Source organism: Rousettus aegyptiacus, unplaced genomic scaffold (genome assembly GCF_014176215.1).
Source record: "Rousettus aegyptiacus isolate mRouAeg1 unplaced genomic scaffold, mRouAeg1.p scaffold_m13_p_5, whole genome shotgun sequence".
Classification (NCBI taxonomy): Eukaryota; Metazoa; Chordata; class Mammalia; order Chiroptera; family Pteropodidae; genus Rousettus; species Rousettus aegyptiacus.
In genome coordinates this window covers 112,040,034-112,177,230 of record NW_023416308.1, presented here as the reverse complement: position 1 = coordinate 112,177,230, position 137,197 = coordinate 112,040,034, and the positions used below count along the sequence as shown (strand labels likewise).

General features: G+C 54.1%; 6 protein-coding genes across 13 annotated transcripts in view; 4 read left to right on the top strand and 2 right to left on the bottom strand.

Annotated features, from left to right (window-relative positions):
- The window catches only part of RTN4RL2 (reticulon 4 receptor like 2), a 15,074-nt gene extending 13,729 nt beyond the window's left edge, over positions 1–1,345 (bottom strand). The window contains exon 1 of the mRNA XM_016160063.2: positions 981–1,345. Coding sequence (XP_016015549.2) covers positions 981–1,011 — 31 coding nt within the window. The 5' untranslated portion in view covers positions 1,012–1,345. The remainder of the gene's footprint in view (positions 1–980) is intronic.
- A 24,092-nt stretch (positions 1,346–25,437) lies between these two features.
- Positions 25,438–48,351, top strand: SLC43A3 (solute carrier family 43 member 3). 2 transcript variants are annotated; one of them, XM_016160053.2, is made up of 12 exons: positions 25,438–25,651; positions 26,079–26,208; positions 34,303–34,349; positions 36,558–36,634; positions 36,863–36,955; positions 39,136–39,275; positions 40,354–40,451; positions 41,487–41,660; positions 41,868–41,987; positions 45,728–45,914; positions 46,653–46,776; positions 47,352–48,351. In XM_016160053.2, exons 1-12 carry the CDS (start codon positions 25,468–25,470, stop codon positions 47,430–47,432), a joined length of 1,455 nt encoding a protein of 484 aa, XP_016015539.2. In that variant the 5' UTR covers positions 25,438–25,467; the 3' UTR covers positions 47,433–48,351. The 2 variants fall into 2 exon arrangements, with proteins under 2 accessions (XP_016015539.2, XP_036076866.1); XM_036220973.1 differs by having other exon boundaries at positions 41,484–41,660.
- An 8,734-nt stretch (positions 48,352–57,085) lies between these two features.
- LOC107518414 (proteoglycan 3) lies at positions 57,086–61,145 on the top strand. The gene is made up of 6 exons (XM_016160056.2): positions 57,086–57,188; positions 57,564–57,696; positions 58,085–58,398; positions 59,114–59,233; positions 60,113–60,224; positions 60,958–61,145. The coding sequence occupies exons 2-6, from the start codon at positions 57,636–57,638 to the stop codon at positions 61,041–61,043; spliced, it is 693 nt and encodes a 230-aa protein (XP_016015542.2). The 5' UTR covers positions 57,086–57,188; positions 57,564–57,635; the 3' UTR covers positions 61,044–61,145.
- A 4,174-nt stretch (positions 61,146–65,319) lies between these two features.
- P2RX3 (purinergic receptor P2X 3) lies at positions 65,320–93,886 on the bottom strand. 3 transcript variants are annotated; one of them, XM_036220409.1, is made up of 13 exons: positions 92,340–93,886; positions 91,866–91,968; positions 85,251–86,433; positions 84,761–84,832; positions 84,438–84,501; positions 83,456–83,549; positions 83,061–83,138; positions 82,464–82,605; positions 81,830–81,966; positions 68,052–68,145; positions 67,736–67,801; positions 67,095–67,172; positions 66,577–66,690 (listed from the first exon to the last, which is right to left on the bottom strand). In XM_036220409.1, the coding sequence occupies exons 3-13, from the start codon at positions 85,596–85,598 to the stop codon at positions 66,577–66,579; spliced, it is 1,287 nt and encodes a 428-aa protein (XP_036076302.1). In that variant the 5' UTR covers positions 85,599–86,433; positions 91,866–91,968; positions 92,340–93,886. The 3 variants fall into 3 exon arrangements, with proteins under 3 accessions (XP_036076303.1, XP_016015541.1, XP_036076302.1); XM_036220410.1 differs by having other exon boundaries at positions 65,320–66,690; positions 85,251–91,968; XM_016160055.2 differs by lacking the exon at positions 92,340–93,886 and having other exon boundaries at positions 66,463–66,690; positions 85,251–85,386; positions 91,866–92,323.
- A 39-nt stretch (positions 93,887–93,925) lies between these two features.
- SSRP1 (structure specific recognition protein 1) lies at positions 93,926–103,253 on the top strand. Of its 2 annotated transcripts, XM_016160060.2 has the most exons (17): positions 93,926–94,077; positions 94,592–94,730; positions 95,159–95,344; positions 95,983–96,088; positions 96,367–96,557; positions 96,663–96,893; positions 97,027–97,130; positions 97,231–97,359; positions 97,623–97,844; positions 98,582–98,654; positions 99,077–99,215; positions 99,366–99,411; positions 100,801–100,930; positions 101,343–101,513; positions 101,692–101,780; positions 102,295–102,484; positions 102,752–103,253. In XM_016160060.2, the coding sequence occupies exons 2-17, from the start codon at positions 94,677–94,679 to the stop codon at positions 102,821–102,823; spliced, it is 2,133 nt and encodes a 710-aa protein (XP_016015546.1). In that variant the 5' UTR covers positions 93,926–94,077; positions 94,592–94,676; the 3' UTR covers positions 102,824–103,253. The 2 variants fall into 2 exon arrangements, with proteins under 2 accessions (XP_016015546.1, XP_036076301.1); XM_036220408.1 differs by lacking the exon at positions 93,926–94,077 and having other exon boundaries at positions 94,585–94,730.
- A 1,013-nt stretch (positions 103,254–104,266) lies between these two features.
- On the top strand, positions 104,267–127,974 carry TNKS1BP1 (tankyrase 1 binding protein 1). 4 transcript variants are annotated; one of them, XM_016133176.2, is made up of 12 exons: positions 104,267–104,377; positions 107,527–107,632; positions 108,607–109,234; positions 110,735–110,804; positions 114,653–116,059; positions 118,014–120,139; positions 124,890–125,238; positions 125,538–125,688; positions 125,793–125,929; positions 126,673–126,830; positions 127,090–127,162; positions 127,527–127,974. In XM_016133176.2, the coding sequence occupies exons 2-11, from the start codon at positions 107,542–107,544 to the stop codon at positions 127,148–127,150; spliced, it is 5,178 nt and encodes a 1,725-aa protein (XP_015988662.2). In that variant the 5' UTR covers positions 104,267–104,377; positions 107,527–107,541; the 3' UTR covers positions 127,151–127,162; positions 127,527–127,974. The 4 variants fall into 4 exon arrangements, with proteins under 4 accessions (XP_015988662.2, XP_015988649.2, XP_036076300.1 ...); XM_016133163.2 differs by having other exon boundaries at positions 108,604–109,234; XM_036220407.1 differs by lacking the exon at positions 104,267–104,377 and adding an exon at positions 107,046–107,204.
- The last annotated feature ends 9,223 nt before the right edge of the window (positions 127,975–137,197 follow it).

Here is a 137,197-nt window from a genome sequence, read left to right as displayed (position 1 = left end):
TGGTTCCCCGGTCCCCGCCCTGGCACTCATCCCGACCAGTGTCCCCAGTTCCTGCCACTCCATCTCTATTCCCCATCCCCATCCTCCCCTGGTTCCGGATCTCCCCACTGCCCCTTCCTTCCAGGTACCCAGGGCCCGGCCCCCGGCTCTTCCCCATCCCCCCACCGCCAGGTTCCGGTGCTCGTCCCGAGTCTGCTCTCCGGCCCTCCCCTAACCCGGTCTTCCCTCTCCGTCCCTCTTCCTCGGCGCTCACCTGGGTCCCACTTCTCTCCACGCTTTTCCCGTCTAACCTTTCCTCCTCCTCCTCCTCCTCCTCCTCCTCCTCCTATCCACCCCCTCCACTAACCACTTTCTCCGTGGTTGACTGCCCCCTCCTCTGCTCTTCCCTCCCACCCTTTATGCACCCCACCCCCCGTCTCTGGCCCACACCCTTGGCTGTTACTCAATCCGCGGAACTATCCCCTTTCCAGCGCCCTCCATCTGTCCTACGGCGCCAGGAGTGGGGCGGGGGGCGGCGATTTGGATTTCCCTCCGAGCCCCCCCTCCTCCCAGGCAGCCCCCTACCCACATTCCCGGTCCTCCCAGGTGACTGGAAAGTGCTGAGGCACGGGGCGCGCGCGGAGTTGCTGAGTCGGCGCTTTCCCAGCCGGCCCGAGTCCTCAGCGTCCCCAGGAGCAGGTGGAGCCGGGACAGCGGAACCCGAGCCTCCCTCCCCCCTCCGGGCCCGGTCCCCTTGCCCCCTGCGTCCGCCCGGGTCACGAGCTCCCCGCACATGCTGGAGAGCTCCGAGCCGGGTGCGTTCCTTCAGCCTGCAGCCTAGGGGGCGGGGGCGGGGCCCCGGGCTAAGCCTTTCCCCCTCGCCAGGATACCCCCACCCCCTACGACTGCCTCACCCTCGCGCCCTGGGGTGGTGGGGTGGGGGAGAGCTCGGTTCCTCTCTCCAGAATGCCCTCTGCCCTCCGGCGGACTGGGGTCCCTACCTTGCAGCAGGCGCCCGAGCCCGGGCAGCATCTTGTCTCGACGCTCGGGGGAGGGGGCAGCGGGGGGAGGGCGCTCCCACTCGCTCCCTGAGCCCGCCAGACGGACGGCGGGAACTCTGCGGGGCTCCGGGAGGGCCCGGGAGTTCCCGGGCTGTGAGACAGGGCCGCGGGGCTCTACCCTGCGCCCCCCGGGCTGCGGGCCTCTGGAGGAGCCATCGGCCTCGACGGGACGGGGCGGGGCGCGACGGGGAGGGAGAGGCTGGAGCTGGCCGTCGGTGCCGGGTGCCAGCTACCCCCAGCAGCGCAGGCGGCGCGCGAGTCCGTCAGCCGGTGGGTCCGTGCGCCCCGGCTGCGCGCCGAGGGAGAGTGGGGACAGCGAGGATGCTCTTCCCAACCACCCCCACTCCTTCCCGCACTCGCTGGCTCCTCCCTCGCTTCCTAGCTCGCCGACTTAACCCTTTCCTGGCCACTAGGAGGCGGGAGAGGTTCTCTAGCCCTCCACCCTGGTCCCCTCCCCTCCTTGGGAGACCCGAGGACTGTGTTCGATCGTCTTCTCAGCACCACGCTGCTAGAGAAAACCCCTTCCAGAAGGGGCGTAGTAGTGTAAGGAAACCCCGTGGACTTGTCCAGTTCCCTCCTCCCAACTTTCCCGGAGGAGACGGACTCCCTGGTCACCTCCCCCTCCTCGCGACGTCCCCGGCGCCAACGTCCAGGCTTCCAACATTTCTGTCCCCTGGGAGAGCTCCAAGATCACACTTTCTTTTCCTAGACCCCAAGTTCTCAGAGTGTGCGACTATATAATAGCAAATGCAAGAGTTTGAGTGTGCGAGATGGAGTGCACGGGAGCGTGCACGCACGCTCACGGACGCTTGGGCAGGTGTGACTCTGAGTGCTTGCTTGCTACCTTTTTATACGCCCGGGGAAGCGGGGGGTGGGGGTGGGGGGCACGCGAGTGTGCGAACGGGTGAGCTGCTGAGTGCCCGCCCGCGGGCGTGTCTGCGCCGGTGGGAAACGTGAGGTGTGCAAGAGTCTGGCCGATCGAACTTGAGCACAGGTGGCCATGGTACATGTGTCCGAGTGTGTGCATGCCCCTTGATTCACTTGCGAGCCGGGGCAAGTTTGGGTGCGCGTGCGAGTCTGTGCATTTTTATGTGTATGTGTGATGCATCCTAAAGAGGGTTTCTCGTCCCCCGCGGGGGTATAGGAGAGGACTCGAAGGTGGGAAAGGGAGAGCTGTTTCCTCTTCTGTTTAAAGAGGGGTGCGTTCTGGTCTCAACGGGCCCCTAGCGGCCGTGTTCCGGGGGATACCAGCGGACCCCGTGACCTAATGGTCTGATAAAGGCGGCGATGGCGATCGCCCTGGCCTTGCCACGGCCGCGTGCGCCCGGAGGCCGCCACAGCGCGGGATAGCTGCAGGGCCCTTGGGAACACCGCTTTGGGGACCATGGCCAAGCGGGCTGGGGCTGCGGGAGAGGCGCGAACGGCGGGGGCCAGGGCCGTCTGCGCGCAGCCCCGCCCCGCCCGCGGGAGCGCAGGAGCCCGGGCGGTCGCTCCTGGGAGCAAAAAAAAGGACCCCCCCGCCCCGCCCCCCGCCTCTCTGGCTCCTCCTCTCCAGTCTGTGCCAGAGTCCAGCGCAGAGCCCGGCATACAGTCGGCGCCGTATAAATGCTGGTGTCATTTGCCCATTCATTCTCTGCTCCATCCACAGCCTCATTATTCCCTCGTTCTCATTCGATTCCTCTCATTTTCTCCTCCCCCCACACACTCTTATTCATATTTTATGGTCTCGGTCTCTGCTCCCTCCCTCTCTTCCTCCCTCCCTCTCTTCCTCCCTCCCTCCTTCCTATTTCCTCCCTTCATGCATCTGTCTCAGATTTCTGCCGCTATCTTCTCTGTCTCTCTTATTGTCTCTCCGTATCTCTGTCGCTTCCCTCCTGTCCTTGTGGCTCCCGCCTCTGTCTCTTCATCTCTGTGTCTCCTGTCTTTCTTTCTCTGCCTTTTTCTTCTTTTCCGCCCCATTTCACTAGCAGGCTCCTGGCCCACTTGCACCTTGACGCTCGGGCGCCCCCTGCTGGCTCCATCCTCTGTCCTTCCGCGGCTCCCAGGCCCTTTCAGTACCTAAATTTCTTCTCGCGCCCCTGCTTAGTTTAGGTCAGGTAGGAAGGAAACGGGGCGTCTCTGGGGGCTCCGGGCCCCCTCCCACTTCTAGAAGGCAGGAACAGGCCTCTGCGTTTCCTGAGACCCTCTCCGCCAGGGCCCGCGCCTGGGAGGAGCGCCTGGAGGAGGCGGAGGGGAGGGAGTGTTGGGGGTAGCTGGGTGGGATTTGGCGTCCTTCCCCGGAATGAGCCGCGGCACAATCTGTCGCTGGGTTTGTTTGCCGAGCAGCCTCCGGAGCGCAGTGGGGCTGGCTCCCGGGGAGCGAAATATCACAAGATGCGGAGACAGACGCTGGGGGCCGAGTGGGCGGCGGGCTGACTCAGGTGTGCTGTCATCAGCTCCCGGGCCCGCGCTCTTCCGAGAGGGGTGGGGGGGACCCCAGGGTCCCTAACACAGGCGGGCATTCGAAGTTGAGAGGGGAGCCCTCATCTCGGGGTGAGCTTCAGGGAAGGGGGTGCGTCTGTTAATAGTCTTTGGCTTCGAGCCTCTCCTTCAGGCCTGGGACCTCCAGGAGACACCCCCAACTTGGGTGTGTTCCAGTCAGTCACGAACCCCTCTGCTCATACCCCATTATGCAGGCGTCGGTTTCTGTAATTATCTGCTGACTCACCACTTTCCACGCACTAGATTGCCAGCTTTTTGAGGGCAGGAGATCCCATCTTTGTGTCCCCAGCAGGTGCTCAATGAACACTCTGGGACGGATGGACCGTGGGTGGGCGGATGGCTGGTCCCGGGGTACAGGAAACACCACAAGGCATTCGGTCTTCCCTGTGGAACATTCTGACCTTCTGACCCCTTGCTCCTCTCCCTACCCACAGGTGCAGCTCCCCCATCCCACCCCCACTTCTAGACAGGTTGGGAGTTGGGCACAGCCCTTCCTGGAGTTTGAAGACCAGAGTTCTCTTGGTGACCGGAAGCTAGTTACTCCCCTTCCTAGCGCCTCAATTTTTTCACCTGTATGGTGAGACCATGCCACTCGCCCATAAGACTTTGGCAAATCTCCAGCCACTCAAGGTATGAGAAAATGCTTAGTAAAATGAAGTTCTGACCAGTGTCTGCGGTGGAAGCTGTTGGCATTACTGTTCCCATGGTGATTCTTAAGATCTTTGTCCCAGAAGATCCAGACACCACGTTTGAACATGAGTTGAGCTTCTGCAATTAGATGGTTTGAGGTCTGAGGGAGTGAGCTTATAGTAAAATGTAGCTGAGCGCTGTGCGGTAGGGCATCTAGGTCCATCCCTGGCTGGACACTTGGCTAGGCTCTGAGGGGTACTGAATCCTCAGGACTTGCTCACAGGTCCTTGGCCCGCCCTCTGGTGGCTATTGATGGATCTGCAGTCCCACCAAACTCCGAAGATCTCCAGAAATGGACTGATGGATAGATTTTCCCTGAGAAGATGGGACCTGCTGTATGGAGTGGGATTTGGAAAGGAAGTCATGTAGAAGAAGCAGGATATTGGTACAAACTAGAGGAGTCTCGACTTCCTCTAGAAGTTCCCACTTACTAACATCACCCTTATTCTCCATGTGACATCTGGGGCCCCTTTTCCCTCTGGGGTACTCCATTTAGCGAGTCCACAGAACTCTCCTGGTCCTTTTCTATGCCTATTTGGCAAGCTCACTGTGCAGGACACTTGGCAGTTTGTGTATGATGTGGGGTGGCTCAGTGCTCAAGAGCACAGGCTTTGCTGGTTTCATGCCCAAGCTCTGCCACTTACCAGTGAGATGACCTTGGTCAATGTATTCAACTTTTCTAAGCCCCAGTTTTCTCATCCAGAAAATGAGAGGCAGGCAGCACTAGTCCCCAGCCCGTAGGGTTGTTTGAGGCTTAAATGAGATAAAGCATGAAAGGACCTAACAGAGTACCTGACACTACTTAGTAAACACTGATGATATTATTAATTTTCTCCTTCATCTTAAAAACACCTGCAGAAATAGATGTTGCAGTCTAGGGCCAGAGAGCACAGTTAGGACCCGAGGTCTCATAGCTCGTGAGTGGCAGAGCCAGGTCCGGGAGTCCTAACTTTCTGCCCTGCAGTGTCTGACCCCTTTGCTGGCCTTCACTTCTCCACTTTCCCCTGGCACAGACCAGGGCTGCCCAGTGTGCTGAAGACAATTTCCACCTGAATGAGAAGTCTTGACTTGTAGCCTGGATGCTGCCTCCAAATGGCTGTATAACCTGGGACAGACCTCTCTCCTCTCTGGGCTTCAGGCTCCCCATCACCGAGAGGAACATTTTGGACTCAATGCTCTTGACAGTCTCACCAAGCCATGACTTTGTGACGTCTCTCTGGCTCCAGAATTGGAAGCTACTGAAAATGGAGCATTTAGACTAAATTCCATGCCTCACCCACCTTCCCGGCTCTGAGGGTGTGATGAGGGTCCTGAGAGAAGATAAGAATTTCTAGGTGTCCCCCAGACCCCTCTCTGGGCTCCTCAGCCCTCCCAGTGACCATCAGGCCTGTCCCTGAGCCTGTCAGTGACTGGAGGGAGGGGGCTGGGCCTGCCCTTATCACCCAGAACCCTTCCCATGGCGAGGTCCATAGCCTATTTCACCCAGCCCAATGGAGATATGGCTCCTGTCCAGGTCCTTTCTAAACTAGGGAAGAAAACCTAAACTAGATTAGTTTTAAAGGGCAAGGGTGTCAGAGGCATTTTCTCCTTCCCTGCTTGGTCTCTAGAGTCTCTGTCCATTTATATTCCTTAGACTAATAACTGGCATTTATTAACCACTTACTTCATGTCATGAACTTATGTGTATTGACTCGTCTAACACTCAGTGCAGCTCTTCAGGGCTTAATAAACCCCTTTTACAGATGGAGAAGCAAACTCAGAAAGGTAATACTTCCCTTAGATCTGGATAAGAGGGGTCTTGGCCTGGCTCCATGCTTTGGAGGGTTTGCTCTCGTCCTCCTCCAGCATCCCCCCATGGGGTGAAATGTCCCTGAGATCCACTCTCCCTGGGTGACTGCATTCCCCTTCTGGACCACACCTCGGGTATCCAGGACATGGGAATCTCTTGCTCAATGGCCCAAGTCCACTTCCCGTGCTCGTGCAGGTATCTTTTCTTATCTACCTTTCTGCCAGCGTGTGTACCTTTGGCCCAAGGGCGGCTAAGGGGCAGCTGCTTGGAGAGGATGCGGTTGAAGCTTGGACATTCGCACGCATGCACATGAGAAGTCTTGTTGTTTGGAACGGAGCTACGTTTGGGAAGAAAACAGGCGATGGCTGTATTTCTACATAGAACTCCAGGGAGTCCAATAGTTTTAAAACGGGACCTGGCTTTCCAATGTCATGTTCCTTTAAAGAATAAAGAAGAGCAGGACTGGTGTGGTAGCAGGCGAGGGGTACCTTGTAGCCTGGTGGGTAGAGGAGAAACCTTCCAGAAACTTCCACTTGCACTACAGCCTTGCAAGTGGCTTCATCAAAGGTGGCATGGCCAGGAAGCAGCAAATCCTGGCTCTGGATCCAGGTCTGTGTGAATACTTCCTTCTTTCATGAAGCTCCTTGACAGTCTTGACCACAAGTCAGAATTTTAGCTTTCTGGGGATCCGCTGGTCGGGAAGTTGGGCCCCCTTGTATCTGCCGCAGTTCCCTTACCAGCGAAGAGAGCCTAGTTTCCTCACGGCACTGCCGATCCGCTGAATTCAGGGCCCCTGTTTCCTTCGGTTTTGTTTATTTCATGCACCTGGCCCAGCTTTGGCCCAGAGTAGGCACTCGGCAAATGTTGCTGCCCTGTTGGACCCATGGTCCGGTGAGGAAGGTACTTAACAGTCACAGCCAAGGTGCTGCGGTGGCCTTGGTGTCCGGCAAACGCAGACGGGGAAGGTCTAGGGTGGAGGGCGGTGTGGGGAAGCATCGGGAAGCACTGCCTGGGGGTGCCTGTTAAATGAGTTGCCTTAGGCTTTCTTAATCTGGGAACGCACATTATGGGCTTATAAGGGTTCAGAACAGAGTCCCCCAAGATGTGCCTCTGTGGTATGCAGATTATTTTGAGCTAATGAGACCCCATGGGCTCAAGAGAAACTTCTGCCCCCATTGCCCTTACCTACCCAGAAGAATTTAAATTAGGGATCTCGCCCATAATAAGAGATGACCAGAGATAACCATTTTGACCTTTCCATAAGTCAGGGCACACTGCTAACTACCGAGCATCTGTTCTTCTTATCATCCTGCAGTGACCCTCCTCCCCTGTGAAGTCCCAAGGTGCCTTACTTCATCCTCGGCTCAGAATGCCATATAGACCTCATTTGAACTTTCTGTCCCTGAGCCTCTCATGTATGTGAAGTCTCCGACTCTGTCAAGTACGTGGGATTTCCATATGTACATGTGTAATTAGATCTGGCTATTTTTCTCTTGTTAATCTGTCCCTCGTAGATTTAGTTATTAGACTAGCCACGAGAACCTTGAAAGGCAGAGGAAAGTTTCTTCCTTCCCTGCAGGGTGAAAGACTCTGATGACTCCCCCTTCCCTGTCGCACTAATTTCCCCACCCCTCTCCCACCTCCTTGGGGACACTAGATGAGGGACAGGTGCTTATGGCGACCCCTCACTGCATGACCTTCTATGGGCAGCACTTTCGTCATTTACAGAGCAAATGAATAGGACACAACGATCCCTTTCTCCTCAAACTTTGTGGTCCGAAGCCTCTGAGTTTGCAAAGGAGATTGATTACATGTGTTGGGGGGGATGGCGAAAGGCAAGGTGGAGAGTCACGTGCTATAGTTTGGGGGACATGCCACCACCACTGCACAATTCAGGCACCTGCTAAGTCACAGTAGCCTATGACAGATTTCTCTGTCTCTCAGCCCATTGTCTTCAATTAATCTCAAAACGAATCCTCCCAAGGTGTGGTTTTGGTCACATGCCCTCCTTCTCAGAAGCCTCCGAGAGCCAGATCTGGCTGGCAAGTGATGAATATCTACGGACTGATGCTAAAGAGCTCACTCAAACTGATGAGGAGAACCTCAAGACTTCAACGGATAGACAGGTGAGGGATGTGGACAGCTCCTTTGCTCAGGAGAAGAACCAGAGAGTCGACACATGCTTAGAAAATAGCCCTACCTGTTAGAAATGAAAGCAGCATTGGGATAACTTACTAAATTAGCAGAATTTACAAACATCGTCACCCAGCTCTGGCAAGGTCGGACAAAGGCTCTCGTCCTTGCATCTCTGAAAGCAGAGTGTAAAATTCTGGGAAACGATCTAGGAAAGCGTAACGAGAGTCTTGCAAATATTATTTTGACCCATTAAGCTCACTTCTGGGAAATGATCTTAAGAATATAATTTATCAGACAAAAAGATCTCCAAGCATGCCACAGGCATTGTATTTTTACATTCCTCCAGGCAGCGAGATGGTTAAGAAAACCCTGGCTAATCTAGTTAATGCAACATTACACAGCCACGAAAATGGTAATTATGAAGAATATGCAAAAGCATGGAAACTGTGTGCGGCATCACATTTGCTGAGAAAAAGCAGAATACGAAATTTGCATGAACACTGGCTGCAGCCATGAACAGTAGTATTCGCGTTGACAAAGTCTGGGGGAGACAGTGCAGAAGTGAAAACAGCTCGAAGTTGGGAGAAGGATGACCGGTTTTCCTCTTCGCTTAAGAATCTTCCTTGCTAATGTTGCCAAAATTTTATTTCCACCATCGAACGAGTTCTAGAAAAACAAAGCCTCTTCTATTGCTTCTAAAGTCAAAACTCTTTAGCCTACGTGTGCTGTAAGTGCAATGATTATATTTGTTAAGCGTTCACCACATTCCAGGCAGGGAGGTAAGTAGGTCACGTATGCAATTGCATTGGCTCTTCGTGACAACGCTGTGAGTAGAAACTGATATTATCCCCATTTTACAGATTAGGAATCTGAGATCCCGCAAGGAGAGCCCACCTGCCTCACTTTGCACGGTAAGTGGCAGAGTGGGGCATCAACCTCGGCTGTCTCATTCCAGAACTGGTGCTAAATTCCAAAATCAACTTCGCGTGTCAATGTTTAAAGGACTTCAGTCATTAATGTATCACCATCACGTACTATGATTTACTTAATCTTTAAGTTTAAATCAGCTTACTGTTCGAACATGTGAATGCCTAGTCTAGCATTATCCTAAGCAAGAATCCCCCTCGGAATCATGTTATTAAATGCATTGGTTATATTTTCCAAAGTACAATAAAATAAAAAGCATTAGTAGTATAAAAAAATCACCTCAGATCATCTCATATACCCCTCTTTGGGAAAAATTAAACTATCTTATGCCCCAATCTTCCATTCCTGTCCTACTTTGTACCCCTTGCCCCGCGGGAACAGCCATTCCTGAGGCCTGAACCCCTTTCAGACAGATGCCCTCTCTGGGCTCCCCCAGCCCCTCCTGTGTCCCCTCCCTGCCCCCAGGCTCAGTGCTTCCCCAGAGCCTGCCTGAGCTAAATCTAGATCAAAGCCATTGATGGACAGAGAGGACACTCAGATTCAGAGAGCTGCCCACTACAATAATTAGTTCCTATTTGCTAAGCTCCTACTGTGTGCCAGGTCCTATACTAGAAGCTTTGTATATACATTATTTCTATTGGCTCCCCTCCCCAACCATATCTGGGCCAAAGTATATATATTAAACAATTCTTTTTATTTTATTGTGGTGAGGACATTCAACATGAGATCTATCTTCTTGACAGGGTCTTAAAGGTACAGTGCTGTGCCATTGGTCTCTAGAACTTACTCATCTTGAGTAACTGAAACTTTATTCCCGGCTCCTTATAATCACCCTGTGAAATGGATATGACTTTTAATTTCTGCTTTATATGTTAGGAAACTGACATCTAAATGACAGGGGTTAAGGCATTTGCTCAAGTTGCACGATGGGTAATTAACAGAGCCCAGATTCAAGTCTAGTGCTGTCTAACCCCAGAGTGCTTCATCTTACCACTCTGGTCCTTGGTCTCATCAATGATGAGGAGTCTACAATAGGCCAGCCGCTCCCTCCTCTAGCCCTCCTCTAGCCTGTGAATTTCTCACCTCTCCAGGGGGTGCGGAAAAGAGGCACCCATTCATTATGGCTGGGGGTCTTAACTGGTATAGTTCCTTTGACAGATGATTTGACAATAGCTACCAGATTTAAGATGCACATGTTCATGGACACCCCAAAATTCGCCTTTTACAAAATTATCCTGTAGCTCCTCTTATACACAAAGACATCTGTAGGTTGATAGTCAATGCAGCCTTTTTTGTCATAGCATATGATGTAATAGACACATCATCAGTAGGGGATCGGTTACATAAATTTCAGTATGTCCATTAACAGCCATCAAAAGGAATGAGGAATGTCTGTGTGTTTTTACATGGAATAACATCAAAGATCCTAAGTGAACAAGGCAAGACACAGAACAATGTAATAGTGTGTTACCATTTGTGTCAAACCCCTGTGTGTGTGTGTGTGTGTGGGCGCGTGATGAAATATATATATATATACATATGATCACGCACACATATACTGATACACGCAGACTCTCTCTCTGTAAGGACATACACAGCACAGCTGCCCGGAGTTTTGTTTTGGAGGGGCTCTGGTTGAGATGGCCGGGAGGGCCACTTTTGCCGCAGTGTTGGTCCAGCCAGCAGACTGTACTTGAGTCTCAGGGTAATTCTCGGGGTTTGGGGGTGTGAGTAATGGAGCCGTCCCTGCCTCCATGCTCACGACAGCCACCTCGGGCTCTGCCGCAGATCACAGGAGACTTATTTTTTACTCCATGACCTTTTGTACTGTTTTCTTTCTTTTTTCTTTTTAAAACCCATGCATGTATTACTTCTTTAATAATTTAAAAGTTAAAATTAAAAAAGAGGAACGTCCTACCTGAGGCATGACCCACCTAAGAAATGAGGACTGTCCAGGCCGTAGGTGAGCCCAGGTGGGAGGCAGTGAGATGTCAGGGCCCAAAGGACCCTGGGGACCACAGCTCATGCAGGACCTGGGGACCCTCTCTCTCTCTCGACCTTTTCTCAGAGGAAGATTGTATCCTCTCCCTTCTCCTATCAGCAGCTGGTGATGGCTTCAGAGGCAGATTTTTGGTCAAGATGTATTTCAGTTATGTCACCTTTCTAGGACTTTATTTCCTTGTTTGTAGATGTGGATAATATATACCTCACAGGGTGACTGTGAGAGAGGAGGCGCCGCTACTGGGTGGTACTGGGTACATGGACATAGGACAGGACAGTGGGGAGACCCCTCTTATGACCTTGGTGAAAAGGAAAATGTTGACCCATGAGAGGTCAAACCAGCGCACAATGGGAGGTGCCCCTCACCAGTTACAGTACTTCGGGGTGCAAGTTAGAGAGACTCCAACCAAAGTAGCTTAAGCGTGGCTCTTTGTCCATCTTCGGGAGGAAAAAGCAGGGCTTCCCTAGTCGCGGGATAAAGGCCTTTCCTTTCTCTCTGGGTATCTTGGGTCAAACCCCGCTCGAAACAATTCTCACTTAAAGGATGATATACACTGATTGGCTTAAGCTGGGCTTCCCGATTCAGTCTCTGGCAAGGATCTTGATACCTCCGTGATTATCTCGGACTCATCAGAGCAGCCTTGCAGGTGGGCTCAGACCCCACACCACATTACTGCTGAACAGTGGGGAAGGGGAGAAGATGTTTGGGGGAGGGGTCAACCACGATGACCACCACAGACCCTAGGTCCAGGCATCTGTGTCTTAGCTGGACCTTGAACATAGCTAAAGACAGACCATCCACCCATTTATCTCTTTATTAATTTATTCAATAACTTCTGGGTCCGAGGGCTGGAGGTTTAGCGGTGACCGGCAGCTCTCAGCCAGGTGCCCGCTCCCTTCGAGGTGGTTCTCATGCCTCCCTTTTCAGCGAGGCCTCCAACCTCCCTGCTTAGCCCTGCGCCTCGCGCCCCTGCCTGCTCGCTCCTCTCCCCACTCTCCGCCGATCTTTGATTCCACAGCACTTGTAACCTTCCAGCATCCCACGGAAGTTATTCCTTAGGTTCATTGCCTGTCTCTTCCTACCAGAATGTAGATTCCACGAGAACAGGGATTTTTGTCTTTTTAATTCATGATGTCTCCACAGCCCTCGAGCAGTCACTCAATAAAAGGCTGTTGAATAAATCACTAAAGGTGGCTCTGCCATTTGTGTGCCTGTGAGCATTTTACACTCATGCGAAAGGGTCGGGGGAGAACTCAGACACCAAGTCATGCCCAACACAACTAAGTAGTTAGAAGCAGACATAGATTCTATGATGAGAGTGTGTGGGCCGCCCTAAGAGAACTTGCACCAGTCCTGGGGGCTGGGGACAGTGTCCTTCAGAAAGAGACATTTAAGTCAGGCTCTGAAGGGTGAGTAGGAGTTGGGGGTGGGGCGTGAGGCAGTGAGGGACAGAGCAGCGGGCTTCGTGCAGGAGGCAGCTGAGCATGACGGGCCTGGTGGATTCTCGTGCAGAGTGTTGTGGAGAAGCGGGGGCCAGGAGCACTGCAGCCTGTCCAGGGTCTCAGGGAGAGTGACAGCCCCTCATGCGGCCCCGGGAGCTCGGCACTGCTGCACAGGCAGCCACGAGGTGCTGGGTGTAGCTAGCCTGACTCAGGGGGAACGAGTGGCCGTCCGCCTGCCTCAGCTGCTTCCCAGAGCTTCCCGTGTCCCAGCATCTCAGACCAAAGCTGCTCCCGGCCAGGGACCCTCACCCAGTGCCAGTGCTCTTGGGCCTGCCTCTTGCGATGATGGTGATGATGATGGTGATGGTGATGATAGTGATGGTGATGATGGTGATGATGGTGATGATGATGATGATGGTGATGATGGTGATGGTGATGATGGTGATGACGATGGTGATGATGGTGATGGTGATGATGGTGATGGTGATGGTGATGGTGATGATGGTGATGATGGTGGTGATGATGGTGATGATGATGGTGATGATGGTGATGATGATGGTGGTGGTGATGGTGATGATGATGGTGGTGGTGATGGTGATGATGATGGTGATGATGGTGATGATGATGGTGGTGGTGATGGTGATGGTGATGATGGTGATGATGGTGATGATGATGGTGATGATGGTGATGGTGATGATGGTGATGGTGATGATGGTGATGATGGTGATGATGATGGTGGTGGTGATGGTGATGGTGATGATGGTGATGATGGTGGTGATGATGGTGATGATGATGGTGATGATGGTGATGATGGTGATGATGGTGATGATGGTGGTGATGGTGATGATGGTGATGATGGTGGTGATGATGGTGATGATGATGGTGATGATGGTGATGATGATGGTGGTGGTGATGGTGATGGTGATGATGGTGATGATGGTGGTGATGATGGTGATGGTGATGGTGATGATGGTGATGGTGATGGTGATGGTGATGATGGTGATGATGGTGGTGATGATGGTGATGATGATGGTGATGATGGTGATGATGATGGTGGTGGTGATGGTGATGATGATGGTGATGATGGTGGTGATGGAGGAGGGCACGAGGATGGTGCTATGTGGATCCAGAGCAAGGGTTCCAAATCTCACGCGCTGCTCACACAGCCCTGGGAGGGAGCTCGGTGCGATTTTATTTCTCTTTTCTGGTTCAGGGGGCCTCAGAGGAGGCGATGACTTATTCGAGGACACTCAGGGAGAGTGTCTCAGAGCCCAAGGGAGGCTTGTAGGTGATCATGGGCTTGGACAAAGATCATATTGACCTTTGATTCCTAAGCCTCAATTCTGTAGACTTAGTGGGGTCTGTGGGAGAGAAAGACATTTTTTTCTCTACCCTTTTAGGTCCTTCTAGGTGATCTAATAATTAAATTGATGGGAGATTAACAAGAGAAAATTATCGATTTTAGTTACACGTGTACATATGAGAACCCCACATACATAACAGGTTCATTGACAGAAGGTCAAAATGAGGTACATATGGCGTTCTAAGCCAAAGATGAGGTAAGGTGACTTGAGGCTTCAGAGGGGAGGACAGTCATTGCAGGACAATAAGAAGAGCAGGTGTTCGGTAATTAGATGTTTACCCTGCTATACAGATAGGTCATAAAAGTTATATCTGGTAATATCATTATGGGCAAGGCCCCCAATTTAAATTCTTTGAGAGGTAAAAGTTTCTCGTGAGCTGGCAGGGTCTTGATTGCCTTCAGCTCAAAATAATCCACATGTCAACGTGGCACATCTTGGGGAGGCCTGTTATGAACCCCCTCAGGGCAAAGCCCTCCCACACACACCCTGCCAGGGTGACCTCACCCCCCACCATGAGTGCACCCTCCTGCCAGGGTTCGCTGCCCCTTCCTGCCAACTGTCTCCTATCCTGGTTGAGAGGGGTAAGCTTCTGTTCTTACCAACACCGTGCTCATCGGGAGAATTCCCGAGGCATTTTTGCCATTTTCTTGAAGTCTCCTCTCCTGAGGCATGAGGACAAGTGACCGAGGGCTAGGTCAAACATAGCCCAGACTTTGCTTCTGTTTCCAAAGCATTCGTTAAACAAGTGCTCCAGGAGGGGCCCCAGGTACCCCCAGTCTTGCCTCAGGGTCAGTTTCCAGCCTCCCAGGGCACTCCCTGCAGGTGTGAGGTGGCCTTAGTCCTGCCTCCTTTATGGTTATTTTAACTCCAGAATCTTGTCATCCGACCTGGATCCTGCACAGCTCTGGGCTCTCCCAGTCCCCAGACACAGGGAACCCGCAGACATCCCGGACCGTGCGTGGACCCAGTCCATCAGCGTGGCCGGGGGTGGACCAAGCTGTGCGCAGAGTAGGGGATCAGTCCCTCCAGTTGCCATTTCTAGACAGGTCTGCCAGCCCTGCTCCTCGGTCCTCGGAGCCCCACTTGCCAGCGTTCCCCCAACCCCACCACTCACTTTGGACCTCTTTGTTTTCAGATTTGACTTCAGGTCTGTCCTTTGCACCTTAACATGGCTTAAGGGCCAACCCTCTGGGGATGGGAGGAAAGCTATCCTGAGCTCCGACTTTGAAATGCACAGGTTGTAGGATGAGGCAGGTCGGCTACAGCTAGCCAGCCCCTCGGCCACCGTGGACAGAGGACGGTGTGAGCTGGAGGAACACTGGTATGTGAGGCGAATGCAGGTGGCATGCTTCCTCCTCAGTGCAGACCCTCTGGCTGCCCTGGCTGCCCGGCTTCGGCTTCGGTGGATGGAAAGGAGGTTCTGTGGCTGACTGGTGAGATTGCACCGGGAAGTACACTTAGCTTGGTCTGCTCGTCCACAAGCCTCAGGCCAGTAATTGCAAAATGGAGTCTGGGCCTCGCTGTCCCACCCCTGCCTCTCCCAGGTGCCTGGCCTGAGCCTCGGCACTTAATCCGAGCCCAAGTACCTATCAGGTGTGTGGGCTGATGAACAGCTGATAGCATCTCTGCAGTTACCTCCGGAGGTATCTGCTTCTTCTCTCTGGGGACTCTGAGACCGAACCCTTCCCCAAGGGCTGAATCCCTTCTGGAGGGAGGGGCAGGTTCTCAGGGAGGGCTTTGGAGAAATGCTGTGTTGGGCAAATTGTAGAGAACAGTGTAAATACAGCGATTATTCTGTCTCTTCCTTTTCTGCTGTCAGGAAGGAGCAGCCCATGGCCCACGCTCAGCTATGAAGGATGGAAACGGGCTGGGAAGGGGACACAGAGGGACAAGGGACTTGCGTGCCGTCCTCTTCTCCTTCACGGGGACGTCCGTGTTCTAAATGGGAGAAAAGGGAATTACGCTCAGAAACTGCAGAAACTGCAGCCGTTTGTGCCCGGGACTCTCCAAGACTTTCTGCAGGGAGGAAGGACGTCCCTCCCTTCAGAGAGCGAGAGCCACCGTTACCGAAGAGACTTGCCTCTCAAGACTGGGGGCAGCCGCACCACCTGTTCACACGAGTGCTGAGCGGTATTTGGGAAAGTATGAATACAGAGCAGCACCCGTTCCTAGCAGTTCCCGAAGGAATGGCCGCGAAAGTGGGAGACCGATAAGCTAGCTGGAGTCTGGAGACCAAGAGCGATGCACCCTCAGACACGGTGAACCCCCCTCCAGACGCCACCATCACTATGAAGGAGCTTTGTCGTATCGCTCGCTCAGGGTGACTCCGAACAGGAATGAGCGTCTTCAGGTCCCAGGGAAGTAGGATTAAAGTTGGGTGTTCTCTCTCTTTGACATAGTTGGTTTTAGGATACATTTAGGAACGACTGACAGTATAAAACAGGGAGCGCATTCAGGAAGAAATGAGGCACAGGGCAGTTCCCCAGAGTGGCCCTCCAACTTTGTCAGACTCATAAGTATGTCTGGGGATGGGGCCCGGGAATCCACATTGCATTCTAAATGAAGGTATATCATACCTATAGTACAGGGCACTGACTTGAAGCTCATAGTTCAGTGAATTTTTAAATGTGAATGGAGCTGTGTAACTACCACCCAGTGCACTTCTGGGAGCCCCGAGGCCTCCCTCGTACTTCATCCCACTAGAAGGACTTAATCCACTTCTCCCCATCCGGCAGGCACCAACCACTGTTCTGATTTTTATCCCTATCGGTTTGTTTTGTCTGTTCTCAAACATTGCTCAAATAGAACTGTACATTATTCATACTCTGTTGTGTCTCGTGAGGAACAGAGTGGAGAAATAAAACAGAGCCACAAAAGGGAAAGCTGCGAAATTACTACAATTGAGTTTTGAACGTTCCAGTCCTGAGTCGATGCCTGGATCTAGATCAAACCTCCAGATACTCCCTGAAGGACTTACGCATCCAAACCGCCCGACGTCCAGTATCCAGACCACCTGTTGTCAGGAGGATGACCATATCGGATCGATCCAGAGGCTGAGAATGCAGGACCTATTCTTCTCAAGAACATCCTTTTTGTTCTAAGAACCCTCAGCTTCTCTTTCTTCTTCGGAACACTCTGAGTATTGCCTAGTTGCCGTTCTTGTTTGCAAACCCTAAGACCCTCGAATCGATCTTTATCGTTTGTTTCTAACCAAAGCCTCCTGACTCTTTTTGAGTATGTTCGACCCATGTTTCTTCTGCTCAACATCACGTCTGTGAACCAGCCGTGTTCTGTGTGCCATTGGTTTGTTCTTTTTATTGCTAAGCAGTTTTCCACTGTATGGACATAGGACAACTTGTTAACCATATTCTTATCAGTGGCGTTCAAGCTGTTTCTGGTTTTTAGTTATAATGAGTAAAAGTGCTATGACTATGTTTGTACATGGCTTTTGGTAAATACACGCACTCATTTCTCTTGGGTCGATAGCCAGGGTGGAATCGCCTAATCATAGGGTCGGCAGGTGGCTTTGCCGTCATGTGCCAGTTTGGCTGGGCTGCATTCCCCTTCTTGCGTGATTCTGGTTAGGGTGGGTCACGTGGGAGATTCTCGAGGGGGCTCGAGGGCAGAAGGGAAGCAGTATCCGTTTTGTGGCTCATGCACATTATGGCTGATCTGCCGACCCATCCAGTTGGCAGGAAGCAGCAGCTGGCTCCTCCTTCAGCTTCTCTTCCTCCTGAGCCACGTGTGTATTTGTTTAGCTCTGTGGTAACAGACCCTGCCTGGCTTCTGCAAAATACTCACGTCATCAATGACAGAGGTGACAACGACTGACATGAGTTTCGGGGATTCGGTCTGTCCTCAGGAGGTTCCAGTTAGGCTTATGGGGTCCCGCTTGTTCTTGGCGTCCCTCACGTTCCGTCCACCTTCAGTTCCCGCCCGCCTCACCTGTGGCGTTCAAGCTCCAACATGAGACGCAGAGACAGCGACGGCCTTGCCAGACTGCTTAACCAGCTCCCACATTAAGGCCCGATCTCCGTGCCAAGCCGCAGTGGCTCTGCTTCCCTGGTCGAACCTGGCTGATACCGTAGGTGTAGGTGTTTGTTTCACTCAGTTCAAAGCTGCCAAACACACTTCCAAAGTGGCTAGTCCTACTCACTCCCTCCAGCTGTTCTGCATCTTTGCCAGACCTAGTTATCGTCATCCTTTCAAATTTTACCCATCTGCTGGGTGGGCATCTGCATTTTTAAACGAGCTCTCCTCGGGACTTTTATGAAAGATAAGGGATGAGAACCTCGTTCGGGGAAGGACCTTGGCACTTGAATGTGAAGGAAGCCGGTTCGATTCGGAATTTTATCCTCATTACTTACGGGCCGTATGATCTTCGCTGACTTTTCATCTCTCCGGGCTTCAGTTATTTCATCTATAGAATGAATTATTAATCATCGCTAACAAGTACTGAGTGCTTACCAGATGCCAGACACCGTTCCAAGTACTTTATGTGTATTAACTCACTGGATTCTCCCGACCAATGATGAGGTGAGTGCCATTATTACCTCTAAGTTAGAGATGGGGAAACTGACTGACTGGGAGTCAAACCCAGGAAGTCTGGCTCCCTCGGTCTCCACCATCTGCCATGCCTCCACGGCGAGGCGGCGTGGAGATACATGGGAGTGGACAGCCTGCACCGGGCAGCCCAGCTAGTACACACTGATCTTCCATCTTCACTGGGTCCCCATGGGAAATTGCCTTTCGGGTCTGTCAAATATGCAGAAATTAATCCAAACAAACAAACAAACAAACAAAAAACTCACCACCATCATGACACATGCAGCCAGAAAGGTAGGATCCAGTTGAATCCAGCATTATCCAGAGAAGGCAACACCTGTATGGCTCCCTAGCGTGGACATTTTGGCTCGTTGGCAGGTAGGAGACCTTAGTGAGGAGTGTCAGGCTTTGCCTAAGTATCACGCCATCAATTCTCTTCACTCTGACTTTATACTGACCAAAGGAACTTCTGGTATTGATTTCCTTTCCCAAAAGTCTATCCTTCCTGAAAGAGATTGTGCTGACCAGTTAACCTCAGGATTCCTGTCTGCTGGGCGGTTTCATTTCTCAGTGTGAATTAATAAAGTGCATTTCGGGTTTATCAATCAGTCTCTTGTGAGTTTGTTTAGCATAGATCAGTTCCCTCACACCTAATTACAACTCAGCTCTCATGGGGAAGCTGGGGAGGAGATACCATCAGGGTAGTATCAGACAGATGTCTAGAGAATGACATAAAAAAAGGTATGCTTTGAGACCAACGAGGACTTCTGTGTGTTTGGGGGAGGCAGCATCAAGGAAGGCTTCCTGGAGGAGGATGCCATTGGCCCAAGAAGAGGGACGCTGTAGCATAAACGTGTGGCTATAACACAGGGTCTGGAGTCTGCCTGCCTGGATTGGAAGTCTTCTCTTTCCACTTGCCAGCCGTGTGACTTGGCCACCTTGCTTTCTCTCTCTAGGCCTCACATTCCTCACCTTTAAAGTAGGCATAGTGACAGCAGCCACCTCGTGGGGTGGCTGTAAGGATGACACGATTCTCTGTAACATGTATGACTCTTAGCACAGTGCTCGACACACGGGTTACAAGTAAATGGTTGTCATTACCGCTGCTGTTATTAACGTCCAAAGCAATGGTTTTCATTGAGGAAACTTCTAGGAGAAGGGGACACATCTGAGGCCTGCCGCATCCCCAGAGGCAATTTCGTCTCAAAGGGAGTGAAAGCTGAGTCCGCCTTTGCGCTGAGACTCGCCGGGCAGGAAGCTCTTTGCAGTCTATGGCTCCTTCCTTGAGAGCGGTCACAGCCCGTCCTGTGGTTTTGCATCCAAGAGCAGAGCTGCGTGCACAATCTATAAGAACCCATCAGCCTCGAGAACTTCCGTGGTTTCTGAGTCACTTTCAGGCCATTTCAGCTTCCAAGCAGAAACTCCCAAGGCGGACTGACCATCCAGGCCTTTTCTGCCTTCTTCTGTGTAGGGTGGGGGAGGAGCTACACCCTGTAATAGATCTCTGCTCACCATCAAATCTCTGTGTGGAGGCCCAGCAGCACGGCCAGTCCTAAAAGAAAAGATGCTGGACATCGTCCAGCTACGGTGTTCCAGACCCAGGTCTGCTTCTTTGTCTCACTGTCCTATCTACAGATCCCGATAGGGCCTTCTCTAGTTTCACCATGAACTTGATTCTGCCCAGTGCAGGCAGGAAGGGAAGAGAGAAGCAGGAAGGCCTGCTGGAAGACAGCTGGGGTTTCAGTCATCTGTGTGCTCTCCTGGCAAAGCGAGATGCCCTCTTCTCCCCAGTCTCGTCCCCCCCCCCCCCCCCCGTTGTCCCCTGACAGCACCCCCTCCTTCTGCACATGGAAACTGTTCCAGTTTCGCCCCAGGTCCCTTCGCCTTACCCTATCACAAAAGTGGAGAGTTGGCCCCAGCTGTTTCCTGTTCTTTGTCTCTTGCGGTTGCTGGGCATCTAAAAAATCCCTGCGGTTTTCACTCAGGGATCCTGTCTCCTTCCCTTGGACTCATTTCCTCTTTCCATGAGAGTGCACATGGATGGGTGCAGGTGGTCACAAAAACAGGGCTGGGAGACACAGACCCGTGGTTGAACGAGAGGCAATGCCTGAGGGAGCTGAGTAGATGCTGGTTCAAAACAGTAGGGCTAATCTCCCAGCCCTGCCGCTTACCACCTCTGTGATTTTGGGGGTGTTGCTTAATCTCTCTGGGTATCAATTGGCCCAGATAACGGATTCTAATAACAACACCTATCCACACAAGATTGCCAAGAGGTTCAGTGGGAGAACCAGCACAAAGCACTTAGAATGGTGCCTGACAGGTGGTCAGGGTCCCGTGAATATTAGGTCCTATTGATAGTTATTATTCCTCTCGGGGGCGGGGGCATGCCTCGGTGTTGCCAGCATTCCCCAGCCTGGTCCTAAGCTTTGGAGATTCAGAAGTTGTCAGTGCACCCAGGGTTCTAGCAAAGTCTATGCAAGAAGTCAAGTCACCAATAAACGGTTGCTCGATGAACAGGACTTGAAGCTGGGTGGAGAGCAATGGGCAGCAATGGGCAGCAGAAGGCTCACAGGCTCACATTTATAGATGAGGAGACCGAAGCTCCCATTTCTATCACAGGGACAGGCTTGGAAGCTCCCTGTGACTGGTCCAGGAGTCCTGCTCTCCTGCTGGTGATAGGGAGGCCAGTCTGGTGTGAGATCTGCGGAACTGCAGCATCCACCAGGGCTGAGCTGGTTAACTTGACTGGCTGGAGCAGCCCTCTCTCCCCAGTACCTTTCAGATTCACCCTTGGTTAGAGAAAGGTCTGCCCAGAGCGGGGAGGCCTCATCCTCCTTCAGGGCTGTTTAGAGGCTCCCAGGTCTTGTCAGGACTGCTCCGAGCACATCAAAGGACACCCTGAAGGGCTCAGCTGTCAGCCTCCCTCCACTTCCTCTCTGCTCTCTCCGGTTGATGAAGAGACCTCCTTCCCACAGCTCATAGTCCAGACAAACAGGTCCCTGTTTTGGACAAGTCTAGTCAGGTGGGGCGGTCGCCCCGGTTACGCTGATGTGTGTTTGGGTGCTATCCAGAGACCAGTTCTCTGGGCTGGGGCTTCTGATACAGATGACTGAGTTCACCCATTATAGGGCGATTTTCCCCCCATTTATTTCATCTTTAGGTTAGGAGCACTTTGTAATCCTCCTCAAATGTGACTTCATGATTGCCTTTGTTTTTCAAAATTTAAATACTTCTTGTTAACAACAATAGCTGCTCTTTATTAATTAGCCAGTATACTAATTGGATGATTCTCTTACATTATCTTTAATCCAAACAACGACCTGCTTCCAATTTTATAGATGAGGAGACCGAAGCTCAGAGGGATCCGTAATATAGATAATTGGCCAGTATCTGTGCCTATTTTTTTCTTTTTTGGCATTGCTTCAAGACGATTATTTTTCTCCCCAGTTGAAATGAAAGAGAAATGTTTGCATTTACCTTTCATCTTTTAAAACAAGCTCTTGAAACCTCATTAAAGAACATAGCTGGGGAAAAAAAAAAAACACCAGACATTTTGATTTGCATGAGCCCAGATTTTGCAAGAACAAAAAGGTTATGGTTCACTTGTTCATTTGCTTGGCATATCAGAAGTCAAAATCCTTTATCAAATGGGAGCCATGGAAATCAACTCTTACAGCAGAACGGCGATGGTTTGAAAACAGGTAAATGTTCAGGCGCGATATGATGAGTGTCTGAATAGGGCAGTGGCCAAGGATGGATAGGAGAAACGTCAAGGGGTAGAATCAATAGGATGTGATTGATTGATTGATCTCCGAACATCTCCACTTAGGCGGCCACTCCAGTCTCAAGTGCTGCCATTCCCCTTGCCACGTCTGCTCTAGCTGGTTCCTGAACGTTCTTGCTCTGTCCAAGCCTCTGAAGGCGCTGCGCTGACTTCTGCCGGGAAGACCATTCCCTCCTCACTCCAGAAATCTTGGGTTTCTCTGTCTCTCTCCCCAGCTAGAAAATGAGCTCCTTCAAAGAAGGCGCTGAATCGCCTTCTCTCTGAATCCCAGCCTCCGGCACAAAGCCCCGTGCGCCACGAATATTTGTTAAGCAAATCAATAGCTTAAAAAGAGATGCAAAGTGAAGAGGAAGAAAGGAAGTAAAAAGAGAGAAGGAATGAAGACGACAGGCGTTCTGTCAGACCTCATTTAATCACTCTTCTCTCTGAAGTTACACGTTAATCCTCATCAGGGGAGTGATCTGAATAGCTTGTGCCTCCGCTGGCTGCTGGAACTCGAGCCAAATAAAACGGGAATGGTTCAGACACTATTTAACATTCTGTCCCAACAGTTTCCAGAAGACTTTCACGTTACTAGAGGCAGTAATGCCTTCTGCAGTCATTGATGTGGATATGAGATGGGAAAACTGAGAGCCAAGGGGGAGGTAACAATAAGGTAGACAGAGTCCTGACAACATGTCCCACGTCCCAAGCTCCGGCCCTGAATGCACAGACGGCCCCAGAGCTGGGCCTAACGGAGCCTGCAGATTCATATTCTACAATCTCTCTCTTTGCTTTGACTCTTTCTGTTCCTCTTTTGCTACTTCCACATTCACTGATCCCCCAGGTCCTCAGGAGACCAAAGTATAAGGCGGAGCGGAAGACAGGGCCTGAATTAATTTCAGTGTCTTTGTGTCTTGCAGTAAAATAGAAAATCTTGCATCTTAAATCTTGTTTGTCCTGAGCTACTAGATTTTCTTACAGATTTTTTCCCCCCATCGGTTAATTTGTAAAGAAAAGACTTGTTTTCTCTAATGTCCAGGTGTCCTATGTGAAGTCTGGTAGTGTCAGCGCACAGGTTCGGGAGTCGGGAAGACTCTGCCACTTCACAGAGTGACCTGGGGCAAGTTCTTCTGAAGTCCCCTCTCGAAGCTGCGTCTCTGGCTCAGTCTGCACACCCGGAAACTGGAGAGAGCCCAGTACCACCGCAGTCTGCCTGCCATATACCCTGCAGGACTTCATAAACCCGCCTCACATTTCCTTTGTGAGAATTACTGTGTAAAGGTTCTACAGTCCCTCATCTCACAGGCGGGGCAGGCAAAGAGCTTGCTTGGGGCTATGCAACGAGTAAGTACCCAGTGCCCCGGGCATAGGACAGAAACTTGCCCCTACCCCATGCGGTCGGTGGCTGGGTGGTCAGTTTCTTTAGTCTCTGTGTTTTAGTAGAGATCTAAAACATACTCCCTGGTTCTGGCCTTGTACTGTCTTAACCTCTTAATTCTTCCTCATTAAAAAGAAGGGCGGTTTTGGAATAGCTTCAGTCCCTTAGACCCTGGGGGCGAGGTGTCCGGGAAGGCTGGGCATGGTGGTCTGCCAACTGCACTGACTATGTAAGAAGCTCCCCCCCCTCCCCGCCCCCACCCATTCAGCTTTTGAGGAAGAAACGGCTACACAGGCCAAGGAAGTCAGCAGCTTGCTTGCCTTGGGCCAGAAAGACAGCAATGCAGCTGGTTCGGGTGGCTATCTCACGCTGATCACAGGCTCCGGTGGGCAATTATACATGTCTTTGATTAATAAAAAATGGGGCAATGAATGAATACTTAATCAACGCAGTCTGGCGGGGAGGCTCTTTCAGAACCTGGGCTGGGGGTGAGGCCGGGAATAATCAAAGGGGTCCCAGGAGGTGAAAAGGCAGGGCACCCCCCAGGGGGCGCGGATCTGGAAAGCTGTCCAGGTCTGGTCCTTGTCTCTGATTCTGTGCTGGGCATTTGCTGGGAGCACGAAAAAGCGTAGGGCTGGTGGACAGATGGGGGGGGGGGGGTGGGAAATGTGTTCTGTGCCACCGACGTGGTCAAGGAAAACCACGAGGAATGGGGGAGGGGTGGCCGCGTGTCCCCAGGTGGCCGCGTGTCCTCTGGGCGTGTGCTGCGCGCGTGCGAGCGGCCGGCTTCTGTGGTCCGCCTGTGCGTGCGGCGGGATCAACACTAACCTACTGGCGAGGGAGCGAAGGCCAGGGCGCTGGGAGGCTGAAAGAGCATCAAGAGCGATGAGAAGGGCCACCGCCGGGGTTGGAGGGAGGGACAGGAGAGACGGTCCGGGCGTGCGGCGAGCGGAAGCCGGAGGGAGCGGCGGAGGCGTCGGGCCCCGCCCGCCGCGCGCCGGGCCGGGGCGGCGACTGGGAGGCGCGAATCCGAACCGCGCGCAGCGCGCGCCAGGCGGCAGAGCCGGAGCCAGCCCGGGAGCAGGAGGTCGGTGGGGCGCCAAGCTGGGGCCGGCCACGTGCTGCGGGGCCAGGGGGCCAGGGGGTGGGGGCCGTGGGCTGGGAGCCCGCCGGCCCCAGGGGTGCCTCTGAGGGTGGGCCTCCTGCGTTCTGAGGGTCGCGGGGTCGGGGTGGTGGCCGGCACATGGCAGATGGGGACAGGAGGAGGGGCGGCAGGGAGGCGACACGCGGAGGCTTGGCCGAGGGGTTAGGGAGGATCCTGTTGGAGTTGGGATATTTTGGACTGGCTCTCCGTGACTAACTAGCACATGTGACCTTTGACAAATCACCAAACTTCCCTGGCACTTTAACTTCCCTGTCAGTAAACAGAAGATAACAAAACACCAAGTTTGCCAGGTTGTTGTGAGGGTTTTGGACATAAGTGAGTCTCCTCGCTCCCTGTGCCTGGTTCAGAGTTGCCGCTGTCATCATTGTCATGGACAGTCTCCAGAACTTGGGCTCGGTTCCAGCTTCGCCACCCGCTGCCAGCTGCGACTGGATGGAGAAAGGCTTTTTGCAGCTGTTTCTAACAGCTGGCCTCTCTCTCCAGCCCACGAAGAGCACTTAGTCCTCCACCCACCTTTCCCACAAGCCCTCTGTACCAAGTGGCCTCTGTCTTGTTTTATAGGATCCGGAGAGTCACCCGCCTGATGGTTTCTGCCGAGCCGGAAAAAGCCAGAGCCAGAGCTGTGTGAATGGAAAGGACTGCCTGAGGAATTTTCCAAGTGCTCCAGTGCCAGGCCCTGCAGCTCTCGTGGGCAGCCCCGGAGGCCTCCGGTGGGATTTGAGGGTCTGCCGCACCTCAGGCCATGTCGGGCCAGGGCCTGCCCCTGCGTGTGGCCACCCTGCTGACCGGGCTGCTGGAATGCCTTGGCTTTGCCGGGGTCCTCTTCGGCTGGGTGTCCTTGGTGTTCGTCTTCAAAACCGAGCATTACTTTGAGGAGCTGTGTAAACAGGATGCTGGGCCGATGGGCAACGCCACATTGCAGAATGGTAAGGGACGGGACAGCAAGGGGCTGCTGGGCAGTGCCACCGGCAGGATGGCAAACGGCGGATGCCTCCTCTAGGAAGTTGGGTCTGGTTCCTGGCTGGCAGAAAGGGTCAGGAAGGCGTCTACCCGTTTCCCACCCTGCCAGCCTTTCTATGGTGAAAAGAAGGGACTGTCAGCCTCCCCTGTCCCCCCCTTCTTAACTTCGGTCTAAGGGGTGCCTGGGGAGGGAAGTACCAGCTTCTGAGGGATCAGAGGCAGTCACATTTCAACTCAGCTCAGGGGGAACTTCCCACTAGGCCGGCTGTCTGAGATGGAAGGGGCTGCCCTAGAGTGGGGCCAGGTTGGGTGCTCACCCGGCAGGAGGGCTGGATGAGAGGGAGGCTGTCCCACCCACCCTGGGCTCCTGAGACTGTCCTTTCTCTCCTCCAGACTGCAAAGCCCAGGACGAAAGGTTCTTGCTTATCTTCACCCTGGCGTCCTTCATGAACAACTTCATGACCTTCCCCACCGGCTACATCTTTGACCGTTTCAAGACCACCGTGGCGCGCCTCATAGCCATGTAAGCCCCAAAGGCCTGGGCTGGGCGTAGGTGGGCAAGAGGGATTCTTTTGGCGGCAGCCTTGCTTGAAGGGAGACGCAGACCAGGTATATGGGCAGCTCTGCCAGGCTGTGCCCCAGCCCAGGATGTGGACCCACTTTCTTCCCTCACTCCTACTTCCCTGTCCTTCCTCTGCTCCACGAAATGTGTTTTCAATATGATGCTGAATTGAGCAAGAGCCTCCTTCCTGTGAGGGCTGGCCTGGGGCCAAGGCTACCAAATTAGGAACACCTAAAATTGTCACTCTGCCTTCACGCTGGGGAATCCTTGTCTGCATCTCCGACAAGACTCACAGCCAGGGGGCTGAGGCTTACCCAGCATCCTCCTCACCCTCCATCACTCCCCGAAGGCTCAGCTGGTAAGGTAAGGTCTCCTGAGTGTCCCCGAAGGTGGAATTTCAGGCTGCTTTTGACTGGAAGGGCATCGAGGCAGTTCCCCCATGCTGACGAGAGTCAGGGAGGGCCAGGGACTTGATCTTGCTCACACTGGGTGTGGCTGGTCACGCTAAGGCTTTGGTGACCTGCTAGGGGCTGATAGAAACCTAAACAAATGCCTCCTATCCGGCATGTGAGCGATTAGCTGTCAGTCAGCTGGAGGGACTGGAGGACCGGTTGGGCTGAGAAATAACCAGAGTCAAGCAGGTCCCTTGTCCTCTAAGCGTTTGGGAACATAATGATTTTATTTTAGGCTCTTGGTCTTGGGCATTTTGTCTTCCCCTCTTCCCTCCTCTTCCTTTGCCCTTTTTCTTCTCCAGCCTCAGTATGTTAAGAAAACCTCAGTCTTCCTTCCTGTGTTTCTCCTTTACTTTCACACAGAGCACTTCACTTCTGACACTTTAGGTCACCACATGTGTGGATTTTTTCCCACACCAAGCAATTCCGTAATACCAGTTGGGTGTCCTACAGTTTAACTCAGTTCCGACATCTCCTTCCTGGAGATAGTGTCAGATCCCACAGGTTAAGGGCTCAGTCCCATGAGACGGCCCCTCATTTCAGATGTCAGCAGATGGTAGGTGCCCTGTGTGGAAGAAAAGAAAATTTCCCTTTTTCTACTCTTAGTTCTTCTGGCTGGTCTAATAATCAAATTGACATGAGGCAGATTAACAGGAGGAAATAATAAAATTGAATACATATGTATATACGGGGGTTCCATAAGAACATGGGTCTACCAAATCAGGCAGTTGAGGCTTACGTGCAATCTTGAGTTAAGGAGAAAGCGGGGAGTAGTGGTTTCGAACTTCTGAGGTGAAGAAGACAATTCACATGGAGATGATAAAGCAAATATTTGATAAACAAATATTTGCTGGACCGTCTTTAACAGTGGGATAGAGAGGACTTCCATCAAACAGCCTTGCTAGGTTCTTTCCTCACACTCTAGTTCAGATGAAACTGTAGTTTTCTGTGATGTTGGCTCTCTTCGTGGAGTAGGTCCTCAACAATTTGTTTTTTAGGATGTTTGAGGGAAGGTCAAATGTTCTTCCTGAGTCTTGTTTCTTAAAAATAACCAGCTTAAAAGAACCAATATCCCAAAGGCACATTTTAGGGTGGCAAACTCTGCTCCCTTTCCCCAGGTTACTTGCAACTTTTGTCTGACTTGGCTGCAAATCAGAGGTTCCCACGACCTTTTCCCCTTGAGTTTCTTTATCTGCTAGAGCAGCTCACAGAACTTAGGGAAACCCTTAACTTATGCTTCCTAGCTTATTAAAGGACATGGTAAAGGATACAGATAAACAGCCAGAGGAAGAGATACATCTTAGCCATTCTCACAAAACATTCAGGTAAAGGAAAGAAACATAGTTTCTTTACTAAATGCTGGAAGGGTCCCAAGCATAGGAGCTTCTGTCCCTGTGGAGTTGGGATGTGTCACCCTCCAGGTTTGTACACTCGTTCACCAGCCTGGAAGCTCACTGAGCCCTCTACGACTAGATCCAGGGCGGCTTCCTCATATAAGCGTGGTCAATGATTAACTCCATTTCCAGTGCTTCTTCCCTCTATGGAAAAGTTGGGCAGGGGACTGAAAATTCCAAGCTTCTTATCGTGCCTTAGTCTTTCTGGTGACTAGCCCCCATCCAGGACCCCACCTAGAGTCCCCCCATCAGAACAAAAGATGCTCCTAGTGTTCTTACCATTTAAGAATTTATAGGTGCTTTAGGAGCCCTGTGTCAGGGGGCTGGGGACAAAGACCAAATATATATTTATTATTATAAAATCGTAGTATCACAGTCCACCCCCTGGAGTTGGAGCACCAATCCCTTATAGCAAAGCAATCACAATGTTCAAAAGATATGGCACATTACCGATCCCATTTGGTCATTAGTAGCTATCCAGTCCATCACTGTATCATATGATGATGTCTCCCAGGGACACTTGAGTTTGCGGACTTCTATAAGATCTTGCCCGGTTCCAAAAGCAGGGGTGGCGTCAGCAATGTATGGTTCACCCTTTTAGGCATGTGGTATAATTGAGCTAAAAAACAATATCATCTCTTGCTCTGAGCCTCTTTCAAGATATTAACATAATACCAAATTTTCCTCATTACATAACCCACTCATTCATCCTCTTACCTTTAGTTACTATGTTTCCTTCTCTCCATTTATACCTGCCTGTTCCCACCTTCAGAAGGGACATTAGGTTCGCCGCTGTGCTGGTCCAGATTGCAGACGGCGGTGCTAGTCTAGCAAGTGCCTCCTGCTCGGTCCACTTCTGTTCAGATGGGGTAGGGTCACGCAGGTGCGGAGCCAGCGGGCCGCCTTTACCAAGCCGTGCAGCCACATTTACTGTTAGCCCTGATTTTGCCACCTGGGGCGAAGGCACATCCTGCCCCGTCAGGCCCTTAGGACTTGTAACATGAAGATTAAAAACAGTTAACGTTTCTCGCTTAGGAACCATCCCTGCTTCCACCCCTTGTAGTTGTAGCCCTGGTCCTGTGACCACTGCATCAGGTAGGGAAAAAAAAAGGTTGAGGTGACGTGGAGGCAGAAGGAATACCAACATCCTTCCCTATTCTCCTGACCCCTAGATCCACCAGAAAAACAGAGGCATCTCTAGTGGGGACACTCCTGTAGTCCCCCTCGTGTTGAGTGTGAGCGTACACTCGCGAAGGTGTGCAAGCCAGCCCTCCCTGCTCTCATCTCCCCCGTTTTCAACAACCAATGTTTTCAATTGCCCGTTCCAATTCTCCATCACACTAGGGTTCTGAGGAGACTATCTCTGTCCATTGTCGGACATGAGGGGCTGTAAAAGGTGTAGCTTGGTCTGAAGTAGCAGTGATCAGCCATCCAAATTGGTACAAGGCAGGTCCTTTTATAGCACTCTGAGGATCTGCATCTACCACCAGTAAGCAAAGCCCAGGCCAGAATCAGTGTCTCTTCCTGTCAGGACCCAGTTGTAGCTGCCCAGGGCTTCCAGCACCCGTCTCTCTTGCCAGCTCTGTTCAGGGCCTTCCCCCCAGGCAATCTGCCACATGGCCATCTGCAGTCTGTCTCTTTTGCTGGCAGACAGAACAGCTCTTACTGGCCTTTTGTGCCTCAGAGGGTGTAAGAGGAGTATGTCTAGATCCAGCCCATCTCTGCACTGCTGCTACACCCCTATATCCACTTATTTCATGGACCCAGGTGGCCACCTTAAGTGAGCACATAGGGACATCTGCTTGTTGATTTCAATCATTATCTGAACTTGGAAAGGGGTTCTTCTGATGCGTATCTACATGTCCTCCTTTAACGCACCCCTCAAGTGCCGTAGCAATTTCCACAGGGCTACCTGCCCTTACATCCCTTTAATCGGCTAAGTTTCCATTGCCCTCTGCCTGACCATATGGCCAGGCCATTGGCCACTGCCCACGAGTCAGTAAAAACCCAAACACAGGCACTTTTCCCAGTGTTCAGCCCCTCCCTCTCTGCTAGGAGAAGAGCCTGCAGTTCAGCCCCCGGAGCTGATCGGCTTTTGCCTTCTTTGATCAGGGTGGTGGTCTTCTAAACAGGAAGTTGTTCATTCAGCATGGAACGGCCATCCACAAGCCAAGCAGCTCCTGTTGGTCAGTTAAGAGTCCTTTGTAGGGCACTGTCCAAGTGACAGCAGAATCCAGCAGCTCCTCTCACAGTTCCAGAGTCAGTCTCAGGGGAAGAGAGGCTCCCTGCTGTGAGTACCTCCTCCTTGCACTGCCCAGGCAGCCTGACCCCGTAGAAACCTTTCCGTTTTATTAGGGAATACTCCTGGGCACCGGCACCCCCGCTAGAGCGTTTCTCCATCCTCCTCCTAGACATTATGGGTGTTTCATGTTCTAAGATCATTTCACATCCTTCAGTCATTGGTGTAGCTTCAGTCAATGTCTGGTAACAAGATAATAAATGCCCCTTGGATGGAAATTCTCTCGTTCCAAACCAAGTAGCCATCACTGGGAGGTGCCCCCGAGTCTCGCCGCAGCCCCGGTCTGGGCTCCACATGGCTATGGCATTGAGAACTTGTCCCTGTCAGCATTCCAGCTTCTCCCTCACTCCGTGTGGACTCAGGCGTTCTTACTGGCTCCCGTTTAGCAGGTCCAATGACATGGCTTGACGGGCAGGTTTCCATGCTTTCTGTTTGACGTTACTAGGTAAGGGAACTGTTCCCCGGCCAGACACAGTGTCCGTTCCCATAGTACGATCAGGTAAAAGAGTCGAAAAGACCACATCCCCTACCTCCTGCTCAAACATGCCAATTCTCCCCACAAGCCGAATCCCGTCAGCCTTGATCCCATCAACGCTTACATACCTAGCCGGAGCCTCCGTTAGGTTTTTATCAACAGGTTTCGGTTTTCTAATACTGGGTAAGGGAAGCGTTCCCCGGTATGACACATTGGCCGCTCTCACAAAACACTCAGGTAAAGGAAACACAACTTCTTCCCATAAAGGCTGCTTAAACATTCCAATTTTCGCAGTCTTATTAACTCTTACAATTTCATGTTCTCTTGTAAGAGTCGAAGCACGCACCAAGGCTTCTCCAATGGGTTTTGGTGTGAGGCTCCTATTCCAAGAAGTCCTGAAACTTCTCTTTTTAACCTTCCAGTAAATATTTACCTACTCTTGTGCAAAGGGTTTTGGGTCTCCAGTGAGGGAGATAGGGACTCTGGCCTGTTAGTCAGTCTTTAACCTGATTAATGTGCCACAAGCAATTGCTAGTCAGGTTTCTCATTGTTATCTCTGTCTTCTGGCTTTAACATTTTTTTCTAAACTGGGATAAATAGACTGGACTTGTTCGGGGGAGACTAGCAGGGGGTCCTCTTGGCCCATGCAGCCTTTGGTAGTGCTGTGTCAAAACCTTTGTTTTAAGGCCTACGGTGCCAGCAGGAGGGGCCTGCATCCTGGTCTCCGTACTTCTAGAGAGCTTTTCAGCCCCTGGACGAGAGCGGAAGTAGCCTGATTGAACAGTGTGCAGGCCCTGTTGGGGTACAACTTCTCATGCAGAGGGGACTGTGCTGGAAAAAGTAGGGGCGGAAGCCGAATAGCCAAAGTCTACCATCACAAAGTGCCGCAGGGTCTGGCTGGTGATGAATGGGGGGGAAAAATCGCAGCCTTTATAGTCAGTGGTGGTTTGAATTTTATTGAGGAAAATGATGAAATGATTGTTGGGTTTGGTTGCCAAGGTCTTGCTATTTTTAGTGACATTCCTGGAGTCTGCTTTCAGGTGATCAAAATAGCCCATGTCTCTCTTTGGCCTTATTCAAAGGCAAGAAAGAGACTGATTCTAAATTTCGATGGTGAAAACACGGTACTACTATTCACTTTCTTCACCTTATTCCTTAATAACCGTTTAAAAATTTCTACACTGCTAAGGCCCTACCCTCGTTTCTCTCCTCTGCCTTTTACCGTTCTGTTGTTAATTAGACTGACATATTTATTAGCATCTATGAGACTCGCATGGGCAAGCGCGGATGGCACATTCAGTAAGGCTTCCGGAACTGTTTTTTGGTTTTGCAGCAACAAGGTTATGACCTGGGCATACTCAGTGTGTGACTCTCCTGGTTATCATAAAGCCAGTCCCACGTGGCTCGCGTACAAAGCGGATCGGCTGCCTCACCCGCTTGGTGTTGATAGGGGAACACGCACTCTACACTGGTTTCTCTCCTGTCCACCAGGCCGGCCGTCCCCTCAGGAATAGCATCTTGTGTGTCTGGATCACATACAGCCCTGTACGAGTTTTCCTTAGTGAGCTGTGGGTCCCGTATCCACCCAAACACTCTCTTCCACTCTGCCTCATTCAAAACCAAAGACAGCCCATTTCAGTGACCTTTCCTCAGGAAGCTGGTAATACTGATCCACAAAATGAAGCAATTCCCTCACACGACGCCCCCTGGTTCCAGTAGTATCTTGGTTTTTCTCCTCCTCCACACTAACTACCTTCTTGGGGACCAGAGGTCTTAGAGGTACTTTTTCTCGTCCCTGCATCATTTTTCCTTTGGTCCACTGGCTTTGAGGCTAGTGGCTGAAGCTCAGGCTGACCCAGGTCTGAACTTGGTCTGGCATCAAGGTCGGACCCAGCACTCTATTTTTAAATTTAATTTTAGCTATTACAGATAACAGCGACCAAGAGATTGTGTGGCTCACTTTGTTTATTTTTATGAGTTTGCGTTTTCTTGTGCCGGCAGTGAACCAACTCCCGAAGAGTTGGCGCCATCTCTGAATTTCAGTGGTCACTTTCGCCTTTAGTAACTGGTCGCAGCACCTCTGCTGCCCCACGCCGTGGGGCGTCACGTGGCCACAGGGGAATCAAAGGTTCGCCCCGTACATTTCCTTTCACCCTTTCTCTTCCCAAACCGCATGTTTCCACAAGCCAGGAGCATTCCGGCGCCTCCCACCTCACCCACACCGATGCCGGAAAAACCTACAGTTCTCTTCCTGTGTTTTCTCCTTTACCTTCACAAAGAAACACCTCACTTCTGGCACCTCTGGTCGCCAAATGTGTGGGGAGGTCTCCCATACCGAGCAACTCTGTGACACCAGCTGGGCGTCCCACAGTTTAACCCAGTTCTGACATTTTCTGCCTGGACGTAGCGTCGGATTCTGCAGGTGGGGGCTCTGTCCCACGGGACTTGGTGCAGACAACAAGTGGTAGGTCTCCAGGTCCCTCTACACTTCTGTCTTACTTGGCTACAAATTGGAGGTTGCATAACCACCCCCTCCCCCACCCACTTGGAATTAGTTATTTGTTAGAGCAGCTCACGAAACTCAGGGAAACACTTAACTTATATTTAGCGGTTTACTACAGGACGTGATAAAGATTACAGATAATCAGCCAGATGAAGAGGTACATAGGGCAAGGTCTGGGACAGTCCCAAGCGTAGGAGCTTCTGTCCCTGTGGAGTTGGGGTGTGTCACACTCCTGGCATGTGGATTTGTTTACCAACCCGGAAGCTCTCTGAACTACTGGGACTCTGGAGGCTTGCTCAAGGAAGCATGGGCAATGATTAACTCCATTTCCAGTGCCTCTCTCCTCACTGGAAAAGTTGGCGGAGGGACTGAAAATTCTAAGATTCTTATCATGGCTTAGTCTTTCTGGGGACCAGGCCCCATCCAGGAGCCCACCCAGAGTCCCCGTATCAGAAGAAAAGATACTCCTAGAGTTCTTATCACTTAGGAATTTACAGGGGTTTTTGGAACCCTGTGTCAGGGGCTGGGGACAAAGACCAAGTATATATTTTTTATTATAAATCACAATATCACATTTAGGTATCGCTTTAATTACCCTATGCCTTGCAGGCCCCCCAAACTTCTAAGAGATCCCCATAAGCTTGGGTTCATGGTCCTGAAATTATAGCACCCTAGAGATTTAAGCTTGGGGTCTAGATCAGTCCAATCATTTCCTTTTAGATCAGTCCAGAAAAGGTTACTGAGGCCCAGAGAGGGGCAGTGCCTTGCCCACGGTCACACAGCAAAGAGGAAGGAGGACTCAAGGTTTGCATTTGGGGACCAGGCACGGACCCCCCTCTCCAAGGGATCAGGCTGTTGGGACTTCGACCACCCTGTCCCTCCAGGTTTTTCTTTCCTTGACAACACCGTCCATCTCCCATTGTGTGTTTCAGATTTCTCTACACCAGCGCCACGCTCACCATAGCCTTCATCTCTGCAGGTGAGTGCCGTCAGGTGGGTGGGAGGGACCCCTGAAGCTTAGGGCCACCTGGTGAATGGGCAGGTGCAGTGAGTGACGGCCAGACACGCTGACCTCCCTGGTGATCCAGAGATCCACAGACTTCGAGCCGGAAAGAATCCTCAGAAGAGTTACGGCTGGTCCCTGAGAACAGTGTAGTCTACTGTGAAATGCGAGAAATAAGGACGATGGAGGAATTGCTTCAGAGAGTAAAGTTTATTCAAAGGATTACATCCTTCCTCTTCCATGTGTGAGAATGCTCATTTAAAAACGAAATGATAATGCGAATGACAGTTGTTTTTGAAAATTTCCTTCCTTAGCAGGGTCAGGGTGGACCACCCTATTTTAGTCAAAAGTTTTGCTTTCAAATTTTACTGGTCTATAAACATGTAAAATCCCCAAAGTCTGGGAATTCTGGTCAGGTTCATTCCCCCATTACAGAGACAAGAAAACTAAGGCTGGAGAGAGACCCCTGGTGAAGACTTGCTCAAGGCCACAGAGCAAGTTAGTGGGAGGTGGCCTGGGTTCGCTAGCTGGTTAAGAGATACCTTCCAATATCCCTCCCCAGTGTCAGATCAGGTCGCTCAATTTGGGGGTTAGGCATGTGTAGCACCTGTGCTGAAGCCAGAGGGCGTCACGGGCTGTCTCCCTTTGTGCCCGGTAAACACAGTCTGAATGTCTTTGTCCAAACAGATCTCATGAGATAGCCTGGCACCTCAGGCCAGTTATCTAAAACCACTCTCCTCATCGAACTGGCTTCATCTTTCCTAAAAGCCTGTAAATGAGTTTCAAGTGGCTGAATATGGAGGGTTGTTTGCCTCTCATTTGAAAGTCTTTTGAGCAACAATTCTCCCTTCCCCCATAAAGTAGGGCTTTTTGTTTTTGGGGAAAAAAAAATGTTCCCTATTGTGAAAGGAATCTCAACCAACCTTTAGTGCATTGGGAGAGCTGTGCCTTTCATAAAGACAGAAATTGAATGGCAAATAGTGGGAACACGACACAGGCATGTTACTGTGCTTCTTAACGTGTAGAATGATCGTTACTTTAGAGGACTTTGGGAAGCACACACGTGCTATACAAACAAACGCACGTTGAATCACTCACCTGGTGGGAAAGTTACTCCCTTTTTAGTTCCTCCTCAGTCTCTGATTTCATGAGCAAAGCTCTCCTCGTGGGGCTGGTATGATTTAACAAGGTGGCAGGAGCTTCAGGCTTTGAACCTTCTAAAGGCAACTGTATCCAGTTACGATTTAATAACATTTCTCTTTCATCATATTTATCTTTGTAGTCACTTTCCATCTTGACAAGCAAGACAAATTGCTTTTCATTTACAATTGTGGTATAAAGTTTCTTTCGAAAAGAATAGATTTCTTTCGGATAAGAGCACTGTTAACTTAAAGACAAATAATAGAACAGGCATGGGTTTTTGCCAAAATCACGAAGGGGGGCAGAGATCTGTGGTTTAGGAGACTCATTTCTGAAGCCTTCCCCCAACCCTTGGCATTTTGGTGGTTCTGCTATTACCCAACCCCTTCCAGGCCTGTTATAACAACTTTTTTCCACATTGGTTTTTAAAGGGAAAGAAGTATTCTTTACTCATCCTGAATTTCCAGTATCAAGGACAGTGCCTGGCACGAAGGAAGTGCTCCAAGTTTAATGAACAAAGGAAGGACTATCCGTGGCTAGTTTTTCTTTCAGCTCTCACAGCATCCCAATGAGACAGGAAGAGCAGGGACTTATTCCCATTTACAGATGAGGTGATTGAGTCACAGATTCAGAATCAGGCTCAAAGCCATGTAGTGAATTAGAGGCGGGGTTTGGCCCGAGTTCAGGCTTCTCTCCCTCAGTGTCAAAGGTGAATAGAGGGCCGCTTGTGGGTTAGTGAGGGAAGGGAACAGTGGCTTCACTTCAAGTCCTGCCTCTTTTTGCAGAGATCCAGGCCTGCCAGAGACCGAGGACCATCTTTGGTGGGGAAGCAGGTGGCTCAGGAGACCTCTGCAGGGTCCCTCTGTGGGGACATTTGGGGGAGCCCTGACTAGTCTCCTAAAACCCCAGTTTCTAGAGGGCTGGTTAGAATTGAGGCCCCGCCCCGAGAGTTGTTGGAGGTTTAGAGCGGGTGAGAGCCAGAATACGTGGCCCCGTTTTGAGGTGCACTATGCCACAACTCACTTCTGTCTTCGATTGTTCCAGACTCAGCGCTGCTGCTCTTCCTGGCCATGCCCATGCTCACTGTCGGGGGAATCCTGTTTCTGATCACCAACCTGCAGGTGGGAGTTGGCCCTCATCCCAGGCACCTGGCAGGAGGCCAGGGAGGGCAGGGAAGGGCAAAGCGCTTTTCTGTATCAGCTGCCTCAAACGGGGTTGGCCCAAGCCAAGATGGTAGCTTCTGGCTGGTCTGGGGTGGTCCAGGTATAATGAGGGCCTGGCACTTGCTGGGTGCGCAGGAAGTATTTCATGAATAAATAAGTGATTCAGGCTGGTCACGTGTGTTCCAGATCGGGAACCTATTTGGCAAACACCGCTCGACCATCATCACTCTCTACAATGGAGCGTTTGACTCTTCCTCAGCTGTCTTCCTTATCATTAAGGTAAGAATTAGCAATAGCCAACATTTACTGAACTCTTATATATGCCAGCCACTTGTCTTGTGAACCTTGCATGATTCCTCTCCATTAACACTTCTGCGGCTAGTCAATGTGACACTTGAACTTGAACCCTGGCCTATCTGGTTCTAGAACCCGAGCTTATAATCCTTAAGCCCCTCTTTACATGTGATTTTGGGCAGAGGCTAAGGGAAGGCTTGTCTATGATGTGCTTGGGCCAGTGTTAGGCAGAGGGTGGGAGCCCTTTGGAACTGGGTGTTTGCACCCCTGTGAGCTTCCGGTTTGTAAAGGAAGTAGGAGGTGGCTAGTGTCCCCAGGGGCAGACACAGAGGCCTCTCCAGCTCTCTTAAAGGCTAATGCTAGGATTCAGGGGTATGGGCTCTTGCCAGGCCATCAGCAGCCCACCCAACAGCCATTCTGCCTTCTTCACTGCTAACAATTTCACCTGGGCAGTGATGTGCCCAGCCCAGCAGATGAATCTTGATTGATCTAAACCAATTGGCAATCCCTTTCCCCCTTGTTAGTGACGGGTAGAGGTGGTCGTGTTATCCAGTCCTTGTTGATGGGATGAAGGGTGTATATATTTGAAGACTTTAGGGGCCATTTCTCTTCCTGATGGAAGGTGGCAGCAGGACAAAAAGAAAGCCTTCCTCCTCGGTCCCCTTCCCACTCTTCCTCTTTGCACGTTGTGGGAGGCTGTGATAGCCGGAACTCCGGCAGCTATTCTGTGATCATGCAGCAGCAAGCTGGAAGACAAAAGCTAGCACACTGAGAATGACTGAGCGAAAGGAATGAAAGAGTGTGGGTCCTTGACATCCGAACCTGCCCACCCCGAGACTTCCCTCTGGGCTTTATTTTAGGCCAGAGGCAGCCGGCACAGCCAGTGGGCCTTTGGGGGAAGAGCAAAGGATCTCTGAGAGTCCTGACCCAGCTATGAGACCAGCTTAGTCCCAGGAGTATCACCCAGAGACGGAGCCCCTGGGTTACGTACTCAAGCCTCCCACCCCTGGTACCGGAGCCACTTTCCAGGTTGTCCTCGTTTCCCCTGATGCGCCTCCCTTTCTCTCCTCCCGCCTGAGAGTTGGAAGGAGAGCGTTCCGAAGCAGGAGCCGGAGTCCTTAGTTTGGTCCGACCTTGCTGCCGCTTACTCGGACCTTGAGCAAGGCACTGTGCTTCTCTGGACCTCGCTTTCGCCCTCCGTAAAATAAGGAGGTTGAGCTTTATCAGTGTTCCTCGGACTGGCGTCGAGGCCACTAAGGGGTGCCCTTCAACAGCATGTCAGTCCCCGAGGAGGACGACTGGGCTGCTGCCCGCTGGCGTGTTTCATGAGCTGAATTTTTGTGTCAAATTTTGTTTGAATAAAAGGACGTGGCCGCTATTGGAAAAAAAAAACAAAAAAACAGCGCTGGGTTAGCCGATCTCTGGGAAGCCGCACGTGGAGGCTCCACGAGCCTGTGGGGGTGGGTGGCCTGCCCCCTGCCCCCCCCCCCCCCGCAGCTGGTTGAGCCTGGGGGTGACGGAGAGGCTGTGTGTGCACTGGCTCTCCTTGATCTGCTTCCAGGATGGAGGGCAAGAAGACTCATTCTTGGAAATGGGGTTCCTGCCCCTGCTTCTTACGCTGACTGTTTTTTTGTGTGATAAAATATGCATCACAGGACGTTTACCGTCGTCACCATTTTTTTAAGCGTTCGGTTTAGTGGCATTCAGTTTATTTACACCGTTGCGCAGCCGTCGCCAGCATCCATCTCCAGAACTCTCTTCAGCCTTGTAAAACTGAAACTCTGTCCCCGTTAAACAATAACTCCCTGTTCTCCCTCCCCTCCAGCCTCTGGCAACTGCCTTTCCGTTTTCTGTTTCTGGGAATTTGGCTTCTTGAAAGACCTCCTATAAGTGGAATCTACAGTGTTCGTCCTTTTGTGCCTGGCTTCTTTCACTTAGCCTAGTGCCCTCAGGGTTCGTCCATGTTGCAGCAGGTGGCAGAATTTCCTTCCTCTTTAAGGCAGGATAATATTTCATTGCACATAGGTATCGCGTTTTGTTTATCCATTCATCTGCGGGTGGACGTCTGGTTTGCTTCTACCCTTTGGTCATTGTGAATGGCGCTGCCATGAACCCGGGCGTCACACTGACTTTTTCCTCTCTCTCTCTTTTTTTTTTTTTTGCAGCTCCTTTATGAAAAGGGCATCAGCCTCAGGGCCTCCTTCATCTTTCTCTCTGTCTGCAGCGTCTGGCATGTTGGGCGTACCTTCCTCCTGATGCCCCGGGGGCACATCCCCTACCCGCTGCCCCCCTACTACAGCTATGGGTAAGGCGACTGCAGGCCAGAGCCCTTCATCCGACCCAGGGTAGGAAGCAGGGGGCAGGACAGACATGGGTATAGTAGGGCAGAGGAAACCTGTCGCAGGAGAGGACTAGAACAGGGGTGTATCCGTTAGCTATTGCTGCATAACAAACTACCCCCAAATCTGATTTATTATTTTCACAAGTCTGCGGGTAGCTGACTAGTCCTACTGATCAGGGACAGGCTTGGATGACCTTGGCAGGCTCACTCATGCCTCCGATCATCTGGTGGACTAGCTGGGGTCTGGCTGGTCTAGGGGGACCTCACATGGGGTTTATCTGAGAGTCATGTGGGGTGATGGGGATGTCCGAGTCACCTGGCTCTCATCCTCCAGCAGGCTAGCTTGGGCTTGTTCACATGGTGGTTTCAGGGTTCAAGAGAGAGTGCAGAAGTTCCATGGTTTCTTGAAGGTGAGGGTCGGAATGGGCATGACAGCACTCCTGCTGCATTCTCTTGGCTGAAGCAGCTGAAAAGGCCAGTCCAGATTCGGGGGGTGTGGAATAGTCAGAGCTGCAGCCCCATGGCACAGGGCGGGGAACAGAGGAGGTGAAGAAATGTGACCATCGCGCAGTCAGTCACCACATGTGGTAGAGGGAGGGCACGCATTTGCTGCTCACTTACTACTTGTAGACCCACTGTGTGCTTGGCTCTTCTCTCACGAGCATCCTCTCAGATCCTCATCTCCATTTCCCAAATGAGAAAATTGAGGCTCATAAGGGTTAAGTCCAAGCTATGTTGGGTTAAGTTCCAGCTAGGAAGAGGCAGAGCTGGGATTTGAACCCAGCCTTTACTATTTCCATACTGCCAGTGGTTTCCAAACTTTGTTGCCTATAAGAATCACTAGGACATTTGGAGATGTTTAAAAAACATGGAAGCCTGGCTCCCACGCCCAGACATTCTGATTTCACTGGTCCGGGTGTGACCCGGGCATCGGGGTTGTTAAGAGGTGATTCTTGGGATCCACTGTACACTCACCTCTAGCCTGAGTCGCAGACTCAGCTCACAGCCCCTGGCTGGGCTGTTGGGGCTTCTCTTTCCACAGCCTGAGCTCTTGGAGCTGCCTCAGAGGCAAGAAGAAGGAAACGGTTGAGTCCAAAAAGCTGAATCTACAGTCAAAGGAGTTTCTGTCACCGAAGGAAGGTGAGCCAAGCTGGGTGAACCCTTTCCCACTCAGAGCCGGCCTTTCCCGGTGGCTGACCTGCTTCCTCACCCCCAGAGCTCCCCTTAGGGACGCAGACTCAGGAAAGGACCTGTACGTTCCATCTTCTCAACCTCCCACTTTACAGAGATGGGCAAGACTTTTGTCCCTCTTTGCCATTCCTCTTTTTTTCTCTTTCTCATCTGTCATGCCCTCTGGCCCCAAAGTCAGTCTTCCGTCAATGCCTTCCCTACCCCCGACCCCTCAGTCCTAAGTCTGGCGTATTTGTCCCCGTTTCTGCAGGTCTCACACTGTCCCATCCCCATGGCTACCTCTTTTCTCTCCTCTGTTTTGGATCTTTGGTATAAACATCACAAGCCACTGCTGGCTAAGGTAGAAATAAGAACAGGATTCTGGAAAGGTCACAAAGTCAAGAGAACAATGAACTTGCCAGGTCTCAGGGAGAGCAGAGCCAGGAGCCCTTGGGGACCCTGTCTGAAGTCACAGCTGGTCCGCCTCTAGGGAGAATGACTGAACGGGTCCACCTTGGGTGAGGAACAGGACACTTATCTCACGGTCCCATCAGGACCATGAAGAATAGTGGGGAGGGGAGGATTTCCAAAAGAACCCATGGTCCTGGCATCGAGAAAGGAGAGGATATGGAACTGTCTGCCACCGGCCCTCATGTCACCCCTACTGTCCTCCCCTTGTCTTTCTTTTCACCATCCTGGCCGAGAAAGATAAGGAAAGTGTAGTGCAAGAAGTGGGCTCGAACCCAGGCTGTGGAAGACAGATAGATTTCAGCAGACAGCAGAGAGCAGCGAGAGGATCCTTCCAGGTGGTAGGGCCAGGGCGACAAAAGCATCGAGGCGGGGATGTGCAAGGAGGTGTAGGCGGCTTGGAGGGCACACCTGGCGAGTTCCAGGAGGTGAGGCTAGACGGTGAGCTTGGCCCTCAGGCTGTCCCATGAAGGCCTCTACACCCTCACCCTCCCATCTGCCTCATGGTTCATGCCCAGACCCTTCTTTCCCCAGCAGATACCCCAGGACCAGTGCAGCAGCAGGAAGCCCGTTCTTTCTGGAGTTACGTTTTCTCTCAGCGCTTTGCCTGGCACCTGGTGTGGCTGTCTGTGATACAGTTGTGGCACTACCTCTTCATTGGCACCCTCAACAATCTGCTGACCAAATTGGCCGTTGGGGACAGGGATCTAGGTATATGGCGGAGCTGGGAGGCTGTCAGTCAGCACATCCCAGCTGGGGACTTGGAACCTCGAGGGTGCGGGGCGCTAAGCTCAGCAGGGCTATGTGCTCCGGAGGAAGGTCTGAGCAGGGGTGTGGGGAGGAGGGCCAGGGTGGGAGGGTCCTCTCCTGTAAGGCAGTCCTGGAAATCTACCACCGACCCCTCTCTGTTCTCTGTAGTCAGCAGCTACACGAACGCCTTTGCCATCACGCAGTTCTTCGGAGTGCTGTGCGCCCCTTGGAATGGCTTGCTCATGGACCGGCTGAAGCAGAAGTACCAGAAGGAGGCGAGAAGGACAGGTGAGACCTGGGCTCCTGAGCATCAGGGGGCCAGGAGGGGAGAGGCCTTCACTTACTTCCACCTCCATCTTTTCTCTTTTTAAAAATTCTTTCCTACTTGCATTTTCCTGTCTGTCCGTCCATCCGTCTGTCCAGCCATCGTAACCGCTAATCACTGAGTGCCAATTATGTGCCAGCCATAGCCCCAGATTCAACAATAGACAAGACAGATATGTCCTTGTTCTCAAGCTGTTCTCAGTCTAGAGAGTGAAGAAAGGTATTGTGATCCATGAGGTACACCCGCAGGGGGCCGCAGGGGACTACAGGGACATGAAGAAGAAGAGGACATCACCTGCTCTGGGAGAGAATGGGATTGGTGTCAGGAAAGGCTTCCTGGAGGAAGTGGCATTTAAGCCGAGACCTAAAGGATAAATAAGAAATAAGGAGATGAAGAGTGGGCCCTGGGACACTGGCTCGAGAATACCGTGGGGTCCAGGTGGCGAAGGAGATTGGGAAACACTGAGGAATCTGGGGAATCCCAGAAAGCCATTCTGGCTGGCCAGGGCCCAGAGCATTGGGGGAGCAGTGGGGGAGGGGCAGGGAGAGAGAAGTAAGAAGGGAAAGGCAGCCTCCCGTGCCCAGGAGCTCACACAGGATCCTTGTGTCAGGGAGGGGCTTTGAGGCATTTCAACCTGGGGCGGGTATGCGTGTGTGCACTGGGTGTGTCAGGGGAAGGACAAAAGTAGAGAGTAACCTTTCTCCTACAGTTTCTTCTATACCCCTCCCCCACTCCCCTTCACTGCTGCTCCTACCCCTACTGGAGTGTTTTAAAGCAAATCTCAGATATCAGATCGTTTCATCCGTGAACACCAGTTCGCACCTCTAACAAGCAAAGCCTCTTTTACTTAAGCATCCCTGTAACATCACCATCACACCTAAAACAACTCAATAGTTTTGTAATATTATTGAGTATGCAGTTCTGTTCGGATTTCCTTAGTTGTCTCAAATATGTCTTTTAACAGTTTTGTTCAAATTAGGATTTACACAATGTGTTTGGTCGAGGCGCCTTATATATCTTTTTAAATCTGTGTCTCCACCTCATTTTTTATTTATTTTTTTCTTCCTGTTTTATTTGTTGAAGAAACTGGGTCATTTGTCCTGTCAAATCCCCCACCTTTCAGATCTGGCATCCCTTACATGTCATTTAAAAATATCTCTTTGATTGGCTATTTCCTGTAAACAGGCAGATTGGAGGCTGAGGAGACTCAGTTTCACATTTTTTTTTTTGGCAAGAACGATTCAGAGGTGGAGCCGTGGGCTTCTAATGTGCTCCCATCGGCAGGGCCCTGGTACTGGTTGTCCCCGTTGTATGATGTCAGATCCATCAGTGGGGTCAGACATCGTCAGTCTTATCGGCCCGTTATAAAGTTTCCCACCAGCTGCCTGCTTAAAGATTTTAGCAGCCATTGATGATCAACGCCTAGACCCATTATTTTATTAGGGTTGCAAAATGGCGATTTTCTATTTCTGTCTTCCCTTCTGCTCCTAGAGTCCCTCTAAAAAGAAAAGCTTCCCTTTATTATTTATTTTGTTATCCTGAAATAAATGCTTGGTTTTTCCTCTATTTACATGTCATAATAATGAGGTTGCCTTAGCAACCTCTCGGGGTGACTACTGGCTGTTTCTCTTCGAAAGTCTCATTTTAGATATATTTGAATGTGTTTCAATCCGTTTCTATCACAATTCTTCTTGATGCTCAAATTGTCCTATCTTTAGCCATTGGGAACTTTACCAATCCCATGTCTGTGTCCTTTAGACATAATCTTATTAGGTTTAGAGAGTGTTTTTACTTTCTAGCAGAATCAGATGTTCAGGTCCATTTCATTGGGTGTGTTTCCTGCCCCAGACCTGAAACCAGCCATTTCTCCAAAGTAACCCTGGGTCCCTTTAATGGGAAATGACATTTAGAGGCTGCAATCTGGGTGCTAGTGTTTCTGATCCTCCCAGAGTGTCATTGCTTTTAAGCTTTGGATAGAGGGGAGATATACATAACTTTTTTGGATGAAGAAACATCATGAATACCTAATATTGATATTTTAATTCAAATTTGCTTCCTTGATTATATATTTGTATCTTTTTCTCTTCCTCTGAAAATCCCGGTTCCTAAAAATACTATATACATATACTATATATATATGTATATAAATACACACTATATACATATCCACATATGTATTGTATTTTAAAAACATATTTTATGTATAATTACTGGTTTAGCAATATCAATACTATTAATAATATAATCACTATATGCTGTTGCTCCTCCCTTCCTCCCTCTCCTCTCCTTTCCTTCCTTCCTTCCTTCCTTCCTTCCTTCCTTCCTTCCTTCCTTCCTTCTTTCCTTCCTTCCTTCCTCCTGCCTTTCCTTTCTTCCTTTCATTTTTATCCTCAGGCTATCTCCCACAAGAGATGTACAGTCAAATTACTGTGTTTTACAAGTTACCAACTTGATACAAAATTACATTCATTGGTTTCATTTTGTTTCTGATTTTTTGGGGGATCGCTTTCTTCTTACTGATTTCATTTAACTTTATTTTTAAAACATTTACTTATCAAAAATTTATATTTTTCTAAAGTCAAACCTGTGAAACAAGTCATGTTCAGAGAAATGTGATTTCCCTCTGTTCCTTATAATCCATTCCTTCCCTTTTTCTTTGTAATTATTTTTATTGTCTTTTGTTCCTCAAGAAAGACCATATTATATAATTTCTCCCTTAGGTAAAAGGCAGCATATCACACACCATGCTCTGTGGTTTTCTTTCCGTGTAACTGTCGACCAAGTGTAAATTAATCAGGAGACTTCGCTAGAATTAAGTGACAAAGTTTTATTGAAAAGCCTTAAGTAAGTGAATTACAATGCTGGAAACATGGCCAGGGAATACGCAGAGAGTTCCAGAGAAAAAGAAAAGTCTATAGTTTTTTATGGTAAAAAAGCACATTCTTGAACAGAATCAGTTTCGCATTCCTTGCTTGGTCTGCGCTGGTGATCTTCCAGATGCCCGGTCGTCTAGACACATGGACATTCCAACCTAAGTTCTTCGGAGGGTCATCTATAGGGTTCGTGTGCCTTTCGGCCTGGATGCACAACCAATGCGTTCTAAAGTTTAAGTTCCCAGGCTCGTTAAAGTAAAACAAAGTCGCGTTCCTCGTGTGTCAGCCCCCTCTGATTTTTGTCACTTTGGCCGGAGTGATTCCACGTGGCCTTTTAACCCCTTCCTCATCCCTGTCCTGCTCCGTGGCAGGGCCCGTCAGCCGCTGCCTAGTTCTGTCTTGTGGCTGCAGCGTAGTCGATGCAGCGTTTCCCCCCTTGGTGGCTATCTGGTTAGTTTCCAGTCTTTTGCTATGACCAGTAAGGCTACCTGGACTATCTGGCTCTGGGTTGGAGGGGGCCAGAGTAGATCTGTTTGGAGGTCATCGCGAAAATAATGCGAGCGAGTCGATAATGCCCTGCAACCAGGATGAGTCCCTGGGGATGGAGGAGATGGCTGCATTTGCATGACATCTAGGAGGCGGATTATCAGCTTTGATCGATGGGCTGGAGATGGGGCATGTGGGGGCAGGAGGGTTCAAGGATGACCCCAGGTTTCTTCCTGGACTGTTGGGTGGATGGTGGCTCCTCCCTTTCTCCCCATCCTCCTGCCCCCTCCCTGCCCTCCGTGGCACCCCCTCCAGGCAGCCTCTTGTCTTCCCTCTTGGACCAGGTTCCCCGGACTCTGCCGCGGCCCTTCGCTCAGCGGTGCCTTCACTGGCCTTGACATCTCTACTGTGCCTGGGCTTTGCCCTCTGTGCCTCCATCCCCATCCTCCCCCTCCAGTACGTCACCTTCATCCTGCAAGTGATCAGCCGCTCCTTCCTCTACGGGGGCAACGCCTCCTTCCTCACCCTTGCGTAAGTGGGCTGGGGAGGGTTATGCAGGGACTCACTGGGACCAAAAGAAGTGTGCTAGAGGTGAGGAACTGGGAGGTGAGGATGGACCTGGAGGTGGTCGGGTGAGGGAGACGGGGTCTGGGAACAGGTGTCGGGGGTGTTGCCTGGAGGTGGGGGCTGGGAGAAGAGATAGAGCCTCCACATACTTGAGTCTTCAGGCCAGTTCTCCTCTCCGCCCCTCCCCCCTTATCTATCTGGTGAGAACCCCAGTCCACCCTCTCCCACCCCCCTTATCTATCTGGTGAGAACTCCAGTCCGCCCTCCAGGGCCCACGTCTGTTCCAACTCTCCCAGGAAAGAGGTCGCCCTTCTTTGTACCCTTGGCGCTCACACAAGTCCTGTTTCCTCTGACGGTGTACCCATCGCCTGGCATATAGTGACCTGTTTCTGTGTGTGTCTTTTCCTCGTGACACTCACCCCCCCCCCCCACTCCCGCACCCCCGGGGCACAGCCTGTGTCCGGGTCCCTGCCCGCGTCCCAGGGCCCAGCACAGTGCCTTCTCTGTGTTCTGCGGTTTGATAGTCCGGGCGGAGGTGGAGAGAGCAGCGCCGTGCTGTGTGGGTGTGGGCGGGCGAGGGCAGGCCTGGGACAGGGGCAGGCGGGAGCAAGGGACGGACAAAGGCGCAGCCAGGGAGGCCAGGCCGGGACTTGGAGGGAGGGTCCCTGAGGCTCGCTGGAAGCCCCTTGTCTCTCTCCCCAGTTTCCCCTCGGAGCACTTCGGGAAGCTCTTTGGCTTGGTGATGGCCCTGTCGGCCATCGTGTCTCTGCTGCAGTTTCCCATCTTCATGCTCATCGGAGGCCCCCTTCAGAATGACCCGCTCTACGTGAGTGCCGCGCCGAGGGGAGGAGAAGGGAGCCCCCCCCCACCCCCGCCTTCCCCCACCAAGGACGGCCAGACCGAGCCGACTCCACGGGGCCCCAGCAGAGGGCACCCCCAAACCTGGCAGTGCCCTGACTACTCACAGCTTGTTAGCCTCCTTTAAAAACTTCAGCAAAGTGTAGAACAGGAGCTGAAATCAGTCATTGGGAGGAAAAGAAAAAGAGCTGGACTTGGGAGGAGAGGAGAATGACCAGATTGTAACATCGGTGACCCTCACTTAATATCTAGGAGACGTGTGTTCTGGCCGGTGCCTCCGCCAGCTTCCCATGTGACCTCGAGCTGGTCATTAAATGCCCCCGAGGCCTCTGTTTTCTTCACCTGAGAGATGCGGGTGTTCCTCCGCAGTCCCGCCCCGCAGGGCTGAGTGAAAAGCCACCACCAACCCTTCCCCTGGGACCCCCGGCGTCTGATTGACACGCGGAGGAGCTACGGGGCGGCGTTCCGGTCCCTTGCTGGGTGCGGGCGCTGCGCGGAGTCCCCCGGCTTCGCCTCACGCCTCCTCTCCTCTTCCCGCTCCAGGTGAACGTGACGTTGGTGCTCTTCAGTCTTGTGACGCTCGTCCACCCGCTCCTCGTGTACCGCGAGTGCCGGCGGGCATAGACGCCCCCCGCCAGGGCCTAGCTCGGGAGCCCTCACTCTTCAGCCCTGCGGATGATTTTGGTCATCTGTCCTCGGCTTGGACCACTCCGTGTCCAGAATCTTTGCCTACCCAGGCTCCACTGGTATTAAGTACACATCGTTTGTTCTTAAAAAAAAAAAAAAAAAAAAAAAAAACCATATTTAACTGCCAGCTACCTTTGCAACAGCAAGAAAAGAATCTCGGTTGTTAAGCTGATTGACATCCTACAGACCCCAAGCCAGGGCGGTGGCCGGGTCTCCTTATCTGGAGCAGGAAGCGCATGGCCTTGGCACGCTTGGCCCTGGGGGAATCGAGGGAATGGGGCATGAGGTGTGTCACCTGCTTTTCTAGGCCTTTTGGGCCTGAAGCCCTTGTGTGCCTGGCTCCATGCTGCTGGGTGATTTTCCAGGTGCAGAGTGAGGTTGTCACTGGGTGCCACCCAGCATCTAGAGGTGGCACCTGGTTCACCCCCAAAGGCACACAGCCTTGCAGAGAGAATGGCAGTGCGCCTCGGGGTGAAGGAGGAGTGGACAGGTCCGGGCGGGGTCCCCTGGGCCTGAGTCCCAGCTCTGTCGCTGATGCGGGGTGACCTTTGGTTTGACCCTTCTCTGGTCCGAGCATCAGTTTTCCCATCTGTAAAACGAGAGGGTTCTGGAGTGGGAGAGTCTTTCTGGAGCTAAAGTTCTAGAATGTTTTAAGAACAGCGAGGAGAGTCAGGCCACTCTAAGGGCCTTGGGAACCAGCTGGCCTTCTTGACCGAAGGATTTCTGATGAAGCCTTTTTGGACATGTTTTCATCTTCAAGAAGGGGAATGATTATTTACTTTGGGTATTGTTATATAAAATTTTTTTTTCTGGGGGATAATTTTGTAGATAAATAAAGCGTCTCCGCCTAAGGCAACTATGTATCTGTCTCTGCAAGCTTTGGGGCTGTCCTGTGAAACGTGCCAGCGTGCCTGTGTGTTCCTGCCCCAGCCTGGGGTGTGGCAGCTGGACCCAGAGGTGGGGCAGGAGCCTCGAGACTGGGAGGTGCCCGCCTGGTCCCGGGATGGAGGCTCGACCCAGGACCCCCGTCTCCCCAATCTCTTCCTTTGCCTCCTCTTTCTCCCTCCGCGCCCCCTTCCCCCCCACCCCCGCGACCACACACACATCTCAACACTCCACACCCCGAGCTGGAAGCACTAGGTGGAGTCAGAAGGTCTGGGTGTGAGGCTCACTTCTGCCACTCAGCAGCCTGGCAAGTCCCTTCACGACTGAACCCCAATTTCCTTTTCTGCAAAGTGCAGTTCATGTCTATCCCTGAGGGCATTCGCGAGAAGTTAAGGTAATTGCACTGCCTAGGACGGAGGTGGGAACATGGGGAGCCTTCGTTCCTTTATTTACTCCTGACCAGAGAGGAAAAGGTAGCACAGAGCAGGAAGGTGTGGGACCAGGAGGGAGGGAGAGGATAGAAGGCTACTGGGAGCATCCGGGACATGTTCGATGTCACATTCAGCTTATCCAGGAGAGGGACTGGGAGAGGACAGTGAAGGGGAGGGGGCTGGCAGGCACATCCATTCATTCATTCATTCACTCAACATGTTTATTGAGCCCCTACAATAGGTCAGGTAGGTCCTGGGTGCTGGGGGTATGGAGATGCTCAAGGTGTGGAGCCGGCTCTTCTCTGAACTGCTGAAGGGTGATTTCCAGGGGCTTAGGACACCAGAAGACAGACAGCAGAGTGTTAATGGATAACTTTTATTTTACATTTTACCTTTCTCAAAAACTTTGAATAGCTCCCTGCTGCCCGGGGGGCGGGGGGGGGGGACACCTAGATTCCAGCCTGTCATTCAAGGCGCTCTGCAGTGCGATTCCAACCCCTCCCCTGACCTCTCATCTCCCACCTCCAGAGAGACAGTGTTCAGCCCCGTGGACCTGGACTCCTGGTCTCTGCCCCTGAGCACTCACCCGTCTCTGTCAGGAAACCTGCCTGGTCCACTGGGGCCATCGCCTCTCCAGGTCTTTTCTGGCCTCTCCAGCAGCTCTGAGTTCCTGGCACTTGGTCACACCCTTCCCGGTGACTGGAGCCTGGATCATAGCCTGATGACCTCTCTGAACCTGGACGGTGAGCTAGCTCCAGGAGGGCTCATCAGCTCAGTGACTGAGGCCTGCTCGCCACCACGTGGCACCGGTTAGGGCTTTGTAAATGACAGTCACCGAGAGAGTGGATTCTTTCTCATTCTGGCCTCAGAGCCAACTGGAAGGAGAGAGCAGTGTGGAGCAGTGGGAAGAGCATGGACTTGGGGGGCCAGGCCAACCCCTTCTTCACCCAAGCTCCATCAGTAATGTGACCTTGGATGGGCCACTTCACCTCTACGTCTCAGTTTATCAATAGCGATGGGAGAAACAGACCTACCTCCCTGGGCTATGGTAATGATTAGAGATCAGGGCAAGTGCCTACGCATGGTAGGTACTCAATAGGTCACAGCTGTCATTACGGCTAATATGTTAAATTCAAGAAGATGCCGAACGTCCACCAACTGGTGAACGGATAAATAAAACGTAGGTCCATACAATGGAATATTATTCAGCAATGCGAAGGACTGGAGTACTGATAGAGGCCATGACATCGACAAACCCTGAAAACTTTATGCTAAGTGAAAGAAACCAGTCACAAGAGACCACACAAAGTATGATTCCATTCAGATCCGAAACCTCCAGTACAGGCAAATCTCTAGAGGCAGAGAGCAGATGAGGGGTGCGTATGGTTGGGGGAATGAGGTAGGGACAGCTAATGGGGAAGGGGTTCCTTTTTAAAGTGATGAAAATTTTCTAAAATTGATAGTGGTCATACAACTCTGAAATATACGAAAAACCATTGAATTGAACACTTTAAGCAGGCGCATCATATAGTGTGTGAATTATATTTCAATAAAGATGTTACTTAAAAAAAAAAAAAGTGCCTGGGTTTGTCAGGAAGCACAGAGAACACTCATATCCAGAGAGTGTCTGAGGTGGCTTTTGGGGAAGATGAGCGAGCTGGGGACACAGCCCACGTGCACGGCCTCCCGCCTCTGTAGGGGCGGGGAGCGCCTTCTGCAGCCTCTTCCTCAAGTGAGACCAACCGCTCTTTCAAACCAGAATGAAGCAACCCAGGGATTTCGCAAATTTTGATTTCACTCAGCAACAGGCACCCAGTCGCAACCCTTCTCTCGCCTACCAGCCTTGGGACGGAGGCATTGGAGGCAAATCTGTACCCTTCCCGGGCTGCAAGCAGGCCGGGGGCTTCCGGGTGGCACATTTAAACTCAGACTTGTCCCACTCCTCGGGTCACGTTCACTGTAGACGTCGCCTTTTCTCGGCACTCATTCCCATGCAAGAAACACATAGTGGTTGTAAAACAGATCAGAACATAACGGACTGCGCGAGAAGGCCTCACTGCTCACCCCGCCACGCGGGAACAACCGCGGTGGTCACGTTGGCCTGCTCCTCCGCGCCGGGCGGTCGTGCGTGGGATCGTGGAAACGGTCTCATGAGCTTTTCTTTACGTCATCAAAAACGCGATTGTAAACCGCTGCTTACAACTCCATCTCTTGGCCGGTGCCGCACCTCATCTACCCCCCACCACTCATCCTGGGGTCCCCCTCACACGCATCTTGGGATGCCGTGCCCGCTCCCCCCACACCCACTCGCTTGCCGTTCCTTCTCTCCTGCCTGGGCTGGAGGTCTCAGATGACAGTGAGCCCTGAGGGCAGCCCAAGGCATTAGATTGGAGAGTATGAAGTAATCCTAGGACCTGGGGTGGGGCAGATGTTGCCAAACAGACACTTCAGAAGTTTCTAGGGAATGACTTCTTAATCATCCTCAGTCAAACTGTTCTTGAGCCAGAGGTGTTGGCTGCTGGCCTCCTAGGGGCCGTGGATACTGGCCCCCACATTGGAAGCTTAGGACAAGGACCCGTGGTTATTTCTGGAGCTCCTTTCCTGGCCAGGCCTTCAGGGGATATAAAATTTTTCTGAGAAGGACACTTCCCACCAGTTTCAAAGCACAGGCTTCGGTCTTTTGCTTGGTCAGGAGTCTCCAAGTGGGACATTTTTGGTGGCCCCTGGGCCCATCACAGGTAACAGCCCACAGCCAGGTGGACTCACCAGCAGGCAGGGTAAGTAACACAGGACATGGCCTGCGGCTGCACCAACCCAGATGCCAGTGGTTGAATTATTTGTTCTCTAACTGCAAACGTCTGCTCTTAGGCCCCTCAGTGGTCCATTTCCTGGGTCCAGAGCTACCTCGCGGGCCCGAAGGTGGACTCGCAAAGCAGGTGCCTGGGAAAGGCTCTGGGCTTTGCAGGCACTGACCAGGTGAGCACAGCCTCAGTCTCCTCACCTGTAATGGAGATAAGTACCATCGGGGCTTATGGGAAAGACTGTGGAGAACTTTCGGGACTGAAAGGTGGGGGCGGCATGGGTTCTGCCGTCAGACTGTTCAACACCAACTCCCAGCTCTTCCCCACGCAAGCTCTGGGACTTAGATTTGAGGTCTCAGTGTCTTCATCCGCAAAATGGGAGTAACAGTAGGACTACGGCGTGGGGCCGTAAGGGTTAGGTGAGTTAATGAACGTAAAGCACCTCCCACGTGACACAGACCCCACCTGATAGGCCGCAGGCCGCTGTGCATGCAGGTGTCTACTGCTGTTGTCAGTAGGAGCCGCTGTTGCTTGCCTGGGAAGCGGGGAGAGCAGAGCTGAGATGCGCCCACATTCCACAGCCTGTGGGGTCCGGAATGTCACTGCCTTTGGTTCGGAACAGAAACCACCCTGCAGGCATTTGCCCAAGCTTGTTGCTGCCTAACAAAGCAACACAGATTCTCTCGTATTGTTTAGAATGGGAAAACTTCAAAGGCAAAATTACCCAAAGTCGAACGCCAAAGTCAGTGAACAATATCGATCTTCATCGTCGATTTTTGCGCTGCTCTCTGTTTCTCCGGCAGTCAGAGTAGCCATCCGTGAGCGCGGGCGTGTCAACCACCAGGGCTGGGGCCACGTGCTCCTTGCAGAGCCAGGGGCTCCCGCCCACAGAGAGCTGCGGTGCCTCTGTCCTCACTTCAGGCTGCGTGTCCTTGACTGAGTCTAGCCTCTAAGCGCCTTTGCTCCCCCACCCGACACTCCTCCGAGAGCAGGGAGGGTAAATAAGTCTCCACATGAGAAGCCCTTGGTCCTGGCACAGTGTAGGTCCTTGATTAACGACAGCTGTTAATATCTATTATCGACCCTGTGAGGCCGTCATCCTTGAATGAACTCAGAGGTGGGCAAACGGAGACTGGGAGAGGAGACGTGTGCCAGGGTAGGCCGGCTCACGAGCGACGGGGCCAGGAATGGCGCCAGGATCCTTTTAATGCCGAGGAGCGTGTTCTTCGTGCTTCCTCTGTCAGCACCCGCCCCACTAACTTCCAGGGTCGCGTCAGAGAATGAACTTGAGCGCCCTGTGCCATTTATTCACCACCCCAGAGGAGGGAGGTGTGGAGGGCAGGAATGCAGGCTCTGGTCTCAAACCCTGGCTTTGACACTTACCTGGCGAGTAACTTCGCCACGCCGAGCCTCAGTCTTTTTGCCTGTCATGTACAGATACCAGTGGTACTTGCCTCACGGAGTCCTTTAGGAGATTAAACGATACAGAACACTAAAAACACTTGGTGCATAGAAAGCGCTTCTCAAATATTAGCTGCTGCTGTTGTTATTGTTATTAAAATCCCTGCCTAAGATCTCATTTCAGGATGGATCTGCCCAGCTCGATCTTAAACAAGAAGGGTTTTTGTCTGTCATTCATTCACTTACTGGGCAAACAGGGTTTGAGTCTCTACTGTGTTTCCAGAGCATCGTTCTTATAATCATTAGGATTCCATTTCCAGGACAAGATGACCTAGGGAGGGAGCACTGTGGGGAGGCGAGACAAACTCCCCCTTACCCTTGGGTTGGTCTCGGGGCGCAGGACTCCAACCCAGCTAGAGATGAGAGAGTCCCAGTCAGAGGCGACAAAGGAAGGTTTTCCAACTCTCTCTCCACTTTTTGGTGAGCAAGAAGAAAGGGGTCAGTGCCCGAAGCCCTTTTCCTCTGGGACTCTTCACATTCAGAGGATTACAGACGAGACTGGGTGTTAGAGGCAGATCGAGAACTTTAATTTTTTTGAGCGTGTCCCAGATAGGAGAAGTTACTTGCTCCAGGTTGCACAGCAAGTTGAGAAAGAGATAGGCATCAAACTGACGCGCAGCGAAACTGCCGTTCCTTGGCCGTCTGTTGATTTCAGAGATGGTGGAATTCTGAACCGCTCTTAGGGGTCCAGCCCGGCGCTGCATGCTGCAGAAGAGGGTGCAGCTGGAGTCCGGCTTTCGCTCCTTGCCCTCCTGCGACTTTCTTTCCTGGCATGGGATGGAAAGGGCAGGACTTCCCTTTAATCAGATATTTATGGTAAAAAGGAAGAATATGATCCATTTACTAAGCATTTTCTAGCTGCCAGGTTCTGTGCTAAGTGGTGGGGGGATTTTGTCTTGTTGCTCATACATCTTCTGTTGGGCGTGTGCGTTGTGATAGAAGTGTGACTTCAAGTTCATCAAGACCCCCTTTGGGGCACCGATGTGGAGAAAGGGGTACGAGAAGGGCTTCTGGGCTCCTGGGGGGTGGTCTGGATCTCGGTCTCAGCAGTTACGTGGACGTGGATGTGGACGTGGACGCATCCACAAGAAAAGGCTAAACGTTAATGAGATAATAGGACTCGCCTTACATCCCCGAATCGAGGCTTGTGTGTCAGTGTTTCCTCTCCAATGCCTTGCTGACTAAGCCCTGTGAAGCCAGCCAAGCTCGGGAGCCTGGGAGTCCTCATGCAAAGTCCTCACGCAGAGCAGGAGCATGACCGACAGTGCTTATTTACTTATAAGGGCCACTGGTCCAGTCCTGGTGTCTTGACAAGTCCCCCCCGCCACCCCCCATGTGCCAGGCGCTGTTCCGAGAACATTGCTGGAGTCGCTCTCATTAGAGGTAGATGCTGTCGTTAGCTTCAGTTTACAGATGAGAAAACCGAGGCATGGAGGGCCTGACCCGGGGACTTGTCACTTCACTATGCATCACACCACCCGCCTCTCGAGATGGCGAGACCCACCCTCTGCAGGATGCGGGGCTGGACTGACTCTTGAGACAAGATGCAGCGTTTGAAACCCCTGTGGACATAAATGCAAACAGTAAGCCAGAGACTTGGGAGTTTCCCAGATGCTGAAGACATTGGCGCTCGTTGGCTAGACTGCCCGGGGGTGACGCATTCAAGCGAGGACAGAGGAGTCAGGTGAGGGTCAGGTTTACCACTTCTCACCAGGCGTATGAACTTGGTCAAGTCATTTATGCTCTCTCGGCTTCTGCAGTAGATACATAGACTAGAGCTGACAATACCTAATTTGTAGGATGTCGATAAAGACTGATGAGTGGGATAATGGATGTAAAAGCCTCAACGAAGCATAGTGTTTGGTCTGCGGTAGACCTTCCAAAACGTTATTTCCAGCTTTGAATAAGACATTACTGTGATCATTGCAGCCATTGGAATAGCTTGGCCTGGGGTTGGCGTGCAAAGAAAACTGGGTGCACGCGGGGAGGAAGCAGGCTGCAGAGCAGGGAGGTCAGTGCCGGGAGGCAGAGGGAAGGCAGCTTGGCGCAGATGAGGAGCTGGGAGACAGACCTAGGGTGAGGCCTGTCTCCGACTCGCTGTGTGTTCTTGGGCAACTTGTTTAGGTGCCGTGAGATGCCATTTCTCCATCTGTAAAACAGGGCTGTTCAAATGAAACGGCATGGAACGCTTATTGTGCTGCTGGCTCCTGAAGGCAGCTCATCTTATTGGTCATCCCAACCACGGAGTGACAGGATGCCCCTGACCTGGGCCCCGGGATGGGGGAGATTGATGAGAAGGGAGTCTAGCCTTCATCTTTCTCCTGCTAGGAAGGTCTCAAGCTTGAAATCGGAGACCAGGTGTTTGGGCCTTGGGATTGGCCAATCCCTCCCCACCCCAAGTCAGTTAGATAAGCTGAGGGTTCAGTCTGTTGGGCCAGAGAGATAACAGCCAAGACCGTTACTCTGTACTCGGGCCTAGAAGTGACCTCTCAGTGACTTCTCTTTTTGTAGATCCCCAGGGAGAAAAGAGGAAGAAAAGGAATCCAAGTCTTTTCACCCTCTGGGCTACCTGTCCCCAGTGCCCTGAACACTGGACGGTTGGGCTGGAGTCCGAGGAACAAACATGCACTGCCCAGCAAGGATGTCACAGAGCCGAGTCGCTTTCTCTGACAAGTCCGCTCGTTCTTGGCGGTGCTGCCCTGCAAAGCCAAGCCGAGTCTCAGCGCCTGCTGGTCTCTTTTTGGACTGCAGCAAATTTGGCTGGAGCTTGGTTGGTTAAAGTTTTCGGTCTTTTGTTCATCATGGATGATGATGATGATGATGATGATGATGATGATTTTGCATTTATTTTGATTTTAAAGAAAGATTCCATTAGAATATCACTTATCTTAACTACTGAATGCTTAGTGCCTCTTGCACTCCCTGCTCCTGATGAGAGAGGGTGGAAGGTGGGGAATGGGGAGGGGGGAGGAGGGTGGCCTGCAGAGTGGCCGAGTCATTTCCCCTCTAGCTGTGGCCCCCTCGCCAGGAGATACGTCTTGAGATTGGATGAAATGGCATACTCTAGATCAAGAATCCTCAGCTGGGTCAACTTTTCTCCCCAGAGGGCATTTGGAAATGTGTGGAGACATTTTTGATGGTGTCTGGGGGACAGTGAGATTGACTGGGGGAGGCCCTACTGACCTGTAGTGGGTAGGGAACAGGGAGGCTGCTAAACTTTCTGCAAGGCACAGGCCAGCCCGCCCTCCAAACCCCCAACAGGGAATTATTTGGCTCTAAAGAGTAACAAGTGCATACGCTGAGAGCCTCGATCTAGATCCACGGCGTAGAAGAAGGAGCTCACATTTTTTTCACACATTAAAGATGGGAAAAAGAGGAAGAGGGGGTAGAAAAATGAGAGAGAGGAATGAGAGAGAGGAGGCAGAGGGAGGGAGGGGGGAAGGGTGAAGGGGCGGGATGTGGCGGGGGGAGAGGGAGAGAATAAGTAGGTTTTGGAGAAAAAAAGACTCAGGAATCCCAGTACCCCCACTTCTTGTGCAATCTCGACGAGTGGCTTTCCCTTTCTAGGTCTCATTTTTCATGCCTGTAAAGTAGGGGGAATCATACATTCTCATGGGAATGAGGCGAAGGTGAAGATTCAGAGATGGGGTACATACACAGTGCCCGGTCTAGACAAGCGCTCAGCAGAAGCCGAGGCTCCCTTTGCCGCCTCCCTCCTCCCCTGGGGGCCTCCCAGCTCCCTGGGACCCTCCACTTCATTTGCTGGGACATTGACCAGAGGAAGGCAGCTTCTGGGTTAAGGGATATTGTTCAGACTGGGGCACTTTAGGGGCTAATAGTAAGCATGTGTGGACAGTAGACCTCTGGGATTTCAGCATACCAGGTGTTCGGGCACCACCTGTGGCAGTAGGCCCCAGGAGGCAGGTCCCCGAAGTCCCAGCAAAGAGCAGGGCTCAGGAATGAGAGGGCTGAGCAAACGCTTGTTAGCTCCAGTGCCCAGCACCGCAGCCTGGGGCAATCATTCTTGCCTCTTCCCACTTCCCCAAAAATCCCAATATAAGAGCTGCCTCTAGAGCCCAGCAGCCAGAGACCCAGAGACCTCAGACTTTCAGGAGGTGAGTGCTCCCCCCACCCTTTGCTGCCCAGGGGGAGGGCTCCAGGGTCTGGGAGGAAGCAGGGCTCTAGATGGCACACAGCTCAGAGGCCTGTCCCTGGGACCCCTTGGCCACTGTCCTTCCCCCACCTTCCCCGGTGTGAGTGAAATCCACCCTGACCCCAAGCAGATCTGTCCCTGCATTGTCAAGGGTCTGAGCTAAAAGCCATCCCAGGGAGCTTTCAGGAAAAAGGGACTTTGGTGCTTGAGCTGACACCCCTATGTCTTTTTCCCGATTTTGCAGCTCAGGGTCTGTTCGCCAGGGGAGAAGGAAGTCCTCTAGTTTGCCCTTTTGAGTGACTAGGTAAACAACTATCGTATCTCTGTTCTGTGACAGGCACCGTGCAGACGCACAGGACATCCTCGAGAAGGGAAAGTGGAGCTGTGTCTCTGTCACAACACAGCGGGCATGAAGCGCACCCTGCTGCTGCCGCTTCTCCTATTGGGGACAGTCGCCGCTCTTCACCTGAGTGAGTTGTCTCCTCCCTTTGCCCAGCTTTATCTTTTCCCCTTTTCGCTGAACCTTTTCTGGCTCCCAGGGGGCCAGGGTCTCAGCCTCCCAGCTAATCCGGCTCAGCTCTGACTAGACGTCTCCTGGATTCTGACGTGGACATTCTGTTAGGGCTTCTTCACAAGGAAAGACCACACACCTGTGCAGATGAGGGGCCTCTCGGAGGAGCTTCTTCCCACCCCTAGAATACACACGGGTGGTGTCAGCTAACATCGGGTTCTCATCCATTTGTGTGACTTTCCACCTCACCCCGAACCAAGGATGCCTTCCAGTCCTGGCTGGGGCGGGACCATCAGATCTCTCCTCAGTCCAACCTAACCTGATGGCAGGTTACCTCTTCCTCCCAGAGATTGATGCCCCTCATCGGGACACTGGAGAGACACAGCCAGACCTGAGCCAGGGCCTGGAAGGTTCAGGGGAGCCAGAGGGAGAGTTGGCCCTGCCCGAGAATGTGATTCGTTCGGAGGGAGCGGAGGTCGAGGCTTCTGGCTGTCACAATGATTTTGAGATTGAGGAGTCCATGGAGTCGGACCCGGGTGCCCTAGACGAGGACTTGCAGTGCCCCAGGGAAGAAGACGTGGTTAAAATGCAGGGTGGGCCAGAGTTCAAGACCTGCCGGTACGTGTTGGTGCACCAATGCAAGACGTTTAGAAATGCTCAGGTAAGTGACGGGGAGGCTATCGCCCAGGGAGGCTTGGGGGGAGGAGAGGCGTGTGGAACTCGACCTTCTATTCCCTATTCATTTAGGCAACTGTTTCTCAAAGCCTAGTGTGCATCAGACTCTCCTAGAGGTCTTATTAAAACCTAGATTTCTGGTTTAGGAAATCTGGGCGGCGGGCGTTGGGGGAGGTGGCAGTAGCTTAGAGTTGACATGTGTAAGAAATCACCAGGTGAGGATAACGTTATTGGTCTGGAGACAGCACTTTGAGAATCACTGATTTGGACAAAAGGCTTTGGTATTAGTTATCCCTGTGTTAAATCCTGGTTCCACCTGTGTTACCTGAGTAAGTCGGTTCACCTTCAGAGCTTCGGTATCTTCATTTATAAAATGGAGACATATAGTACCTACCTCTTGGGGTTGTGGTGAGGATTAAATGAGCTAATAACACAGAAAGTATTTGGAACAGTCTCCGGGTCATTGTAAACTCTCAATAAATGGTGGCTATGATTATTCTGGGTATTATTATTATTATTATTATTATTATTTCCTGCAAGAAGTTCCTAAAGACAGATAAAGGAGCAAGAGATGGGATTGAGAGGGGCAAGTCGATCCCTGATTTCTGGCCTGACGAGGGGTGGGGGAGGACTCTCCTGGAGATGCAGGGACCTGAGAAAGAACAGTGAATTCTCTCCTCCACCTCTTCTTCCCTGTGCAGGAAATCTGCAGGAGGTGCTACCGAGGCAACCTGGTCTCCATCCACAACTTCCGCATCAACAGTTACCTCCAGCAATTCACCTATGGTCTCAATCGACCCCAGGTCTGGATCGGAGCCCGGGTAAGTGACGGGCCAACTCCCAGGTACAGGGAGAGGTCTCTCTGATTGCCTCGAGGGAGCACCTGCTGGTATTTGATTGACCTCCCTCCAGCAGTTGAGGCGACCTGCATGGGGGGGGGGGGCAGTGATGGCGCTGGCTCGTGCTGGCTCTGCGGAACGCGTGTATCTGTGTGCGTCTCTTCCCAACTCCGCGTTCAGTGGCCTCGTGCTGGTAGCATGCAGTCTACCACCGGCGGATGGGTGCATTCACACCGAATTCACACCGAGGAAAACGGCCGTTGTTACAAACCAGGGTTCCTCCCGCCGCCCGCTGCCTTCTCGCTTTCCCCCAGAGCTGGTTGTTAACCGTTTACCAGCACAGCGCTGTCGTCACGAGATAGGTTCTGTGTCCCGCTCGGTCACTTCCCTGGCCGAATGGCTGTCTTCCTTGAAGCTTCTGTTTCTTTGGGTATCAAATGGGGTCCTTCTCTCACAGTGGCTCTGGGATTGTGGCTAAGTCCAGGCCATTATATTTGCTACTCAAGTGTGGTCCATGGACCAAGCAGCGTCAGCATCACCTGGGAGCTGGTTAGCAATGCACGACCTTAGGCCATGACAGAGATCTCCTGAATCAGAATCTGTATTTAAACAAGATCCCCAGATTTGTGCGCACGGAAAAGTTTGAGAAGCCTGTTCTGTGTGATGGCCGGGAGCAATGCTTGCTCTTTTACCATCATTGCCTGAAAACGTGGGGGGATGGATGGGTCTCAAAGGTGTCTGGCTCCAAGCTGGGTGGGCATCGTCCAGAAAGAAATACTGGGTTGGTTGGCATTCTTTGGTCCCCCTGAAGCCGTATCTTCCTGGACCTCTGTCCTCTGACCCGGCCTATCCTTTCTCCAGTTCTCGCATGGGAGGGCATGCTGGATTGATAGAAGCTGCTGGAATTTCGGAGTATGGGCCCCAGGACAGCCCAAGAATGGGGGAGGCAAATGTGTGTCCCTATGCACCGGAGGTGAGTGGGACTGCAAAGGGAAGTGGGAAGGGGTAGAGACACCATGAACTCTCACATACTGCCCTCTTGGGCTGCATGAAGACACCTCCCCAAACTCACGCCCACCCTCCAAATGGAGAACCCACGTCCCGTCTGCGAGGAGGGCTGAGATGTAGGGTGAGGGGGTGCCCAGGGCGGGGGCTGGGTGAGGGTTCTCCATCCTCACAGACTAGGCTCCTTTCCTTCCTCTGCTATGAAGAAGTAACAGATGTGACTGTAAGGTGTGGATGAGGGGCCAGGGAGAGGTGTGGGAAATAGGAATGGCTGACGAGAAAAACTCACCAGCTTGGAACAGCACGGGCGCCAGGTGTGGAGGAGCTTAGTGCAGTGGCTGAGACCATCTGTGCTGGAGTAAGGCTGCCCCCATGCATGTTCGGGCTCTGCCACTTGCCAGCTGAGACACAGGCAAGTGGTCACCCTGCCCGGCCTCAGTTTCCTCACCTGGGACACAGGTGAGATGACAGCACCCACCTCTGAGGGTCATTGCGAAGATTAACCTCGAGTCCATACAAAGCACTTAGCACACTGCCTTGCTGGGGCGTAAAGCTCAATACACATGAGCAAATGGCGGACAGATCATGACAACTGGTGACAGGCGGAGAAGATGTACCAGGCACCTGAGGAGGGAAGGGGGGATGGGGGGAAAGGCCACACGCCGACAGGTGGCTGACATCACTCTGTTCTCCACTGCTAGCGGGTTATTGGCGACGAACTCCATGCAACACGCGGATGCCCTTCATCTGCTCCTTCTTAGCCAGCGGCACAGACACCCTGCCTTGACGCCACTCCCGCCCACCTTCTCCTGGCTGCCCCTGACCCACCCTGGGCGCTGGGCTCTTCTTGCAAACTCCTTCTGGTCATAAAGACAGACTTGCCACCGCAGTGCTGACTCTGGTGTCCTCATTGCTCACTTTGGAGGGCCCCCCGGGGGTTGGAAAGCCCTGGAAGCGCTCACTCCCCGGGGTGCCACGCCCACCTGGGGGCGGGGCACCGACCAGGTGTCGCTCCCCGGATGCTTCTCAGTCCTGGTGTGGGGTGTGTGTGTGTGTGTGTGAGAGAGAGAGACCCCTCGCCCTTGGGGGTAAACCGCATTTGGTGGGGGGTGGACACCTGGTCTCCTTGCTTCCTTTGGATTCAGTACTGGGGTGTGGGATGGGGTGGGTGTGGGGCATCTTTGCAAAACGGGGGTGATGTCACTGATTGAAGAATCCCAGCGGAGAGGTGGTAAAAACAAAATCCTACTGAGTCAAATTAAAGGTCTAATTGGTTTTTTCGACAATGCCTGAATCAGGCAACGTCCTTTCCAACAAACACGAAGGAGCTGTAGAAATGGAGGCTTTTACAGGCAGAGTGGGGCAGGAAAAGGAAGTTTCAAGCAAAGAGTGGATTGTTTCAGGTGAGGTCACCTGCCTTTGGTGGATGGAAGGGGTCTGTCCAGAGGATTACCTGTTGAGCAAGTAACTACAGATTGACTGGTTAAAGGGGATATTCCTGGGAGAGGCCGAAACTACAATTAAGTGCGGTGTTAAGGCTTGGTTTAGCACAAGTGACTCCATTTGGGGCCTTCATTTCTTTTTTTTCTTTAACAGTAACGGGGTCCCACCTGGGGTCACCACACACGGGAGAGCAGAGAGTCTCGTCTGGGCACAGCCTGCTCCTCTAAGCCCTGTGTCCTTTAGGCCTCTGATGCCGGCCTTTATTTTCCATTCTCCCAGCCACCTGCGTGCGGTTCAGTTCAAAGGCCTCAACTTCTCCTGAGATGTGTTCCCCACTCCATTCCCAGGAAGGTGGCTTTCCCTTCCCAATCCTTCTCCAGCTCCCCAGTCCCCAGCCTGTCTACCTCCCTGGGTGTGCGTGTGTGTTGGGGGGGGACTACCTTCTCAAGAGGGAGCTACCACCTCCCACCAGGACAGCCTCGGGGACCCAGGCCAGAGCCTCTGGGAGCAGTTTGGCTCCCCTCCCAGTTCCTCAGCCCCTGGCCTCTGCTTCTCTTCTCACTCCACTTTCTCAGACCCTGGGGGCACTGAAAGAGACTGCTGATCCAGGTGGGTCGCCGAGGTCCAGGAAGGGTCTGGAGACCCGAAGTCTCGGGAAGCTCTACCTGAGACTGGGTATTCAGAGGACGGAGCGCCCTGAGTTGTAGGAGACAGATAGATATACTTCTTGGGGCTGCAGCTCCACATGGGGCATGGGGCGAATGTACAAGTATTTCCGTGGGTGCACACGTGCATGTGTGTATATGTATCTTGATGTGTATATGCGTCAATCTGTTCACACATGTATATCTGCGCATATGTGACTCTGCATATGTGACTGTGCACGAATCTGTGTGCCAGTGTATTTGTGTGCTGTCTGAGTGTGGGTACGTTTTGCATATCTCTGAGTATTTATGGATGGGTCTGTATGTCTGTACACCTGTGAATGTGTATGTCATGTAGCTTTGCATCTTTATGCACCTGAATCTCTATGTTCATGCATGTGCGTGTACCTCTGTGTCTTTGGCTAGTATGTTTGGGAGTGTGTATACATGCCAGTATGTATCTGAGAACATCTGTGTACATGTCTACATTTGCGTGTGTGTACATGTGTGTGTATCTATACAGGCATCTGATGGGATGCAGAGTTTCAGGAACAAAAAAAGGACCAGACGTGCTTTGTTTCTAAAGGTACCAGAGCACCCCAGGGGAAGTGGGTGGTGAAGAAGCAACAGGGATGGGTCTCTTGAACATAAGCAGTCCTCGGCCAACAGGGTAATGGCCTTGGCCTTGCTGTGAGCCTCACCAATGCTGGACCCCAGGGGTTGCGTCTAGGCGAAGAGGGGTCTGTCCATCTGCCTTGGATGGAGATTGGGTCAGTAAGTTCCTAATCACAGCATGTCAGTCTTCCCAAGAGCATGGACGAGGAGCTGCCTGGGGGTTGCCCCCGCCCCCAAGTCCTTGCACTGTGTGCTGCCACAGCTAATTCTTGGTGCCCTGCTTCTAAAAGAACAGTGGGACCTGGCTGTGGGGGGTGCAAAGGATGATAAGCAGTAAGGGGAGCTCTGCATAGGTTGCTCTGGGACTGGTACTTTGGCTGAATGACAAGCCCCCTTTTATCAGCCTCCACTTATCTCCTTGATGGGAAATGAGCTCTATCCAATCCCAGTAGCGTAATATCCTGCCAGCCTAGACCAGAGGTAGAGAGTGTGAGGGAAAAGGAGCAAGACTCAGACCTCTTCGTCTGAAGCTTGCTTGAGGTAGGCCAGGGTAGGTAAAGGTGTCCCTCAAACATCCAGAACTGCCTGCTATTGGGTCTCAACTTCAACCATTATGTAGTCATTCCTTTGGCTCTTTAAGGCCTTTTAGTCTTAGCCCTTGATTAAAAAGCAAATACTCTTAAGGGGAGAAACTCCTGAGTGTGTTATCTATTAATACCTCTGAGAGATTGATTGGTAACTTGCCGAGACCAAGATTTCGCGAGGAGGAGCACAGACGGAAGGCTGCGTGGAACCGTAAGGCGGCACGGCTGAAGGGCTGCGGAGCAGAACAGCCATCAGAAGGAGACACCGACGCAGAGGGCACCGTGTTTACCGTTTGCTCTTCCCGGGGATCCAGGAGGACTCTATGTCCTGGTAGTCCCTGAAGTTAGGCTCTGCAGCACGTTACCGAGTCTGGCCTTCGCATGTGGTTGGGAGCGAGGTAAGCCATTTTCAGGCCTGGCCTTTAATCACCCCTATGGATCCTCCTGCTCCCACAGTGATCCGAGAGCCCACGTGCCTCTGACGGCACGTCTCCCAGAGGGAAGGGGCTGTCTGCTCTGCTTCGTCATATTAAACCTTGATATTTTGCAGTTTACTTGTGACTCCAGCAAGACCTGGTTTTAACACATAGAGAAAAGAAGGTGCTGACAAATTTTCTAATTTTTTTTTTTTTCCAGACCGATGTAGCATGGAGGTCAAGGTCCCAAACTCCAGAGACGTAAAGAAAGCTCTGGTCTCAAGTGCCAGTTCTACCATTTCAGTTTCTTAAACGTGCTCAGCCTCAGTTCCTCCTTGAGATGAGGGTCGAGTTAGACAATGCCGGCGCTGCATTTAGCCCCTTGCGTGGACCTGGCATGTCACCAGCGAATGTTAGCTTTCACGCTGAGCAATTAAAGAAGCAACAGTGCTCAGAATGAGCATGGGTTCCAGTTCCAATTTCTATGTATTGTAAGTTTCTTTCTTTCTATCAGATAGGATTAATAACAGACCAAAGCGGCCTCACCAGGGTTGGTGTGTGATTACGTTGGTGACGGCGCTGAGCGCCCCGAGAGACAGCAGAGACCAGTTAGCCGTTGTCGTTACTGCTGATATAACCCTAAGTCCGGCACATAGAGGCTGTGACTTAGTTCAGCCGTGGGGAGGACAAGGTCAGGTTCACACTCATGAGTTCACACACTTGCTGGCAGGCTCGAGAGCTACTGACATACCTGCAGGAGGACCACCACCCTCGTCAGGATGAAAAGGACCAGAGGAGGGGCCCCTCCAGAACACAGCTGCCTGGATCTCCGCCTCCTCAGAGAATATTCCTGTGACCTCGGCCTCTCAGCCCAGCCTCCCGAGGGCTGGATTCACGGGAGGGGGTGGGGAGGGGGAACCCGGTGCTGCCTTCACTGAAGTCTCTGCTGGTCAGGGCTCCGGACACTGCCCATTCCCTCCTGAGACTGCCCCTCAGGAGGAGTTATCCCAGTTCTGAGGATGGAGCTGGGGGTGAGGCAGAGTGGAGGAGAAAGGCTGGGCCTTGTGTGGAGGATTCTTACCCCTTCTCCCCTGGGATAGGGGTGTCACTGGGGTCGGGTCTTCGCAAGTGCCCACTGCTTGATCCTCTCAAACCACGCCCAAAGCGGCCCCCGCCCCATTTCCCTGCGCCTTCTGTAGAGGGGCCAGCCCTCTACCTACAGCTAAGCCCATTTCTGCTAAGACCTCACGGTCAAGCCCACGCTCCAGCTTTTCCGGAGGCGGATTTACCGTGGAGCTAGTGAAACATCCTTCATGACTGCTCGCTCACACAAGCCCCTGCTCATACCTAATTTTGTATTGTTTTTTTTTTTCAAAGATGCCCCAAGTTGTATGTGCTTCAGGCTTCATAAAACCTACATCTGCTCCTGAGCTCTGCCCTGTCAAGATTTCTGGGCCTCTCACTGAAGGACAGCCCAAGAAGGGGAAGGGGAAGTGGAGGCAGAGCTGGAACTGATACCCTCTCAATGGCCTGTCCAGCTTCCTGTCTTGGCTGCCTTCCCTGGGTCCCAGGACACCTGGGTTCTCTTTGGGCCACTAACTCTGTGACACGAGTCTTTTTCTGGCCTCAGTTTGCTCATCGGTAAATAGGAGAGTCTGACAAGATGGTTTCTGAGACCCTTCAGTCTCTGACATTAGAAGGCTGACCCACTTCTTAGGACCCTGGGGACCAGGCCTGGCTGAGCTGCTGCTCACTGAGTCTCACCGAAGCCTTTTCGCCAGTGTTTTAAGAGAAGACTGCTGTACCCCTAGAATAGGGCCCCAGGTCCAGTATCATGTCCCGCCTGGGGTGGCCCAGTCTGGCTTCCGTGTGAGTATGTGTGGGGTCCCAAAGAGAGAACAAGGATGACCTCTTCCCTGGACTGGGGATAGAGCTGTGGGGCAAGGAAAATTCCTTCCGATTTGGGGACCCGAGCCAGAGAAAGAGATCCCCTACCACTGTCTCCCTGGTCTCCCCGAAGACGGGAACTGAGTTCCTGGGGACAGCATGGGGTCTATACTGTATGAAGCGGAACCCAGTGATGGTCAGGGTGGAGGGTGGAGGCTGGAGGAGCAGGGGATGGCGCTCTTGGGATCTCATCCTTCTTTCGTGGGGTGTGGGCAAAGGAGTTAGTCAGACGTGGGTTCGAATCTCAGCTCTCTCACTTCCTGGCTCTGTGGCTTTGGGAAAATGACTGTCTCTCTGAGCCTCAGTTTATCTTCAAAACGGGAAATCTAATATCTACCTCATAGGATTATTCTAAGGATTAAATGAGATAATATGTGTGGAGTGCTCCACTCTTGGTAGGCCCTCATTAATACTATTATTATCTCTACTCTTTGAAGGGAGGGAGGACTGCTTAGTGCTACTGCCTTGGGGGTCCCGGGAAGCAGACGGGGGTGAGGTGAGGAGTGAAGGTAGGATCAAGGTCTCGGCAGAGGGCACTACCTACCTGCCCGAGTACTGGATGAGCAGCAGAAATGAGAGCCCCTCCCACTTCCCATTCCCCCTCGCCCAGGTGGGGTCCCCTGTTGGGGGGCCTGGAGTCCAAGGGTTAGCATGGGGCCCTGGCTGAGGCCCTAGTGGCCAATGGAGTAGGCCCCCGAATCTGTGGACTGCTTCTCCTCTGTGGTCTGGTCACTGGGGTACACTGGGTTGGCCGAGGCAGCGACCTTCAGCGTGGTTTCATTCACCTGCAGGTGAAAGGCTGCATTATCGAGCTCTGACTACGGACAAGGACCCAATGTGACAGACCCCGCCGCGGCCCAGTCATTAGGGACGCTATGGCAAGTCTGTGTGATCCCGAGACCCCGTCCACATACCTCCAGGGAAAACAGAAACCTGAGCCAATCCGTAGCAGGTTTATCCCCTCCAGGAAATGGAGAGGGGACAGTGGGTGGATGGGGATGTTGACAGTGACAACCTGCAGAGCCCCCGAGATCGTCACAGAGCCTACTCTTGGCCAAACCACCTCTTGTCTGCACCTCCCCAATTTGTGCTGAGGTCCAAGAACTTCCCTTTGGAAGGCGAGTCACTGAGGGTCCCAGGGGCAGGGGCGGTGCCCCTTCCTGCCCTGTGCTCACGAGACCCCGCTCACCTCCTCGAACTTCTTGGCTTTGTACTGGTCGGCCCCCTTGAGGAAGTTGAGCAGGATGATGTCACATAGGACAGTGCCCTGGAAGAGGAGAGGCGGGCGCGCTCTGAGCTACCTGAGCAAGGGGCAGGTTGGCCCCCTCGGGCACATGGCGGGCGGGGGCTGGCGCGTGTCCTCCAGAGACACCTGACTCCTCTCAGAAAAATATCCAGGGGCCCTGTGGAATGACCCCCCCCCAGCTCCTGGGGTGACCCCAGAGCAAAATGCAGGGAGAGGACTTGGTGGGAGAAGCAGAGCAGCTGAAGGGGCTAAGTTCCTGGGGGCGCGGCTCTGGCTCCGTCAAGGTGCCTGGAGCCTCCTCCTCCCGCACCTTCATGGGGACGGATGGGAACTTTGTGCCAGGCCTAGCCTCCTGCACAGGAGTAGGCCGCTGCCGGAGGTAATGAGCTCTCCAGTACTGGAGGTATTCAAGCAAGGGCTGACCCTACAGGGAGGTGGTGGGGGAAACTGCAGCACCTGGCTAGAGGTTGGGCTGTTCATTCTAGGCAGAAGCGGGGTTACCTGGGTCAGTGCCCTGCCCACCCCTACCAGCGGGGGCCGTCCCTGACTGGCCTCGGGTCAGAGCCTGGAGGGGCTGAACTCACCACTCCCACGGAGGTGAAGGCTGCCACGGAGCTGATGATGGTGGGGATGATGTTGAACTTGCCAGCCTGTATGAACGAAGACCGAAGCGAGTGGGCGGGGGTCCGGCAGGCCAGGTGGCCAGGGGTTGAACTTGGACTCCCAGCCAGACGGACAGTGGAGCGGGAAGGGTGAAGCAGCAGGCCCCGCCCCTTCACAGCACAGGTGAGGAGCCAGGTGAGGAGCCGGGAGGTGTGACCAGCTGAGGGCCTCTTCAGGGCCAGGGACTGGTCTGGGGTTCCTCCCCTGTCCGCCCGTCCGCCCGGCGCAAGGACTCACATTCCCGTACACCAGGACGTCAAAGCGGATGCCAAAGGCCTTCAGGAGCGTGCGGTACTCGCTGCCGTTCTCCGTCTTGTAGTACTTGGCAAACCTGGGGGCCAGAGGCAAAGGGGGGTCCCAGCGTGGGCTCCTGCCTGAGCCTGCAGGGTCCCCTCTGGAGCGTCCGCCCGTCGCTTCCAGCGCAACCCTTCCCGATGGCTTGGCGGGACCCCTGGCCCGGTCCTTCCTGTGTGGTTGCCCACGCCCTTGCGCGGGGGTCGTCTTGGGGGCTCGTTCAAGGCAGTGTCAGGCTCCACTCTGAACCCACGGAATCAGCACCCCCGTGGGCGGGGCCAGGACTCTGCCTTTTGCATAACTTCCCTTCATGATTCCGATGTGTATGAAAGTGAGAGCCGGGCGGGAGGGGTGGGTGGGGAACCCCGTGCTTCTTCAGTTCCATCTGCTCGAGCGTCCCGGGCCCGGCTCACAGCAGGTGCTTCCCAGGTTCCAAGCCTGGCTCTGCCACCGACCAGCTGTGCAACCTTGGGCCAGGAACTTAACTCCTCTGAGACTCGATTTTCTCATTTGTGAGTGGCAGTGACGCGGAAGTCCTGCTTCACGGGGTTGCCGTGAGGACGGGATGAGCCCACGTGCAACGGGGGTTCGGGACGGGCCCGGAACACAGGAAGCTCCGGGAAATGTGCGCCCATGTTGCCTGTCGCTATCGCTGAAGAAATAAATCTATTTCCAGGGCAGTTTAAAAAGCGCTTTCAGACACCTCATCTCACTTCCCCTTCGAGACGAACCTGTGGCACAGGGGTGTGACTGCTCTAGTTTTCAAATGCGCTCCATGGGGCTAAGTGACGTGTCCAGGGTTACCCAGCTGGCTGGGACTCAGGGTTAGATTTGCCTACGTTGAAGACTTTGCCCCCGCCTCCTCCTCTGCCTGGGCTCCTGGGTGCCGGGAACTGTGCTGGGGACTGACACGAGTGACGCCCTTTAATTCTCAGGGAACACAGGGAGGTGGGCGTCCCGCCTCCCCCTTCTGCAGATGGCCGTGGTGGTGAAGGGCCTTGCCTGTAGTTCCACTGTCTGTAAGGGTTCCAATCGCATTGTCTTTCCGGTTGGAAGCCAGTACGTTTCTCCCCACGTGGCTCTGCTTGGCACAGGCGGAATGTTGACCTTAGCAACAGTGTAGCACTGTGTAATGTTATTGGGCTGCTGCCCCCCAGCTGTGCAGGCCCCTGTGTGGGCCCCTGATGTGAGGCCCCCCAGGACACGCTGAGGAGTGAGGCCACCAGCGAGAGGACTCAGAATCCTCCGTGACTATGAGGGGTCGACATGGGGTTTTTTGGGGGGGCTGGCTGCTTTCCAGTCCCCACAGACTCCCAAGGCCTGGCCAGGAGAAAGAGGGGTCTGGGAACCTCCCTCCCTGAAAATGTTCTGTGACTGACAGTGACGACCCTCCCCAGGGATGTGTCTGCATTTGAAACTGCACAGCAGGGAAGAGGAATAGCTCAGGCCCCAGTGAATACATCACCAAGGGATTACAGGCCTGGGGGAAGATCGCGCTGGGGGAAGGGTCCCCTTAAAGCACAGACAGTCGGCCACCGCCACCGCCTGCTCTGGCTGTGTGGAACTTTGGGGTCGGGCAGAAACAATTCTAATCCTCTTCGCCACCTCTGGCAGTGTGGCCTTTTATGCGCCTCAGTGCTCAGGGTTTTGCTTTCTATGACTATAACAGGGGGTGCTCTGCACCCCTGGCAGGTCTGTTGGTGAGAGGGGTAAACGCTGAGACCCACCTGCAGCCCCTCCGCACCCGCTCCCTGCCCTTCCCTGCAGGGCCCGCGAGCCTCGTCTGTAGAGACAGTGTCCACCCAGCTCCCTGCGCTCTGGTCCAGTTGGGTTCAGCCAATGGGAGGCACCCACGGGTGATCAGAGTGCGGGGGTGGGGGTGGGGGGGGAAGTAGAGTCAGGGTGACAAGTCTCCCAACTCTTTTCCGTTAGGTCTCCGACAGCGGCTGAATTCCCTCCTGAGGCCCAGGGCTCATAGGGTGGCCTGTGCTGCAGCTGGACCTCTCAGGCTCTGTGGCTGCTCCCGACCCCCACCCCACCCCACCTGGGCAGCCTGGTGGGAGCCACACCCTTGTGACCAGGCCTGGGCCTTCCCCAGCCTCCTTAGTTCCGGCTCTTCCAGGCTATCCTGCAAGCACCTTTGTTAATCAGCCCTTGAGACCACAGCTGTTTCCTCCCAGGACACCTACCCTGGCCATCCTCACTTCACAGGGCAGGAAGTGCAGGCCTGGAGAGGTTTATCAGGGAAAGGAAGGACTCGAGGAAAGAAAGATGGAAAGATGCGGAACGTCTTTACAAATGTGCTCAGTTGTGGTCTGGGGGGTGGCGGCAGAGAGCTTCAGAGATCAAGGCAAGATGGACCGAACTCGAGTTGCACCAGCAGGAGGAGAAGAGAATGGACCCAGAAAGGAAGTCGTTTCTGGAAAGATGAGGAGGTCCAAGAACGAGAGTCTACCAAGATGAGGAGGTCCAAGAACGTGATTCTCCAAGGCGGCCTCTTGGGAGATTTTAAAGAAGTTTGCAAAAGAAGCATCCGGGATGGGCAGAAGGCTCCAGGAAGTCCCCACTGTGTCCCCAGTATGGACCATCACCATCGGCACACCCATATACACGTACAGAGAACCAGACAAATGGGCAAATCCCTTAACACAAGCATCTCAGTGAATCTCGGGAAGAAGGCACCATGACCCATCGTATGCATGAGGAGATAGCCGAGAGGTACTTGACCTGAGCCGGGGTTCTGGCCCGCGCTAGTCCCTTCCCATAACCCGGAACCGTCTTGCCTTTGAGTGCTCAGTGGCCACTACGGTGCCAGATCTCGAAGCCCTTTTACATTCTGTGGTCTGTCTCCTTTCACTGGGGAACTTAGGGCCCTTGTCTGAGATGTGGCAAAGGGTGCCCACAGAGACTGGGCAGGGGCGGGACGGTGGGTCGCAGCTGTTCGAGGTGGGGCACAGGCCGGGACTACACTCGAGTCTGCATTCCTGGCCATAGGGTGCAGCCATGAAAAAATGCTCTGACATCGACTCAGAGAATGGAAAAGTCGGCATCCGGGCACTGCTGTTCAGAGTGAGGGCTGGCTAAATTTATCTTGGGGAGGAATGTGAAGGGAACAGAGAGGAAAACCGAAGCAGACTTGGTTTTTCTCCAGCACCTGCCTTCCAAGAGGCAATAAGCTTGATAAGATCATTATCTCACCCACCACCCACCCTCGCCCTCCTCGGAGGAGGCTTGGCAGGGCCTGGTTCTCCTCCTGGGGGGGAGGGGGAGAGGAGGGAGGGACGGCACTCAGGGAGGGAGGGCCTGGGCTGCAGGCAGAAAAGACCCGGGAGTCTTGACCTCTGTACTCCAGTGTGGCCTGTGGGGGCCACAGAACCTGGCTCAGTGGCGGCAGAGATGGGCTCGGAGAGCCCCCGGGGCTGGGTTGCCCCTGCTCTTGGCACACGGCTGGACCATGTTTCCCAGCCCCCCTGCAGCTAGCTGGGCTCCATGACTAGTTCTTGCCAGTGGAATGTGGATGGAGGTGAGCTCTGCCATCTCTGGGCTGAGGTGTGTCAGAGCACCTCCCTTTCCTCATGGGCCAGCGCTCAGGAGCCAGGGGAGAACTCAGGCCTTAGGGGAGACGGAGCCAATAGAGGGCAGCAGCCCAGATCCCTGAAGACTGCGTGGAGCACCCCACCCCCACTGGCCCACAATTGGCCCATGAGCAAGAAACGAACCTTTGTGTCAAGCCACTGAGATGAGGGGGTTGTTGGCGACAGCAGTCAGCAATATTTGCCCATAATTTTATAGCTGGGAAGCCTGAGGCTCAGGGAGAAGTTATTTGCCAAAGGACAAAGAGTGGGTTAATATTGGGGAGTTATTCAAGATTAGAGGGAGAGAGAGAAGGCTGATTCCAGTGATGTTACATTCCTAGGAATGAACCCTCTGAGAACATCCTAGGAGACCTGCGTGGCTCAACCTCTCTGAGCTTTTTATCTCAACCGAGAGGTGAGGGTGAGGAGGGTGAGATGAGACAGGGTCCGGATGTAGCAGGTGCTCGAAGCACGCCCCTTTTCTTCCTCATCCTGGCGGTAATAATATGAGTCAATAGTAACACTCGACGTGCATCGCGTGCTCACTACGTGCGACCCCGCGCAACTCAGTGCCGTTGCGATTCCCGTTTTACAGACGAGGAATCAGGATCAGAGAAGTTAAGCAACTTGTCTAAGGTCACAGAACCAATAAAAAGTCAAGCGAGCAAAACTGGGATTCGAACCCAGGCGGTCCGGTTCTAGGGCCCACACTCTTAGCCAGCCTTCTAGAGGGTTCTTTTTGTTGCCTGATTTCTGGAAGGTCCTGGCTAATTTCTTTCAGGTCTCCAGCTGGGGGCCCCTCTTGCATTTGCAAGGTGGGTGTCGCCACCCAGAGTCATCGGCTGGGAGTAGAACAGGAAACATAGCAGAGCTGTGAAGTGTCAGAAGGAAGACCCCCCCCCCAGCCTCATCTGCAAAAAGGAACTGCTGAGCTAGCTACACTGCGTCTGGCCCTGACCCCCCCAAACCCTCCGTTTCCCACCTCTTGGCTTGGTTCTGCTGGGAGATGGGCCGCTGAGAGCGACACCATCATTCCACACTGTGGCCTGGCGGGCAAGGCCCCTCCCGGCCGGGCCCGGTCCGCCTTCCTAGCTCCACCTGCAGAAGGCCTTCACTGCCATGTGCCTCCTGTGCCAGCCACACTACCTGTCTTCCTGTACCTGCTGCACGCACTTCCTAGACACTAGCCGCGCCCCTCCTCCCCTCTTCCGCCTTGCAAAGGGAACTCTTGTTCTTTCAACATTCAAGGGCTGTGCTCTAAACAGCCAGGCACGGTGCTAGGTGCCGCCGAAACACCAGCGACAGCTCTGGTCGTGTGAGAGGGCGAGAAATATTAATCACACCCATCCTGTGAACAGCTAAAGTCGGACTTAAGGGCTGGGAAGGAAGGATCACCCCTCTACGGGCACAGCCAGTGAAGACATTTGACTGAGGCCGGCGGGTCAAGGGAGGCTTTATGTGAAGTGACACTAGCCCCAAGACTGGAAGGGCGTTCTAAGAAACCCAGGGCTGGGGGCCACTTTCCCGGCCGAGGGACCCAAAAGCCCCCTCACAGGAAAGGCCCATGGCGTTTCTGAGACCCTGAAGGGTAGGCTGGAGGATGGACATGCACGGGACGGGCAGGGTCTCGTCCCCCTGGCCACAGCGGGCACAGCCACCGTGGGGATCTCTTCTCAATTCCACGTGTGGTGACTTTGCACTTGCACCTTGGAATTGTCCACCATGGTGTATTTACACCACAGCCATTGGCAAACGCTACACATCAGGATTTTGTTTTTTTTTCTTTTTCCCCAAAGAGCCAGTTTCTCAGTACAGAGCCGAGGCCACGTTTCCTGGCTCTGCTAGGATCCAGGCCTCTGCGACAGTACCTGCCACACAGATCGTGCTTGATAATTTAGACTTTTGGCCACGAGCCAGCTCTCACTGTCTCTTTACCCAAGGGCCCAGCGCAGCAAATGCTTGCTGGAGGAGTACATGAATTTTCGTTTATTCCTCACATCTCACAGAGTGACCTAGCCCTGGCAGCTGGCTGAGGGAGGTGGGGGAAAGTAGGTGCTATTGATGGGGATCAGCCCCCGTGGAGAGGAAATGGGGAAGAACCCCGACACTCCCGCTAGGCACTAAGCTAGAGGCTTCCACACCCTTTATTTCATTTGAGCCCCACAACAGCGACTCAGCGGGGCAGCTAGCTGGTGGCTTAGGGGCTTTGGAATAAGACAGTCCTGGGCTTGAGTCCTGGCTTTGCCACTTGAATCACTTGAATTAGTTGAAATTACTTTGCTTCTCTGAGTCTCAGTTTCCCCAAATTTGAAAGGGAGAGATAATGGCAATAGCTGTTAGGGCTGTCGAGTGGAATCAGTGTGGGGCTGCGTGTGAAGGCTGAGGCGATGCCGGGCACAGAGCTTTCAATGAGTATTATCTGTCTGTCGAGCATCAAGCGACACTGTAGACTTTTCATCAGGCGACACTGTAGCGCTGGAGAGAAGCACCGCAGCTCTCTGCGGGCTGCTCTGCCTGCAAGGGCCACAGCTGGAGTCGGAGCCCCAGGCTACCTAATCTAAAGTCCCTGCCCACCTCCTGCTGCTTCCTTGCAGAGCAGCCAAAAAGGAGAGTTCCTTGCAGCCCCAGCGGGCAGGCAGTTTGTTAAACTGGCGCCTGTGGAAACACCTCGGCGGCAGCCGAGGAAAGCACAGCATGGCCGTGACCCGGTGGCGCCAGAGCTCTCAGAGGCCTGACACCTGGCGGAGCTGAGCCGGCGGGGGAAGGGCCCCGGATGGAGGCGGGGGCTCGGGCAGGGCTGGAGCTGCCGGGGTCGGGAGGCCCGTCTGAGCCCAGACACTGGCAGAAAGGGTGATTACAGGCGTGCCGAGTGCCCTTCCCTGCCCGCGGCCGGTCTCTGGCCTTGGGCGCCCTGCAGGCTGCCCCCCCCCCCCACAGCTGGCATTCCGCCCCACCCCCTTGGTCAATGGGAGAACTGACTGGGGACCCGAGTGTGGCAAGGGGCGGTGGGGGTGATCATTCTGCCCACAGCTTCCCTGCTCCCCCACAGTTCTGCCCATGGCTGTGTCACTCTGTGACTGCTGTGCTTGCTAGGGACCCAGCCCTGCTACGGCAGAGGGGTGGGGGGAGGACTGTCCGGCTTTGCGAGGCCAGAGTGCCTCAGCTTCCCTGTCGTGCGATCTCGCCTGTTCCATGATCAGCCAGGCTACCCCACCCCCCCACCCCCGACACAGAATGGGAGGGGACAGTTCTGAGGCCTGGCAGTGCCCAGAGACTTTCAAGTGTGGGGGAGTGGATGTGTGTGCGTGTGTGCGTGTGTGTGTGTGTGTGCGCGCGCTCCCTCGTGCCACAAGCAACAATAGATAAAGAATGAGTAAGTACAAACGTCTATTAGCACAATAAATCATCTGTCAGACGTGCCTCCGCAGGGCAGTGTTTTAGCTACATTCCCGCGTGAGAGGTCTATAAATAACAGGGCCTGCCTCAGTCAGCAGCCTGCCTTTCCGCGGCCCTTCCCCAGGCGCCCACCTGATTTGACTCTGACTTTTAGAGGCCGAAGGGGGTTTCGAGATGATCACCCTTAACCAGCCCATTTTTCAGAGGAGGAAACTGAGGCCCACGGAAGGGGCGAGGCGTGCTAGCATCACACAGATCGTTTGTGCCAAGGCCTGAACCACAGCCCACAGGCCTCCTGACCCACGGCGTGGCCATCTCTGCTTTACCTCCGCTTTGTCTTAATTCTTGGTTCGCCTCAGCACAAAAACAAATGTATATATGTTTGTTGGTATAGACATGTCTGTTATTTGGGTTCAGGTTTACCATTTCCACTAGATTAAAAATCCCTTCATCGTAAGGACTGGTCTCGTTCATCCCTGTATCAGCTGCAAAGCCGGCACATAATCCGGAAGTTGGGAGAGATCTTCAGAGCCCTCCCGACATTAGCCACAAGAGGTTTCCCGCCACCGCCTGATTACCTCCAGCGAGAGGGAGCTTGCCACCTGCAGGCGTGGCCCCATTTCAGCTTTGGGTAGCTCCGAGTGTCAGAAGCGCTTCCCCACGCGGCGCTGACATTTGCAGCAGGCGGCAGTCATAAATGTTTGCGAATGGAGAAGGGTTTTTATCACGACGTAGAAATCCCTTGGAAGCTCTCAGACATCTGTTTAGAAAGGATCCCATAGAGGGGCGGAAATTCCTTCCTGAAGTGAGGACACGTAACTGTTACAGCAGCAGGAAAAACAGCAACACACTTTCGGATCCGGATTGGCCTCGCAAGGGAAAACTTGGGCCTGGAACTTGGGTTTCTGAGTGAAGGAGGTGGTGTTCTCAGCAAAGCTTTTGCCTGGCGGGAAGTCATTTTGCCAGCCGGGAGTATACTTTTACAGTTGATATTAAACTGATAGGAAAATATCTCCTGGCAGCCTCACTGCATGGGGGACGGGCACCAGCCCGGAGCAGGCTGATGCGTCTCCTGTTAGAGAAGGGCCATATTTGTTTACTCATATTCTAGGAACACAATCAACCTCAATGGCAGACTTTTAAAAAATGGTTTGCTGTCCATCTTTTTTTTTTTTTTGACGCATTGCTATTAATTTATCTGTAACGAAGCAGGGAAAGGTCAATGGATATAGAGCTAGAAGATGCACCTCAGAGCCAGGTTACTGGCTGTCTACTCCAAGGAGTAATCGTTTTTGGCCTCAGTTTCCTCCTCTGTAACATAACATGGCAGTAACAGTACCGGTCCTCCCAGGATACTTGTGGGAGTATCCTGAGCCAGGCTGCCAGCATTTGGCTTCCAGCTCCAGCATTGTTTGCTGTGTGGCCTTGGGCACATAGATGAAGTCTCTGAGCTTCTAATTTTCAGCTATAAAGTTCTCCCTCTTCAGCGTCAATGAGATAATCCACAATGAGCACTCGCTAAGTCCCTGGCTCACTGGTAAGCACTCAATGAGTATTAGCCGATTTTTTCTACCAGTGATGTTGATGGTTCTTAGGATGTGACAGACATGAAAATTATAGAGGGCTGTATACCTTCAGGATCACTCTAATTGCCTGGCCCCTCGCTGTAACCTGAAGGAGGGGAAGTGGCAAATGGATCAGGGAAGATTCCAGCAAATGCACCCCACCGAAGGGGGCCTTCGAGTGTTTCTGAGGAAAGGATGGAAATGGCTGCTTTTAACACACATTCTCTGGCTTTTGGAAGGAGAAAAACCCAGACTGAGGAAGGAACGATCAAAGCCAAGGGCGCACTTCGATTCTGTCTCTGTCAGTGGGCCTAAGATCTCGCCAATCTGCATGTTTCCGCGTGGAAGCAGAGCGGGTGCCAAATTTCAGAGCTTCACGAAAGCTGCTGTGGGTACATTTCCAACGCGAAACGATCACCAGAAACACCTACTGCATGAGGAACATCTAGCAGCTGAACAAGTGTTTTCTGTCCCAGACACCGAGCGAGGAAATCCAAAACCGTGTTGCTTTTTAGTAGCAAAGCTGTCTTAGGAACTCCGGGGAGAAGCAGGAATCAGACATTGCGAAGTGCACCATTTTGCTTCTCTCCCGCCTTGCCCGCAGTCGCTACTGGGTTTATCTCTTAGAACTGCCTTTTTTTTTACCCCCAAGTAATGCGATGGTGGAAGGTGCGCTAGAGGCAGTGGCTATAGATCAGGTCCCTGGATTTGATTCCTGATGCATGTCTTAATTAGGCTGTGTGATCTTGTGCTAGTCTCAAAATCTCAGCCTACTGGGGGTGGGCCCGGGGTGGGGGATGAGCAGTGAGCTGTGAATCCTGTCAAAAATAGGTGTAAAATGATTCTGCACACTTAATTCTAGGAGCTCTTAGCCTGAGGTCCAGGGTTAGGCTTTTAAAGGTTTTTAAAGTCCTGGAATTTTATGCCCTCCAGATGTAAATTTAGAAAAGGACCGCAAAGAAAATGACTAGAAACTGACCTGGACCCCTGGGATTGGGATGTGTTAACTTCCTGCAGGGCAGCAGGAAGGGAAGAGTGAAGAGAATTTGCATGTCATTATGTGTCTATATGTTTTGCTTGGAGTTATTACTCTAAAGATGTCTTTGTATCTTATTTGTAGAAATAAAGTATCCTATAGAAAGAGAAATTGCCTGCAACATGGCTCATGTCTATGGATAGGTGTGTTTTTCTTAGGCATGCTTTCACCAGGGGTGTAACAGGGTTAGAGAGCTCCAAAAGTTAATGAAGGGCTGTGATTTCATGAATGCAAGTTGCCAGGGCTTGTACTGGACATCAGTGCTTCCCCCTTCCGACCCTGCCCTGGGCTGCCTCGCTGGCCCCCTGCTAGGCTTCTGGTGGAACCCAACCCGGCTGGGTCACATCCGGCTGCCTATCCTCTCTCTGTCTCCAGGTTCCACTAACTGCTTCCTGCCCTCGCCCCTTCAACCTGGGCGGTCACCAGTGTCCTGTAGCTGTCCACAAGCCTTGCACTATCCTCGGTGGTTTCCCTCTACCCTGCCCACACTTCAGAAACAATTCCTTTATTAAACTCTCCTCAAATTACCCAATTTGCATGCGCCATCTGTTTCCTGCTGGGACCCTGACTGATACGGTATTTTTAATTTGTCTTTGTACCATCTCTGCCTATACCCTCACAGACACCCACATCGATTCACTGACACACTCACGCACATGCGCTCACCTGCTCGTGCTCCCTCTCACACGCACACCCACACTCACGCACTCAAATATCCACACTCAACCACAAACACACCCACCCATTCGCAAATTCATACACAACAGCGCCTCCTCCCAGCACTTTGGGGAATGCAGTGCTCTGCTTAAAGTCCTGCTCTGGGGAACCGAGGGGTCCACCTGTGGTGCAGGAACCCTGCCGCTGGGGTGACCGTCACCTGCACACCATTGAATTAGTGACTCTCACCACTTATTTTTAGAAATACTGCCCCTTGCCCACTACTAATCCAGACAAATGCACCAAACACACACTCTCGAGGTGCTTAGAAAGAGGCTTCATAACAATACCACATTAAAGCAGTCTCCTAGAGCCTTTAGCCACACAGAATAGACTTAGGAGTGAAATAAAGTCTTCCCACCAAATTTCAGGTGGGGACAGATGGAAACCTTCAGATCACACAAACAAAGATTCATTTAGACGGACAGTACCAGGTACTTCGGGCAAGAGTTGAAGGGAGACACATTTTAGCTCACTACAAGGTCACCTTTACAATAACTGGAGGCCATCCGATGATGGACAGGCCATCTTGTGAAGCAGTCCCTTGTCTGGGGCTGTGTTTCAGGGACTGATACAGGAGTTGGAAGCAAATGACCTTGAAGGGCTACTCTAAGGTGCACCCGTGACCTTGGGCTCATCACTCCCCCTTTGAAGTTTCCACTTCCTCAAAGGGGCCTTCAACAGCTATAGATTCTCTAAATCTGAGATTCTGCAAGCAAAGAGCCTCATAAAGTGTGTGTATGTGTGGGGGGGAGGCGTTTGGAATGATCTGAACACGTAATTAGTAATGGAAGTGGGAATCTCTAGCTGCCCCTGGATGTCTGAGTTTGCATATTAAAACAAGGCTGGATCTGGGCTAAATGATTCCGTTCCCTGTGGAGCAAAAGGCAACAGTAGGATGTGGAACCAAAGCTGGCCTCCGTGGAGAGGAAGAGGCACATGAATTTGTTTGGGAGACAACAGGCCAGGCTGGGAACTGTGCCTCCAGCGGTTGCTAGTCTTTTAGTCACCGCGGACCTCGGATTCTTCATTGTTAAGTGGCGACCAAAGTATTAACCACAGAGGCATGTTTTTCTGAGGATTGACAAATGCCAATGTCCTGGTTGGGGCGGAGATCATCCAAGGAAAAATGTTTGCACCCAGGCCCCCACGCTTACTGGCTCTGTGACCTTGCGAAAGTTACTATGCCTGCAGGCCTTGGTTTTCTCACCTGTTAAGTGGGTATTAAATCACCTGCCTTGCAGGGAGAGGCGGTGAGGAACAATGAACAAAAGCGCCAGACACTGCGTACACAGGGCGGGGCCTACCAACAGGGGGCGCTGTGGGGTTCTCAGGAGCAGCATGCCCTGTGCTCATCTTGGGGACCGCGTCGCGTGACCCATGCCGAACCTGGCTGTGGCCCTTTCTCTCTCATCTGAGGATTCAGAAGGGTGGCCTGCGTGGGCTCTAGGCTCAGCCCGGGGTGTGTCTTGTGATGCCAGAGATGGAAGGCAGCATGAGGGCAGGGGTAGGCACCCAAGGGAGGGATTTCGGGGAGCTTGGGAGGAGCCCTGTGCTTCCTGAGGCTGTTAGATACCCCCACCCCAATGCCAGCGCTATTCTGGTGCAATCTGTTGTAAACCACAAGGATGGGACCGAGCAGCTTTGCTTCTCTGCACTCTGGCCAGGGTGTCTTTGCTGAGGGGTCAGCTATCTGGGCCTACACCTCTCGAACGGCTTCGCAAGGCCTCCGGCAATCATGCTGGCAGGACAGAGACCCTCTGATCTGTCTTCCTAAATACAAGCTTCCTTAGGACCTGGTCTACCTCACGTCCTGCTGTGCCTCTGTGAGAGTCCTGTGTGTGTGTGTGTGTGTGTGTGTGTGTGTGCGCGCGCGCGTGTGTGCGCGTGCGCGCGCGTATGTGCATGCCATAACCCAATAAATTGGAGATAAAGAACTCCAAACCAATTCTTCTTTAAATGAAAGACGCTGCTCCAAATCCACATGACACTACTGGTCGGGGTCTTTTGAACAGTTTTATTCTTCATAAGCTTTCCTGCCAAGCAAATTATTTGGAAGACTGAAGAATTCCCAGTGGCCAGAGGGAAGTTATGAAGATGAAAACTTGCATTTTAGATCATGAGAATTTTATTAATATGTTACTATTTTAAGCCACCATACAAAATCCTTTGTATTGATTTCAGTGTGATGTACCCGACTGAATAAATATGCCAATTTCTGCTGGGGAGCCAAACAGTATTTTTAACCTACTTTAAAATATGTGTTGTTTCCTATGATTTTTAAAGTTTGAAGTTGATTATGAAAGCATTTTCAATTTAAAAAAAAATTCCTTCCAGAGAATATACATGTATATTTTAAACTATTAAATATAAAGCTTAATGGGGTGGATAATTACCTTTTAAAACTACAAATAAAGGTTAAAAAAGTGAAATGATTCTTTTTTGTTTATGTATGTCATTATATTAGAAAATACCACTACGACAAAGGAAAATTTATGTAACAATTCTTTGAACATACAACATATCCTTATATGTATTTTTTCCCCTGATTGCTGCCCATGTAGGCAATTTAGCTTGTTTACTGTATAACACTGTGTCCTTAGGGCCCTGCCAAAAACATCAGGATCTTCAAAAATTAGCGGAAAAGCAGAACAGAAAGCTAACACTTTTCAGACACTGGCTGATAGGCCCCTTGAGATGATAACGACACTATCATCATTTCATGGACAGGGATGTGAGGAGCGGGAGAAGGTCATGGTCATGTTCAAGAGGTTTTGGCTGGTCCCAAATAGCAAAGCCCAGGTTCTTCTCCTTCTCTGTCTTTAAAGTGGGTGGGAGGGGAGGAATCCTTTGTGTCTCAAGGCCATTGGGAATATAAATGATATGATCTTAAAGAGCGCTCTGAGTTCTTGCTTAGAAAAGCATCCACGGACTAATGACTAGTATGATTGTTATTTTTAACTCGCACGAAATTTCCTGGTTGTGGACAGAAATATGAGATTTCCATCTCGTAAGATGATGATACCAGCCATTGCCCTTGTTGGGCAGAGCGGGAAACCTTAGACAATTCAGGCGCAGAGGAAGGAGCGGCGCTACCTGGGAGCGACAGGTACATTGCATGCAGCCTCAGAGCCAGAGAGGAGCACTCAGCGGCACAGAACCCAACATCGCCCGCAGACCTCCGCCGCCCGGCCCACAGGGAGCACGAATCCTTGGCATGGTCCCTCCCAGCGACGCAAGCCACGATCTCGCAGGGTGGCCTAGCCCCGTCTCTAGGTGGCTGACTGTTGGAAAGGCCTTCCTAATTTTGAGCAGAAACCCAATGGGGAACGTGGGAGCTTTTCCTCCAATACGCATTGTTGCTTGGGGTGTAGTTCTGAGCACCCCTTGCCATCTGCCCCCATGGCAATCCCCGCAGTCCCCAAGGATTACCTGAAGTTGTAGCCTGGGGAGACACTGCTCTTCTCAGAAACACCGTCTAGTCTGGTGAAGGAGTATTTGGGGATGCACTGGTCCCAGGCCTTGTCCAAGTCACACACCCAGCCGATCTTAATGCCCAGAACTCCACCCTGGAGAGAGGCAGCAGCTATGAGTCTCCCGCAGCCCTCCGAGTTGGGGGGGGGGGGTGGTGACCAATAGACAAGTGATTTTGTTGCATTCTCTAGGTGGAGGACTGAGAGGGAGAAAGAAAAGTGATTTGTCGGTCACGTGCTGCTTGCTAAAGTACTGTAGCTCAGGGTGGCAGCCCTCAAGCCTCTAAATCCTGCATCGTGGGGGCCTTTTCGGAGCTCTAAGGCCTCCCTACCTGCAGGTGAAGTGTGACGGCAATGGGAAACGGCTCGGAGGGAAGGGTGAGGGAGGCGAGACCGCTCAGGGCTCCGGACCGCGACGGGTAGAAAGGGTTCAGGCACAAAGCCGGTGCAGGCGTGGGATGCTCCCGCCAGGTGGCGCTACCTCACCGTCAGGTCCCCTTCCCCAGCATCCCTACTGCCCGCCAAAGGGCCGCGAAGCCCGGGGCAGGGCTGAGTCCCCCGCTCCGGTCGTGGAAGGGTGGCTGGGTCCTCACCGTGCTGGCCAGTTTGGCAAAATCCTGCCCCGCAAACTTGACCACGTCCCCCACCCTCAAGATGGGGCAGAAGGGGGCCTCGACAGGGTGGAAGCGGCAGGTCTTTATGTCGGCAGCGGTCAGGTTGGGAAGAAGGTTTCCCCTGCGGAGGAGGAGAGGAGAGAGGCTGGGGCCCGGCTGGAGGTGCAGACCGTCACGCGCGAATTTCTTTCCAGCCTTCCGGAGCCTCAGCGCCTTCCCCACCCCGGGCAGGGAGACCTGAGACCGGATCTCCCGGACACCTGCCATCTCCCTCACCTCTGCGCCTTCGTCTTTCCCCTGAGTCCTGTCACCCTCTCTCCTGTCCCAAGGTCATGAGCGTTCACGTCTCATATCGCCCGGCCCCCACCCGGAGCTCCCGGGGACTGGCGCAGAAACTGTGCCACCTAATACTCGGTGGTCAGCGCCGGCTGGGAGATCGGGACCAGAAGCCCCAGGGCGATGGGGAGGTGGGGGGGGGGAAGTGGGGAGGACCGCGGTGAGCAGGCATCTGCACTTGGAATCCGAGGTGGCAGGCGAGCATCGCCTCGTGGCCGTAGGGAGGGAGCCGAGACTCACTTCTCGAAGTTGAAGAGGGGGAAGCGGATGCTGTTCTTGATGAAAATAGTGAAGTTCTCAGCTTCCATCATGACAGGCCTGTGGGGGAGAGCAGGAGGAAGAGGGAGGGGAAACAGGAGGCGCTTTCGCCCCAGGAACCACTGTGTCTGGTGAACGACACCCATTGGGCATGTGGTCACGGCCTCGGGCCTTGAGTCTGAGGGTCAGAGGGAGGGGATGGTGGCAGGAGAGAGGAGCCGGGAAAGATGCTTTCCTGGGGCCACCTTTCCGCCCCAGGTGGACATGACTGGGGGCGCCCACAAGACCCCTGGAAGCTCAGGGATGCAGAGCTGCCCAGAGTGGCAAGGGAGAGCTGGGCCGGGGTCTCTGTCCTCCCGTGTGGCTCCAGTCCTCACATTTCCACCGTGTCGACCTCGGTGGGGCACCAGCCCTGGATCTCACAGGTCCGGAGCTCCGCGCTGTAATTCACGCAGCGGCCAGTGAGGATCCCTGTGATGGTGGGGACACAGGTGCTGGGTGCTTTGCCACGCCCCTTCCCCACCCTCCCCCTCCTCATCAGAGACCCCCCAACACACCCGCGCGCACACACAAACACATGCATATGCACATGGATGTGCACACATGCGCACACGCACGCACACACGTGCACACATAACACGCATGCACACACAAACACATGCATATGCACATGCATACACATGCACACACGCACACATAAACACATGTAAACATGCATGCACACACGTGCACACAGAAACACATACGCACACACAAACACGCGCACGTACACACACGTGCAGGGACCCTGGAGGTGAAGGGGAAGGACAGGCAGGACCTGGGAAGTCCACCTGTGGCACGTTAGCCCCGCAGAGCTCTCCCCTCTTCTCCCCGCCCAGCCCCAGGCCAAGTCAAAGGGAGGTGACAGCCCCAAACTCCGCCACCCGAGGGCCCCCGTCCTCCTGTCCCCCAGTCACGGCCTGCTCTCCTCACGGCCTGCTCTTCCTTGCCTCTGAGGCTTGGCCGTGTGGTTCCTTCTGCCTCGAATGCCCCTTTTAAAGCCCCTCTCTCTCCTGCCACATCCTATCCAGGCTTCAGGGCCCATCTCAAGTGTCACTGTCTCTAGGAAGCCGTTTGGGGCACATCTCTCCCTGCCCTGGCTCCCACAGCACATGCCGCCTCATGCACGCCTGTCTGTCACCGCGATCCCTGGGACCGGGACCCCCTCTGGGGGCAGTAGGCATCTGTAAATGTGGCGGAGGTAGGTGGAATTCTGTCATTCTCTCCTAGGCTGGGCTCTCTGCCACGGGGATGTGCTGCCCTCCAGGGTCCTGATACCACTTTGGGGTTTCACAGGGGTGGGGAAGGGGCTGCACTCACCCCCACCGGGGAAGCGCTGGGGGCCGCACTGGCTGTCTGATGCGCAGCGGTACTTCTCCTCGCTCTGTGGACAGACAGGCCTGCAGGTGGGTGAAGGATCCTGCGCGGATCCTGGGGGAGCCCCTTGGTGCCCACTGCCTCTCCCAACCTGTGGCCTCTGCAGGGTGGAGGTCTTGGGAGGTCCCAGGTCATAATGCCAGGCAGAGGACCTTGGACCTCTGCGCACACCCGTGTCCTCGTCCACGTCCCCAACCCCCAACCCCCAGCCACCAAGGCTCCCACAGTTTCTTCCTTGACTTGCTTTATTCAACCCGCCCCCTCACCTCTGGGCAGAATCCTTGCGTCTGGTTTTCAGTAACAATCATCTTGGTGATGATGACAAACACAGAGGTGCCCTTGGGAGGAGAAGAATGGAGAGAAAAAACACGCAACTGTGCCGCCTGTGAGGCGGGGCTATCGTGCTGTACCTGCTCCACAGGTGAGGAAACCTGGGCGTGGGCGAAGAGGCCTGGCCAAGGTCAGAGGCTAGTAAAGGGCAGAGGTGAAACCACCCACCTGGCCCCTCTTGCTCCCTCTGTGTCATCCTCAATTACAGGACTCGTGACAGAGCCAGTGCTGCACACGGGCGGGCAGGCCCAGGCTGCCCCGGCGCCTTCCAGCTGTTGGGGGGCAGGGAGCTCTGCTTCACTGACGCCACAGATTCTGGTTTGGGGATCCTGTGGGCACCCCCTTTGGCTCATCCCCTCCCCTTCACCCTGCCCAGTGTCTGGGCATCCACACAGCGATTCCGGGGTGGGGGTGGGGGGACCATACCTGGGGTGGGGTCACGTAATCAGACACGTCCATGACTCTGTTGGCATAGCGTCCGAAGCCCTTCACCTTGGTTACCACCGAGGACTCGATGGCCGTGTCTCGCACCTGGTATGCCTTCTCGTACAAGAAAACCCAGCTGGGCAGGAGAGTGGGGATGGACAGCAAGAGAGGAGGGTGTGGGCCCATCAGACTGAAGCCAGGAGGGGACCCCTTCCTGCCCACATGAGGACAATAGAGGCGCCTGGCAGGGGAGGCCCATGCTGGAGGTGCGGGACTCTGAGTGAGTTCTGGCTTGGCTTGGAGTAGTGTGTCTCCCTCTTTCCCCCCCATTTCCGGCTCAAGGAGCATTTTTAGACTTTTTCCCCTCCTAATTGTCCTCCCTCCATGAAATTTGATACTATAGGTACCAGTTTATGTACTATGTGTATATTTGTGCTTTTCACGTAAAAAGAGTGAGATATTTTTCATTCCTCGGGTACCAGTTTTCACCCCTAGAGGGTGATATCACCTCCTCGAGAACACATTGTCATTCCTGCTGTTGACGGAGGCCACCTCTCTGGCAGGCATCCAGAGAAGCAGAGGAACCTAGGCCTCAGACCCTGGGCATCCCAGACTTTGTTCACGTCTGCATCTAAGTGCCAGCGCATAGAAGGTGTCCAATAAACAAGTCAATGAAGGCAGAGTGTCCTCCTGTGCAAGCCTCAGGTGAGAAGGATGGAGGGGCAGCGGCTGAGCCTTTACCTGGCAGGTAAATGGAGCTGGGGTGGAAGAGAGGAGGGGCCTCTAATGATATTCCTTGGATTATGCTGCCACCCAGTGGACATTTACCTGTACTGGCTTCTTCTTGCTGCTTCCAGCCATTACCGGACCATGTGGATCAGGGAGGGACCCTTCCGCTCGTCCAGCCCCACCTTCCTGCCAGACTCTTGCAGCCTTCCCTAGCAGCCAGAAAGGCCTGCAGACAACTCTCCCCTCTGCACTTCTGCGAGGTGCCTGCCTTCCCATCGCAGTCCTCAAAGGCTCAGGCCGCTCTTGGCCCCGGTACCATGGTTCCAGCCGCAGGCGCAGCCCCGTTTGTCCCTGATAGCACACGGGGAGGCTGATGCTGTTGCTGCCCCCATTGTACCGTCGAGAAAACCTCGTCGAACGTGACTGGAGAATGCTGCGCGCTCTCCGGCGGCGTCTGTGGAATCCGGGAGCGCACGTTTGGAAATGCTGGGGTAGGGTCATTTTCTGCACGCTAACCAGGGTGGTGCCAGGTTGGAGAGCCTCAGCAGATGCAGCCGAGGGGAAGGAATTGGAGACGGTGTAGCGCAATGACGACAAAGCTGGGGAGCGGGGCGCGGCCTCGGCTGGGAAGCCGCTGGGGGCAACGCGGCGAGCGGACTGACCTGAGCACATTGTAAGGAGGGAGTTAGGCCCTGGAGCCCAGGACCTTTCTAATCCCAGGGAGTGGCCCACGAGTGGGCATAGGCCTGGGGGGTGGTTCTCAAGGAGAAGCCCAACGCCCACCTTCCAGCTGTGGAGACTCCATCCTTGGGGGTAGGTTGGACTGGATGACCTCTGGGGTCCCCTGAAGTTGGAAAATGCGGAGGGGAGCAGCTCCTTGGGTCATTATGGGGGTCACAGTCACTTGCGGTGTGGGTGCCTGCCCGTCACATTTACCCGGACACAGGCTGCCATTTGCAAGCAGCTACTTGCCAGGTTCTCAGCCAGAGGGTCCAGAGTCACCCCCATCACTGGGGCCTCCCTCACGTGCTTCCCAGCCAGCTCCGGCAGATGGCTCTGAACCTGTCACCTGTTTTATTGCTGCTGCCTTAGAGCAGGCCACGTCCTGATTAATGCCCCATTACGAGCTATTCACATGCTTGTACAACACTCCTCCAAACACCCTGCCTCTGCAGAAAGCCCAAGGAGTGGTGTGTCTTACTTCCCTAGCACTTTTCTTCTTGTTTTTTTTTGGAAGGGGAGGGGTTCCACCAAGGGCTCACAAGTGAGTGTGGCTCACATTGAAATCTCAACTGCCATCTTACGTCCTAGCAGAAGAGACAGGAGCATCCCCGTTACAGAAAACTGCCCCCACAAGCATTTCTAGCTCGTGGCATGGGCCCTGCGGAGGGCCAGGAGGGCGGTCTCGGCCGCAGGCTCTCTGCTCCAAGCTGAGAGTGGACGTCCCAGGCACAGCATGGCGCCTGGAACCTCGGCGTGCCTGGCCGCTGAATGCACACACCTCGTAGTGCTGGTCTGACGAGGTGGTTTCCTGAGGCCCCTCACCCCCAGTCTTTCAGGTCCGGGAACATTTGTGGATGAGAAGCAGAATTCGGATTATTATCATCATATAAGCAGCACAGCGTGCTAAGTGCTGTGTGTAGTAAGGACTCATTGAATCCTTACCACAACCCAACGAGGCGGCTTTGTTACTATCATGCTGCAAATAAGAAAACTGAGGCACAGGGAGGCGTGCTGACTTGGGTTCCGACCCGGGCCGAGCTGTAGGGTCGCCAATCGTGTTCCACAGCTGGGCCTCCCAAACTGGGCCCTCATCCTTAGCCCGCCTGCCCCTGCCTGTCGGTCACCAGGGAAAGCATCTCCTAGCTTAAGAAAGTCTCAGGGGGAAGGGCACAGGGATCAAAGGAACAACGACTAACCAATCTCTTCCCTCCTCCCCTCTTCCTCCGCCCTCCTCCAAAGCTCCTTCTTGTGCCCAGTGGGGAGGAGAAGCCAAGTCTGAATTCTCCCTCAAAGTTAAATAACAGTGGAAGAATTTAGGTGGCCCCACGGGGATGTCATCAAGGCAGCTCGAACTAACGGGGTGCTTCGTTTCCGGAGCAGAGGGGCTGGGTCTGTCCCTCGAGGCCAGGGCGGAGGCAATGGAGCAGGACTGAGCCTTCAATTCTTGGCATTTACTCTGCTGCTGACTTATTTTTTTCTCATGTTCCTGGTTTATTATTTATAGAGCGGAAAGCGGGTGGCAGCTCCTTGGCAGGTGGGATGCGCAGGAAGGAGGCCAGAGCAGCACCCCAGCACCCTCCCGTCCACCCCCAGGAGTCAGGGAGGAGGCTGGGGAGTGGGTGTGAGGGGCGCGTGTGGTATGTGCCGGGGAGAGAGGGGCCTCTCAAGAAGGCGTGAGCTGGGTAGAGGGGGGTGGGGAGGCGTGATGGGGAGTCCGTGGAGTAATAAGGGTCACCATCTATTCCTGAGTCACCCTCAGGCGAGGCCCTGACCTGCCCTCCCCACATCTCCCCGGGAGAGGCATCACTAGTCCCATTTTCCAGATACAGCGACTGAGACTTAGAGACGCAAAGTGACCCGTCTAAGCCCCACCCCCACTTGGTGTCACAGTGAGGCTGCTACCCAGGTGCTTCATGTTCCATGGTGACCCCATGTGCATAGGGCCTTGCAGGGAGGCGCAGGATGGGGGCAGCAGGGTGGCGATGGGGTCAGAGGCACTATTGGCTGCCCCAGGTCCTTCCGATGGACGATGGACGGAGCGTCAGAGGGCTGGGACTGCCCTCTCTGCTTTACAAAGAGGCGGCTTCCTCCAGGAAGGACCTGGAAACTAACCTCAGGCCATACCCTGACCAGCGCCTCCGGGGACTCAGGCCACAGGGATCACCTTCTGCCTCTTCCTCAGGTCCCCACAGGATCCAGAAGAGATTTACTCTTAGGAAGTCTCACTCGACAGAGGAGACTGGATTACCACCTGGGCCCAGGAAAAGGCGATAGGAGAAACACCAGGTAAGTCCTGGCCTTTCTGTGCACCTGGGTGGATAAAGGAAACTAGTGATGAAGTGATGTCAACCACAGATGAGCAGCAGAGGCTAGAGGCAGGGGTGAGAGCATGTATGGAGAAACGCTTGGCTCATGTTACACGTGGCTTAGATAAGGTTGTGCATCTGGTCTACCTGAGAGGCATGCTATGGAAGAGATTCCAGTATTAGCTAAGTATTAACATCACAGCATTAGAAATCCTTTTAAGTTCTATGGAGTCCAAGCCACAGTCGTCTTTGTCCATATGATTACTCTACCTTTAAACACATTTTCCCGCATCCTCTCCTACCTATTCCAGTCCCTTGGGGTATCAGACAGGGGGACCAACCCAACTCAGATCTCAGCAGGTCTGTCCATCTCTCTCAATGTGTGTGTGTGTGTGTGTGTGTGTGTGTGTCTCTCTCTCTCTCTCTCACACACACACACACACACACACACACGTTAAAACTCATCAGTAGCTTGCCATCCATTCCTCTTCCATAAAAAAACCTGCGGGGTTTGAGGTCTGGCCTCCATCTGCGACCCCGCCCCCGTCCTACGTCACCCTTGCCTTTGCTCCCCCTGCTCCAGCCATAAAGACCTTCTTTCCTTCTCCCTATCAGCCAGGCCCTTCCGCTTGGCAGAGCTGGCTTTCTCTGCCTTGGACTCTCTCCCTTCCCTTCTCTCACCCAGGTTGCTCCTACTCACCCTTCAGATCTTGGCTGGGATGTCACATAATGCAGAAAACCTTCCCTCGGTTGCCCGACCAAGTCACATCTCTTTATTCTAGCTGCAATCCTAGCACCGTGCACCTCTTCTTCGAACCCTGAGCCACAGTTGAAATTTTACATTTGTTGGCAGAAATTATTTGATTAACGTCCCTGTCTTGTATTCTGAGCTCCGCGAGGGCGAGGACCCTGTCTGCTTTTGCCCACTGTTCTATTCTTGGTGCACAATGCCTAGCACAAAGAGACGCTCAGCAGAGTTTTGCTAAATTAATGCCAATGGAGTCAGGAAGTCCTAATGGTGTGTGGGCTCACGTGCACAGGGATGGGGCTCGGGCTGTCGGGGTGGGGGGGGCTGGGCTGCAGAGTGCACTGATGTAACTGGAAGGAGCTGCTCTGTGGGGACCTGTCAGGCTGGGAGATGGATGGGGTTGAATATTAAGACGCCAAAGAGCCTCTCGTGCTCGCTCCGGCAGCCCAGGCTCCAGCACCGAGGGTCAGAGTGTCAGGCTGGATCATGATGAGGAAGAGACAAGGGCCGTGGGGGCGCTGAGCAGGCTGCTCCAGGAGCCGGCTGTACCCACCCTCCATCGATCTCCCTCCTGGAGCCAACGAAGCCAGGCCAGGAGTGTGCAGAGGCAGCTTCTGCGCTAACCTGGACCGATGTTCTGTCTGGTGGCTACGCGTAAAAATCACAGCATCACACGTGCACAGGAACATGGAGTGTTTAAGAACCAACTCCAAGCCCGGGCTACGGAGATGCGAACAGGAAACATTTGCACCCGTCATATCTCACAAAACCTCAAACTTGGAAGAGGACTTCAAGGTCATTTAACCCTACCCCAAAGCTTGAGTTCCCTCTCTAACGTCCCCACGAAGAGCCTTGTCTACAACACCGGCCAGACTCTCACCAAGCATGCGGAGCAAAAATCCCTCAATCCGTGTCTACCCACCTGTCCACACACACCCTCTCACAGTATTGAGACCTCCAGGCAAGAAGGCCCCCCACCCCGCCACACGGCTCCAGCCTGCAGCACACAGGATGTCTCCTTTGACTCGCGTGAATTAACTCACGACAGCTGTCAGTGGCTTGCTGTCTCTCACACACAGACCCATTGTCTCACGGAACCGCGTGAGACTAGAGACCTGCACACCGGGAAAGGAAACCGCGGAGCTTTCGGCCCGGTGTCCACCAGGGTGTGCGAAGGACCATGAGAAGGACAGAAGCTGTGTTTTCTACTGGCCGTTGTGTGGTCCATGGCTCTTTGTGCTTGTGTGTGTGTGTGGGGGGGAGGGGGTGGTGCCTCCAAAAGGTGGGGGCCGAGAGGGGTGTTCAGACCTCACTGCCCCCTAAGCATCTCCCAGGGTGGGTATATGGTACAAAGTCAGGTAGAAGTAGGGAGTTTACGCTCTCTGACAAAGGGGGGTGTTTCCGGCTTCTTGCGGAGGGACGGATGCCGCACCATGTTCAGAAAAGCCACTTTCCTCCTCAATGGCTCTTCCCTTGAGTGTTATTGGTGCCTGTGTTGCTCCCTCCCTCCCAAGGGGCAGACCCCCTGCTTTGTCCTACCCTCCAAGAGCAAGGGCTTCTTGCCTCTCCCCACACCAGGAGGGGACCCCTCATTCTAAAGCAGATTCCCTCCCCCAGCTGGCCCTCCTTACAACCCCACAATCAACCAGTCTCTGGCTCCCTTGTTTCAGTGCCTTCCCGTCCTCTTTCCTGTAATCCCTTATCTTTTTGAGACCCCAAAGAGTTGCCTGAGGTGAATGGGGAGATGCGTGTGTGGGAGTCTGTCTGCCCTCTGGTTGGGGGTGGGGATGAGAGAAAGGAGAGGGGAGATGGTCACCTAGGACCGCTCTTGGTGGAGGGTAGTGCCAGGCGAGGACTCCCCTTGAACTGTGTGCCTACAGGCCACTCTCCGACTGCAGAGGATTTACTTGGAGAAAGAACTCAGCTCAGGACCAGAAACCCCGTCCCCCATGGGGACCGCAGAGGCCAGTCCTCGGGACGCGGCTCCAGAATAGACAGTTTTCCCCAAGAGAGAAGCAGCTTAGGAAGCTGGACAGCAACTGAGGGGAGAAGGGGTTGAGGACGCCGGGCAGCCCTCCCCTCCTGAGACCTGAAGGGCCACAGACTCACCCCACAAAGTAGGAGATGATCAGAAGCTGAACTGCTCGATTGATGATCCCAATGGTCCAGCTCTTCACAACCACCGACTTAGTGGTCTCGTAGGTGAAGAAATCTGAAATGCAGTTCATGTTGAGTATTCAAGGGCCACTCAGAAGGGACTAAATTGTGGCCTCAGGAAGGAGAGGTCCTCAGACACAGAGACAGAGATCAAGGCCTAGAGGGGGCAGCTTAGAGGGGACCGAGGAATGGGAGCCTATTCCTTTAAGTCAGGCAACCCTAGCCCAGTGCTCAGGCTCTCTGCTCTTGACACTCTGGGCTGCCAAGAGTCCAAGGCCAGGGCGGGGGACCCCTTTTTGTTGTCTCCACCCCACTCCCCTGTGATGTCACAGCAGGGGTGGGGTCTCCAATCCCAGGCTCCTGATTGCCTGGGATCCAGCTGGCTAGGGCCCTCTGGGATTCATGTTTTATCCGCACTCTGTTTACCATTTCTGTTCCGTTCTCATTCTCGTATGCAGCATCTTCATCTCAGCTCACCAGCTGCTTTATGCTCGCCTTAAAGCCCCTTGCAGGGCCCCATCCCCCAGCCACCTAATAGCCTGCCTGATCTGAGTACTCCCTTCATTCCCGTCTTCCTAAAGCCACTTAATTCTCCAGCCATCCCCTCCCTTCCCAAGTTGCCTCCAATAGTATGGGGCGGGGGAGGGGTCTCGACCATTTCTCTTGGTCTCCTGGAGTAGGGGGGTGGGTTGAGTAAAGAGTCACAGTTCATATTTCTAACTCAAATTGGCAGCGGCTGAAAAGCTACCTGTGGCATAGCGTTATCACATTGTTGTTTTTTTTTTTTTTGGCTGTGTTTTTGTCTAATTGTCAGTTTACTTATCTGAATCATTTGTTAGATTACATGCTCTTAGAACACTGGTGCTGTTCCCATCTTGTTCGCTAGTTTCCTCAAATCCTAGAACTTCGTTGGCCTCAATACACATGAATCAAATCCAGTTGATTTTATGTTGCTAGATAGTATTACAATAGCCATTGCTTAGAGGTTAAAGCCATGAGTTCAGGGAATGGCGCGTTCCTGCTTTCTCTTGTCTTAGGACTCAGTAAGTAAGCTGGTGTAACCCATTTAAGTCAGATTGTCAGAGAAATCTCGACTTTAAATATTCTGTCCTAATGTCTTCGCATAGGACACATATTATCAATTGTTCCGAACGTAGAGTCGCTGTGCTGATGACAGAATGGACTGGCGAAAGGGAATTTGGGTTCCAGTCTCCATCTTTGTTGCCAACTCGCAGAGAGCCCGGGCAACTCCTCTTTGGGGCTCAGTTTTCCCACCTGCAGAAAGAGGTTGGAGTAGACAAACTCCAACGCCTCTTCCAGGTCTGGCCTCCCTTGATTTTGCAAGATGCATCCTAGCACTATATACAGCGGCACGGCTTTGACAGTCCCGGGCTGATGTGGTTTCGAATCAGTTCTGGCTCCAAGGTGAATCTGATACTAACACCTGAACTTGATACTGCCATTTGCCAGCCTCCTTCAGGCCACTCATACATTGCCGTTAAAGACCCGAGGTTTTTGGATGCAGACAGCGAACTCATTTCCAAAAGGATACGATCCCCAGTGACAGGGAGAGCAGGGCAGCCACAACGACACTGACACACACATTCTCTTCTCAGGCAGTCGGAGGGGTCATTTCTTTCCAGAACTCTAAATATTTTTCTTTTTTGTCTCACGGATGTCTTTCCGCTCCACAGAAACCACTATCGTCGTGCAGGAGAGAGGGACCCACATGAATACCACACACATTCACACACGCGTCTGTGGAAAGGCTGATGAAAGAAAACCACACGATTTCTCTTTAGAACTTAGTCCTCCACTGAAAAAGTGTCTGTAATGTTTAAAGAGCCCTACGCGTTCCCATTTCTCAGAGTCCATGCGGGTGGGACTTCCTCACTGCCCGGCTGCCCTCAGGTCCTCCAGAGCCGCGGACGCTCTATGTGACCGCCTCGTAGGCGGGCCGGGCTCGCGCCTCTCTAGCCGGCTCATGCTCTCTATGGTCCGGGGGGAAACAGCTTCCGGTGGCGGGACGCTGGGCTGCGCACGCGGGAAAAAGGTTCCCTGGTGTCCCCCTCCCCATCCCCTGTGTCCCCGCCCCCCTCCCCCGCGTCCCCCAGCGAGCCCACCCTCCGCACTCGGGCCATCGGAAAGGCTGCTGCTTGAGGAGGTAGGTGGTCGCCGTCCCCGTGGCCCAGGAGGGCGCGTGTCCCCCCCGTCCCCCGTGGGACGCTCGAGATGGACCGTTCCGCGTTCGAATCCGCAGGCTGCGGGCGAATCCATTTTAGGGGGAGGGGGGAAACCGTGGGTCTGGGGCCGTGGCAGAGTGGGAGCGCCGAGAGGGAAACCCTGCACTCCTGAGCTGGGTTGGCGCGCGGGCGAAGTGCGGCCTCCGGGCAGGCCCTGGGGTACCGCTGCTCGTTGCCATGGCGCCAGGTGGAGTGCCTAGAGCCTGCGTCTGGTTAGGGTGTAAGCGCTACTCCAGGCCCGGTTTTGTAGCCGGGGCTGGGCCTGGCCCTGGCCCTGGCCCCTGCCCCTGGATCTCTGCGGAGCCTGCCTGTAGGCTCCCAGGCGGAGGAGATCCCGAGACATCCCGGGCGCAGCCACAGGTTGCCACCTGGCCCCATCCGTGTGCTGAGTGAGGTGTTGTCTTTCACGCTTCTCTGTTTCCCTCTTGAATTCAGATTCCCAGCGTGCTGAGTAACTATCTGCACCGCCATCCAGGAGTTGGGGCCCAGCTCACAGTTGAGGCCAAAGGGGCAGGTCAGCATGGCAGAAACGCTGGAGTTTAACGACATCTACCAGGAGGTGAAAGGCTCCATGGTAAGAAGGGCTTGGGCTTTTAATACAGGTCGAGAGAGGGGAAGGGCGTAGACTTTTTGCCAGGCAACAAGAGTTTGCTTGGATGATGTTGCCACTTTGGAAAAGGAGAGTATAATGTATACCTGGTGTTTCCCCAGCAAAGGGCAGTAGCGAGAGAGTACTGGAGTTATAGGACCTCAAGAGTTTATAGGGACCATACCTGCGGCTCATTCCCAAATCTCTAAACAGAGGACCTGCAAAGGTTCTGAATGCCAGGGCCAGGATTAGAATCCAGACTTTCTGGCTACTTGTCCCTTCTTAGTGGCCCTCACCATTTCAGCTGTAGCTCCTGCATTGACATTGGGCTAGCCTAGGATAGGAGTTGGGCGGGGCCGTGCCCAGTATGCACTGTGTACGTCCCTGTGCATTTAGGGCTGTTTTTCTAACAGAATGATGGTCGGCTGAGGTTGAGCCGCCAGGGCATCATCTTCAAGAACAGTAAGACGGGCAAAGTGGACAACATCCAGGCGGGGGAGTTGACGGAAGGCATCTGGCGCCGCGTGGCTCTGGGCCATGGACTTAAACTGCTTACGAAGAATGGCCATGTCTACAAGTACGATGGCTTCCGAGAGTCGGTGAGATGTCCTGGTGCCATAACCTCCACTTAATGGTGCCATCTCGTTTAATATTAATCTTCTAGAGAGGGTTGGGGCTCCTTCCTCTGCTAACCATGTGATTGCCAGTTTGGACTCTATAGAGCAGGGCCATTGAGGCCATTAAGCAATCAGTGTTCAGTTTTGGGTGTCAGAGTCTCGGGTGTGTCTTCATGCCTTGACTCTGGAAGGTTTTCTACCATTTTGATTTTTTGGTGATTTCTGCTTGTTGCCTTTTTCCAGGTTCATAGTTTTAGCTTGATACTTTAGTTTGGGTTTTGTTTTCTTATTTTGAACTACTTGAGTTAAAGACTACTTCACTTGGATTTATGCTTTCTTTAAAGCAATACCTATACAAAGTCCGAAAGCATTGTGAGGCCATAGCCAGAAATTGTCAGTTCTTTATTTTACTCTTCCCTCAGCCTGAGTTCCGGTGCCCAGAAACAGCCTCTTTCAACATCCTTTTAAACAGTTTTATAGCTGAGACTCTTAAGTCAACATGGATTTCTGATAAAAGGTATATTAGGGCAGCTTCTCAGAAACAGATAATCGTAGAACATTCAAGTTTATGTTAAAACCACTGGGGTTTACTGGGATTGCTTTCTCTGCTTCACTTATAGGAGTTTGAGAAACTCTCCGATTTTTTCAAAACTCACTATCGTCTTGATCTCATGGAGAAGGACCTCTGTGTGAAGGGCTGGAACTGGGGGACAGTGAAGTTTGGTGGTGAGTCTGGGGAAAGGCTGAGGTTTGGGGAGAAGGTGGGATGAAGGGTTTCAGCCTTTAACTTGTTTTGTTCTCTTTCCGTCACTGCCTCTGATTTCCTATCAGTTTGTAATTCATCAACATTTTCATTGCGGGCCAGCAGTGTTTTAGGCACTGTGCCTGGTCTTGAGGTTACAGTACAAGCAAAGTGCCCTGTCCTCAGGGACCTGCAGTCTGGTGGGAACATGCTTTATGCAGACTCGAGTTTCTGGAGAAGCTTGACAGCTTTTTCCTTACAGGGCAGCTGCTTTCCTTTGACATTGGTGACCAACCTGTCTTCGAGATACCTCTCAGCAACGTGTCCCAGTGCACCACAGGCAAAAACGAGGTGACACTGGAGTTCCACCAGAATGATGACGCAGAGGTTTCTCTCATGGAGGTGCGCTTCTACGTACCTCCCACCCAGGAGGATGGCGTGGACCCCGTTGAGGTGAGATCTCCTCCGGTCGCCTTGGGAGCAGATGGTGCTGAGCAGGCCCCACCTGGTCCAGGAGTAAGATCCCTGCCACTCAGTGACCAGTGTGTGCTTTCGCAGGCCTTTGCCCAGAACGTGCTGTCTAAGGCAGATGTGATCCAGGCCACTGGAGACGCCATCTGTATCTTCCGGGAGCTGCAGTGTCTGACCCCCCGAGGCCGATATGACATTCGGATCTACCCCACCTTTCTGCACCTGCATGGCAAGACCTTTGACTACAAGATACCCTACACCACGGTGCTGCGTCTCTTTTTGCTGCCCCATAAGGACCAGCGCCAGATGTTCTTTGTGGTAAGCGGAAACCACTGGGGATGGGTTGTCCTGGGTTTTGCCTGAGTCTTTCGTGGACAGTCTCTGGAGCTTAATCAGCAGGTTCTCGCGGAGCATCGCCTGATGCTAAGCCTTGTCGGCTCTTCCTTGCCAGATCAGCCTGGATCCCCCCATCAAGCAGGGCCAGACCCGTTACCACTTCCTGATTCTTCTCTTCTCCAAGGATGAGGACATTTCTTTGACTCTCAACATGAACGAGTGAGTGTCTCTCTGGACTCATAGCCTGCCAGGTCCAGGCAGGAGACAGGTGTGTATTAGGAGGAAGCACTGCTCATGACCTCATCTTCTTCTGTCGTAGGGAAGAGGTGGAGAAGCGCTTTGAGGGGCGGCTCACCAAGAACATGTCGGGATCCCTCTATGAGATGGTCAGCCGGGTCATGAAAGCGCTGGTGAACCGCAAGATCACGGTCCCAGGCAACTTCCAAGGGTGAGCGCAGGCCCCAGGGTCCTGGCCTGTGGGGCCGGGCTGTGCCGAGTCTGCTCGGTGAACCCGCTTGGATGGGAGTGCAGTTTCCGAGGCCTGGTTGGGTCCTGTCTTGATGGTGTCACTTGCTTCTGTCCGAGCAGCTTAGTGAGGTTCACTCACTTGAGGTCCTGAGCACACCTGTGTTGCTCCCGGTGGTGTGCCCTGTGGCGCTGCCACCTGCTGCTGAGGTGAGCACTGACTGGGCTCCCCGTGTCCTCCACCAGGCACTCCGGGGCCCAGTGCATCACCTGTTCCTACAAGGCGAGCTCAGGACTACTGTACCCACTGGAGCGGGGCTTCATCTATGTCCACAAGCCACCTGTGCACATCCGCTTTGACGAGATCTCCTTTGTCAACTTCGCCCGTGGCACTACCACCACACGTTCCTTTGACTTTGAAATCGAGACCAAGCAGGGCACTCAGTACACCTTCAGTAGCATCGAGAGGTGAGAGCCTCCCTCCGTCACTTCCTGGGCATTCCGGTCCTGACCTAGCCTCGACCAGGAGGCCTGGCATGACCCGCGGCCCTCTCCAGGGCTGCGACTCATCCCTGACTTCAAGCCTTGAGCAGAGTTTTTCTCTTGCTTCCCTGGGACGTGGTGCTCCTCTGAATGCTCAGCCTTTGGAAGCCTTTTCATCACCTTTTTTCTGTCCTTGAGAAATTGTTTTCCACATTATGAAAGCTCTGGGTCCAGTAGCCCTCCTCCTCCTCCACTCCCCCCAAGATGGAAATGCTATCTCTCTCTCTCTTCCCGGAATGAGCTTGGTGTCCGGGAATACAGCAGCTAATGTTTATCGAGTACTCACCATGGGCTAAACGTTTTACAAACATCTTCACGCTTAACTGTTACAGCAACCCTGTGAAGTATGAAATGCAAACCAGTAAAAGGACGAAAAATCCCCTCCTGCAACATCCCCTCCTTGCTTTGCACGTATTTGGTTACTAGGCACACACCTCTCCCCACCTTTCCTTCCTGGAGCTCGAGAGCCGTGCAGGTTCCTCTTTCAAGACTATACCTGACTCTGCTGCTGTTCTGCGAGGGTCTCTGAGCTGTTGGGTTGGATGATGTGGTCAGGCTCTCCAGGCCCCACAGTCTGCCTTGGCCCATGGGTGTCAGAACAGCATGCAGTCCTCCTCTCATCGGCCTGCCCGTCCCGTAACACGGTGCATCTCCCTTCACAGGGAGGAGTATGGGAAGCTGTTTGATTTTGTCAACGTGAAAAAACTCAACATCAAAAACCGCGGATTGAAAGAGGTACCTCTGAGTGTGGAAGAGATGAGCCTCTCTCCCGTTCTTTCAGTTTTGGGGAAGGGCAGGGATTTTTCTGGCTTCTTTTTCACTCTCTTTTCTCTTCTTATCCTTATAGAAAAAAGAGGTGCGTGTGACCCTTCCCCACCTCCTGGTGCAGGTTTCCTCAGCATGACCTTAGATCAGTCTTTGCAGCCCCTCAGGAGCCCCCAGTGGGGCTGGGAGAGGGAGGGGCTTGGACTAACCTAGTTTGCAGGAAGGCCTTGTGGGCCCTGCACATTGGCTGCGTGTGGACAGTCCAGCCCCAGGGTCTTCTGGGAGCTGCTGGTCTGATCTTGACTCACGGGCATGGGCGAGTGCTTTCGAGTGTGCGGGCTTCTGGGCCAGGGCAGGTCGGCCTTCACGCCCATCTCTTCCCTGACGGCTAGGGCATGAACCCAAGCTATGACGATTATGCCGACTCTGATGAAGATCAGCATGACGCCTACTTGGAGCGGATGAAGGAAGAGGGCAAGATCCGGGAAGAGAACGCCAACGACAGCAGCGACGACTCAGGAGAAGAAACCGGTGGGCCCGCGTTGGCAGTGCTGGGGCACGGGGGCGGTCGGACTCCTCCCTGGGCCTGGGCCGGGCTCAGCCAGGGGCCAGAGCCGGGCATCTGGGTGAGGGGGCGGGATTTCCGTGGAGCAGCGCTGATGCATGTTGGTTCTTTTTCAGATGAGTCATTCAACCCAGGTGAAGAGGAGGAAGATGTGGCAGAGGAGTGAGTTTTGGTTCCATCTCATGGGGGTGAGGTGGTGGCCTGTGAGCTTAAGAGACCAGAGATTTATGGATGTATTTTGTATCCCAGCATAAGCTACTGACCCAGGGTGGGAAAATGATCTCCAACGAGGGGATAGATGTAAATGTTTCAAAAATCATCAAAGGCTTTGTAAGCGCAAGACCTGTCGTGAAAGCCAGAAAAGCAGTGGGGAGAGACGGGATGAGAGCCACCACTGCCACTCGCCAGCTGAGCCCTTAGGTCAGTCTTCGACTCAGCTTTTCATGTGTGAAACAATAGTAGTGCCCCTGTGCCGTATCGGTCAATGCTCATGGCCAGTGTCAGAGATGTGAGTCAAATGGACTAGCCTTAAAGGGAGTTTTGTGGGTTCACCTAACTGGAGAGCCCAGGGATATAACTGGCTTCCGGCACCTGGATCAAGGTGCTCAAAAGCTGTGGGGAATCTTTGTCTCTTCTGATTTCCTTATTTTTAGGTAGGTTTGCCCCATGTGGTGCCACATGGTCTGGGTGGGCTTACTCCTGCTGGTGCGCCATGCAGGCATGCCTCTGCTCCCAGAGCAGCAGTAAGCAGTGTGGTCACACGGCCCTTTCCGAGGCTGAGTTACAAGGACGAGCTCTGATGGGCTGGAACTGGCCATGTGCCCACCCTTAATGGCTTGCAGTTGTGTGAGCCCCTCTTAAATGGGGCATGGTGCTTCCCAACAGAAAATTGGGACTCTTAATCCAGAAGAATTTGGAATAAATTCTGGGCAGGAAAAAAAATCTACAGGAGTCCACTGCTTCTGCTTCCTGCATGCCTACTCGTCATGAGTCAGTGTGTAAAGGCTTGTGAAAACGCCTTGAAGATTTCGGCACCATGCAGGTCTAGGCAGCTCTGTGTGCTGACGGGTTGTGTGCGTATTGGACAGGACTGTTAATTATGTGGGTATGTACTGGGTCGGACTGGTGTTGGTTTTCCCCACTTTTTATGGAAACTCTCTTTATCAGAGAGGGTCTACAGGGGTAGGGTAAGATGATTAACCCCAAGGAAGTGGTGAAGTGGACTTGGCACGCTGGCGAGACAGAGTTTGTCCCAGGGAGTGTGGTTGGAGTAGGACTTCGGTTAGGCCGAGAGCAGGGAAAGCGATGGAGCCCATTTGCTTTTCTTTGATTGCTTCACCAGATTATCCATTGCTATGGCTGAGTTGGAGAGGGCATGGTGAAGCCCCCTCAGCAAAGGAGAGGAGGCAGAGTTGGGGATGATGGCTCTGTCCTGTGGCCCTCCCACCCTCCTTTCTGGGCAGGTGTCTTTGGACTCATTTCCTGTTCTGAGGCTGTGGGGTGCCATCTTCCCTCCCTGAGTCTAAGCCCCTCTCTCTCTCTCCTTGGCAGGTTTGATAGCAATGCCTCTGCCAGCTCCTCCAGTAATGAAGGGGACAGTGACCGGGATGAGAAGAAACGGAAACAGCTTAAAAAGGCCAAGATGGCCAAGGATCGCAAGAGCCGCAAGAAGCCTATGGAGGTATGGCCTCTCCTCTGAAAGGGACTGCCCTGGGGAGCCGTTCTCTGTGCTCTCCTGTCTGCCACCAGTGGGGCCTGTGGCTCGGTCCTCCTGGGGCTGCGTTTTGTAGCCAGTGATTAAGGCCTTCAGAAGTATTTTCTTGGAAATGTTTCTCTCTGGTCCTTGAGATAATTATCTTCTGGAAGATCTGAATTAGAAGACGGGCTTCTTTTGTCTCAGGGGCCCTAAGAAGGGGACCTGTCATGAGCTAAGCACTGGGGTGCAGAGGGGAGGCATGGTCCCTGCCCTTAGGGAGCTCTTGGTCTAGGTCGATGTCTTCTCCATCTTGTCCCTTGATCCAAATAATTTCTTTGGGAGAACGTGGGGGTCTGTCGGGGTATAGATGGCTAAAGATATTTGGGTTCTCACGTAGGTAAAGAAAGGCAAAGACCCCAACGCCCCCAAGAGACCCATGTCTGCCTACATGCTGTGGCTCAATGCCAGCCGAGAGAAGATCAAGTCAGACCATCCCGGCATCAGTATCACAGATCTTTCCAAGAAGGCAGGCGAGATCTGGAAGGGAATGTCCAAAGAGAAGAAAGAGGTGAGTAGCAGCCTGGATGCGGGTTGTGAATCATGTAACTGATAGAGGGGGTGGCGGGGGGGAGCATTGGTGGAACTTTGTAGATTTTGCGTGTGTTGGGAGAGATCTCATTCTCTGTTCCGTGTGTGTGTGTGTGTGTGTGTGTGTGTGTGTGTGTGTACATGTGCATGTGTGTCAGGAGTGGGATCGCAAAGCGGAGGATGCCAGGAGGGACTATGAAAAAGCCATGAAAGAATATGAAGGGGGCCGGGGCGAGTCTTCTAAGAGGTGAGTGCTGGGAACAGCGCGGCCCGGTAACTGCTTTCTGGGCAGACGTTTTTGCAGGTCTGGGTTGAGAACTGGGGTGTTAATAGAGATGCCTCTGACGGCAGGAGGGCAGTGCTTCTCACATCTGGGTAGGCAGTTACCCGAGTATGGGTAATGTGCTAAGGGATTCCTGGTCACTGGACAAATATGGCCTATTTTTCTAGAGAGTCAATTTTATTTGAAGGTATGGGGTAATTAAAAAACATGTTGTTATGGTGTTAATTCACATGAATTTTTAAAGATAAAGCAAGAGATGGTAAGCTTTGCATATGACCAGGCTATGACTTCTGATTTTTCTGGTTATTCACTTGTGATGCTCTCACTTGGGGCTGACATGGCTGGCTATTGACATTGATAGTGACATGGACAATGTGGCTGGGACTGGGTAAGGAAGGCCCTGTTAAAGCTGGGGGTGATTTGGCCTCGATGATGGGGGTACCTAAAGGCCTAGCCCCTTTCCCTCTTGCTAATATAGGGATAAGTCAAAGAAGAAGAAGAAAGTAAAGGTAAAGATGGAAAAGAAGTCAACGCCCTCCAGGGGCTCGTCGTCATCCAAGTCATCGTCAAGGCAGCTCAGTGAGAGCTTCAAGAGCAAAGAGTTTGTGTCCAGCGATGAGAGCTCTTCAGGAGAGAACAAGAGCAAAAAGAAGAGAAGGCGGAGTGAGGTACAGCAGGAGTTTGGGGGCTGTGGGGCCTGGAAGGGTGAGGGGCATCTGAGTCAGTAGTGGGGGTGGCAGCAGATGGGCCAGGGGTTGTGGTTGGTTCTTAAGAGTAATGGGATGGAGTGGATAGGTAGAATCCTGGGGTTCTAAAGAATATAGTGGTGGGTTTGGGGAGGCGGTAGGGAATTGGGGGCCCTTCACCACTGAAAAGTAGGTAGGAGGGCAACCAGGACTCTAAACTTTTGTCCTAAAGAGACATTTGGTTTTCAGGACTCTGAAGAAGAGGAACTAGCCAGCACTCCCCCCAGCTCGGAAGATTCGGCGTCGGGATCTGATGAATAGAGAGGAGGAAAATTCTCTTTCCTTGGCTTTGCCCTGTCACACCCCCAGTCTCCCCACTCGCGTTTTGGTACCAGTTTCTCCCCATATGAAATGTAGTCTCTGGATTCTGTGCCATCCGAACAAGCTTTCCTGGTGATATGCACTTGGCTGGGATAGCAGGGGAGGCGTCTTACTTGGCTGCTGATTCACAAGGATGCCTCTTTATAATTTGGGGAGAGATTGGGTGGGAGGCAGGGCAGTGCAGGATCCAAATCCTTGTCCTACTTTCCCAACCTTGGGGATATAGCTGCTTCTTGTCCTATTCAAGTTACTGCAGCAGGGGTCATAGGTCAGGCCTGTAGCTCCTTACTGGGGCCTATTTCTACTTTTATTTTGTATTTCCGGTCTGTGAAAATCAACATTTAATAAAGGGAACTGACTTTGGAAACCATGTCCTCATGCCTTATCTCTAGCCCTGTATTGTGCCCACTTTTCTTGGTAGTGTTTACCACACGGCTCTGACTGGGCAGGGACTTGCTGGCCAGCCGGGAAGCAAGCCTCCAGGTACATCCTGTGCTGTTCCCAGCTGGACGAGCATTGGTTTTCACCCTCCTTTGCCGGGATGGGCCACCTGAGAATCTAGAAATGAGAGTTGATCTGATTAGGAAGTCTCTCTCACAGTTCCACTCCATTAGCTAAGCTAAGGGGAGGCAGCCACTGGCTCCATCTTTAATCACCTATGAGCCAAGGGTCTTCCAAGGCTTTAGATAATAGAATCACGATTGATTGGCCTCTCTGCAACCAGGAGAATGGAAACCTGATCCTGGAGAGTTAGAATGAGCGGTGGAGGGTGGGGGTGCAGTGCCATGGTGCAGGAAAGGTAGGTGTATGGGTGAAGTGCTTTTTATGGGAGGAAAGGAATGTATCAGATTTTGAGGTCAGGAAGGATTTATATCTGGGAAGGGGGTTATAACAGGAGATAAGGAGGATTAGTGAAAAAAATAGTTTCCAGTCTCCCTCACAGTGGCTCTACATCTGATTTTATACACGTGGGATGGCCACGTTGCATAGTCTCTCAGGTGTTTGCCACAGGAAGCCTCTCCAGTCCGCCAATGGTTACCTTCTTTCTCGCCGTGACTCTATGGTGCTGCAATCATTTCAGGCCGTTGGGCCTGAGGATTGGGGCCGTGCCTTAAGTCTCTCTAGGCAGTCGTCTCGGTGGCCATTTTGCCCCAGCGCTTTTAGCTGCTGAATTGCGTCAGTTTGTCACCCGGGTCTGAGCCTGGGGCGGACCCCTCATTACCAAGGCTCATGAATAATTGAGTCCTTGGGCTGCATCATTTGCATACGCTCGGGCGAGTTCTGCACGGGCTTCCCACTCCAGGTTTTCACTGGCTCATGGATATTCATGAGGCGCTCCGGGGGCGTGGACCCGGGCGGAGCTGGGGGCGGGGCCCCGCCCAGGCTCGCTGTGGCTTGGTCCCCCGGTGACGGCGGCAGCAGCGGCGGCGGTGGCGGATACTGGTGTCGGGGCGCCGAGCCCGAGCCGAGCGGAGCCGGATCTCGGGGGAGCGCGTGAGTATGCGGGGGCGGGCAGGAGGGCGAAGGAGGGGGCGGGGTCCGGGATTGGGGGCGGGGGCGAGTCCTGGAAGGAGTGGGCGCTTTTCAGCCGGGACTTCGGGTTGAGGTTGAGGTGGGGTGACCGGGAAAGTTTGCAGGGGCCGGGGGCGCGGAGGAAGCGGGGGACACGCGGGAGCCGGTGCGTGTGCACGGGGGCGGAGGGCGCACGGTCTGGAGCGTGTGCTGGCCGAGCTAGAAGAAAGGGGGGAGGGGGCGAGGGCTTGAGGCGGGGCCGGGAGCGGGCGGAGCTGCCGGAGCGACCCCTGCCTCCCCCCTCCCCCGGGCCCGCGCTAGCCCCTTCCCTGGCTCCCTCGGCACGCCCTCAGCCGCTCAGTCCGCCCCCACCCCGTCTGCCTGCCCAGTGCCTGTCCGCTGGCAGCTTCACATCCCGCGCTCAGGTCCTCCGTCTCTGCCACCCCATCCTCCTCCACTCTCTTCTCCTCCTCCACTTCGGCTGCTGCCGTCCCCTCTGTGTCCAGAGCTCCCCACCCGGCCCCTCCAGACGGCCCTCGCCCCGGGCTGTTCCGTCTTCCCGTTGGCCCTCCCTCCAGTTATTTACGTGCTGTCCCTGCCAACCTCTCGGGCCCCGGGTACGGACGGAGATCTCGGGGTCCATAGGGGCGACCCCGCGTGTGCCGATGCTTCTCTGGTCCCCTGCCCCAGGCTGGAAGTGCCTAACCTCTCCCCAGCCCTTGTGGCAGCCTTTGCTCGCGCGGGTCAGCTAGTCTACCCCGGACTCCTGGAGACGGGAGTGCTCAGCCGCTGTGATTCTGCAGCGTTTGGCTACAGCCTTGGTCACTTGGGTTTCCTGGCCGTGGCCTCTGGGCTGCTGTGGCCCCTTCTCAGTTGGAAAAGTCGAGCCCCCACTTCATTGCTGTACCCCTTCATACTGCAGAAGTGCCCATCAGGCTCCCAGGTGAGAGAGTTCTTCAGTTCTGAGCCAGTTTGTCCCCATTTCTACCCACCCACACCATGTCCCTTGTAATAATGTTCAAGGACAAGGAAATAATCTTGTGTTTTAATTTTATTTTTTCTATCATGTGCCCCTCCCCCATGCACACTTGGGTCGGCTCTGCACAGTTGTTCCCCCACCTGCAGGGAGCAGTGCTCCGTGGAGTGGAAGTCGGCTGACCAAGGGAATTGACAGTCCTGGGTTTCTCTCTACCCTCTTCATACTCTCTTCCATCTTTGAAACAAGCTGGGGCGGGGTCAAAGGTGAGGGAGGGGTGGGCTTATTTTGCAAAGGTTGGGCCTCACAGGGCCCTTCTTAGCATTTGGTAGTTTCTTCTCAGACCAGCTGGATTAGTGACTTTGTGGAAGGCAGTGCTCATTGTAGGTTGGAGGAGGTTGGGTTGTCCTCTCGGGCTCTGTGCTCTGTGATAGGAAATACTTCCCTTCTTTTGGAACAAGAGGGACAGGGCTCTGTCCCCCGGGCTTGGGATGGTGCTTCAGGAGCCAGGATGAGAACTGAGGAGGTGGTGGAGTGTCTGAAGAACAGGTGACATGCCTGGGGCCTGTGCGAGTGAAGGAATGGTATGGAGAGAGGAGGTGGTGGCTACTAAGGATCTTAGCTCATTGGTGACACTGTATGGAATTGCACTAATACTGGCCAACGTTTATTGGGCACTTACACTCTAGGCGTTATGTTAAGCAGTTTGCATGTATGATCTCCCATTAGCCTTCCAACAGTCTCAGTAACTCCATATTTCTTTTCTTTTCTTTTTTTTCTTTTTTAGGTGAGGCAACCCTTGGTTGACCTCACAGATTGCAAGGAACTTGTCAGCTTACAGTCCCTTATTTTTTAGGCCTACAGAACTGGGTCTTCGTAGTGGTCTCCCATCCAAGTACTAGCCAGGCCTGACCCTGCTCAGCTCCATTTTTCACATAGAGAAACTAAGGCATAGAGTAGTAAGCACTGTGCCTGAGGGCACACAGCTAGAAAGTGGTAGACCCACCCGGCATTGAATCCTGGTTTATCAGACCCCAAAGCTTGTTCCTGGCGCAAGCTTAGAGGAGGGACACCTATTTAGTTTCTACCTTAGGGCTGTGTCACGAGGTTTTAAATTCCTTCTTCTGCTCCCTCAAAACTCCTCAGGCCAGCCCTAAGCTGGTGAGAGCTGCTCACACATCCCCAGTTCGCAGGCTGTGGCTGTCCCACCCTGACTGTTCTGGAAGTGGGAACCCCGGGGAGTTTCCCCCCCAAGCCACTCCACGGCCCCGTCCCCCCCTCCCCCCCCCCCCCCCCCCCCCCCCCGACTCCCGGATGTTCTCAAGCCCTGTCCCATTCTCCCAGCCCAGGCCCGGGCGGGCTCCTCCTTCCTCTTGGCGCTGCTGTGGAAATCCAGTGGGAGGCCATTGCTATGGCAACAGGACTAGGCCCTGGCTTTACCTCATCAAATTCCAAGCTGAAGCCAAAGCGATTGAGAAATTAAAGAAAAAAATGTATTCCAGATGTTTACTTCTTATTCCTTATTTTTCCGTGTTTGGATGAGACAGCTCTGAGGCCGGCGGGAGTGGGGCAGGGATGTGGAAGGAGGAGGGGGAAGGGCGGAGAGGGAAAGAGGGAACCACTCCCAGCTGCAGGAGGGAGGGAGGAGAGGAGGGTGAGCGGGGAAGGGGGAGGCTGGCAGTGGGGTGGAGCCCCAGGTTGGGGAGGAGCGGGTTTTTCCCGTCTCCCATGAGGTGATTCACGGAGAGACTTCAGACTTTGGGGCCTTCTTGCTCAGCCCCTGAGTAGATACCTCAACCAGGGCTGCCGGACTCCAGGGGTGCCCTGGGAACGGTAAGTGGGGTGTCTGGGAGAGCTCCCCAGAGGAGTGAAGAGTGGGCGGCTCCCCGAAGCTCCAGGACTTTGGGGTCAGGAGATCAGAGTTGGAGCGCAATCTGGGAAGAGTTGAGGATGTGGCTGCTGGGGACCTCCCTTGACCTCCCTCATCCCCTCTGAAGTTCCCTCTTCCTGTCCCACACTCTGCCTCCGCTTGGAGACTTCCCTCTACCAAGCTTACTGCCAACGCCCAACTCTCTTGCCTCCTCCGCTCTCTCTCTCTCTTCCTGGGTCCTGGCCACCCCAGCTCACACCCCTCTGCTTCCTAATTCTCATGCAGGTTCTGCCGCATGTGATGAAAGTGTCTGCTCTCAGGGAAGGCAAAACCATGGCTTCCCCACCCCGGGAGATGGAGGAGGAGCTGGTCTCTGCTGGCCTGGAGCCAGGTGCCTATGGGTGCAGGGTGGAGTAGGGTGGCTGGGAGGGTGGTGGGAGGGACAGAGGCCGAACCCCCATTCTGTGTTGGAGGGGCTGGGCATTGATGGTTCTGTTGAGGTGAGAGTGAGGGAGGGAAGACGGCTGAGGACATGCAGGATGGTTTGAAAGGTTCTCAGTCCCTGGCCAGACCCTTCAGAACCGTCTGAGGTCACAGCACAGATCTCTAGCAGACGAGAAGAAGCTAACCTTCTAGATGATGTAGGTAAAGGTGTGCGTTTTAAGGGGAGGAGACTGGGGCTCAGAGGAGAGGCGGTGTGCACATGTGGCCACGAGTAGGTCCAGGCTCTTTTATTTGGCTCTGGAATGCCTTATATAGAAGGTAGGTTTCTGGCCTTGTGTTTTTTCCTGTAGCAGGTTGACTTCTGTGTGCATTAGGTCAATAGTAAGTTTGTGATCCTGATCACTCACGGGATGATAGTAGGGAGGTGGCCTGGGTGTGCAATCGGCGAGGGGCAGCCAGGAGGCAGAGTAGGAGGCTCAGCTGGGTTAAAAAGTTTACTATGGATCACAGGATAGTGGAGTGCCATGTACGAAGCCTGGACTGGAGTGGGGAGGTGGTGGGCTGACTGCTTGATGTGGGTAGGTAGGCATTCATTTATTGGCTCATTGGCTTATTTATTTGTTCATTTGTTTGAAAAGAACGTGTGCTAGTTTTAAGGTAGGCTACGGGGGGAGAGAAGGTGAAAGCTGGGCCTTTAAATAGGTTTAATTTATAAGGGGGATTGACTAAACATTTTGGGAGTTTAGAGACAGGGGAGGATGCTTCTGGGTGTGTATAAAAAATCAAGGAAGACTTCATGGAAGGGGTGGCATTTGACTTATGCTTAGAAGAATGTGAACATTGAATTTATAGGGAGGGAGGTGTTCTGCTTCCTTGTTCTTCTGACAGCAACACCCCCAACCAACTCTTTTCTTTTAGTAGGTGACCCTCGGGCCAAACCCCCTGTCAAGCCCAAACCTCGGGCCCTGCCCACCAAGCCAGCCCTGCCTGCCAAGCCCAGCCTGCTGGTGCCTGTCGGGCCCCGGCCCCCCCGGGGTCCCCTGGCAGAGCTGCCTTCTGCCCGGAAGATGAACATGCTGGCGGGACCCCAGCCCTATGGTGGCAGTAAGCGTCCCCTTCCTTTTGCGCCAAGACCAGCAGTTGAGGCCTCTCCTGGAGAAGCCACCCAAGAGACTGGGAAAGAGGAGGCTGGGAAAGAAGAGATACCCCCCTTGACACCCCCGGCTCGATGTGCTGCGCCGGGGGGCGTGCGGAAGGCACCTGCTCCCTTCCGTCCAGCTTCGGAGCGCTTTGCAGCCACCACGGTGGAAGAGATCCTGGCCAAGATGGAGCAGCCTCGCAAGGAGGTCCCTGCCAGCCCCGATCGCCTCTGGGGCTCCCGCCTAACCTTTAACCATGATGGCAGCTCGAGATATGGCCCCAGGACCTATGGCGTGACTGCAGGTCCCAGGGATGAGGATGGTGGGATCTTCTCCAGGGGATGGTCCCAGGAGAGGCCTGCAAAATCTACAGAGTGCCTGGAAGAGCACAGCCAGACCCCCAAGGAGAGGTGAGGACCAAGTGGGTGGCCCATCTGGTACTGTGACCTTCGCTTTTAGGTTAGTTGTGTACCATGAGTGCAGGCAGAACCTCGTCTAAGTCACAAAGCACTCCGCCCCCGGACAGCGTGATCGCGACTATGTTCTCTTCACGATTGTAATTCTCTTTACAGAGTCGTGTGTTTGGGGTAGATTCAAACGTACAGTACGAAAATACTAGTTTTTTTATCCTGAGAGCTGAACTTTATCTCTTTCGACCTGTAGCCATGCTGTTTAGTGGAGGGAGTATTAGACCCATTTTAGAGATGAGGAAACAGGCTTGAAAGTGACTTACTACCTGGGGCTCCTCGGCAAGTAAGAGACAGAGCTGGGGTTTGAATTCAGGTCTGTTTGATTTCGAAGCATGTCTTCCTAACTGCTGGCTCCTGTGGGTGGAGCTCTGTGTAGGTGCTGGGGGTGGGGTGGTGTATGGTGTGCTATGGGGTGTGTGTGTGTCAGGATGAGAATGGCTGCCCGTGACGAGTCCGATGGGGGAGATAAGACGGGAACACATCTTGGTGCCAGGCCAGCTAGTGTCACTGCACAGATTACAGCCAGATTGGAGACTGTCGCATGTAATAAACTTCTCCAAAGTTGGTGCCAGTGTGAGGGGAAGGCGGCAAGGAGGTGCCCCTTGGGGTAGTGGGCACAGGGCATTGGAGGAAGAGGCTGAGGGATCTCAGGTGCCGTCAGCTGCATGGAGGCCATCTTCAGGTGCGGGGGAGCCAGCCTGAGGCACAGTTAGCCCCTCGGGCCCTTGGTGGCTCTGCTGAGCCCAGAGGTTCCCTTCCCCTTCCTGCTGCTGTGAAGGGCAGAGCTGCTATGGTCTGGGCTGAGCCCAAAGCTGCAGGCCTCTGCCCTATCCTGATTTCTAGCCTTGCCTTTCTCTCACCTGTGATGCCTGGAGGGCAGGGCTCCCAATTAACCCTTCCTTGTCCCAGGCCCGGGCTCCCAGGCTGGGTTCAGCTCTCTGTCCTCCCCTCCCTGGCTCCAAGCAGAGCTTAAGAGGAATAACTTCAGCCTTGGAAAATCACTCTCCCCCTTTCCCTCCCCCTTTGATCCTTCAAGAAGTATTGGCAGGGCAGCCAGACCAGCTGTGCTCTTAGGGCTGGAGGAGAACATTAACCCCTTAGGGGCTAGGGGAAGGAGCATTGTCCTTGGGGGAACCCTTGAGGGGTCTGGGCATACAGGATGCTTTTCCTAAAGGGACTAGGGGAATTTAACCCTTGATGTGCAGGGTCAGAACAGGCTCTATCCCTTGGGGCACGTTCTCTTAGGAACCGGCTCAGCTTTTCAGTCCCCTGTGGTTCCAGGCAGGGCTCAGTGGAAAACGCCACTCACTGAGTAGGGGGTGACTTTGGGTACTGTTAAAGTCACTTAGGCAGACTCTTATGAGACGGCTGTGTCCCTTTATTCATCTGTGACAGGCTTCTGCAGTCTGTATCTCCATTTCCTGTCTTTCTCCTTCCCAGGAGCCCCGCTTCAGACCGGCCCTTCAACGGGGACCTGGCTCAGCCGGCCAGCTCGGAGCCACCTACCAACGTGAGTTACCTTCTTGTTATGAAACAGAATTGTAGTATTTCCAAGCTGGAAGAGACATCCGAGATCATCTCATCCACCTCCTGGTAGTTCACATGTGGACACTGAGGTCCACGGAGGAGGTGACTCGCCCAGGGGCTGACCCTGGGACTCAGATTTCTTAACTCCTAGGCCAGTGCTGTCAGTCAGATATGGTCAGGCCATGAGGCTGCTTCTTAGAAAGAGTAATTATCCATAATTGCTATCAACTACTGTCAACTGATAGCAGTAATTATCCATAACTGATAACAACTGCTATTGATCAAGTACCTGCCGTGTGCTGGGCATGTTCCAGGACCGTGACAGTTCTTGTGGCCACTCTGGCTAGGTGGCCGCCTTGGTCCCACGTGAGAGGTGAGATGCCAGGGCTCACAGAGGTTAAGTAACGTATGCAGGGGCCAAGGCAGCATCTGAACTATCTGACTCCAGTGATAAATGGACAGGGCTGCCTTCTCAGGGTTCAGTGGAAGTCTTTTTTGGGGGTTTCCTGTTATGCCCACACCTCTCCCCACAGCGTGCTGGGAGGATAGTCAGCCTGCTTTCCTGAGTAAACGGTGTAAAGGATGGTCCCCTTGCTCACAGAGGCCGCCCCGTCTGCTCGGCAGCGGGGACCTGACTTTGCGTGTCTATCCAGCAAATGTTTGCTGAGCTGGGGAAACAGCAGAGAACAAAATACACATCGTCCCTCTTCCCTGGGAGCTCACTTTCTAATGTGAGAGGCCAGCGTGAGCACAGACATGCTCGTGAGCCAGCAGATGCGTAGTTAGACTGCTGCGGGGGACGCCTTTGAAGATAGAGGGATCTGGGATGAGGGTGGCTGGGGAAGGGCGCACTGTGAAGAAGGTGAGCGAGTGAGCTGTGTGGGTGTTTTGGGAACAGTGTCCTTGGCAGAGGGAACTGCAGCGACGAAGGACTTGGTACCTTCCTGACAAGGAAGCAGGATGTCCAGATCGCAGCGAAAGTGGGGACTTGGGTGGCAGTGAGGACTGAGAGGTGATGATGACCGATTGCGTTGAGCTTCACAGGCCACTAGAAGGAGCTTGGCTTGAGTGAGGGGCAGAAGCCATTGAGGGGTTTTGAGGGCAGGAGGGACGTGCTCTGTTCTAGTTGTAGAGTCACCTTGCCGTCTTGGTTGCAGGGAACTAAGAGCAGCAGCACGGACCAGCCAGGGGGCCGTTGGAATAATTCGGGGGCGACGTGATGGTGGCTTAGACCCCGGAGGCAGCCTGTGGCCCGATGCCGAGAAGTGGTTGCTCTGGATGGAATTTGAAGGCAGAGAGGACAGGATTTGCAGATGGATTGATGGCAGAGAGAGAGAGAGAGCAGAATCTAGGATGATGTCAGGGCTTTGGCCTCAGCTACCGGGAGGACGAGGTTACCATTTTGTGAGACGGGGACTCCTCTAAGCGTGGGGATTGGAGGAGATGTGGGGAGTCGGCGTCTGCATTGGCTGAGTCTGCGTTGCCTTTCAGACAGCCACGTGGAAGTCTTGAGTGGGCAGTTGGCAATTTGAGTCTGGCATTCCAGGGACCTGTCAGCTCACAGATGGTAGTTAAGACTGGCCGAGATCACCAAGGGAGCGGGCGAGGCGCAGGAGCGAAGAGTTTGGAGGCATAGCTGAGGAGATGGGAAGGAGCAGCGGCGGGAGAGCGAAGAGTGGGGTCTGGAGGCCGAAGGGAAGCCAGCCTCCGGGCTGGAGTGGGGCACGCGATCAGCCGTGCTGCTCGGAGGTCAGGCGAGGTGGGCGCTGAGAATGGGATTTAGCTACAGGGAAACATGGCGACCTGGACAAGAGCGTTTAGGTGCCAAGGCGAAGGAAGAAGCCTGTCCGGGGTGGGTTCAGGAGAGAATGGGACAGATGACAGGGTAGACAGCGAATGCAGATAACCCGCTCAAGAAAATGTGTGGCGGCTAGAGGGAGACGTAAGACCAAGAGTTCTTTCTTTTTTTAAGACAGGAGAAATGAGAGCACTTTGTGTGCTGGTGGAAATGACCCAGGAGAGGAGGAGAAAGTCAGCGATGCGGGAGAGAGAGGGATGGGGCTGGCCTTAGCGCCGAGCAAGGACAGTTCACAGTCAGAGGAGGCGCGCAGAGTGCTGGGGCTCACACGCAGGTCGCGGGGGCGCAGGTGCCCGCCGCCACGGCCTCTGTGTTCTCAGGGAATGGGGAAGCAGGGCCAGCAGCTGAAGAGGAGGGAGGAGGTGTCTGAGGTCTGAGGAGACGGGATGAAGGCATCTCCTGGGACTGTCGGGGAGCTGTATGCAAACAGGCGAAACAGCACGGTGAAGAAGGGTGGCGTTGCGGATTGTGCGAGAAAGTGACTTCAATGGTGGAAAAGAGAGAAGCGAGGGCAAGAAGGGACGGGGGGGGGGGGACATTGACAAGGAAGCAGGGCTAGTGACTGCCTCCCAGAGGGGTTGAAGGATCGAGGGAGGTAGCGAGATTGCAAGAGGCAGCCGGATGCGTTGGAGGTGGGAGCGAGGGAGGGGGACACTTGAAAGTGAGATGATAGTGGGCTCTACTTATTGATAAGGACAAAGTCCTGGGAGAGGCGGGGCACAGAGTCATCAGGGAAGAGGCTGCCCAGGAACAGAGCCCGGGTGCTGGGAGGGCTGACCGTGGCTCCGTGGAGTATAGCGAGGGCGGTGCTGGGTGGTGCTGGGGAGGGTCCGGGCGGTGCTGGGTGGTGCTGGGGAGGGTCGCAGCGATCCAGGCACCGTGCTTTTCAAGGGATGAGCGTTCTGTAGGGGCTCTAACAGGACGGGCTGCGGGCGGTGTGGTTTAAGGGCAAGAGCTTTAAAACTAGAGATTCGTAGAGAGGACAGAGGGAATGGAAGGGGCCTTGAGAAGCAAGCAGGATGCCTTCCTCTGCCTGGGCGCAGTAGCCGGTGTGGGAAAAACAGCCCTGTTGGAGGGGGTGGCAAAGGGAAGCGTGATCTCTGGGTGAGCCTGACCAAAGGTCAGATAGAGTGAGCCGCGCTTCGTTCTCTGGGGCCAGGCCGAGTGGAGTGGTGGAGTGCTAGGTGCTTGGTGGCCCTCTGCCCCCTCCCACGCCCACCCTCCATTGTCCTGAGAGGCCACGTGCACACCTCTAAATATTCCTTGCCTGCCTCTGTGAGGGGGACATTGTTGCCACCAGCCCCGGTGGACAGAAGGGGAGGCTGAGGCTCACACACACCAAGCGACCACCATATAGAGTGTGTGGGGGGGCTACAGCTTACGAGGGGCAGTGCCAGGGTCACTTCGTGCCAGGAGCTTTCATGTCCCCCAGTGCCTGTGCCCGAAGCCTGAGGCCTGCGTGCGTCCCCGGGCAGCCCTGGGACCTGTGGGGACACAGAGCAGGGCGGAGCTCCGCACCCATCCTGAGCTGCTCCTGGGAGCTGGTCTGGGCTTAGAGGCCCGCTCAGGCAGAACTGCCGCGTGCCGGGGTGGTCAGATCCCCTGAGTTCCTTTTCCCTTTATGAAGCCAGTGATCTTGACCCATGAACCACGGACTCCTTGGATGAGCTTTGGGGTGCGTGGGAGGGAGGACCCGAACCACTGAAGCCGTGTGGGTGATGCCACGTGACTAAGCTTATATGTGTTTTCTTGGGAGAGGGCCTAAAGGAGGGGTCTGGGAACCCCGAGAAGCCCTAAGTCATCTTTGGGGCCTTTTCCTCGTTGTCCTGAGAGCTCCCCCCCCCCCACTTTCCTCTTCCTGTCTATGGAATGAGAGTTGAGGAAGCAGCTGACCTGCTGTCCATATGGGGTTGGCAGGGGCTTCTCTCACCCTCCTAAAAGGCGAGCAATGGCTCTTGACCTTTCTCTTGCAGGTTTCCAAGTCCTGGGTCCCCTCAAGTCCAGGCATCACCTCAGAGAATGGAGGCTCTGCCAGCCCAAGCCTCCCTGCCGAAGCCTCAGGCCCAGGCCCTGGGCCTTCCCGACTTCACTCACTCGTTGAGAGCTCTCCCCGCCACTCCCAGGCTCCAGAAGAAGCCCAGAGCCCTGCCGCTTCCAGGCCTTCTCCCTGCCTTCCTGTAACTCCAGCATCCCCGACTGTGGCCCTGCCTGAGGAGGATTCTTGTCATGCCCCTAGCCCACCGCTCCCTGCTGCCGAGGTCCCAGAGGCCCCCAGACCTGGCAGCCCTCCCGTGGAGAAGGGCTCAGGGCGCCACAGCCCAGAGCAGCCTCCAGCCGCCTCGCCGAGGCCCCTGATAGATGGGGGCGAGTTCCTGGATCTCGATCGGACGTTTCCATCTGGTGAGGAGGTGGCCAGGGCCGACAGAGACCTCCGCCCCACCAGCCTGGCTCAGCGCCGATTTTCTGAAGGTTTGCTCCGGCCGCCCGGTCAAGACCAAGAGAAGCTGGGGGGCTCGCTGGCTGACCTGCCCCAAACCCAGGGGAGCCAGTCAACCCTGGATCATCGTCCCTTTGGCAGTGGGACAGAGTCCAACTGGAGCTTGTCACAGTCCTTTGAATGGACCTTCCCCACTCGGCCTTCTGGTCTAGGGGTGTGGCGACTGGACTCTCCACCCCCCTCCCCCATCACTGAAGCCACTGAGGCTGCAGAGGCTGAGGCGGCGGAGGCTGGGGCTGCGGAGGCTGGGGCTGCAGAGGCTGGTGACTGGGCTGCATCCACCAGGGAGGGAGTGTCCCAGCAGGGGCAAGGGGCCCAGTCAGCTCCAGAGGAGCCGGAAAGGCCTGGTTCCTGGGTGCAGGCGGATGATCATGGCATCTCCTCAATTCAGAAGGGTAATGGGGAATGCCAGCCTCCATCCTCAGCTGGTCCCCTTGAGCCTCCACCAACAACAGGGGCCTCACCTGAATCAGACTTGCTGCAGGCAGAGGAGAGGTACAAGGAGCGGGAGCCCCTGGCTGGACAGGAGTCCCTGCTGCCTCTGGCCACCAGAGAGGCCGCCCTGCCTGTCTTGGAGCCGGTCCTGGGACAGCATCAGCCAGCACCCCCTGACCAGCCCTGTGTCCTCTTTGCCGACACTCCTGACCACAGGCAGGCATTGCCTGCCGAAGAGGAGGTTGTGACCCTGGCCCGGGCTGAGACCACCCAACCCATGACAGAGGCTCAAGACCCCTGTAGGGTGTCCCCCGAGCCCGCAGGCCCTGAAAGCAGCTCCCACTGGCTGGACGACCTCCTGGCTTCGCCACCAGCCAGTGCTGTCAGTGCGAGGCGGGGAGCTGGATCTGAGCTGAAGGATGCACAGACCCTAAGTGCCTGCTCTGAGGTAAGGATGGGCAGGGGGAAGGTGGGGACATCAGTGGACGGAAGCCGCGGCTTCGGCGGGCTGTGTTCTTTCAGCCTGGATTCTGTGTGTCAAGAGCTTGGGACGCAGCCATGAGCAAGGCCCCTGCAAACATGCTCTTCACGTCTGCGCGGTTCGTCTGCGCGGTTCGGCAAAGCCGACAGGGCGGGGGCCGTGGGACGGGGCTTCGGGTTTAGTGCGAGCTCGGATCTGACGTCAGCATCCACTGGCCGAGCGGTCTTGGGAGTGTGCCGTAACCTCTAAGCTTCAGGGTCCTTCCGTGACCACAGCTGCCTCTTCGAGTTGAACCGCGGGTAAATCGAGATGCGGAACATGCTCGGTGCTTGGCAAATAAGGAGTGAGCGTTCGGTCCGTTGGTAGGACTAGCGTGTTGCAAGGCGAGTGTGGGCTCTGGAGCCAGACCGCCTGGGTTCATCTCCTGGCTCTGCCGTCCACTTGCCCAGGTGTGATCTTGAGTAAGTTATTTTTCCGCCTGTGCCTCTCAATTTCTGCATCTGTAAAACGGGGATAAAGATGAACTCGACCTCATAGGGTGATTGCGAAGACTAAATGAGCTATGATACCTGTAAAGTGCTGAGAATGGCACCTGGCTCCTCGTGACTGCTTAGTAAGTGTTGGCTTTTATGACAGTTATTACCACTGAGCTCAGGACCTGCCCCGTAGACAGGTGGCCAAGGCCCAGAGCCGGCGGAGTCTTGTGTGGGGTTACCCAGCAGGTTGGTGGCCAGGCCTGGGCATAGGAGCGTCGGTTCCTGGCTCAGTGCCCTTTCTCCTACCAGGCTGCCTCTGAGAGTAAGGGCTGGGGTCCAGGTGGCTTTAGAACTGTGTTTTTCAAGCCCAGCTTGGGCTGGTAGGGGCGGGGCTGGAAAGAAGGAGGAGCCAGGGGTCCCTCTGGCGGAGGGGGAGGAAGAGGAGGAGCAGGAAGGAGTTAAGACCGAGCTGGCTCCTGCAGTAGGTGTGTCTGTCCCGGGATGTGGGTGACTCAACCGACTTCTGGGCGGGGCCGCCAGAGCTGCAGCTGCTCCGGAGAGAGCGGGCCAGGGTGGGCCGGAGCAGAGCCAGAGCCGTCCGACAGGTCTAGGCCAGGGAGCGGCCCGGCCAGTCCTGGCGCCCGCCGAACCCAGCGGCCCGGGGCGGGTGTAGGGGGCAGGGACCATGGCTCGGCTTGGGGACGGGGAGCCCAGCGTGTCTGTCTTGGAGAGGCTGCTGGCCAACGCGGCCCTGCGCGACGAGGCTGGCAGGCCTCGCCCGCCCGCAGCCGCTGTGAGTCAGGGAGTATGGGGTGTGGGGTGCAGGGAGTCCCGGCTGGGTCCCATGCCTGTGCCAGAGGCTGTCCCTCCCGTTTCCCGCCGCCCTCCCCTAGGGCTGAGAGGTCCTCCTAGGGAGGGCTGGGCAGAGGGCCCTTAGGGAAGTTGGGGCTGGGAACTCAGGGGGCTAAGAGTGGGCGGTGGTGGTGGAATCTTACCCTGGCAGGGAGGCTGTGGAGGGGCTCTGAGCCTTGGCCCCTCCTCACTGAAAGTGACGCCCGTGCCCCATGGAGCCCACTGCACTGGGCAGCTTATCTCCTGGCTGGGAGCCAAGTGTTGCCCAAGGCCTGTAAACATGACCAGGGGTCGATGGCCTGGATTGCATGCCAGGCACTGTGCTGAGTGCTTGGCTTTGGCGATCTTGTCTCGTCGAGTCCTCCCTAACCGCTCTTGCAGTAGGAGTTATCCCTGTTTAAGGATGAGGACCCCAAGGCCCAGAGTGGTTAAGTGATTTGCTCAAGGTCACACAGCTGGAATGCAGACCCAGGCTTTCCCGTTGCCAAGGTGCGGCTCTGGGGCGCGGGCAGTGCTGCCCCTCTGGATGGGCTCCCGCCCTGACTGGCTCTGAGCATCACTTCTCTGTCTCTCCCTCTTTTTCCGATTCGCAGGGACTCCTTGGCTGGGCCCAGAAGGATCTACAGACCGAATTCGGGGTTGCAGCAGACCCACAGCCCAGCAGTTTTGGCTCCTCTAGCTGGTCCCAGGACATTTCTCAGGACTATGGCCTTGGGGGCACGTGCCATAGAGGGGACCCAGGCCTTGGAGAGAGGGACTGGTCCAGCAAGTGTGGGCAAGGCATGGGGGAGAGGAGCGCCAGGGACTGGGCTGGCAGGTGTGGCATCGGCCAGGAGGACATGGAGCTGGGCAGTCCAGACGGCCGTGGAGCATCCGCCTCGGGGGGGCTCGCGGCCCAGGACCGGGTAATTGGAAAGCCAGCCCAGCTTGGCACTCAGCAGAGCCAGGAGGCGGATGCTCAGGACTGGGAGTTCGGAAAGAGGGATTCCCAGGGCACTTACTCCAGCCGGGATGCGGAGCTCCAGGACCAGGAATTCGGGAAAAGGGATTCCTTGGGTACTTACAGTGGTCGGGCCGGGAGTCTTGGGGACTGGGAGTTCGGGAAAAGAGATTCTTTGAGTGCTTATGCCAGCCAGGAGATGGACGAGCAGAGCCAGAAAGTAGGGCAGAAGGACCACGTCTCGGGCAGGTACAGCAGCCAGGATGCCGAGGAGCAGGAGTTCGGGAAGAGAGATTCTTCACTCGGCACCTGCGGCGGCTGGGGCGCAGAGCAGGACCAGGACTTCGGGAAGAGTGCCTGGATGAGGGGCTATAGCATCAGCGCCACGGCCCTCGGCCCCCAGGACAGAGGCTTTGGAAGGAGAACCCTGAACAGCGGGTTCAGCCCGGAGGACGCTCAGCAGCAGGACGAGGAGTTCGAGAAGAAGATTCCGGGTGGCGGAGACAGCCTGGGCGAGGCCAGCCGGGGGGCAGGCCAGCCTGAGGAGAGAGAGTCGGGGGGCTTATTCAGCCCCGGCAACCCCCAGCTGCAGGAGGGGGCGCTGGCACAGAGAGACCCGAGCAGCTGGCAGAGCAGCGGTGCCGGCCAGGAGCTTGGGGGGCTGCAGGCAGGGGCCCAGAGCCCAGGTGGTGCTGACCAGGAAGACAGAGAGGCGGGGCAGCGTGGCTGGGCTGGGGACTTCGGCCTCGGTGTTGTCCCCCAGCCAGAGGTGCCCTTCAGCCCGGGGCAGCGGGACTGGAGCGGTGACTTCTGCGTGGAGGCTGCCGAGAGGTGCCTTCAGTTTGGCATTATTGGCAATGACCGAGTGAGCGGTCTTGGCCTGAGCCCTTCCGGCAAGATGGAAGGCAGCCACTTTGTGTCTCCTGAGAAGACCTCGGCTGGGCCCCTGGACTGGACTGACCAGCTAGGCCTCAGGAACTTGGAAGTGTCCAGCTGTGTGGTGTCCGGCGGCTTGAGTGAGGCCAGGGAGGACGCCGTGGGACAGATGGGGTGGTCAGAGAACCTGGGCCTGAGAGATGTGGACCTGGCCAGTCGTTTGGAGACTGGCGGGTCCGAGGAGCCCCAAGGGAGTGGGGTCGGGGAGAAGGACTGGACTTCAGATGTCGGGGTGAGGGGCAGAGATTTGGCTGGGGTGGAGGAGGCTGGAGACCACAGCCAAGCCAGAGAGAGTGGTGTGGGGCAGACCGACTGGTCAGGTGTGCAGGCCGGAGAGTTCCTTAAGTCAAGGGAGCGAGGTGTGGGGCAGGCAGACTGGACGGCTGACCTGGGGCTGAGGAACGTGGCCGCAGGCACTGGCTGCAGCCCCAGGGAGCTTGGGGTGGGCCAGGTGGACTGGGGCAACAATCTGGGTCTGAGGAATCTGGAGATGTCATGTGACCCAGAGGCCGGAGGTTCTCAGGAGCCCCGGGGATGCGGAGTGGGACAGGTGGACTGGACCCAGGACTTGGGGCTCCGAAACGTGGAGCTCTCTGGGGCCCCGAGTGAAGCCAGGGAGCGTGGGGTAGGGGAGGTCAGCCAGCACCCAGAGCTGGGCCTCAGGGAAAACGGCCTCTTGTGCACTGGCCTGGAGGCTAGAGGCCCCGTGGAGGCCCGGGAGCTGGGGGTGGGCGAGACAAGTGGGCCGGAGACCCAGGGCGAAGATGACTCCTCCCCTTCCTTGGAGACCCTTGCAGAGGACCCCAGAACAGAGACGGGAGAAGCCCCCGGCTTCGGAGCCAGGTAAGGGAGCACCATCCCAGTGTGGGAGGGGAGGTGTGGTGTGGTGGGTGTCTGAAAAACGGCACCCTTTCTGGGGAGGAAAGAAATCTCCTTCCCTAAGGACTTTTAGTGTTTGGAAAATTGAGACGGTTTACTTTCACTTCTTTTTTTTTAACTGGACTTTTATGGCATGCATACAGGTGGCTTCCTTTTTGGAACCATGAACGTGAGGTTTGAGGTGTTACTCTTGCAGCCCATGCTTGAGGCTTCCTCGGTGACTTTGTATTGCGACTGTGCTGGAGGAGATAGTATACGTCCCCTCTTTGGGTGCTTTCTGGTGGGTTCCACTCATGCACAACGGCTGTTCCCCAGGCCTCATGACTCTGAGGCCACAGGCCCTCCCAGGCCAGGGACCACTGATGCTTCCATGAGCTTGGGCTGGAGGAGGACCCTGTGTCTTCTTGGACTTAGCCGCAGGTCTGCACTAGAGTGAACAGTGGCGCTCACTGTCTCTGGGAGGTTAGGGGTGCGGAGCTTCTTGCCTGCCCTGTCTCAAGGCCCGGAAGAAGCAATAAGTTTAAGTTTAAGTTTAATCAGTTTAAGAACCTGAAGGACATTGGGACCTGGCACCTGGCCTCATGACCTTGGCCTCCATGCACAGAGGTTCTGAAAAAGAACTTTCCAGAGGAACACACTGGTAGTTTTACGAGCCACCCACAGTCTGTCTCAGGGATTTTGGTGTTCTAAAACAGACCGAGGTAATTTCACACCCCCCGGAAAGGGTATGACAAGGCATTGCGTCTGTTTTGTTAACATTTCCATCCACTGAGATTCAGTTTTATTCTCTTGACTGAGTGGGAAGTTTGACTTTTCCCACCTTGGAGCTTCTCAGTGGCCTTGGGAAGGAGGGGAGGGGCGGGGAGGGAAGGGTGGGGCAGGGGCTGCATTATAAGTGGAGGGGCTCCTGGTAGTGAGGAGGGCCCAGGAAGGGCCTGGAGGTAAGAGGGGGAGGCACTGAGGAGGAGGGAAAGGGAGGGGAAGTGGATAGAGCCTGGGGCCAGGACGATGCCTCGGGGAGCCAAGAAGGGGGAACATTCTGGGAACCCCGGGCTGGAGGTGGGGCGGAGGTGGGGACTGCAGGGAAGAGGGTGCACGCACAGGACTGAGTCCAGAGGCTCCTGGGATCCAGGAAGTCTTTGAGCCTCCCTTTCTAAACGTTAGACCTTACCTGGGTGCCGGTGGAATGTGGGCGCCCCGTGGTTGCCTGATTTCTTTTCCCGGGACTTGGAGAACTCTGCTGTGGGCTGCGAGTCTGGCGAGGCAGGAAGGGAGGAGTGTCGTCTCCGGTTTGCAGGGGAGCGGTGGTGTGACCCGAGTGAGGTCATAGAATCAGTGGTGCCTCTTTCCCACTGGATCTTAGATGCTTAAGTGAGGTGCGGCTGCTGGGTTCAGCGCTTGGACTACTAAGCAGTGGGACCCACCGCCCTGCAGCTGGCCTTGCTCTTATCAGCAAAGTGGGAATACCTTTAGGTTTCTTCAGGGTGGAAGGAGAGGCTGGCCGGATCGAGGGATTATGAGGGGACCGGGTGGGACAGAGTCAGGGCGTCCTCAGCTGTCTGAGTTTTGGTCTCCGGCACAGGTTTTCTGGCAGTGCTGCAAGCGTGGAAAATGCCATGTGCTCTGTGGCCACAGTGGCGACTGAGTGTGTGCGTTCACACACATGAGCCCGTTAACGCACGGGAGTAAGGAAACGGCTACCTCCCTCCTCCATCCGATATAACGCTCCCCAGGCTCGCTCCACTAGAAGCTCCTGTGCTGAGCGTCTGATTTAGGGAAATTCTATACTCCGGAAAGTTGCTCTCTGAAGGAAATTTCGGAGGTTCCCCTGGTAACGAGATGTCCTTGAGGATAGCTAAGAGCGGTCTGGCTGTTCGGGTCCCGATTCTGCGACCCCCTTTGTGACCCCCCGACTCCTCCTCGACTGTAAGCTGGGAGTAACTTACTCCCCACACTCACGGGGTGGTTGTGTGGGTTAGAAGTTCACACACGTGAAGCGATAGAGATCTGCCCGGCACGTGGTAACCACTGAAAAAATGTTCCCGACTTGTAGTTGTACCTGTTTTGCAGATTTGGGTGGATGTGTTCATAAAGCGAGGCCCTTGGGGGACATTTTCCTCATTGTTGTCATGTGGGACAAAGGTTCCTCCAGTGGTGGTCATTGGCTGGAATGACGTCCAGCATGGGGGGCTTGTAGGGCGAGCTCGGGCTCCCCTCCTCTGTGTAAGGTCGCCTCGTCCTGATGGGAGTGGTGTTTCTGGGTCCCCCATGAGCTGGTGCATGGCCGCTCCCCTCTCCGGCCTCCCAGTCATCTTCCGCCCTTCCCCCCGGGCCTGTAGACTGCAGTTGTTTTGGGCTCTTACAGACTCCGAGAGGCGTAGATGACCCCCTCGTGCCGTGGGCCAGCGGCAGGGTGGCAGGGTGACTTGCACAGGAACCCACACAGCTATGACCGTGAGCTGTAGCCTTGGGGTCATGCGTCTGGCTGCTCTTCCTGCCTCTCTGGGTCAAGGCCAACTGCGCCTCCCTTGTTTCGGATCTTGGAGCCTGAAACAGTGGGAAGCTGATTTTTTGCAGATCGACTGCATACCATTCCCTGGGCTTGCACCTGGAGTGGCGACGTGGGGGGTGGGGTAGGATGGAGTCCAGCCCTCAGGGGATTCAACGTCCCGGTGGAGCGAGGGATGTCGTGGTATGAGATGAGACAAGTCCTCAGGGCAGGGACCAGAGAATCGCGATGATTAATATCCTAGAAATTTATCAAATGTTAGCTATATGCCAGGCACATATTTCTGTCAACAAACTCAGCAAAGTCTAGGTACTTCTGTTATCCCCATTTTACAGATGAAAAAACTAAGGCTCAGAGCAGGTAAATAACTTGGCCAAGGCCACAGGAATCGTAGGGGATGGAGCCCAGGTCTGCCCCGAGTGGCCGCGCTCAGCGCCGGCTCCTGACCAATCTCTCTTTCGCTGCCGGCGAGGAGCTGAGGTTCTAGGTGTTCTGGGTGCTCAGAGGTAGGAAAATGCTCTTGAGATGAAGAGGAGGGTGAGTGGGGTTTAGCCGGGCCGGTGGGGTTGTTGCACACTGCATTGGCCAGCGCTCCCCCCGGCCCCCCCCACCCCCCTTCGCCTCCCCCGGAGCCTGTCATGCTCCTCCACTGCCCTCTGCCCTCTGGCTTGGGGCCGGGTGTTGCTCTGCGTGTGGATCTTTCCATCCACCCATCCGCTGTTTCACTCTTCCTCGGCCTGCTCTCTGCCCCACCCCGGGGAGAGGCTTGGGGCAGGGCCTCCTGGGCTGGGTGGGGCACCGTGTCATCCCCTCCTATCCCTGTCTCCCAGATTTTAAGCCGTGGGGCGAGCTGGCTTTGGCCCCCATCCAGGGCAGCTGAACTTCTGCCGCTCCCTCTGCCTTTTCCCTCCTTCCCCCCCTCCCTCCCCAGACCTCTCTAATTTTCATCTGTCGGCAGCTTGCGGAAGGACAGACTGACACATGCGTGTCCTCTCCCGACTGACCCCTTCCACCCTGGTACTGACTTACCTGCCTCACTCTCCTCCTCCTCCAGTCGGTAGGGGACTCAAGGCTTGGCTTCCGGTGCCCAGCCAGCCTTTCCCACGCCCGCCCCGGTACATGGTGTGAGTGTGGGGTGCGTGCGTGCGTGCGTGCGTGCGTGTGTGTGGGTAGGGAGTGACGGATTAACAGCGCATACCTTCCTGCATGAGGTGTGCCCTGAGTGTGTGCAGGGTGTGTCTGCGTGTGCCAGCAGGTGGCGGCCGGACAGCACATGAACCCCTCGCGCCGTGTGTGGCGGTGTGTTTTGAGGGAGCAGCAAGGCAGGAGCCACGGAAGCTGCGATGAAGTGCAAGGCGACCCAGCTTCTCATTCACTCGGCAAACATTTGCTCAGTCCCGCTCCCGGCCAGGCCCTGAGCCGGGTGCTGGGGGCACAGAGGCAAAAGGGGCCCCGTCTTTGCCCTTGAGTTGCTCACAGACTGGCAGTGGGGACAAAGAACCTTGGACTCTGAGGCAGAGGCTGGCACAGGTGGATGCCTGGGCTCGCAGGGCTGAGGAGGGGCGGTGGCTGGGGGAGGGGAGCGGGCTGGCTTCGGAAGGGGCGTTGAATAGCAGGGAGGGCGAGTGGAAGGGTGCTGGGGAGCTGTCCAGGCGTGGGAATGGGGTGTCTGGGTACGCAGCGGCCTGGCACGTTCTGAGAGGCCCTGGCTGTTCTGTGAGGCCAGGGCACAGGAAGGGATGACAGGGCCGGTGGGGGCTGAGGAAGGTGCCCAGGCAGATGGGCCAGCGTCCGGCTCCGCCCAGGGCGAGCGACCGCCGGAGCAGTAACAATAACAACAGTAACAGTAGCTGTTTATAGGCCACACCGGGTGCCAGACACTGTGTCGTGTTTAGATTCTCTCTTCATCCCCTCACCGACTCTGTCGAGAGCCCCGAGGCTTTTATAGGTGAAGGGACTCATCCAGAGTCTCCGGAGGTGGTGGAACCGGGATTCGAACCTGCCAGGCTGGCTGGCCCAGCCGGCCTCCTGTGTGCTGTGTTGTGGGAGGCCTTGACCGTGCCCTTCCTGAAGGAGTTTGGGAAAAACATGGAAAGGAGGGAGAAGAGGAGGTCAGGGGACGGTGGAGACAGATTCTAGGAAGGGGGCGTCAAGGGAGGCAGATGCGGCCTCATGGAACCTGTCCCTGGTCTGTGTCCTCTGCAGCCCCGGCGGGCGCCCAGCCCGCTCGCCACCCTCCGGCTCCCAGGGCCTGCTGGAGGAGATGCTGGCGGCCAGTGGCTCCAGGGCTGCGGCCCGCTCAGAGTCGGCAGCTTCCGGCCTCAGGGGACTGTCGGAAGAGGAGGGAGCCACGGCAGGTGCTGACCAAGGCGAGGACTCTCTGCCCTCCTGGAGGCCCCAGCCTGATGGAGAAGCCAGCCGGACAGAAGAGGTGGACGGCACTTGGGACCCTGCAGGGACTGGGCGGGGCGAGCAGGGCCCGACGAGGCCCCCTCGGCGGCCCCCGCAAGGCCCTCCTCTGAGCTCCCCCAGTCAGGACTTCTCCTTCATCGAGGTCAGTGGGGGACAAGCCCAGGGCGGTGGCCGGGCTATTGCCGGGGTGAGGGGGCTGCGGATGGTGGAGCCAGGGCCTGGTCCCTGGGGCTCCTCCCTCAGCTGCCTGGAGCCCCGAGCAGTCTCCGTCTAGGAGGCGGAAAGTGGGTGGAGGGCGAAGAGTGGTGGGCGAGCCATGTGAACGGGGGGCTCGGGCTGCTGGAGGGGTCCGCTCACAGCCGACTACCGTGGAGGGGCTCACGTGGGGTGCGGCAGGACCACAGGACAGCATGGCAGGAGTGTTGCCGCTGTCCCAAACAGGACACCGAGATCCTCGATAGTGCCATGTATCGGAACCGTGCCAACCTGGGGCGCAAGCGCGGGCACCGGGCCCCGGCCATCCGGCCCGGGGGCACCCTGGGCCTGTCGGAGGCGGCCGACTCTGACGCGCGCCTGTTCCAGGACTCTACAGGTAGGGCCGACGTGTCGTTTGATGTCTGTGTCGGTGCCTGGGGTGTGCCTGGGTAGGGGGCCTGGGGATGCTGCGTGTGCCGACCCCGCCCCGGGCCCTTGCAGAGCCACGAGCGTCTCGCGTGCCGTCTTCCGACGAGGAGGTGGTGGAGGAGCCTCAGAACCGCCGGACACGGATGTCCTTGGGCACCAAAGGGCTGAAAGTCAACCTGTTTCCTGGCCTGAGCCCGTCGGCTCTGAAGGTACCACGATCGTTCAGCAAACACATCCAGCCCGCTGGCCGGCCGGCCACCTTATGTCCAGCCTTTCTCCTCTCCGTCATCTCTTCATTCCTCTGTCCTCATCTTCCCATTGTTCCTGTCGTTCTGCTGTCTAGTGAGGGCCCTGCTGGACCCTGTGCTATGTGCTAAGTGGGACGGAAGGAGGAACAAAGTGTGTTCCATGTCCCAGACCTCAAGGGGTAGTGGGGGACACAAACCATGTCCCTAATTAGCTCTGGTAAATGGAGACGTTTAGGGGGCCCTGGGGAGGTACACGTAAGGGCCGGGCCTGTTCAGAGACAGAGGTTATTTCCTAACTAACAGTGCGGGTCAGGAGTGTAGGTTGGGGAAAGCCTCCTGCGGCACTTGCTCTTAGCTTTGAGGCCTGCACAGGAGGTGGCTGTGGTGGTTGAGGGGCTGGGAGGCTTTCCGGGGGTAGGGAACAGAGTGAGGCAGAGGCGCACGGTGGGAAGTCTGCAGTGGCTTTGTTCAACCAAAAAGTCTGAATTCGTCCAGCGGGTCTCTGAGGGCCTGGTGCATGCACGGCGTGGCCGGGCTCCTGGCGGAGGGTTGTCTTTAAGTGGTTTTCCCTCTGTCGGGCGGAAGGACTGCAGAGGGGTCCAGGCCTGATTCTGGGGACTGCATGTGTTTGGGAGAAGGCCTGGCCCTCTGTGATGGTCTGTCCCATCCCTCTGACACGTCTGCATCTGGACTCTGCCTCTCAGGCCAAGCTGCGCCCCCGGAACCGCTCAGCTGAGGAGGGGGAGCCGGCAGAGAGCAAGTCAACCCAGAAGGAGCCTGCGGTCCAGCGCTCCAAGTCCTGCAAGGTCCCGGGGCTGGGGAAGCCCCTCACGTTACCTCCCAAGCCAGAGAAATCCTCAGGGTGGGTCACCTGGTCTCGGAGCATGGGCTGACCTCTCCATGTTGGCCTCTACTTACGCAGAGGAGAGAGCCGAGGCTTGAGGTGTTAGGTGGAGATGCTGCAAATTGACTATGAAGTTGGTGGCTGAATTCTGGTCTCCTCGGCCGGGCCTCAGGCTGCCTCCTCTGGTTGGGAGTGGGGTGAGGGGTTATTTCTACTGCTCTTCATTTTGTTCAGCTTTCCTCAGATTGCCTTGTGACCTTTGCCCTCTGCATTCTAGGTCAGAAGGATCGTCGCCCAACTGGCTGCAAGCCCTGAAGCTGAAGAAGAAGAAGGTCTGAGGAGTCACCACGGTGCGGACAGGCCCTGGGCCCGGCTGGGGTTGGGGGGTGGGGTTCAGGAGTGCGGAGGTCCCCTCTGGAGGCTTGGTGGATCCTTTGGCCTCCCCTCCATTTTGTCTCTAGAATAGGACATTGTCTGGCTTGAGATTGACGAGGAGGAGGGCTCCATCCCGGCCTTCCTCTCTGGGCTCAAGGACAGTCCCTGTGCCCTGCGGCTGTCCTGGGACCCCTGGGGATACGCACAGGTCCCCAGCAGGGGCCGGCCTCACAACTGAGCTCAGCCGGGGAGCCAGGATGGTGCGGGGCGGGAAGCCGAAGCAGCTCCTGTGCCCACCGCAGTCTGCTCCCCTGACCTCTTCTCTCCCTCCTGGCGCAGGTCCTTCCCAGCCGGCAGTCTCAGGCAGTGCCCATTCCCGTGGGGTCCCCGGCGAGGAGACAGCCGGAGCCTCCCCATGCCCCAGGCTGCAGCCTCTGTCCCCCTCCACCTCCGAGGAGCGTCTGGGGAGGCACATTTATGCACTTTGTGTCACCTTCCCGACTTCCCCTGTCACCTGCCCTCCCAGCCTGGATTCCCTCCTTAGTGGTCGAAGGTTCTGGTCCCTTCCTCCTTGCGCTCTCTTCCCTCCTCCCTCTCTGCATCCTTCTCCAGCCTCCCTTGGGTTTTCTTTTGATACCAATTTATAGCATTTTTATAAAAGCCTTTGATTTTTGTAATGGGTGGGACCCAGCTCCACCCCAGGGTCTCCCTCCACCCCACCGGGTGCCCCACAGAGACCCATAACATTTTGTCACTTAAAATAATAAAGTTTTTTGGGAATTGGTGCTGCCTAGGTTGTGGTGTGTGATCATGGCGCCGGTCCTCCTCTCCCCTGCCCAAGGCTGTAGCTGGTTTTCATCCTGGCCCACCAGGAGCTCACCCTGATATCGAACATGTCACTACCCTTGCACTCTTGGGCTGGGTGTCCCTGAGAAGGGTATATTGGTTGTAATAGGCTGATTACTGATTCAAACAGCTCCTGAATCTCAGCAGCTTATTTTCTGTAAATAAACTGCCCAGTCCAGGTGGGTTGGTGGTGGGGGGTGCACTCTGCCTTATTGTCATTCAGAGCCCAGGCTCCTTCCCTATTGTGGCTCGGCCATCTGCAGGTACCTTGGGGCCTTGGAGTCTTCCGTAGCATCCAGTGGGAGAGACGGAAGGGTCCTGTGAGAGACCCACATTCCATTGGCTGGCATTCAATTCACAGCCCCTGCTAAATGCTGGGGAGACTGGGAAATGTATGTAGTTTAGCTGTGCGGCCAGAGGGGAGAGAGGAGCTGATACTAGTGAAAATTCATCCTTCTCACCAAGGGGTTGGTTTCTGTGAGTCTAAAGGGTCCTTACAGCCTTTCGGCCCATGCATTCTGGGAGGTCCCCTGGATTCTGGCCTTCCTCACCCAAAGCCCTGGCCATTGGCATCCTACTTCTCTGTCGTCCTGGGTTCCCCAGACTTGCTAGTCCTTTAAGGGCAGGCATCATCTTCCCCTCAAGGTTTGGCAAAGGGCTGGGGGCTCCTCCTCTCGCTGTGGCGCTTCACCTTCGCTGCCGTCACAGCCTCCTGGGCAGCTGCTTAAAGATGCGCGTTCCCGGGCCCACCTGGGATTCCCATCCGGCAGGTGTGCGAATACTCTGATTTTGGGAAGGCCCCTGCGGTGGAGGGGAAGGAGAGGCGGGGGGCCTCGAGCGGGTGCCTGGCTGCGCCCCTGGGTGGGTCTGCGCCACGTGATGTCTGCCCTCCCAGGGCCCAGCAGAGCTGAGCTGGCATGAGCCTTGTTCTGCTCTCTCCCACCCTACTTTTGGCATAGGGGTGGGACTGGCAGGAGCCCAAGCCAAACACTTAAGACTCATTAGTGGGGTAAGCGGAGCCTGGGCTGGTCCCAGTGCCCAGGCTCCACTTCTGGGGGAAGCAGAGCCAGGTCTGGCATGTGGGCGGGGGTGCCCCACACGCCCTCTGTCTGAGCAATGAGTCAGGCCCTTTGATGGGAGGCGGGGAGAGAGGAGGGACATGTACACTGGCTTTGACCCTGAAGGCAGGTGTCTGGACAGCAAACAGGACTGGGAAGGCCTGTTGTTCTTGGCGTGGGGCCTGTTCTCAGACTGTGCCTGGGGCTCCTGGGAGCAGCCTCAGGGGAGCAGGTGTTGGTCTTTTGAACCTGTATTTGGATTTTAGAAACAGCGGAAATCACTTGGATGCTGGGATTAAGGAATACTTTGGGCAATCGAACGGGCTGATCAATTTTGGTAGAAAGTGGTTCCAAAAGCAATTGATGAAGAGTTGAATGAGCTCTGGAAGAGGCACCAGAGTGAGTGTACGGCCTTTTAGGGGACCTCTTGGAAGGCAACAGCCCTGTGTGTATACAGGAAGCAAACCCTTTTCTCGTATGTGAGAACGCTGAGCTGTTCTTTCCTGGAGTTTAGTTGGTAACTCAGAGACTCGGTCCCAACCCCATTACAATCAGAAATGACTCAGTACTGTCTCTCCCCTATTCCTTCCTTCTGAGGCCATCACCAAGAGCTTGTGCACGTATGAATTGGATACCAGATAATGGAGGAATCCTGGAGCAGGGAGCAGTCCCATGCTGCCTGTGAGCCAAAGCCGCCATTGGTGTTTGGGATGGGATGAACCTGACAAGCTGGCCGTTGCCCATGGCCCTTGGTATTTGGGTGGTAGTGGTGGGGTGTCGTGGGAAGCCTTCTGAAGGGTGGGAGCCCAATGTTAACATGTCCTTCCAGCATCCTGTCCCCCAAATGTGGTCCAGCCATCTGCCAAGGTCACAGGCATCCCTGAAAGGGTTAGAGACAGGCAGTTCTGGTGAGCAGATTAGTTTCCATTCTGCATTTGACCTTCAAGGACCCTCTCTGAGCCTCAAAGTGCAGTCATAGAGTGTAGTGGTTCCCCCTTATCCACGGGTCCCCCCTTATTCCGAGATGTCCAGCGGATGCCTGACACCGCAGATAGCTCCCAACGCTGCATCTATCATGTGTTCTCCTGTACATACCTGCAGGCATACCTATGAAAAAGTTTAATTCATAAATTAGGCACAGTAAGAGATTAATGACAAATAATAGAACAATTGTAACAATATACTGTAACAAAAATTATCTGCGTGTTGCTGGTCTCTCTGGAAAAGTCTCATTGTATCGTACTCAGTTGCTGGTCTCTCTGGAAAAAGTCTTATTGTACCGTACTGGCCTTTTCACTTAAAGGATGGGTTTTGCGGCTTCTCTGTGGTATATCCAAACTGCCAGCAGCACTACTCTTGCACGTTGGAGCCATTATTAAGTAAAATAAGGGTGACTTGAACATGAGTACTGCTACCACCCGCCCCCCCCCCGCCCTAATCAATCTGATGACCAAGTGAAGTGCAGGCTACTCAGCGACTGATGGCCGGGGAGAGCGTGCAGCGTGGAGACACCGGGCGAGGGGACAGTGTGGGATGGTGCGAGGTTTCGTCACGCTGCCCAGAACGGCGTGCAATGCAAAACTCATCAATTGCTTTTTTCTGGAATTTTCCATTAAATATTTTTCAGACCGCGGTTGGTCACGGGTATCTGAAACTGTGGAAAGTGAAATTCTGAGCGAGGGGGGCTACCATATTGGCTTTGGAGAACTACGCGAGGCCTAAATGATGATGAATGAATGAGTGTGAACACACCTGGGACGGGCAAGCGGTCCAGGCTGGTCTTGTCTTCTGTTTGTTTGTTTATACGATGGGAACAAAGGACCATTTTTGGTTTTCTTGACTCCTAGGCTGGATGGCCTAGAGCAGGCTGATGCTGGTCTGAAAGTTGGTGAACAGGCTTTTCTCCGGACTGATTTGCCTCTAGGCTTCCTTGAGACAAACCCTTCGGCCCGTGTAGCAGCCATCCTGGCTCCTGCCCCTCCCCTGCCAGCGAGAGCCCAGCATAGACAGAAAAAGTGCTGGCAGGTTTCAGAGGCACTCCTCCCTCTCCCAGGACGAGTCCCTGTGGCTAGAGCCTCTTGGGAGAAGAACGATAAAGTGGGTTTTAATCGCTGCCTAAGGAATGGCTCTAATTATACTTTTATTTATATAGCACTCTACCTCCAAAGGACCAAATACACATTCATTCATCTAAAAAAAAAAAATAAAAAAGTTTATCGAATTTGTTTTTTCTGATGACAAAAATCAAAACATATTCAACTAGACAACTTAGAAAACACAGAGGAGTAAAATTAAGGTAAGAAATTGCCTGTGACCTCACTACCTAGATATACAGTAACATTTTTTAAAGAATGGTTTTTATTTTAGAAAAGTTGCAAAAATAGTACAGAGAGTTCTAAACCCACACCCAGTTTCTCTGAATGTTAATATTAGTATGGTACACATTGTCACAACTAATGAAACACAACTGATACGTTATAATTAATTAAAGTTTACACTTGAGTCACATTTCTTATGTTTTACCTACTTTCCCTAGGATTCCATCCAAGATGCCATATTACGTTTAGTTGTCATGTCTTCCGAGTCTCCTCTAGACTGACAGTTTTTCAGGCTTTCCTTGCTTTGGGGGACCTTGACAGTTTTGAGGAGTATTTTGTAGAACGTCCTTCAATTTGAGGTTGATAATTTTCTTGTGATTAGACAGAGGTTATAGGTTTTCGGGAGGTGGAAGTACCATTCTCATGTCAAAGGTACATGCCATCGATATGACTTGTTCCCGTTAATTTTAACTTTGATCAACTGGCTGGGGAAGTGTTTCTCCTCTGAAGTCACTCTTTCCCCTTTCTCTGCTCTCTTTGGAAGGAAGTCACTAACTCTGGCATTTTTTCATATATTCGCTTCCAGTTTTAGCCTCACCCCTTGTCCCTCCCACATGAAAGCAAAATTCCAATGGATACTTGTTAATTCTTGGTACCTATAGGTCTCGCTAGGAACTGGGATCTGGGTTCTAGCCTTGACTCCCTTTTTCCTCAATTTCTGGAGTTCTTAGCACGTAGGCACATATCGCAGTTTGAAATGGGCCTGTGCCTTGGTTTCATCCATCAGAACAAAATTATCGAGCAGTTACTATGTGCCAGCGCTGTGCTAAGCGCTTCCCATGCCTTATTAATCCACCTTTGACCGAGGATGGAGATGCCGCTTTCTTCGTGTTGTGGATGAGAAAACAGATTTGCGGACGTGGAGTGAGTTGCCCAGAGCCACACGTTTTGCAAGTGGCGAAGCTGGAGTTCAGATGTCGGTCTGCGATCCCAGAGCTCAGCGCTAAACCATGCTTCACTGGACTGATCAAGAGCAGTCCAAGAGGAGGGAAGTTCAGCCTGCATCTCCGGGGGCGCGAATCAGCATTTCCATCTATGACCTGTGTGGCCTCGGGTAAGTCACTTCATATCTCTATGTCTTAGTTTTCTTATCTGTTCAATGGGGACAGATGATATTATCTCCCTCATGGGGCTGTTGTGAAGGTGAAATCACGTGCCTGGCTCAGGGTAGGCAGTCAATGAGAGTTATTATTGTTATTACTATGCTATTTTTCCTTTTTCCCATTCATCCATTTGTCTGTCCGTCCATCCATCCATCCATCCATCCATCCATCCATCCATCCATCTATCCAGGAAAAGCACGGCCTGCTCTGGGCCTTGATTTCCCCATCTACAGTGGGTGTTGAGCCAGAATAGGAGTTTTTAACCATTTTTGTGCCATGGATCCTTTTTGACAGTCTGGTAAAATAAAATACATAGGATAACAAAGGACACTATACTGAAATACAGTTATAAAAATATTAATACAACCAAACTTGTGATATAGCAAGGCACATGTTTATTAGTGAATTATACAAGACCTAGTGGTGAGTCCGATAACTACCATAATGCCGAGGTACTTATGTTAATCGTGTTTTGAGAATTCTGCCATGACCATAATGAGCGATGATGATACCTGTCATTATTCTTAGTGACAAAGTCGTAAGGACTGCTAATTCTACTGTGCCTGTGTTCGTAATAGAAGAAATGCTAAATTCCAGTTACAGATCAGTGAATGTTCTTCCCCCCCCCCCCCAAAGTTTATGGATGGCTGAATTCTTAACATGGACCTCAGATTATGGCTGACTATGAGGATGCTTCTCACATTGCCATTTAAGTCTGACCCACAAGGGTCCTGAGAGTGCTCTAAGGATATTGACCCCAGGTCAGACGTGCCACGGGGCCTTTCCAGCCTCAGCCTGGCTTTCCTGGATTGTTCTGTTCTAGATGTTTCAGAGAAACTGGTTGGCAGCTCCCCACAGAGCCTTTGCCCTCACTGATCAATGGCTGCGGCAGCAAATCTATTGATCCAGGTTTTTGTTTGTAAGAAACAACTTGCCTTTCTCTTGTTAACCCCTGCCAGCCTTGCCCCAGACAGGATGCCTTGTATGCTCCAGGCGAGACAGCCATCAGCAGGAATGTCGCATGGGTGGATGAAGGGAAGCCACCGAGGACCAGGAGCCATGTGGGGTGCTCTTGCCTAGATGCTCTGCTCATTTAATTGGCTGGCAGCAAAGGAGCTGGACTTCAAACCTAGGTCTGTCTGAACTTCAAATGCTGTGCTCTCTCCAGGGTACCAGGAGCCTCTATCTCTACCTCCCCACACAGGTGAGTATGTGGGCCTTTCTACTGCTGGATACACATTCCCACCCTCCAACACACACACACACACACACACACACACACACACACACGCACACACACACCCGCCCTCCGATTCACAGACAGGCCAGAGCTGGTTTCACCAGCATGAATAGGAGCCGTGACTCAAGCTCTGGGGTGCTGGGAGGAAGGGAGAGGCCTCTCATCCTCTAAGTCTGTAATGTCAGCTCCTGACAGTCTCTTCATCATCACTAACTACCCGTGTCTTGGGGTTAAGCACTGCCCTCCCCAGGCTTTTGTTTTAGAATATACAGTCTCTGAAACAGTGCTAATTCTTCTGACCTTCCTTAGCGTCTGTGGAGTGAGCAGGCAGAGGTGCCGAAGGCGACGCCAAGGGTCTGAGGGCCAGAGACCCTGACGAGGCCATCCTGAGACACTCAGCAAAGCCCTCCACTCAGTTCGGTCCACCATACACTGAATCAAGCCATCTGCCATTCACGCCGGGGGTGCGGAACCCTCGCCTCAGGGTCCGAGTCTGGCACAGGAGGCAGCTACAGGACGTCAACGAAAATATGGCGCCATAGAGACGATAAAGGTGACATATCTACCGTGCGAGACTGTCAGAGCGATGCGCCGACTCGGGGGAGCTCGACAGGAAATAGCACCGACCAGTTAGCAAGGCCTGGAAGGTGGAGTTTGTCAGAGGGCAGGAGGAAGAGAGAAGGAACAGCACCCCAGGCGGGCGGGAGGTGAGCTTGGGCCAAGGCCGGGGATGAACGTGTGTGGCACAGCGATGGTGAGAGTTGTCTAGTGTGCTCCAGGCTGCAATATGTCCGTGTCCTAATCTTCCTTATAAAGACACCATGCGTACTGAATTAGGGCCCACTCATTTTAACTTCATTACCTCTTTAAAGACTCTATTTCCAAATACAGTCACCGTCTGAGGTCCTGGGGATCTGGACTTCGACGCATGAATCGGGTCAACATATGAATGGAGGAGATAGATGACTGTGGAATTGGGGAGAGTGGGGGCTGGGTGGGAGGGTCGGGTGGGGCGGCCGAAGCAGAGAAGGCCTTGAGTGTCAGGGGTGGGCTTCGCACGGTAGGACTTACAGGTGTGGCACCGGCTCTGGCCTCAGGAGCCCAGTTGGAAAGTGAAAGCGTCTCTTCCTGCACCCGGTGCTCTGGCAGCTCCGGGAGTGGGGAGGTCTCTTGGGCCTGTGCCCTGAGGGCCGGTCAGCGGTCAGCGGGCGTGCCCCCGGGGTGGGGGCAGCGCTGGCTCTCTGCCCCGCCCAGCTGGGTGGGTTTCAGATTCTTATCAAGTAGGAAACCTTCCTGCTTTCCAGAAATTCCCATCAAGATGGGACTGGTTGTACAGACCTCACTAAGCAGAGTCGCATGGGCCGTGGACAGCTCAGCCGCCCAGAGAGGAAAAGGAGCCGAGCTCTGCCTTTCAGGCTGTCACCACGCTGGGCGTCAGAGGACCCCAGTCCCTGCAGTGGTACTGACGTCCCGGCCTGGGAGTCAGGGGGTCCGAGGGCCCGGCTGCCTCTCCGGGGCCACCTTCAAGTCCCTCCAACCTCTCAGCTTCCTGCTCTCCCCCTCCCTAAAGTGAGGGGTCAAAATAAAATCACTAAGGGCCTGGCCCTTCTGGCCCTGGCTGTAGGATTCTGACAAGGACAAGGAATTGTGGGCAGAAGGGCCAGGGGAGGGGGTGGAACTGTTCCCCCCACTTCCCCCCACCAGACAGGTTGGGGAGATCTGGAAATCTGCTTTTCTAGGGCATGGAGAGCTGTCTGGCGCAAGGATGGGGATCAGGTGCTCCCGCGGGATAAATCTTTTTAAAATCCCGTATCGACCTAGCGTGTCCACTGAGTGGATGTTAAGTGTAGAGCTCGTTGGACGTCTATGCACGAACGCATTCTCGCGACCTCCTTGGGGACCCAGATATAGAACACAGCAGAGCCCAGGAGCCTCCCTCCTGCGTCTGCCTTAGCAGCCCTCCCCCTGCCCCTCCCCGTGCCTCCGCCCCAACCTCCGTCTGACCATCCGTTAGTTTGGTCTTTCCTCGAATGTCACATAAATGGAATCGCAGGGCACGCACTCTTCCGTTTTACTGCTTTTGCTCATCACTACGCGGGAGGGGGGCTCCGGCCGGCTTCTGCAGGAAGCAGCGACGATCAGATGCAGACAACACGGTGGGCACAGGCCCCTGAGCTCGCCTCCGCCCTGATGTCCCTCCCGTCACGGGGGGTCCAGGCCGAGGCCCAAGGGGCGCCGCGGCTTCCACCTTGCGTGTTGGGACGCGACGCTGGCGCTTGCGCGCTGGGCCGCGGGGGAAGAAGTTCTACTCCCCCGGGGCCGCACACCGGTGGTGAGGCCACACTACGGCGCTGTCAGGTTAGTCTGTCTTCGAGTCTACCCAGCCGAGGCAGCTGACGTGCGAGCGAATGGGCCCCAGAGGATGCCAGCCGCCAGCTGTCGAATCATCTCCTGCCGTCGCGTCTTCCCAGTTGCGGCCTCAGCCGTCATGGAACAGGGACAAGGCATTTGGTAAACGGTCGCCCCATTTACCACATCCCTGACCCATGGACTACAGGTACATAATAAAGTGATCGTTTCAAGCTGCTACGTTTGGGGATAATTTGTTACCCCAATAATGATCGGAACACAGGGCAAGAAGTGGCCGGCCTCAGGAAAGCAAGTGTAGCCTTCTCAGGGGAGGGAAATGGCAAGAAAACCTGCCTTTTCGAGCCCCATGGCTACTTCACAGCCCTGCCTCAGCTTCAAGCTGTTCCTTTCTTCATAGCTTCTCTTGTTGGTTTTAGGCCAGTTGTCAATCAATTATCTGCTCCGCCCCCCCCACTCCCTTAAGCAAAAGGCATCATCTCCTGGTCAGGGTGTGAGTTGGCCCCGTATCTTTGCTTCTCCTTTGGAGACCCCTGAAGAGGGGACACATGGACTGTTTGGGAAGTGTGGTCTCTGGCACGTGCACGGAAATTGGACAGCGCTGCCCCAGGCACATGGTGTTCAAGAAATGTGTGTGTAAAGAGCGTTATCAACCCCTTCTCACGGTAGATGTCCTCTTTGCCGCCTCTGGATGGGGACCCCACTCAGGGAGCAGAACTTGATCACCCTGGCTCTTGGAACCCTTTGCAAAGGACCTCGTTCTGGGTCAAGCTCTTTATCTTCATTATGAAATGTCATCCTTGCTTTATGGATGGAGTATATAGTAAAGCACTTAAAATGATGGGTCTGGCATAGCGACCGTGCCACCCATTAGCAATGTGGCAATGGAGAAGTTGTCTGACCTGCCTCTGAGCCTCAGTCCCCAATTTTGTGAAAAAGGCATACTGATAAATAGTCCTGGTTTTGCCCAGAGCTGCAGTGAGGACTAAAAGATATAATAATGTATAGACAGCATAGA

Coding starts and splice junctions, on each gene's coding strand:
- TNKS1BP1 (XM_016133163.2), top strand. CDS start 107,542: ATGAAAGTGTCTGCTCTCAGGGAAGGCAAAACCATGGCTTCCCCACCC. Junction 107,633..108,603: donor CTCTGCTGGCCTGGAGCCAG/GTGCCTATGGGT, acceptor CTTTTCTTTTAG/TAGGTGACCCTCGGGCCAAA. Junction 109,235..110,734: donor AGCCAGACCCCCAAGGAGAG/GTGAGGACCAAG, acceptor TCTCCTTCCCAG/GAGCCCCGCTTCAGACCGGC.
- SLC43A3 (XM_036220973.1), top strand. CDS start 25,468: ATGTCGGGCCAGGGCCTGCCCCTGCGTGTGGCCACCCTGCTGACCGGG. Junction 36,956..39,135: donor CTGTCTTCCTTATCATTAAG/GTAAGAATTAGC, acceptor TTTTTTTTGCAG/CTCCTTTATGAAAAGGGCAT. Junction 40,452..41,483: donor GTTTCTGTCACCGAAGGAAG/GTGAGCCAAGCT, acceptor TTCTTTCCCCAG/CAGATACCCCAGGACCAGTG.
- SSRP1 (XM_016160060.2), top strand. CDS start 94,677: ATGGCAGAAACGCTGGAGTTTAACGACATCTACCAGGAGGTGAAAGGC. Junction 99,216..99,365: donor CGACTCAGGAGAAGAAACCG/GTGGGCCCGCGT, acceptor GTTCTTTTTCAG/ATGAGTCATTCAACCCAGGT. Junction 100,931..101,342: donor GCCGCAAGAAGCCTATGGAG/GTATGGCCTCTC, acceptor GTTCTCACGTAG/GTAAAGAAAGGCAAAGACCC.
- P2RX3 (XM_036220410.1), bottom strand. CDS start 85,598: ATGCTCCTTGAGCCGGAAATGGGGGGGAAAGAGGGAGACACACTACTC. Junction 84,502..84,760: donor CGCAAGGATTCTGCCCAGAG/GTGAGGGGGCGG, acceptor GTCTGTCCACAG/AGCGAGGAGAAGTACCGCTG. Junction 68,146..81,829: donor TCCCCAGGCTACAACTTCAG/GTAATCCTTGGG, acceptor TCTGGCCCCCAG/GTTTGCCAAGTACTACAAGA.
- LOC107518414 (XM_016160056.2), top strand. CDS start 57,636: ATGAAGCGCACCCTGCTGCTGCCGCTTCTCCTATTGGGGACAGTCGCC. Junction 58,399..59,113: donor AGACGTTTAGAAATGCTCAG/GTAAGTGACGGG, acceptor TTCCCTGTGCAG/GAAATCTGCAGGAGGTGCTA. Junction 60,225..60,957: donor TGTGTCCCTATGCACCGGAG/GTGAGTGGGACT, acceptor CTCCACTGCTAG/CGGGTTATTGGCGACGAACT.